General features: G+C 39.2%; 2 protein-coding genes across 4 annotated transcripts in view; one reads left to right on the top strand and one right to left on the bottom strand.

Annotated features, from left to right (window-relative positions):
• Positions 1-40,658: 40,658 nt before the first annotated feature.
• KCTD3 (potassium channel tetramerization domain containing 3) lies at positions 40,659-112,388 on the top strand. Of its 2 annotated transcripts, none has more exons than XM_082613801.1 (18): positions 40,659-41,154; positions 45,455-45,508; positions 45,751-45,796; positions 47,443-47,516; positions 52,644-52,702; positions 52,977-53,057; positions 54,036-54,176; positions 54,635-54,725; positions 67,056-67,246; positions 77,443-77,558; positions 86,428-86,515; positions 86,649-86,765; positions 88,644-88,814; positions 92,724-92,879; positions 105,649-105,745; positions 109,509-109,693; positions 109,779-109,911; positions 110,662-112,388. In XM_082613801.1, exons 1-18 carry the CDS (start codon positions 41,072-41,074, stop codon positions 111,221-111,223), a joined length of 2,445 nt encoding a protein of 814 aa, XP_082469927.1. In that variant the 5' UTR covers positions 40,659-41,071; the 3' UTR covers positions 111,224-112,388. The 2 variants fall into 2 exon arrangements, with proteins under 2 accessions (XP_082469927.1, XP_082469926.1); XM_082613800.1 differs by having other exon boundaries at positions 109,773-109,911.
• Positions 112,389-119,616: 7,228 nt separating this feature from the next.
• The window catches only part of USH2A (usherin), a gene marked incomplete at both ends in the record, with an annotated part of 772,061 nt that continues 747,498 nt past the window's right edge, over positions 119,617-144,179 (bottom strand). For both annotated transcript variants that reach the window (XM_082613798.1, XM_082613799.1), the window contains 5 exons: positions 119,617-119,706; positions 121,332-121,553; positions 139,970-140,214; positions 141,957-142,040; positions 143,417-143,593. In XM_082613798.1, the coding sequence (XP_082469924.1) occupies positions 119,617-119,706; positions 121,332-121,553; positions 139,970-140,214; positions 141,957-142,040; positions 143,417-143,593 (818 nt within the window). The remainder of the gene's footprint in view (positions 119,707-121,331; positions 121,554-139,969; positions 140,215-141,956; positions 142,041-143,416; positions 143,594-144,179) is intronic.

Raw genomic sequence — 144,179 nt, 5'->3', positions numbered from 1 at the left:
GGTGAGCAATTTTCAAAAGCTCAATTTAATTCAACATCTTTTTAACTATATCTTCCAAGATAATAATTACATTGAGCAACTGGTTTGATTGAAGGGGGGAAAAAACATACTGTTTCATTGACCACTATTTTACATACTTGTTTGAATGGTACTGCACAGGATACAATTTATAATAAGTCCAATTATGAGGACAGCAGCACCATGGGTATTTCTTTAATTCTACTAGAAGTAATATAAAAAGCCAAAGGGACTTCTTTCTAGAAGTCGGTGTCACAGAAGACATATGTATGTCTGTGTTTTTCACGGCAGTTGGTGTATTGGTTGATCAGAAAGATTATGGGCTGTTGAGCAGAACAAAGGATTGAATATCCAAATTTGTCCCTTACAGTCTCTGTGACATTAGGCAAGGTGCTTAGCTGATAATGCTTCTTTACGTCTAAAACAAGAATTATGAGCTGTCTTTACAGAATTATTGAGAGACTTAAGTGGTATACATATATAACACACACGCACACACACCATACATACCACATACAGACGTGTAATACAGTGTTAGGAGACAATTTTCCATGGGTCTGTCCATTTTCACACACCTTGTGACAGCTTTTATCCAGACTATCTTTCAAAGAATGTTTGTAGAGGAAACAGCCTTGAAAAATAGAGTATTTCCCTATGGGATCGAGGACACGTGTCTCCTGATGACCATAGTAAAAATCTAGCCTCCCTTCAGGGCAAAGGATTGGTGGGTTGGTCAGTGGCCCCTTAGAATGCTGGGAATTTCCTAAGCTTGGTTCTCTTCAGGGTGGCACAGACGGACAGCACAGCATCCCCAAGTCTGCTCAGTACCACCATCACCACCGCAGGGAATCGGAGGTCAGGGGGAACCCAAGGATAGGTGATGCTCAGGCAGCTCACTGTGCCCTGAGTAATAACATCCTTCGTCTCTCCCCCAGCCGTCTTGTGTATTCGTCCCACGCCTAGGAAACAGTGGTAGGCTACTTGTTTACTGTAAGAAGGGTGACATTTCAACCCCTTCGCAATTCTTGACACCCTCATGAATGCAGGCACTTAACACAGAAGGTCTTAATTCACATTTTAAATTATGTGGTTTTTTTTAATAGTGGCATGTAATTAGTGAAGAGATCAATGGTCTCACTTTATGTGCAAACTTTATATTGTCGGGGAAGCATGTGTTAAATAAATGCTACTGCCATGTATTTGTCTAATAAGCACTGCCTAACCTCTCATCTCCTCATTAGGTCTTTCCTCCTTCACTCAATCAACTATGTGGGTAGAAAAAACTTGGAAAGAAAGTTCAGGCACTTGATTTAACCAGCAATCTGGGTCACTTCATATTGTTGTAAAGCAAGAAAACTGGGGGATGAAAACCCCACCAGCATGCACTCCACTGACTAATTGAGCACAATATGCAGATCTGCCTTCAATGGGCCATTTTGATGAAGGAAATACAGTGTTTGGGGTACCTTTTTCTTTAAAGACAATCAGGACACTAATTATTATTTGGAAACGATATATAAATATAGGTGAATATTTTAAGTGGGCCCTTCTTTCAGGAATTTATGCAATTATGAATGGAAGCCTTCTATTTCCTGATATTATAATAACCAGTATTATCACTACCATTTTAAAATAAATTTAAAGGGAAAACAGTCCACATATAATTCTCCTTCAAGTAATTTTTTTCTTCCTGGTTTTTTTTTCTGTTTAAAAATAGCAAACAGCAGAATCCCCCTCTTCATTCCTCCATCTGTTTCACAGCTCGGAGTAAAGACTCACATCAGAGTGCAGTAATTCCTTCATTCAAGTGTAAGCGATGCCACACTGCCAGTCAGAATGGCCATCATTAAAAAGTCTACAAATAACAAATGCTGGAGAGGGTGTGGAGAAAAGGGAACCCCCCTGCACTGTTGGTGGGAATGTAAGTTGGTGCAGCCACTGTGGAAAACAGTACGGAGGTTCCTCAGAAAACTAAAAATAGAAATACCATATGATCCTGCAATCCCACTCCTGGGCATATATCCACACAAAACTCTAATTCAAAAAGATACATGTACCCCTATGTTCGTAGCAGCCACAACAGCTAAGACATAGGAACAACCAAAATGTCCATCAACAGATGAATGGATAAAGAAGATATGGTAAATATATACAATGGAATACAACTTAGCCATAAAAAAGAATGAAATAATGCCATTTGCAGCAACATGGATGGACCTAGACATCATACTAAGTGAAGTCATAAAAAGAAAGGGAAATACCATATGATATCACTTATATGTGGAATCTAAAATATGACACAAATGAAGCTACCTATGAAACAGAAACAGACTCACAGACATAGAGAATAGATTGGTGGTTGCCAAGGGGGAGGGGGGTGGGGGAGGGATGGACTGGGAGTTTGGGATTAGCAGATGCAAACTGGTATATGTAGAATGGATAAACAACAAGGTCCTATTGTATACACAGGGAACTATAGTCAGTATCCTGTGATAAACCATAATGGAAAAGAATATGAAAAAGATTATATTATTATATATTATATATATGTATAAATGAGTCATTTTGCTGTACAGCAGTAATGAACACCACTGTAAATCAATTAAACTTCAATTTTAAAAAGAAAGTGTAAGTGATGCTGCTCTTTTTTCGGTTAAGGGCTGCCTTTGCCAGGAAACAGAACAGGATTGGGCTGTACCACACCCCAGTAGAAAAGGAACAGTAAGCACACCCTGCTGCCCGCCACTGTCTACATGAAAAATAAAGCTGACTCTTTAATACCTAAATTCTCACTTACTACCCTTTCCCCTATGCATTACAAAAAATGATTAGAAGATCCAAAGATAATTTTGAAGATAATGTGTTATGGTTCAATGGAAAGATAAGATCCAAAATTCACTCTAGCAACTTTCTGAATTTTCCTCTAAATTAAAGTTGAGGGAGCTCACTGGTGAAACTTAAGAAATTAAGAGTAAATCACAAGTTCAGCACCAACGCGAACCATCCTTCATTAGGATGTCTGGACTGTTCACCATGACATCTGTGTGCTGCTCATTACAGAATCTTTACAACAATCATTCAAAGCTGACCTTGCCTTTTTTTTTTTTTTTTTTTTTTGCGGTACGTGGGCCTCTCACTGCTGTGGCCTCTCCCGTTGCGGAGCACAGGCTCCGGACGCGCGGGTTCAGCGGCCATGGCCCACGGGCCCAGCCGCTCCGTGGCATGTGGGATCTTCCCAGACCAGGGCACGAACCCGTGGCCCCTGCCTCGGCAGGCGGACTCCCAACCACTGCGCCACCAGGGAAGCCCCTGACCTTGCCTTTCTAAAGGACCTTTTGCTTGTCTTAACTGGAACAAAGGAGGCCAACTTGGTGACAACTAGCAAACTCTCGACAGGGAGCTGCTTTGAAAAGCAGCAAAATAATAAGTTTGGCTCATCATCAATCTTTCTCTCCACATGATTATTCTCAATAGTCACAGTAAACTCATTTGATTTTGTTTGTTTGTCTTGCGAGTAATTGATTTGGAAATGGATATTTCAGCAGTCAAAATGAGAGGGGGAGGAGGGGGTTTTCCAGGAATGAATTCCTCATTCTTAAATTAATAAGTTAACAGACATTGAGAAAAGGTCTTTTTCTTCCGGCTGTAGTCACTGTCTGCCTGTGATGCTGAGCATAGCTGAAGCATCTTGAGATCATGGGTCAGAGTAAAATCCACAGGTCAAGGAAGTCAAAGCGGAGATGGGGAAAAGTCTGGGTCCTTACCTATTAAATTAACCAAACTGCCTGACCAATGAACTTTTCATAATGTGATATTTATTTTTGTTTAAAGTAGTTTGAGTCTTCCAGCTGAAAATATCATTGACAATATGCTATCCAGGGACCCCCCTGATGTCTGCACACAAATTTCCAGTAATGTTACAGAGAAAACTGAGATGGAAGTTGATTAGAAAATATTAAAGGCTTACTTCAATTCTGAGATTCTCTGCTTAATGTATAATTCTATGTGTATCACTATTTTTAATGAGTGGAGTTAACTATATAAAAGAAAAAACTACCTTGTTGAGTATATACCATATAGGAACTTAATATCTACTCTTAATTCTCACAACAATTTCATAAGGTAGATTTTGTTGATCCCATTTTACAGATTAGGAAAAAAGTTAAAAGAATTCAAGCAACTTGCCCAAGATCACATAGTTAAACAGGTGAAAGAGGCAGGATTTAACCACGGCTGGCCCTTCTCCAACATTTTTGCTTTTTTCCAGTATAACATCCAAAGATATTCTACCTTTGTAGTATCCAAATAGCTAGATGCATAAATGAGAATGAGGTTAACAAAGACTGTATAAATAGAACGTGTGAACCAAGTTTGTTCTTTGCATATTGATTTTGCCTCAGTAGGGTTGGACCTCAACTGAGCTCTTACGAAAATGGAATAATCGGTTATTTTCTAGTGTTATGTGGCATTTTATACACACATTTGAAGATAAAATGTTGTGGGTTTGGAGTAACAGTAACACTGCATGGTGATTCTAAACACAAGTTAAAATAATTCAAATGGGGGGCTTCCCTGGTGGCACAGTGGTTGAGAGTCCGCCTGCCGATGCAGGGGACACGGGTTCATGCCCTGGTCCAGGAAGATCCCACATGCCGCGGAGCGGCTGGGCCCGTGAGCCATGGCCGCTGAGCCTGCGCGTCCGGAGCCTGTGCTCCGCAACGGGAGAGGCCACAACAGTGAGAGGCCCGCGTACCGCAAAAACTAAAAAAATTAAAAAATAATTCAAATGTAGGGAGTTTCATTAATTCTTCTTTATTACTTGGCGGGGGACATCTGATTTAATGCTTTTGATCCTGTGCTGGAACATCAGAGTGGGCCAACAGACAACACTAGGGGCTCTGCCACTTGCCTTCCATCCTGGAGCTGTGGAACTTCAGAAAACGTACTAATCTTCTCCATTAAATCCTGAGGGAAAAAACAGAATCCTGCCTCTGACAGTCATTTCTATGTAATGTTACTGCCACGTCTGGAGAGTGGGAGAGAGCACTGCCCGAGGAGGTGGGTGAGGACAGCCCAGCTCTGCCTCCTGCCAGGCCTCCCCAGTCCTCGGCCTACAGCCCAGCCACAAAACGGGTGAGAAAAGCTCAAAGCACCAAATAAAACTAGGGAGGAGAGTTACAGAATGCGAAAAAAATAATTAGACCAAATAAAATATGGCCTTAGATGCCGACTTTTTTTATTATTATTATAACCAGTCTGCAGGGTAAAATTAAGTCGAAGTCTTAGTAAGTTCAATGAGGATTTCTCTGAAATGTATTTTCCATGTATTATATGATGTGGTAACGTCTCCAAGGAGCTATAAAAAACGAAAAATGCTAATTATTCTGTACTTCAAAATCATAAGTAGAAAAGACTTACGCATTAAAATTACATGTAGAACTTGCGTTCATTTAGAGTTTTAAAAAATGACAACACGTAAGTGTTTTATTAAACACTTTTATTTAAAGTGTTTTATTTAAAATATTTATTTTATTTATATGCTCTAGATATTCTGTAGAGCAAAGTGGTCTCCCTGGATATTTGCTTTGCATTGTGATGCTTGTCGCTGTTTTAGGACATTATACATTTTAACACTTAGTTATACTTTGTCCTCTTTCATTAGCCAGATGTCCAGTTCGTGTATGTCTTATTTTGCCAAAAATTGTGAGTTATTTGATGGTAGTCAATGAGCCATGTAATTTTAAAAAAAGAAAAGCAAAAGCACAACTCAGCACAGCAAAAAACTCAATAACTTCCCAATGCATAAAGGACTCTACTAAATGTTCTCCTACAGTTGTGTTTAAAGTTAACGCTAACCTATATTTTCTAGGATTCCAGGCAATGAGACAACATAGTTAGCTAAAAACAAAAGAGTCGATTACTCCGTTTTTAGTTTTTTTAAGGAACCTCCATACTGTTCTCCACAGCAGCTGTACCAATGTACTTCCCACCAACAGAGTAGGAGGGTTCCCCTCTCTCCACACCCTCTCCAGAATTTATTGTTGGTGGATTTTTTGATGATAGCCAATTTGAGGAAACACAGAGCTACCATATGATCCTGCAATCCCACTCCTGGGCATATATCCAGAGAAAAACATGGTCCGAAAGGATACGTGGACCCCAATGTTCATTGCAGCACTGTTTACAATAGCCAGGACATAGAAGCAACCTAAATATCCATCCACAGATGAATGGATAAAGAAGATGTGGTATACATATACAATGGAATATTACTCAGCCATTAAAAAGAATGAAATAATGTCATTTGCAGCAACATGGAAGGACCTAGAGATTGCCATACTGAGTGAAGTGAGTCAGACAAAGACAAATATTGTCTGATATCGCTTACATGTGGAATCTTAAAAAAATGATACAAATGAATCTATATACAAAACAGAAATGGACTCACAGACATAGAAAACAAACGTGTAGTTACCAAAGAGGAAAGGGGGGCAGGGAGGGATAAATTAGGAGTTTAGGATTAAAATATACACACTACTATATATTAGATAGATAACCAACAAGGACCTACTGTATAGCACAGAGAACTCTGCTCAGTATTCTGTAACAACCTAATTGGGAAAAGAATTTGAAAAATAGATACATGTATATGTATAACTGAATCACTTTGCTGTACACCTGAAACTAACACAACATTGTTAATCATCTATACTCCAATATAAAATTAAAAGTTTAAAAAGAAGAGTCGATTACTGCTGTTTGCTTACATTTTCCCTTGCAGTGACTTAAAAAAAAAAAAAAATGCCTCAGGCTAGTGGACAGAAACAAGCACTATCAATCAACCAGCAGAGGAGTATTAGTTGAGTAGCTTCTATATTTTCCACATTGAATGGATACCCAATATCCCCCTAATTGATTATGATGTTTTCTGTCAACTGGCATCAGTCATTGATTTTTTCATTTCCTTTATTTTTTCTGATAAGGAAATCATGACATTTCAACTTAAAACACTGCTTAAATTTAGTACCAGTATAAAGTAAGATAAAGTGCTGATGTTTACATTTAAGCTTCAGATTTGAGAACTGTCCAAACCGATATGAATAAATTGCCACAGGGGAATTCACCTTTTAGCTGTGTAGCACAGCTAACTGATGTAGAAAATACTCTGGTTGGCTTCATGTTACTTGTGTTGGGTGTCACACGTGCTATGATAGGCTCAAAGTTCAACTGTATTTGAATATTTTTACCTCAAAAATTAAGTTCACAAATTCAGCTCAATAGATAAGAGCCATTAAATGTGTAGTCACTGACATTTAAATTAGGGCATAGTGGCAGAATTTTTTTCTTTTTCATAATTAGGGCAAACTACTAAACTGATCATTTAAAGTAGAGTTTAAAATTCACAAATTGGCATATTTACATGTTAAAAGCTAGTGAGCCAGAGCTTATAGCATCTACCAAAGACAGAAGAGTCTGTGATGTCTTGGAAACACCTAGACCACTGTGCTAACAACCTGATACACAGTCCAAAAGAAAACCGATTAAAGCAGCAGCAGCAGGAGAGGAGGAGGAGGAGGAGGACAAAGCTACTTGTTAATAAGCTGTGCGTAGGTGAATGTGGAAGTGGGCACTCCTTGATGTCAGGTACAGCGCCCCCTGGTGGCCATATCTTCCCTACAGTGGCGGATGGGGGGCAGGCAGGGGGCGTCTGCTGACAATGGCACCAAGCACACGTTTATAGAAATAGTATTTAAAGGTACACTAAGTAGCTTTTAAAGTACCTCTTTTCCCTGAATTACATCACTAAACAAGCTAATAACTTTGATCTGGCCTCAAATTGTAACCCTGAAAATTCTTAGTGGGAGGAAATTTGTCCTTAATGTGAAAACTTTAAGCATGCAGGAAAGAAATTCATGCAGTTAAATATAAAGAAGCTCATAGTGTATAATCTTTTGCTAGTCTTTCTTAAAAAATTATAATGTTTTCTAGTATAAAGTTACTAGATGTAAGACCATATATAGGCTTTTTATCATTATAGTTTCATTTAAAAAAAATCAAAAACAGTTTTACAAGTTTGCCCGTGGGCTCAAGTGCTATCTGAGTATGTTATAATTAGTTTGTGTGTAAAATGCATTTCAAAGTAAGTTCTTACTTAAAGGGATATATATCTCAAATGTGTGGAGCTGCTAAGGCTCTGTTTCTATTTTGAAAGGGTATTAAATACAGTACAAGGGCACCCCCCCTTTAAGAAGCCCCCAAATTAGCTATTTAACCACCCAAAATAAATGATTCATTTGGTCTTTATAAATCTGGGGAAACTATGATGTGAAATCTAATGCCCTGTACTTTTTATGAAAAACTGCCACCCAGTGGACATTTTATGCAAAGGCAGCTTCTTGCTTAATACCTTGATAGACAAGATGCTTAAAACAGCTGTTTTTACACTACCTTTAAGTTATTTGCTAAATGGCAAACCAGTAACCCAATAGCTAGTTAATTACAAAGCGGTAGGGAAAAAAGCTTAAAGGCTTAAAATGTGAACATAATAATTCTGTGATTTTTTTTTTGTATTTTACAATTTGGCAACCAGTTCAGTATTAATTCTGTTATAAGCAAAATGTCTAAGTAAAACTTATGTCCCTATATGTCACTTTCCTTATTTGTAAAAGGAGATATTATCAATAGTATCTACCTCACAGGGCTGTTACAGTATAAGGAAAAAATAAGTCAATATATAAAGCTCTTAGAACTGCAATTAGCACAGAATTGCTCAATTGTCTCTAGTCCCATTGGGTCAATGATTTTCAACTGGGTGAGACAAGGTCCTCATCAGGCCTAATCAGGATTTCCTGAGAAACTCTCAAATTGAAGCCATTTCCTCCCTTCAAGGTCCCCTACAATCCCTAGTGTGTCAAGCTGCCATCTCCCTTCCTTCCTTCTCCCAGACTCACATACTGAATCAACCCACCCCAAAGGTCTTTACCGATTTAAAAAAAAATTTTTTTTAAAGGGTTGATACAGGTGTATCACTGCAAACAACTTGATCAGAAACCTGATCTAATAAAAAGCTAACTGCCCTAACTTAGAGAAGCATTAAAATAAAAGGTGGGACACTTTGTAAACACTGCAAAGAGAGTACATAAGGTTCCTATTGCCACTGTAACAAACTGAGTGGCTACAAACAACATAAATTTGACCTGGAGATCAGAAGTCTAGAATGGGTCTCACAGGGCTAAAACCAAGGTGTCCGCAGGGCTGTGTTTCTTCTTGAAGCCCTAGGAGAGAACTGGTTTCCTTGCCTTTTGCAGCTTCTAAAGGTGGTTTCCATTCCCTGACTCATGGCTCTTCAAAGCTATCAACTGCAGCACTCTGACCTCTGCATCCGACCTCATATCTGATTCTCCTGCCTCCCTCTTTCAATTCTCACATCTGTAAAATCTCTTTTGCCTTGTAAGGTAACAAGGTTACAGGTTCCAGGGATTAGAGGTGGACACCTGTGAGGGACCACTGTTACCCCCTCCCGCTGAGGTAACTATGTCAATATACAACAAGAAGAGTAACAGGTGATCTGGACTCCTGGGAAACAGTGTGAATTCACGATGTACTTAAAGGAAATCATCAATAGTTAAAACCACACATAGAAGTAGCTAGAGGGAAATTAATAGACAAGGTGAAACTCAAAATACCATAATAAAGGGTTTATTTCAAAACATTTTTTAAACCAGGGTGGTAATGTAATACCCACTCTCTAGCTGTGTGACTTGGGAAGTTTAGTTAAAGGCTCTTTGAGCTTTGGTTTTCTCAGCTATAAAAGGAGTTAATTATAGTTACAGGTAGAATGCGTACCTGATTGCCTGATACAGTCACCATAATAAACTGGTAATAATTGAATTCAAAATGATTTAAAATTGACTTTTCCAATGCTATTGATAGAACTTGCTAAACGTCCCAGGGAGCAATGTGAGTCCGTATTAAAATCATCATTTTTTAATCAGGCTCTTACTCTGTGTTTGTATTGGTTTTGGTCCCTTTAATTGCAAGGCAGTGCCACAGGGTAAAATGAGCCCAGAGAAATTCCTAAGACTAGTAATACTATTAGGAGCTAACAAGCAGTGAGCGCTTAAAATTCTGCCAAACACAGTTGTAAATGTTTTTACGGATTATGCATTTTAATCCCCACAATGACCCTATCAGCATATAGCTCGTAATTTGTCATCATCTTGGCAGGCCCCTTCTCTTGCTGAAACTTCTGACTCATTGGCAGGTTACACAAAACTGAATTGTTAATCGAAGGAAAAAAAAATCAGTGAAACGGGATGTAATACAATTTCAGGAAGCGTCTGAAATCACCATCTAAACTGAGCAGCTGAGAGGGTGTGTGTTCCGTAGAGCCACTTGCCTGCATAACCCACTTTCAGGGTAATGTATTTTTTTTAATTGTTTAAAATTTTTACAGGCAGAAGCCCCAAAGGCAGGAAGATCACCTAAGTGTCAGCCTTCAAACCAAGAGTACGTGTGTAGAGCAGGTTTTGTCATCTTCCTCTTACTTTGCCCTACACTTTCTGTCAGAGGCTGCTTCTGTTGAGTAGAACAAGCTTCTTTTGGCTTCCAGATTAGTCATCCTCCCTAAATGCTGCTTCTAGTGAATTGAGTAAAACAGGGACCAGAATTGGATATTCTGTTGTTTGACAAGGAAAGCAGAGTTAGGGGAAAACCCTCCAGCATAAATGCCATCACTAGGGATGAACCCAATGAGGGTCTCATGTATCTTGCAACGTGGACTGGACATTCAGACCCTCACTGCATAGCCATGAACCAATCAATAAAAGAAAAAAATGAAAATATGTACTTTCCCTTTAGGGAGTGCTTCAACCAAAGTGAACTAGTAAAGTATAGATATACGTAGTTTTCTGAAGACCAGTAATTGGGATCATTTTTACCATGGGAATTATAAATAACCTAACAAAGGACACAGAAAATGGCCCTAGGATTACAAACTTTCTTTTTCATTAATATGATAAAAAGGGTTTGAAGCATGGTGGCAAGAACTATTATTTAGTAGGAATTAAAATGAACCCTCAAATTCTAAACAAAAAAATTGATCAAAAAGAACTTTGGGAACCTCCAAGAGTTAAAAAGACCATGAAAAGCAAGTAGAGAACATCTCCTTCTTCCTCAATATTATCTGCTTTATGTCAATTACAAAAGAAAGTTAGCAGGGGGACTTCCCTGGCGATCCAGTGGTTAAGACTCTGTGCTTCCACTGCAGGGGCTACAGGTTTGATCCCTGGTCAGGGAACTAAGATCCTGCATGCCGCAGGGCATGGCCAAAGAAAAGGTAAGTTAGCAGCAAGAGCTGTCCAAATGTGCAAGCAAAATAATTAATAGGGCTTCCCTGGTGGCGCAGTGGTTGAGAGTCCGCCTGCCGATGCAGGGAACACGGGTTCATGCCCCGGTCCGGGAAGATCCCACGTGCCGCAGAGCGGCTGGGCCCGTGAGCCATGGCCGCTGAGCCTGCGCGTCCGGAGCCTGTGCTCCTCAACGGGAGAGGCCACAACAGTGAGAGGCCCGCATACCACAAAAAAATTTTAAAAATAAATAATTAATAGACTACGATGTGACTTGAGTGTCGTTGAACGGCCGATATGAATAAAATTAAGTCTTAAAAGTACAGTAGCTGTGACATCTGAAACTATGACCACAAGGTTGGTTCTTTGAAAGCCTTTTGGAAACATACGCATATTTACTGGATTCAAACTAACATTTTTACCACCTACTGCCACTTGCAATGAGATTCTCTAAGGAATGAGGAAACAGAACAGGTATGATTTGACATGGAAAAGGGTAAAGATGCTCTAAGGAAACAGACAGTGTGACTTGGGGGACTCAGCATTGAGTCCAAGAGTTCTCAGCTGAAATATTTTGTTCACTTGCTCATTTAGCACAGCATTTAAAACATAGGTAAGACTCAGTACATGTTTATGGAAGGGAATAGTAATCGTGATGTTGATGAGAATGATTAACACTTGACTACTCACTATGTGTCAGGCGTTATCTGAAGTGCTTTACACTTTTTAAGTTCTTTTAATATTTTCACCTACCCTGTGAGGTAAATACTGAGGAAGTTCAGGAACTTGCCCGAGGGCGCCCAACAAGAAGGCGTAAGAGCCAGAATTCAAAGGGAGGCAGTTGGGGTCCAGAGCACTAGTTAGGAAGAGAGGGAGGTCAAAGGGAAGGGAGAAGGGAGAGAAGGATCGAAAGAAGACGCATAAAAGGAAAAAAGAGGGACTTCCCTGGTGGCGCAGTGGTTGAGAGTCCGCCTGCCGATGCGGGGGACGCCGGTTTGTGCCCCGGTCTGGGAGGGTCCCGCATACCGTGGGGCGGCTGGGCCCGTGAGCCATGGCTGCTGGGGCTGTGCGTCTGGAGCCTGTGCTCCGCAGCGGGAGGGGCCACAGCAGTGAGAGGCCCGCGTACCGCAAAAAAAAAAAAAAAAAAAAAAAAAAAAAAAAAAAAAGGAAAAAAGGGACTGGGAAAAGAGGGAGAGTGGAAGCTCTGCCAGTTCTGCTTGCCTCTGACCTCCCCCAAAGTTCAGCATCTGAGGCAACGGTTCCCCACTAGAAAACACAGTCACCTGGATAGGCACATGGCGTTCGGAAGATAAAGGAAGCAAAATACATAGAAAACACAGGCAGAGACCCCACAAACCAGAGTTAAAAATGCAATGACTGAGGGGTCCTTAATTGTCCGAGGGCTGGTCTAACTCAACATCGCCCCTCCTGCCCTCCAGGTGGGATAGGAGCTGGGGAGATCCGAGGCACCTACACAATTGCTCAGGGAAAGGAAATGTGACTGACCAACAATCAATGTAACCAGAAACACTTCTCTAGGAGGCGAGGTGTTTAGCCCTCTTGTTTCGTGAGCAAAACGTTTTATGTCTCATCGCAATAGAAGGCCAATGAACTATTAGAATTTTATTTCATTTTCTTCCATTTCTTTTCAAAGACCTTTCGATATGCACTGCAGTCTAAAATCGTCCTGGGGAACGATGTCAAAGGAATGGTGCCATCCTTTGCCCGTCCATACTTTTGCATATTTAATATAATTAGTTTAAATACCCTTTCCTACAGTGTCAAATACTGGGAAACAATTTACGTAGGTAGGGTAGAAGATGGACTTCCAAGCTCTGAAACCATACTGCAGAAGCAACCTGACCCTCCAAATCTCTCTCCCGTCCCCTGGCTTCAATTTGAACTCCCTTTAGCAGAAAAAAAGCCTTTTGTTCTTACATAAGATATAGTATAAATTTTAAGTCCCCCTGAAAGATGCAAACCATTTACTTAAAGTGATACTAAATTACAATCAACTACTACTAGCTTCTTTGTGGGTTCACACATTTTAAGGGTGATAGAACAGAGCAAAAGAGCCCTGGGAGTTATAGGAGGGAAATGAGCAGTGGGCAACTGAGTAGAGATGAAAAGAGAAAATGGCAGTATGTAAATGTCACTTAGGGCCCAATTTTTCCTAAACTAGATTTAAACACTGTTGAATACTGGTTTATATTATTTCAAATCCACTTGTTTTGGGGGTTGATTTTTTTTAATCTAAGAATGAAGTCATTTTGTTCTGAGTGAAATTGTTTACATTGAGGAAGCGGTGTCAGGATGTCACCACCCACACCTGTGGTCAAGCACTGAGCAGATCAGCACTGATGGGCACGTAGGGACAAGAACACGTAGGGGTGCAACTATGGCTGGGGGACATTAAGCTCCAAATGCCAAGAGGTTTGACCAGCAACCCAAAAGTGTTCCATCCGGGTTTGCTGAGCCAGAGACCTTGGGGCATTAGCTCCTGCCTGGGCAAGACGACTCTTTGCCAGGTAGTGGTGAAAGCCACGCAGCAGCCCAAGGAGAGAATCTTGCCTGCCAACCCTGGCATCTTCGTTCCCTAGCAACGTGCCCTAGCAACAAAGGACTTTCACTTTTGTGCTAGCAGCTGGACATCAGCTCGCCAAAGATACATCTCAATTAAATCTGGACTTTAATTCTTTTCCTCTGCCCCTGACCTGGAACTATAATGTGATTATTCTAGTATTGGTTTGGAGTACTTTTTTTTTTTAAGACAACTTTCCATATTTACTTTCAGTCTTTTTTTAAAGCATGGCATTGTTTTTATAATGCACACACACACATATATTCATGTATGTGTGTATGTATATTTGTATGTCAGATAATGAAAATAGGTCAAAAATCAAGTATAAAAACAAATCTGCTGAAATCCTAACACCCAGAAATAACAATCATGAACATTGGGTTAATGACATTCTAAATATACTTCTAAGCATACATGCAGATATAAATACAGATAGAAGGATTAAAAATAGTTTTATAAAAATAGGATCATTCCTCGGGCTTCCCTGGTGGCGCAGTTGTTGAGAGTCCGCCTGCCAATGCAGGGGACATGGGTTCATGCCCCGGTCCGGGAAGATCCCACATGCCGCAGAGCGGCTGGGCCCGTGAGCCATGGCCGCTGGGCCTGCGCGTCCGGAGCCTGTGCTCCGCAACGGGAGAGGCCACAACAGAGAGAGGCCCGCATACAGAGGAAAAAAAAAAAAAAGGATCATTCCAAAGATACTATTTTAACATGAAGGCTTAAAATTTCAATCTTGTATTGAAGGCCCCTCTATGAAGCATGAAAACATTCACCCCTAATGCGTCTCACCCTTTCCACCTGCCCCCGTGCCTCCATATTTGTTACTTGTGTTACATTTACTTATTACTTGAAAACATTCACATTGTCCTAGAACAATAATTTCCCTGTTTGATTAGTATAAGAGTATGTTATTTCTTTATTGGCTTAGTAAGAGATATTATCCCGCATGCTACTGGCTTGTGAAATTAGTAGAATTCCTAATTCTACTAGGAATGACCGAGCCTATGCTATGTCAACCTATGGCATAGACAACCTATGGCAAAGACAATCTCAGTCTCTGAATATAATTTGCCACCCCAGACAAAATAACATTTCCCATTCAGGTTTAAAACATACCTAAAGTATCATATGTGGTTAAGAACTTAAATGAAGATTCAGAACACCTGGATTTGAAACCCTGCTCTGCTATCAACCAGGTGTGAACAAGGGCAAGTGCCTCTCCACGTTTCAATTCCCTCATCTGAAAAGTAGGTTAACAATAGCAGCATTTCATAGGGTTGCTGAGATTGAACTAAACATGTAAAGCTTCTAGAAAAGTGCCTGAGATACAGTAAGTGCTTGATAAGTGTTAGCTACCATTATTGTTGTTGTTACTGCTTAACACAACAATTATTTAGATATTATTATCGTTATCCTGTAGGCATGACTGGTCAATAAAAGGAAGAGCTTCTCATGCACCCCAGTGTTCACTGCAGCACTATTTACAATAGCCAAGACATGAAAGCAACCTAAGTGTCCATCGACAGATGAGTGGATAAAGATATGGTACAATATATACGATGGAATATTACTCAGCCATAAGAATGAAATAATGCCATTTGCAGCAACACGGATGGACCTAGAGATTATCATACTAAATGAGGTAAGTCAGAGAAAGACAAACATCATGGCATATCACATGTACAGTCTAAAATATGATACAGATGGACTTATTTACAAAAGAAATAGATTCACAGACAAAGAAAACAAATTTATGGTTACCAAAAGGGAACGGGGGGCAGGGATTAATTGGGAATTGGGGATTAACAGATGCACACTACTACATATAAAATAAACAAGGACCTAGTGTATAGCACAGGGAACTATATTCAATATCTTGTAATAACCTATAATGGAAAAGAATCTGAAAAAGCATATATATATATACACACACACACATATATGTAATTGAATCACTTTGCTGTAAATGTGAAACACTGTAAAAATAAAATATTAAAAAATTAAAAAGAAGCACTTCTTATAGGTAACATTTCTCTGGGGAGTTCTTTTAGTCTTATTAAATCATGTAGTACTAATAGGTATAGGCACAAAATATAATACTTAGGACTGTTTTTCTTAACATATTTGTTCTACTGGCTGCCGAGGTTATATCAACTATACTTAGAGGCTGTTTACTGATCAAAAAGATGTGAAGCTAATCACAGTTGCTTGGAAGCTAGAAAGTAATGACTGTCACTAGGCATTTTTAAAGTTATTTAATAGAATTTACAAATAGTGACATAGAGTCATTAAAGAATAGAACTTTTATCTTTTTTAGGTAAGGTTATTTATAATGCCTTCTAGAAATTGATGAATTTCAATGATGATTCTCCAATTCAATTTTGTCCTGCTTGCATCATTCATTCTGATATTATTGAATGTTAAAGGAAAATATGAAAACGAATTACTTGTAGAATGACTTCAGAATCATTGGATTTAGAGCTGAAAGAGACCTTGGGAATCATACACACTTCCATCTAGAGAAGCCATGTGTCTTGGGTAAGGTGCTACATCTCCAAGAAGAGGAAATAGTCCTTCCTACATCTGACTCTGTCTTTTTTTAAAATAAATTTATTTATATTTTATTTATTTTTGGCTGTGTTGGGTCTTCACTGCTGCATGTGGGCTTTCTCTAGTTGCGGCGAGTGGTGGGCTACCCTTCCTTGTGGTGCGCGGGCTTCTTGTTGCAGTGGCCTCTCTCGTTGCCGAGCACAGGCTCTAGAGCACAGCCTCAGTAGGTGTGGCACGCGGGCTTCAGTAGTTGTGGCGCACGGGCTTAGTTGCTCCGCGGCATGTGGGATCTTCCCAGACCAGGGCTCGAACCCGTGTCCCCTGTGCTGGCAGGAGGATTCTTAACCACTGCACCACCAGGGAAGTCCCTGACTCTGTCTTTTTATACACCCAACCCTACGTGTCTGAGAGATTTCTTACCATGTATATTCCCGGGAGCCCAGGGGACAAATATCTCCCTCCTGGGTTTTCACCCAGAGTAAACAAAAAGTCACACCACAGTATGTGAAGCCGTGCTCTGTTGCCACTCAGATGTCACCTCTTCACCAAGTTCTCTCCTGACCCCACAATCTAAAATTAGCCACCGATACCACCACCGAAATACCACATGATCTTTCATCCCTTTTACCTGCTTTCATTTCCTTCAAAGCACATTTATGATATAAAATTATTATTGTTATTGGAAATTGGTTGGCTGGTTGTTTAGTTTATGTCCCATCACCCCCACCAGGAATGTAAACCTCAGGAGAGTAGGGGCTGCATTTCTCTTGTTCACATCACATTGCCAGTACCTGGGACAATACCTGGCATATTTCAGATGCTCAGGAACACTAACCCCACCTTGGCCCACATCCTAAGTGGGCATATACAACTTGGACTTCAGTGTTCAGCCCTGAAAGTTGATATGTGGAATCTAGGAGAAAGATAATCTTTCCTTGTCTAGGTCCACGAGTTATAGGAATGATGTGGGCAGGGCTAGTCTGAGGTTAGCTCTTTGCCAACTAAAAGGAAAACATGAGAAAGATTCCAAGGAAAGGTAAGAACCAAGAAACCAAGGGGAAGAAAGGTATGCAGGGGAGACAAAATTTTACCCTGCTTCAGTTTTCAGCTGGAACTTGTTAACAAAAAGACATTAACAAGAGAAGAGCAAGCAGTGTATCAACATGCAGCTGTGCCTGTCACGTGGATGCAAACTAAAGGAAAAGTAACTCAAAGTGCTGCTTAGATTCCAGCTTACATAACATCCTTAACACAGAACAATACTTTATAGAGAAGTGATAGGACAAAGCACAGCAGTTTCAGGCTTCCAAGGGTGGCATACTGAAGGGAGATAAATACATGGGAGCAACTACTAAAGGAAGGTTTGTTTGCAGATTCCTCCGGAAGGTCTCTGGGCTGATAAATGTGCCCCCAGTAAAAGGAGAATTTATTTCCTGCAGAAAAGGGGGAGCTTTTCCTGGGTTTGCTGTTCAAAATAGTTTTATGTCAAAGAGGAATACTTTGGGGTGACATATTCTGGTTTCCTTCACATCTCTGATCCAACCAAACCTGAAACTGTATTAATTCCCAGTTGCTAAAAACAGAATTACCATATGATACAGCAATCCCACTCCTGGGCATATATCCAGAGAAAACTAATTCAAAAAGATACAGGCACCCTTATGTTCATAGCAGTGCTGTTCACAATAGCCAAGACATGGAAACAACCTAAATGTCCATCAACAGATGAATGGATAAAGAAGATGTGGTACATATATACAATGGAATACTACTGAGCCATAAAAAAGAATGAAATAATGCCATTTGCAGCAACAGAGATGGAACTAGAGATTATCATATTAAATGAAGTTAAGTTAGAAAGAGAAAAACAAATACCATATGATACCACTTATATGTGGAATCTAAAATATGACACAAATGAAACTACGAAACAGACTCACAGACACAGAGAACAGACTTGTGGGTGGTTGCCAAGGGGGAGGGGCGGTGGGGAGGGATGGAGTGGGAGTTTGGGGTTAGCAGATGCAAACTATTATATATAGGATGGATAAACAACAAGGTCCTATTGTATAGCACAGGGAACTATATTCAATATCCTGTAATAAACCATAATGGAAAAGAATATAAAAAGAATATATATATATAAAACTGAATCACTTTGTTCTATAGCAGGAATTAACACTGTAAACCAACTATACTCCAATTAAACAAAATCTCCTTTAAAAATCCCAGTTGCACAGCCCTAAGATTTATTTGCTTACTTTATATAAATGCTGTTCCTGTCATTTGCAAATGAAAGAGTCTCAACAGTGGAACTTAAGGTTAAGAACAAGTTCAGACCTCAGCCCTGGTTGGTGTTCTTATTGTGATATTTTGATGGATGTAGTTTTGAGATTTCTCTTGATTGTCTTCAGGTTTTTTTAATTACAAGGGAACAAAATCAAAAGGAGGGGCACCTATTAATCACCACCGACTTACTTATTACTGAGGCAACATGTGGAAAAATCAGTTCATTGCAAATGTTTCCCGCAGGTTTGCAGATTTTAGGCAATTAACAAAAGCTACTATAACTCACACAAAGATAACATTCACTGTGTTGCCAATAACTCATTTTTAAGAATTAGGCTCTGATTGTGTTCAATTTTGTGAGAAATTTAAAACTGCAGAGTAGCACATATGCTATTTCCAGTAATGACCTATTGACATGGAAGCAGACAACATACAGCATCTAAAGACTGTCGGGGCAATTTGGGGTATATGTGTGAGATATGTTTGCAAGTTGGGTACCTGCTATTTAAACATGACGAAATGGATACTGGAAAACACAAACAGCATATCTCGCAGGAAATGAACAAGTTAAAAAAAAACCTCACCACCAAAAAAAAAAAAAAAAAACTCATCACACCTGAATGGGCCCTGGCCCTGTATAGGTATCAGGGTCGGATCCTCTTACCCTTACATGGAGAGCTTCACTAGCCCACCAGAGCAGTTAGACCTCCAACATCAAGGCGCAGGCAACCAGACTGTCCAGCAACCAGGACTCCCACATTTCTCTTATGGGAAATAACCAACCCAATCTGCCCCACGAAACCTGGCAAGGCAGTACAGAATCCCTAAGCTCTGCCTTCGAGGTCAACATGCCCATTTGCATAGGTTCGGGCTCAGAATTAGAGAGACACCTTGTTCCCCCAGATCGTGCTCCTGTGACCTGACCACTGCTGACCTTTGCCCTATTCCAGGTCCCTGGCTGCCCTGAACTGTCTGGAACAGGCAGACGCTGCACACACCGGGCAACCAGGCCCCAACTTCTTGCACAGCCTCAAGAGAGATGGGAGCCAACTCCTTCCAATGGTTGCAAAGCGGCATCCGCAAACGGGCTACAGTCAGCCCTCGCCTTGTTCTAGGTGCCTGGCTTCCCTGACCGCCAGTCATGCGAACTGAGGGCCCTGGGCAGGCCTGTGGAGCTAAGTCCAGGCTCCAAACACCTGCAGAGCCTCCAAGATGGAGGGCACCCACCCTACAAAAATCACTTTGAGGCTGCAGCTGCAAACGGGCGACCTGTTCCAGGTCGCTGGCCACCCCGAACTGCGCTGCACGCGCACATGCAGTACGCACCCCCTTCAGCAGCTTTTAGGCAGCCAGGGCCCTCCAGGCCTGTAGAAAGAGGGCCCGGCCCCCAAATTTACACACCCTCTAGGGTAAGAGAGCCCAGACCGCGAAAATCACTCTGAAGCACAAGTAACAAATTGCCCACCGTCATCCCTACTAGGACTTGCTGCCTGAGCAGGCCCCAGGCTTCTCCAGCAACCAGGAGCATCTAACGGAATATCACGGCCCGCCCGCCGGACCCCGCCCTGCAAAGGCAGTGGAGCAACCCTCCATTTTGCCTTCGGAGGGAACAGTCCCCACAGGTAAATTAGGTCTTGTGATTAGGCATATGCCTTGTTCCTCAAGGGATTGCTTCGGTGACCCGGCATCTCCCTGCCTTTGCAAGTCCCGGGCTCCCCGCAACTGCACCGCATGCTCATGCACAGTACACGCCCCTTCAGCAGTCCTTGGATGATGTAGCCCTGATCTAGGCCTGCGGAGCCAGGTCCCGGCCCACACCTGCACAGCCTGCAGGGTGGAGGGAGCCCTCGCTGAGACGGCAGATGCAAATTAGCAGCCGTAAGTCCCCACCTGGACTTGCTGCCTGAATGGCTCCCAGGTGCATGCCAGCACGCCCGCCCCAGCCCTTTCAGGGCAGTGGAGTAACCTCGCGTTATTGCTTCCGGGGGAACGCTCCCCATTGGGTAGGTTAGGCTTTGCGATTAGGCTTACACCTCTTTTCCAGCAAATGCCCACTACTGACCCAGCTCCTGCCACTTGTTCCATTCCAAGTCCCTGGGTACCCCGAAATGAGCTGCAAACGCATGCGCAGTACGCACCCTTCCTGGAGGCCTTTGGCACCCGGGCCCTTCAGGCCTGTGGAGCGAAGGCCCGACTCTGCCCTGGCAAAGAAGTCGAGTTCCCTTGCGTTTTGCCTTTCGGAGGAATAGGCCCCACTGGGTAGGTTAGCGCTTGTGGCTACACGTGCACCTTGTTCCCGAGAGCCCGCTCCTGGGACCCAGCGTCTCCCTACGTTTGCCCTGTTCCAGGTTCTGGCGCCCTGACCTGCTCTGCACGCTCAGGGGCAGTAGCACCCCTTCGGCAGGCCAAAGGCACCCCGGGCCCTCCAGCTTCTGAGGTTAGGTCGCGGCCCAAACCCCAGCACAGACTCCAGAGTGGAGGGAGTCCACCCAAGGAAAATCACTCTGAAGCAGCAGAGAAAAATTGGCGACCATCTCTCCTCTTGTCCCCCAAGAGCCTGTTCCTGTGACCCCCTTTTCCTTGACTTTTACCTTCTAAAAGGTCCCTAGCTACCCTGCCCTGCACGCGCATCCGCAGGACTTACCTGGTCAGCGGTCCTCGGGCAGCGGGGCCCTCCAGGCCTGTGGAGCTCGGTTCAGGCTCCAAACACCGGCAGAGCCTCCACGGTGATGGCCACCAACACCCCGAAAATCATTCTGAGGCTGCAGCTACAAACTGACAACCGACAGTCCTCATTTAGACCTGCTGCCGGACCAGGGCTGAAGCTTCTCGAGAAATCACGGCTCCAAGCAGTCTCTTATGGGGCAAACCCTGGTGAGCCTGCGCGGCCCCTCCCTCAAACGGAACTCGAGTACCCTGGCGTTTTGCCCGGAGGGGGAATATGCTCCATTGGGTAAGTGAAAATCACTGTGAAGCTCAGATGCAAATTGGCGACCTTCAGTTCCCAATTGAACTCCCCGCCTGATTGGGCTCCGGGCTTCTCCAGCAACTCGTGCTCCCTCCCAGCGGTCGCTTGGATACCTGGCCAGGTGTTTTCCATCAAGGCAGTACAGTGCCCACCTGCTCTGCCTTAAGGATGATCATGCGCACTTGTGTAGATGAGGGTTTGGAATTAGGCAGAAGCCTTGTTTCCCTCAATACTCGGCTCCTGTGCGCCGGCCTCTCCAGTCCCCGGCCCCGTTCCAGGTCCCCGGCTACCCTGGGACGGGCAGCGTGCACCTTTTGAGCCGGCCTTGGCAGCTGTGGCCCTCCGGGTCTGTCGAGCCAGAGCCCGGCCCCAACCTCCTGCATAGCTACCAAGTGGAGGGCACCCACCACGCAAAATCACTCTGACGCGGCAGTGGCAGGCTGGCCACGGTCAGTCCCCGTTTGGACTTGCTGCCTGACGTGGTCCTGGGCTTCCCAGCAACCAGGGCCCCTATGAGTCTCTGATTGGAGAATACCGCAGTCTCCCGACAGGCCTGCCCCGGCAAGGAAGTCCAGTAAACTTGCATTTTGCCTTCAGGAGGAATGGGTTGAGAGGTCTGGGTTTGCGATTACACATGCTCCTTGTGCTTCAAGACCTACTTGTGAATGGACTTGAGGATATGGGGAGGGGGAAGGGTAAGCTGTGACAAAGCGAGAGAGAGGCGTGGACATATATACACTACCAAACATAAGGTAGATAGCTAGTGGGAAGCAGCCGCATAGCACAGGGAGATCAGCTCGGTGCTTTGTGACTGCCTGGAGGGGTGGGATAGGGAGGGTGGGAGGGAGGGAAACGCAAGAGGGAAGGGATGTGGGAACAGATGTATATATATAACTGATTCACTTTGTTATAAAGCAGAAACTAACACACCATTGTGAAGCAATTATACTCCAATAAAGTTGTAAAAAAAAAAAAAAAAAAAGATCCGGGTCCTGTGACCTGACGTCTCCAGTTCCCCCGCGAGGCTGAACCGGGCTGGACGCGCTTGCGCAGTACGCACCACTTCAGCCTGCCTTTTTGGCGACCCGCGCTCCAAGCCTTTGGAACGAACTCCAAGCTCCAAACGCCTGCATAACCTCCAGGATGAGTGAGCCCACCCCCTGGAATATCACTCTGAGATGGCAATGGCAGATTACCCCCAGCCCCCATCTGGACTTGCTTCTGATTGGATCCCGAGCTTCTCTAGTAAATAAGCCTCCCAGGTGTTTCTTATTAGAGAATATTCTAGTCAGCCAAGACCATCAAGTAACCTTGCGTTTTACCTTTAGGGGGAATATTCCCCATTGGTTAGTTTAGACCTACGATTAGGCTTACCTCTTGAACCCCTGACGCCGGCTACCGTGACCGGGCTTCTGCCGACTTCTGCCCAATTGCAGGGCCCTGGCTACCTAGGACTGTGCTGCAGGCGCATGCGCATTACGCATCCTTTCAGCACTTCTTGGGCCTTCGGGACCGCCTCCACCGGCCGTTGTAGCTCTCCAGGCCCCAAACACCCGTAGAGCTTCCACTCTGGAGCGCACCCACCCTGCAGAATCACTCTTGAGGCGGCAGGTGCAAATTGGCGACCGTCAGTCCCCGTTTCGGTTTGCTGCCTGATAGGGTCCCAGGCTTTCCAACAAAGAGGGCTCCGAGTGTCTCTTATTGGAGAAAATATTGACCAGCCCGCTAAGCCCCACCCTGGCAAGGCAGTTTAGTGCCCTTTTGTTTCGTCTTCAGGAGGAATATTTTTTATGTGGTGGCTTAGACCTTGCGGTTAAGTTTGAGATACCGCAGCCAGCCTGAGCCCGACCCACTCTGGCAAGGTAGTCTAGTTCCTGCCAGCACTGGAGCAGCTTAGGACTTTGCATCAGGCGGGTGCCTTGTTCCCCCAATACCCTGCTCAGTTGCCCTGGCCTCTCCTGACTGGTGACCCATCCCAGAACCCTGGCTTCACTAGCATGCAGAGTATGACCCTCTCCCCAGGCCTTGGGCAGCTGGGCCTCACACACACACAGTCCTGTGGGACCATGGCCAGGCCCCGCTGTGCAGATATCCTCCTGGCTGGAGGGGGCCACCCTGGCAATATTATATGAAGCTTTGGCTGCAGGGGTGGTGACAGTCAATCCCATTGGATTTTGCTGCTTAATGAGTCCCAGGCCTCTCCAAGAACCAGGTTTCAAGGTGTCTCTCATCCAGGATGCTTTGGTTCCACCATGCAAAGTTTCAGAGTTCCCAAGTTATGTGTCTTCAGGGTGATGGTTCCCCTCCTCCTGCCCCAGATTTCATAAAACCGCAGGAATTGGGCTTCCCTGGTGGCGCAGTGGTTGAGAGTCCGCCTGCCGATGCAGGGGACACGGGTTCGTGCCCGGTCGGGGAAGATCCCACATGCCGCGGAGCGGCTGGGCCCGTGAGCCATGGCCGCTGAGCCTGCGCGTCCGGAGCCTGTGCTCTGCAACGGGAGAGGCCACAGCAGTGAGAGGCCCGCGTACCGCAAAAAAACAAACAAACAAAAAAAGCCGAGACTCAGAAAGTGAAAGAAACGTGCACGAAGTTACAGAGCTAATAAAACAGCAGCGTCAAAATCAGAACTCACAGTAAGTCCCAGGAAACTTGTTTGGTGAACTTTAGGCCTTTTTCTTTGGTGGGACAATGTGAATTATTTTCCTGTAGTGATGATTCTAATTTTAATGAAGTAGTACTGGCAAAGCAATATATTTCTTTAAAGAAAGGTATTGTTTGAACATATGTGAGAACATAAGAAATTACCCTTACTCTTTTATTCAGTCACTATACATTGCTGACAGAGCTGATGTGAACAAATTCATGGTATGTAGCTTCAAGACAGACACTGATAGGGACTTCCCTGGTGGCACAGTGGTTAAGAAGCCACCTGCCAATGCAGGGGACATGGGTTTGAGCCCTGGTCCAGGAAGATCCCACATGCCACAGAGCAACTAAGCTCATGGGCCACAACTACTGAGCCTGAGCTCTGGAGCCCGTGAGCCACAACTACTGAGCTTTAGTGCCACAACTACTGAAGCACATGTGCCTGGAGCCCGTGCTCAGCAAAAAGAGAAGCCACCGCAATGAGAAGCCCACGCACCTCAACCAAGAGTAGCCCCCCGCTCACTGCAACTAGAGTAAAGCCCACACACAACAGTGAAGACCCAACGCAGCCAAAAATCAATAATAAATAAATAAATAAATTTGTTTTAAAAAGACAGACACTGATACAAGGGCACAGTTTCTGAAGTCTGTACATATATCTTGGAGAATAACAAGTTTATAAAGTCCAATATTCTATTTTGGATGTTCAATTCATTAATTTTTCAAGGTGTTGATTCAATATGGTGACACAATCCTAGTATCAGAGGGGGTTTCTTACAAATATATTTTAGCTGAAGGTGGTAATGACACAATATTGCATTACAGAACTAAGAGATGGTTTCTGTGTGTAGATATGTGTGTGTGGATGCATGTGTGTGTATGTGTAAATGCATGTGTGAATTTGTGTGTGATGTATGCATGAAGATACGTTGCTTATTGTGATTAGCTGCTTATTGTGTTTAAGTCAAAAAATTTCCAGATTTATAATAAACTGTGCTGTTGTGGTACTTATGTACATTCCAAGGAAAATTTAACACATATATTTCTGATTTGCTTAATCTTAATTCATCAAAACATCATTTAGTAAAAGCTGTTCCAATTTCAAACTGCTTTTAAGATCCATTTTGGGTTTTTATTCTCTCAACTAAGAAAGTTTTCTAAGAGCAAAGAAAATTCAAAAAGTTTAGTCTGAAATGTGGTAGCCACAAAGCTTTTAGCAGTTCTAATTTGGAACAAATTCCTTTTCTTCCCTATAAAATATAACACTAAGTCACAACTCTCCAGCATGGCATACACGGCCCTTTGTAATGTGCATCCGAGTTCTCTATTTTTCCTTTTTACCATACCCATCTATTCCCTTAGTTCTTACCCCCAGCGCCACCCAATCCAAGGCAATCACCATGTGCGTAATAATAGAAAATATACACATATTAGTCTCTGCTCCCAGTTCCTGGCATAGAACTCCTGAAACCCTTGTAATTTCCTGAGTAATAGGAATGCCTTTTGTTCTAATGAGGTGACTTTCATGGGCCCTTGAATGGGTCCTGCATGAGGGGTGGTCACCAGGAAGACCAAGCTATGATTAGAAGCTTGAAATTTTCAGCCCTGCCCCCCATTTTCTCAAAAAGGGAGAAGGGTCAGAAATGGAATTGGTTGACCATGCCTCCGTAATGAAGCCTCCATAAAAATCTCAATAGTATGGGGTTCGGACAGCTTGCAGGTAGGTGAACACATTCATGTACCTGGAAGGTGTATGCACGCCAACTTCACAGGGACAGATGCTCCTGTCTTGGGAACCTCCCGGACCTCACCCTGTGTATCTCTTCATCTGGCTGTTTATCTGTGTCCTTTAACACATCCTGTAATAAACTGGTAAATACAAGTACGTGTTTGCCTGAGTTCTGTGAGCCAATCTAGCAAATTAATCAAACCCAAGGAGGGGGTTATGGAAACCTTAGATTTGTAGCTAAGGTGGACAGAAGTTGTGGGTGACCTGGTGCGTGGTCATGCCACCACTCAAGATGGCTGTTCTCTTGCTCTCTGTGCCTCCCCTGCTCGAACTGTTTAGTTCAAGGCCCTGCTTCTCTCACATGACTATCCAATCATCTTAATTATAGGGCTGAATTAGCCCCTGGTGACTGATGAACCCACCTGACATCAATCCCCCCCCCGTAAATGGTCACCTCCTTCTCCCTCAAGTAGTGAAGACAGCTGCTGAATTTACAGATTATCAATTACAGCTCTGACTCTATTCACAATGTGAAGACCACATTACCACCTGGTTATTTTTCAGATGGCATGAGAGAATTGCTACCAATTTATCTAATAAGGGAGATGATGCTGAACAGCAGAGGTTTGCGCTCTATGTGACCATAAATCAAGATGATATGTTGCTAAAACAGCTATCTGGGTATGATGGAAAGCAGATTGTGACCATAGAAAGTGGCCAACTTCTGCCCAGAGGTTGTATGTGTCTGGAAATCAGCTTGGGAAGACAGAAAATCTCTAATTGAATAGTTAACTGAATAATGACTCTAATGGAGCACCATCCCCTTCAATAATGCTGACAATGAGCTTATTACCCCCTCACCCAGGAAAGACTACTGGACATTCTAGTCACTAGTGGATCTTCTGTCTTTAACGGTCAGTTACCAGGTTTGGTAGAAATCAAGGTAAATAAATGAGTTTGTGTGTAAACTATGATGAACACTAAATGTAGCAGGACATATGACTGGATGGTGAGGCCTTCAGTAATATTCTCTAATGAACCAACTATAATTGATAACAAGAGGATTATTGTCCCTTGTGCAAGGGAGGTGCAAGATATTGGAACTGGACAGATAAAGAAACAATATGACACCCCTATGGAAGTAGATAGATAGTATTATATAATTAAACCTGGAACGTGATGTGTGTAAAACCTTTACATATCTGGAATATGGTCTGTCCACAAACCGGATGTGATACAGAATTCACTAAACCATGGCTGTCTCTAGTTACAACCCAGTCAGTGAGGATGTGTGGTATATGAAAAAGATCTTTTCTGTTGAGAAGGAATGGAGGCTCATGGTGTAATTTAAACTATGATATGCTTGATGTGTCATTTATTATTTTAATCTCTGCCACAGCTGTATGGTGGACAAAGAATTTTTATTTCATTGGTAGAATTAAATGAATATCAGACTTATGTAAACAGTGACCACCATGAAAAAAAAGTATCATTCAGATTAAAATCTACCACTTACTAATACTTATAGAAAAATTTGAGAAAAGTTTCTTTACATGTTCTCTGCAAAACGGCTCTTTAGTGGCTTTTAGAAACCACAAAAAAAGAAGCTTTAGCTCTCATGTTATAATAACTTATTATAAAATGATATTAAGCCTGAGCTATTGGTCAACCAGAAAAGAATAATTAGGATGTGCTGAATGGAGACAGGTTTGGAGTAATACTCTTCTCTCTACCTAATTGTTCTCAAAATAATGGTTATAAAATAGGATGAAATTTTTCCTAGACCAACCTTTCAGATTCTTTGGGAATTTTTAATATTCAAATTATATTTAGCATTGATATATTTATTCATTTAAGTAGTCTAATACTTTGGCTGATATGTTAACAAAATCTTTTACTAACTTTTTCTCTTCATCATGTGAGCTCAATCTGAGACTTGAAGAAAGACTATTTCTGATTTAGATAAAGGAGATCACAGTTTCAAACTACAGTGATATTATTTCTTCCTTAAAACATAGAGTTAAGAAGTGCTTTCTCAAAATTTCATGTATAATGGTACAGATTTCTTTGTCCACATATTTTCTACTAAATTAAGTATAAGATGGTGGTACTTTTTTTTAAGTACCAATTAAAAATCTTACTGAAATGAAGTCCCCCAAGTTATTCTATATTCTTTTTATTAAGATGTCCACTACACTTAGATTCTTGGACTTTTAGCAAAGCTATAAAGAAAATGTGGTACCTCTGAAATAACGAAATTCATGAATATATCTTCCAAGAATGTGAGGCAGAACTAATGCTCTCTTAAATGATATAAAGAAAATAGTATCAATTATAGGGGAAATGCTTCTATATTTTGTGGTTTTATAGGGACAAACCAGATCATGGGGCATAATGTTACAGTTTGAACACTTGAAGAATTGTTCTGATTCCTTCCCTTTTTTCCCAAACCTTGTGATAATGGAATGGGATTTGGATTTATAGTTTTCAAACACTTTTATATAATGATTTATTAACCTTTAGTGAAAATTCAATATATATTGACTAATGGTTATAAGAGACCTTTACTCATTAATAAGATTTTTAAAAAGTACTTGACTGAATATATTAATCAATAGCATCATCAGAGAAATTGTTCCAAAATAGACATATTATTATCACCAATGTAGTCTAAGTTTTAGTTCTTGCTACATTTAAAGGAACTATTGGTATTCAGTTTTGTATAAAAAGGAACCACGTATTTATATCTGGTTGTATTTAAGATTTCAAACTTTATGGGGTATCCCAATCTACTGTGTCCTATTTCAATAACCCACATTTCTGTAAATCAGAAATTTAAATTAAATGTGTTGCACAACATCAGGAGTAAATGGGAAGAACAACCCCAACCATGGGAATTTCCTCTGGACAATGTGAAATCATTATATTGCTTCTTTTCTACCTATGGTGACAATGTGGGAAGAAAAGTCCTAAGAATTTGATTGAAGCTAAAGAAAATTTTATTTCAAAACTTTGTCCAATTGTTTGTCTAAGGGTGATGATATAACTATCCCTTGGAAAGTTACAAAAATAGGACTGATCTCTTAAGCATTGGTAGGCACTGGCCATGGCCTAGTTGATAAACTTTTCCTATAAGAGGCTAGATAGCAAGTAATTTAAGCTTCTCAAGCCATATGATCTCTGTCGTGACTACTTATCCCTGCCATTGTAGTGCAAAAGCAGCCAGAAACAAATAGATGTGGCTGTGTCCCAATAAAACTTTATGTGCCTGTAAACTTTATTTACAAAGACAGGTGGCGGGTCAGATTTGGCCTGTGGGCCATAGATTACCAATGACTGGTCTAGAAATAAGAAGATAAAGAAAGGAGAACTGGGGCTTCCCTGGTGGCGCAGTGGTTGAGAGTCCACCTGCCGATGCAGGGGACACGGATTCGTGCCGCGGTCCGGGATGATTCCACATGGCGCGGAGCGGCTGGGCCTGTGAGCCATGGCCGCTGAGCCTGCGCGTCCGGAGCCTGCGCTCCACAACGGGAGAGGCCACAACATGGGAGGCCTACGTACCGCAAAAAAAAAAAAAAAAAAAGGTACCGAACATATTCATTATCCTTGTGCGCTTTTGTAATCCCCTTCTCTTTCCATCTCCCTCCCCCAGAAAACCACTGATCTATCTGCTTTCTAAGACTAAAGACTGGTTTACATTTTCTAGCATTTTATATAAATGGAATCACATAGTACATACTCTTATTCATTTGGCTTTTTATACTGAGTGTAATTATTTTGACACTCATGCAGGTTCTTGTGTATAGCAATAGTTCATTCATTTTTATTGCTGAGAAGTTTTCCTTTATAAGGAGTGGAACTGTTTATCTATTCACCTGATGATGAATAGTTGGATTGTTTCTGGATTTTGGCTATTACAAATAAAGCTGCTCTGAATATTTGTGTGAAAGTTTTTGTAGGGACATATGAAGAGTGAGTTGAATGGTGGTCACCAAAAGATATGTGCAAGTCCTAATCCCTGAAACCTGTGAATGTGATCCTGTTTGGATATAGATTTTTTTGGAGATGTAATTAAGGATTTTGAGATGAGATCATCTTGTATTTAGGATTTATGGGACATAAATCCAATGACTGGTGTTCTTATAAGAGAAAGGAGGAGATTTGACACACAAAGACACAGAAGCAAAGGCCATGTGAAGGCAGAGCCCGAGATTGGAGTAATGCATCTACAAGCCAAGGAATGCCAAGAATTATTGCAGCCACCAGCTGCTAGGAGAGAGGCACGGAACAGATTCTTTCTTACAGCCCTCAGAAGCAATTTTGTTGACACCTTGATCTTGGACTTCTAGTCTCCAAACTGTGAAAATAAATTTCTGTTAAGTCACCACTCTTGTGGTAGTTTGTTATAGCAGCCTTCTATATATAGAAGTTAATATAATATGCTTTCATTACTTTGGGGTAAATACCTAGGAGTGAAATGAATGGATCATATGGTAGGTGTGTGCTTAACTATCCAAGAAATTGCCCAACTGTTTTTTACAAAGTGGTACCATTTTACACTTTCACCAGCATTTTGTGAGAGTTCTAGCTGTTCCACATTTTTGCCAACATGTAGTATGGTCAGTTTTTAAAATTTCAGCCAGTATATTATGGGTATATAGAAAACTAATTGAGGTTTTAATTTTCTTTTTTTACATTACGCGGGCCTCTCACTGCTGTGGCCTCTCCCATTGCGGAGCACAGACTCCGGACGCGCAGGCTCAGCGGCCATGGCTCACGGGCGCAGCCGCTCCGCTGCATGTGGGATCCTCCCAGACCGGGGCACGAGCCCGTGTCCCCTGCCTCGGCAGGCGGACTCTCAACCACTGTGCCACCAGGGAAGCCCTTAATTTTCATTTTTAATGATTAATGCTGCGAAGCATCTTTTCCTTTGCTTATTTTGCCTACTGTATATTTTCTTCATTAAAGTATGTTATTAAATTTTTTGCACATATTTTATTGATTATTTGTTTTCTTATTATTGATTTTTGGGGTTCTTTATATATTGTGATTAAAAGTCCTTTATCAGCTCTATGACTTGCAATGGGTTCTCCCAATCTATAGTTTGTCTTTTCATTGTCTTAAAAGTATATTTCAAATTTCAGAAGTTTTTAATTTTGATGAAGTTTATCAACTTGTACCTTATGGATAGCACTTTTGGTGTTGTATTTAGGAATCTTTGCCTAAATGGAGGTCACAAATTTTTCTCCTATGTTTTCTTGTAAAAGTTTTATATTTTTAGTTATATTTAGGTGTAGTCAATTTTCAGTTATTTTTTTGTATGAACTGTGAATTCTGGATCAAATATCTTTTTTAAAGTATCAAATTGCTTAGTAAAATTTGTTGAAAAACTGATTTTTTTAAACTGAATTACCCTTGCACCATTGTTGAAATCTGTGGTTCTATTTTTGGACTCTATTCTGTTCCGTTGAATCAATTGTCTATCTTTACACCAATACCACATGATCTTGATTTCTATAGTTTTTAAATCAGTCCTAAAGTCAGGTAGTAGAACTTTGTTCTACTTTTTAAAAGTAATTTTAGCTATTCTAGGACTTTGTATATCAATATGAATTTTAGAATCAGCTTGTCAATTTTTACTTAAAAAGTGTGCTGGAATTTTTTTTTTGGAATTTTTTTTTTTTTTTTTTTTTTTTTTTTTTGTGGTACGCGGGCCTCTCACTGTTGTGGCCTCTCCCGTTGCAGAGCACAGGCTCCGGACGCGCAGGCTCAGCGGCCATAGCTCACGGGCCCAGCCGCTCCACGGCATGTGGGATCCTCCCAGACAGGGGCACGAACCCGTGTCCCCTGCATCGGCAGACGGACTCTCAACCACTGTGCCACCAGGGAAGCCCTGGAATTTTGATGCATTGAATCTATTGGTGAATTTCTGGATAATCAATATAGTGAGACAGATTAGTACATCTGTCCATTTTTTTTGGTCCTCTTCAATTTCTTTCAAGAGTGTTTTATGATGGCCAGTGTACAAGTCTTTGACATCTTTTTCCAAATGTATTTCTAAGTATTGTTTCATGCTACTGAAAATAGTAGTGCCTTAAAATTTTTTTCTGTTATTAGTATATAAAAAATTCATTGAATTTTGTATACTGATCTTGTATCCTGCCAACCTGTTATACTCACTTGCACTTTCTAGTAGCTTTAAAAAAAATAGATTCCTTTGGATTTTCTCTGTAGATGATTGTGTCGTTTTTAAGTAAGGATAATTTGTTTCTTTCTCTCCAATCTGGAGTCTTTTGTGTGTTTTTCTTGCATTACTGCACTGACTAAAATCTCTAGTTCACTGTTGAGTACAGTTGGTGCAGAAAGATAATACTCATCTTGTCCTTGGTCTTAGGAGAAAAGCATTCAGTCACTCTTTAACCACTAGTATGATAATAGCTGGGTTTTCACAAATGTCCTTCAAGGGTGTATCCTTCTACTAATAGTTTGCTAAGAGGTTTTTTTTTTTTAATCAGGAATCGATATTGGATTTTTTCCAAATGTTTTTCCTGTCATAAACAGTGTTGGGGTTTTTTTTAATTAATTAATTTATTTATTTTTTGTCTGTGTTGGGTCTTCATTGCTTTGCTTTCTCTAGTTGAGGTGAGCAGGGGCTACTCTTTGTTGCAGTGTGCAGACTTCTCATTGCGGTGGCTTCTCTTGCTGCTGAACACGGGCTCTAGGCACGTGGGCTTCAGTAATTGTGGCTCACGGGCTCTAGAGCACAGGCTCAGTAGCTGTAGTGCACGGGCTTAGTTGCTCCGCAGCATGTGGGATCTTCCCAGACCAGGGATTGAACCCGTGTCCCCTGCATTGGCAGGTGGATTCCTAACGACTGTGCCACCAGGGAAGTCCCATAAACAGTGGTTTTAATTTTTAATTTCTTAACATGGTGAATTACATTGACTGATTTTCAAATGTTAAGCTAAACTTACTCTCCCAGGATAAATCCCACTTCATCATAGAAAATATTATTCTTTTTGCATTTTGTTGGATTCAGTGTGATAATATTTTTTTAAACATTTATGCATCTATGTAAATGAAGAATATTGGTCTGTAGTTTACTTGTAATGTCTTTTTTTTTTGATTCTGGTATCAGGGTAATTCTGGCCTCAGCAAATGAGTTGGAAATTCTCTATCCTTATGACTTGTAGATGAATTATATAGAATTAATATTATTTATTTCTTAAATATTAGAAGAATTCACCAGTGAAGCCAACTGTGCCTGGAGTTTTCTTTGTGGGAAGATCTGAAACTACAAATTCAAACTCTTTTATAGAAATAGAGCTATTCAGCAGTGATCAGTTTCTAATGTATAGTTGTAGAGCTATTCAGTGGTGATCATTTTGTAATGTATAGAAATATCAAATCACTATGTTGTGCATGTGGAACTAACATAGTGTTGTAGGTCAACTATATTTCAAAAACAAACCAATCATGTAGATTATTGACTATATATGAAATCATGTATATTATGTATGAAAATTGTTGAGGGTAAATCCTAAAAGTTCTCATCACAAGGAAAAAATTTTTTCTTTCTTTTATTTTTATATCTATATGAGATGATGGATGTTCACTATATTTATTGTGGTAATCATTTCATGATGTATGTAAGTCAAATTATTATGCTCTATACTTTAAACTTATACTGTGTTGTATTTCAATTATATCTCAATAAAACTGGAAGAAAAAAAGAAATAGAGCAGTTCATGTTACCTCTTTCTTCTTGAAACTTGGTAATCTGTGCCTTTCAAGGAATTTGTCTGTTTCATCTAAGTTGTCAAATTCATTGGCATAAAGTTGTTCATAACATCTTATTTTCCTTTAATATCTGTATAATCAGTAGTGATGCGCCTCTCTCATTCCTGAAACTGGTCATTTATGTCTTCTCTCTTTTATCCTGATTTGTCTGGCTAGAGGGTCACCAGTTTAATTGATCTTTCCAAAGAACTGGGTTTTGGTTATGCTGTTTTTCTGTTTTCTATTTCCACTTTGATTTTTTTAATAGAAGTTATCTTTTTTTAAAAAAAATATTTTTTTATTTATTTCGTGGCACTAGATCTTTTTATCTTTGTCACGGCAGGCAGGCTCCTTAGTGGCAGCTCTCGGGCTCCTTGGTTGCAGCTCACCAGCTCCTTAGTTGTGGCATGCACAGGGCATCTGGTTCCCTGACCAGGGATAGAACCTAGGCCCCCTGCATTGTGAGCACAGAATCTTATCCACCAGGGAAGTCCCTCCACTTTGATTTTTATTATTTCTTTTCTCCTGCTTACTTTGAATTTACTTTGCTCTTCTTTTCCTAGTTTCTTAAGGTTGACCTTGAGGTCACTGATTTTAGACCTTTCTTCTTTTCTAATATACAAGTTGAGTGTTAAATAGTTCTTCCAAGTATTGCTTTAGTAGCATCCCATAAATTTTTATATTCAGTTTCAAAACACTTTCACTTTAAACAATTCCTAATTTCTCCACAATCTCTACATTATTTAGAACTGTGTTATGCAGTTTCCAAATATTTGGGGATAGTCCAAAAATCTTTCTTTTATTTATTTCTTATTGGATTGCATTGTGCCCAGAGACCATAATTTGTATAACTTGAATATTTTAAAATTTATTGAGACTTGTGTTGTGGCCCAGAATAAGTTCTATCTTGGTAAATGTTCTGTGAGCGCCTGAAAAGAATATGCATTTTGCTGTTGTAGAGTGGCATGTTCTAAAAATATCAACAGGTTATGTTGGTTGATGGTGCTGTTCAAATCTTCTATATCTTTACTGACTTTTCATCTACTTGTTCAATTAATTATTGGAAGAAGGATATTGAAATATTTATCTGTAATTGTGGATTTGTCTATTTCTCTTTGCAGTTCTATCAGTTTTTTCTTCCTGTATTTTTAAGTTTAGATATTAGTTGCATAAATGTTTTCAATTGTTATATTCTCTTTTTTTTTTTTTTTTTTTTTTTTTTTGCGGTACGTGGGCCTCTCACTGTTGTGGCCTCTCCCGCCACAGAGAGCCCCAGAATCTTACCCATTGGACCACCAGGGAAGTCCCTATACCATTTACATTTAATAAGATGATTGATATGGCTGGATTTTAACCTATCATCTTGCTAATTGTTTTCTATTTGTCTCATCTATTCTTTGTCCTTGCCTTCTTTTCATGCCTTCTTTTTAATTAATTGAGTATTTTTTTGTTTTTTGTTTTTGTTTTTTTGTTTCCCTTGCTGGCTTATAAGAGTGAGAGCCTCTCTGGTAAGTGATGACTGAGTAGAGTTCTGAAGAAAGTGAAGGAGTGAGCCCATTGTCTGTTTCAAGGAAAAACTTTACAAGCAGAGAGAAAAGCAGGTGCAGGGTCCTGAAGCAAGAGCCTATTTGACATGTTGGAATAATAGCAAGGTAGGCTGTGTACCTGGATTTGAGTAGAGAGGTAGGAAGGAACATGGCGAGAAGACTGCAGAGGGAGATTGAGAGTTGATAGGTGGGGTATGAGATCATCTCAGACCTTACAGACCTTTAATAAATTTTTTGGAGGAAGAGTTTTCTCGGAGTGTTCATTGAACTCTGACTACTCTAGGCAAAAGCCTTTACTGTCATTCCCATCTCCAAATTAAACAAAACCTTCTTTGGATCATTATTGTAATCTGCATAAGGGAACTTCAGGAATAATCTGTTCACACCTATTTTCCCATTTTATATTGTTCTGCAAAAATCTAGCACAGATCATTGCTCATTTTCTATTGTCTTCCTCCAAAATATAACTTTTCCAATGTGTCCTTTGGAATTCATGGTCACTCATCAGGAAAATCCCCTTTTAGCCTCACCCTCTTTTCTGAATGTTCCTAGAACAGACTGAAAGGTGGCTGCCTTGGGGGCGCTGATTCCATTGCTGTTCTCTCAAATATAGGCTAGTTTCTTCCCTGTAATCTTCATACCATGGGGCTGGAGGGTAGATGTTATCCTGGCCCTTCACTACTGCCTCCAAATTACTGTCCTTCATTTCCCTTAAACTAACATCTTTGATGAGTATACCATCAGGCTAGGAATGTGTATTTTTCTAGCTTTGATCGATGAGACCCAGTGAAACTTCAAGTCCTTTACCCCTTTCTTAAGGCATGTTTTTGGATATTGACAAATCTGTTTGAGGAAGTTTTCCCTATCGTTGTTTGTAATCTAAAAGCTGTTGTTTTAAAATGTGATATATAGTGTATATCATTAGGGTCATACCCCAAATAAGGGGTGTGTCTACACTTAGAGTGGGTTAGGAGATAATAATAATAATGGCAACTGCAAACACTGGGCAAATTACCCATTCTCCTTCTGGCTCAGTTTCTTTATCTTGTTAACTAGAAGTTGTCTCCTTTCATCTGTTCAAAGACATAAGTTCAATAATTATCTTCTGCCTCTCTTGAATTACCTGTTTTTTTGCTCTCTATTGAATGGTTTCCATTGGCTGTGGTTATTACTATTATTTTTTTATCATCTTACGAAGCCTTCTCTTGACCTTACTTTCATCTGTTTGCTACAATCCATCTCCTTACTGTTCTTTACAGCAAAATCCCACCAATCATACTGTTTCTCCCATCATTGCACTAGAACTACCCTTATGTACAAGGTCACCAATTTCCTTCATGTTGCTAAAACCAATTGTCAATTCTCAGTCTTTACTTTACTAGACTTCTTATCTCACAGGATCCCATACTCCTTTGGTTTTCCTCCTCTTATTGGTACTCCTTTCTGTCTCCCTGGCTGTATCTCCTTCTCCTCCCAATATCCTAATATTGTATAGTCAAGGGCTCCCTCCTAATTCCTATTCTTGTCTCTTTATATTACACTCACCCCCTTATGATCTCAGGTAGCCTCATGGCTCTAAAAACCATCTATATATTGCTAATTTCCAAATTTTTATTTTATTAAAGATAACAGTAGTTTCAGTTTGGGTCTCCCTCCCAAACTTCTGACTCCTATATATAACTGCCTACTCAACATCTCGCTTCAATATTGAATACAGTGCCGCCTTAAGTGTGGTCCATCCACAAATCATTTGTCATCAGTCTGCAACAAACTAAGTATAAAAATAAGAGAAAGAGTTTAACAACATTTATAGCAATTTGATGCCAGCAGTGGTCTTATCTCATTGCACAGGGTGTAGACCAGTTCAGATGTTGTCAAATTTGCTTGATAAGTTGCATGTGGTGTGAGGTGAGTTCCAATCATGTGCAGTAGGAACTAACATTGATCTCCAATGAATTGGAAATGAAGTAAACTTGTCCTTCACCTAAAACAGTTTGAGAAGTACTGGTTTAGTAGACATCTCAAATTCAACACATCTACAAAAAAAAGTAATGGTATTTAAAGAACATTTAATTTATATTTTTACATGCATAAGTCTTTAAATAATATAAATAAATTTAAAAAACTGTCATGCAGACAACCTTGAATCTACTCTATTTACACATACGTACATACACATATACATACATACATGACTGAAAACCCACTGTAAACACTTTAAACAATGTGAAAGTCCACAGAGTTGAAAGGTTCTACCTCTATTTATCACTGCTGACTTCCCCCTTCTGATTCTAATGACTGTTCTAGAGTTAATGTTTCTTCCCAGTTTAATACATGCACTTTTAGATAGAAATTAGTAGACACAGACAATTTGTTTTGCTTTTTTTTTTTTTTTTTTTAATAAATGAGGTTGCACTCATAATGCATTATTCTGTGACCTGATTTTTTTCCCACTAATATACTTGGAGACCTTTTCTGGTCAGTTCATATAGATTTGCCCCATAACAATCATAATATGCAACACTTCTAAAAATCATCCCCCTATTGTTGAACAGTCTAGTTGGTTCTAAACACTGCTACAATGAATGTGCACTTCTTGATCTGCACATCGTGCATCTCTACGATATGTCTGTAGGATCTATTCCTAGAAGACAAGAGCTGAGTCAAGGGTATATACATTTCAAAAGTTCATACTCTCAGGCTGTCTTCAAAAACTCTATACCCTTTAAATTCCAATCAACTATGCATGAGTGTGACCATTTCAACACTGGATTTTTACCAAACCTCTTAATTTTTGCCAACCTCGTGAGTGAAAATTACATCCTTTTCTGTTGTTTGAGCAAGCATTTCAGTGTTTTCGTTAGTTATCATCCCATCACTTGCCTGTTGATATACTTTCCATATTTTTCCCTTTTTGTCTCCTCAGTTGATTTGTAAAGTGATACACATACAACCAAGTGCTGTGGATTTTTAATCATTTGTCTGATATATATTGTAAATATTTTTTCCCTTTCTGCTGTCTTTGTTAATGTTTCAATGTACTCTTAAGAAGTAAATAATATCCTAACTTTAAGTTTTATGAATAAGAAATCCCTTCAGACTCACATTGGTCTGGATACATCAAGAAGCTCTGACCATTTTGGTTTATAAAATAGAGTCCTCTCCCCTCTCCTGACGAGATGTCTTGCTGATAGTTAATAATTACTATGCATTGAGATGAATGTGGTTTCATTTATTTATTTCAGGAAGGATAAGAAGCCTTGTCACAAATAACTCTATGTTGCCTTTTGAATTCATTAAAGGCAAAAATCTGTTAATAAGTGCTCTTTTACATTCTTCCAATGGAAAATTAAATGCCCAGGGATAATTAAATGGCCTTTTTTACCATCTAATTCTATCCTGCAAATTTGAAAGCAAAATTTCAAATCCTTATAGAAATAGATATTAAGGGTTAGAACAAAGACAGCTAATACTGTTTAAAAAGTGTGAAAAATTATTAGTTCAATTCTCCGTTAATCTGATCTTCTTAGTATCAAGTGAATATGTGAGATATAGTGAGTTATAGTGCACTGATTTCAAACTGCCTGTCTTCAAATTCTTGCTATGCTATATGCCACCTACATAATTTTGAGCAAGTTTTCTGATCATTTTAAGTCCCACGTTTCTATTTTTAAAATAGTGAAACAATAGTTGTGAAGAAAAAAATGACAGAAAATATCTAAACCACCTAGCATATGATAAATCCTTAAATACAGATTAGCTATTATTATTATCATCAACTGGGGTAAATAATATTTATCTTATATCTGTAAGTACTGCTATCCTCTTTTAAGTCAAATTTGGATATCATCTCACTGGCATATTTGCCAGCAGAGGATTAAAAAAATTATTATGACAATGAAAATTTAAAATATACTATCATGTAGGTCTTCATTTTGAACTTTTATGGTAAAATTATAGCAAAACAGGATTCATGCTAAGGCTTTAGTACCACAAACGACTTCTGAAACATAATATACTGTCTTTGTTAGCTCATGGAGCCATCAGGTTAACAAAAGAAATTAGTCGATAAAAGAAAGAAATGGATACATCAACTATACTACAGTAAAAACATTAAATAAAAAAGCATTTAGAAAATCTCCAAAGATAAAATAGAAAGAAATGAAAAATTTTATTCGAGCCAAATTGAAAATTATAACCCAGGAACAGCCTTTCGGAAAGCTTCGAGGTCTGTTCTGCCTATGAGGTCAAAGCACAGCTATACAAGTTTTTGAGACAGAGGGTTGTACATTAAATGATGTATTACTGACAGTTACACAAACCAGATGTACAAGTACAAAGTGAGCGGCCCTAAGATTAAGAAGGAAGATTATCTCCTAAAGAATTGTGACCCTTGATGAGATTAAGAAGGAACGTTACCTCCTAAGGAGGTCCGGGGAATGCAGATGCTCATTCCGCCCCAAAGGGACGAAGGAAGCCAAGAAAAATTTTATGTTTAAATTTTTTCCCTCTTGCCATAAAATATGAATTTTACTTCACCAGGTATTATAGTACTACCATTTAAAAATATATTTTAGTAGCCATTAAGGTTTCCAGTTCCAATATATACTGTTTAAAGCAAAAATAAACTTTAAAAAAATGTATTTGTGTGTGTGTAACATTAGTTGAGTACTTACTATAGCCCAGAAACGTGTGGCTCTACACTGCCTAGGGTTTTTTTTTTTTTCCTTGTTTTTGTCTTTTGTTTTCTCCCCTGCTTAACGAAATCAAACTGCTTGGGAGAGTAGGGATGAGATGGAAAAGGGTAAGGTAACGAGTTTGCTGAGATAAGCGCTATAAAGTTTTAAAATCCCCAAATTTTCACCGCATTTCCACCATAAATAGCAATGTAAACATTTAGGCATAACTTCCTCTAAGAAATTTTCCTTTCATCTCCCAAATCCACGTGGAGAAGGGAGACAATAAGGATGCTTAGAACAGCTTGCCCAGACTTGCCCTCAAGTCTGAGCAAATCTGAGTCCCGGGGCTGGAAAATCTGAAATGTAAAAGAGAAACGTGCTGGGATTGCGGGAGTAGGAGGGAAGAAACAGGATCCCATGGGACCCGGCTTTGGTCCAGGAGCGCATTCCCCCACCCCCCCACCCCTCCGCGCCGGCCGCTGGGTTGGGAAGCTCCTCCTCCCCGTTTCCTTCCTCCGCCTCAAGCTCTGTGGCCGTGGCGGGCGAAGGGCAGAACGCTGCGGTATTTTGTCCCACGCGGCGACCCCTCCTCCCGCCGGCGCTGCGGCCGCAGCGGCTGCGAGGGGGGCAGCGGAGAGCTGACGGCAGGCCACGGCTGGGCGGCCTGGAGGCTACGAGAGGTGGAGGCCCGGCCGCCTTCCCGCGCCACGGGAGCGGAGGGGAAGAGGCGGACGCCCGCCAGCCCCGCCCGGTCGCCGAGAACGTGGGGGAGGCTCCGCGCGCCGCCCGCCCCCCGGCGCCCGCAGCCCTGCTGGCCCTGCAGCCGCCGCCGCCGCCGCCGCCGCCGCTGCCTCCGCCTCCGCCTCGGGCTCCCGCCGCGGGCTCGACGGCCCCGGCCGGGGAGGGAGGGCGGCGGGTGCTGCCGGAGCCGCCGGACATGTCGGGAGGGCACTGCGGCAGCTTCGCCGCGGCGGCGGCCGGCAGCGGCGAGATCGTGCAGCTGAACGTGGGGGGCACCAGGTGAGTCGGGGAGAAGGGGCTCGGGGTGGGGGGATAGCGGGCGGGCGACCTCCGGGGGAGGCCGGGCCCCGGGGGGGGGGCGGGATAGCGGGCGAGCATGGGCGCCGAGTCGGCGGGGAGCGCAGGGCCCTCCGGGCGGGAGCAGGTCCGCGGATCTCGAGGGGCAGGCGGCCTTGGGAATCACCGAGACCAGGGTTCATCTGGCCGCGCTGCCGCCTTCCTAGAATATCAGCAACGTCCCTCCCCATTTCTAGGGGATCAGGCCGAGAGGAACATTCTATAGCCTTCCTTACCTAACCCTGGCGCGTACTTGAGGAATTTATTTTATGGAAGCCGGGCCTTGTGGTTTGACTGTTGCACGTGCACCTGCCTCCCTTTCTCTTTGGTCAACAAGGTAAATCGATTTGCTCGGGCGATAATGCCTCAGTAAGGGCTGTTTGAAATCTCCAAGAATTTCGGTGGAGGGAGTGCCGTAGTTGCGCGGTACGTTGTTATTTATTTTCAGAGTTTCTTGGTGCGTGGCTCTGAAGGATCTGTTCAACTTGTAGGGCAGCGAGTCCAGAAACTGCAGTTTGAAGAGTTGGTTCTGGGAAGCTTTGGGTAGTGGCACCCTGTGGCGCTCTCCTAGTAAACAGACTGAAAGCTCTTCTCTGATCTCTCTCTGGCCTTCCACTCCCTTACTGTGTCTTTTAATAAGCTTGTTGGGGGGGGGGGATCATACTTCTGTGGATTTGCTATGGTTTATGAGTCACTCCTCTCGGAAATGGGAGTTTGCCAGCTGTTTCAAGGAAGGGGTAGTTGAGTTTTAGGCTAGGTGGGAGATAAACGATGAAGCGCCCTGGGAGTTAGTGTATTTTGCTATGCTCAACACCTAGGACTTTTCAACTAGTATTTTTAAAAATGCACAACGGCAGCACTGTGAACCATAGTGATAAAAATGTATAGTGTTTGAATAGTTTTCTGAGTGTGCTGGAGAATTCAACACAGGAAACAGTAATGCTTTCTCTGCTCACTCTTTTTTTCCCTCTTATCCCCCAAGCAAAACTGTTTATTAGTTTACAATGTTATTGCTGCTATATAGATTCCGGTTTTATGGAGGGGAAGATTGGTGTCTCCTAATGCAAGACATGGATATTTTCCTAAAATCACCTGAAAATTTTGCCACCCTGGTAACTTATGGATGCAGAAATGTAATACCCTGCAAGAGCTGGCCTTCAGAAGAGTAGCTCTGTAGTCATTTAAAATCCCTGCCCTAGTTTCTAATTTCCTTGAAGTTGAGTAATTGCCACTGGGAGAACCACCTGTGGCATAGAATTGAACTCAGCTGTGAAGTGGTAGAGTGAAAGTCAAAGGAGAGTTTCTTATGAGCAGAGAAGCACATGGTATAGGTAGGGTCTAATAAAAAAAATGACCAATTTTTATCATTTATTTAACACTTCATGGATGATTCAGAAAGTAGAGAAGATGAGGTTTCATTTAGAATTGTTAATATTATTATTATTTACCAGAAAAACCCTAATGAAGTGAAAGAAAACCAGTGTGGCTCCATTTGTGATTAATTCTGTTTGAATGAGTATGATTTGAGGCCTCAGGAGAGAAGTCTGGGACCAGCCAGTGGGAGACTAGCTCAGCAACCTTAGGCAAATTACTTTTTAGTGCTTAGTTTCCTAAAATGTGTAATGACAATAATAGTACCAACCTTCCAGGATTGATAAAAAAATTTGAAGCAATAAATGGGAAATACAAGGGTTAGTGGCATTATCTATCAATAGTAACTTTGCAGAATAAATAATTTTATTATTATTATTTTTTGGCGGTACGTGGGCCTCTCACTGTTGTGAACTCTCCCGTTGCGGAGCACAGGCTCCGGACGCGCAGGCTCAGCGGCCATGGCTCACGGGCCCAGCCGCTCCGCGTCTTGTGGGATCTTCCTGGACCGGGGCACGAACCCATGTCCCCTACATCGGCAGGCGGACTCTCAACCACTGCGCCACCAGGGAGGCCCAGAATAAATAATTTTAACTAGATTGTTTCCAAGTAAATTTAGTAGGAGGCAAGTAGCATGGAGTATAAATGTGGATATGTTTTGCTGAGGCCAAATGCACGTGATCTTTTTCTTGGCATACTGTAGATATGAGATAAAAACATAGAAAAGGCTTTTCATATATATACATTTCAGAGAATTATGCTTGTCATATGTAATTTTAAATGTTGTAGTTTTCATGAAGTCATATTTGGAACCAGTGAGAGCTTGGGATTTGCCCCCCACCCCCATCTTCCACTTGTTTGGAGAAAAAAAAAATTGGTGGGGATGAGAGTCTAATCCCTTTGCCAGAAATTCCAGATTACTAAACCCACCCCGAACTGCTGATTTTAATTGAAATTGCTAATATGACTTTAAGCAGACCTGGGTAATTTTCTAAGTAACACAAAATTTAAGTTATTTGGCAAACAATTTGCTGAATAAGCAGTGAATGTGAAAGGTCACAAGTTAGAAGTGATCCTTATTTGGAATTAATTTGATTGCCTCTAAAACACAGTGACTCAATTTTGCAGTGGATCCTTAGAAATTTCAGTTTACCATTTACTGGGTTTGCTTCTATTGATTTGACCAAGTCAGTTTCCTCTAACTAGTTGTAATCTACTTCTCATTTTTTTCTTAAGATTCTGGTAAGAAATATGCTTGGGAAAATTTGCCATATTTTCTTGAGTAAACTGGCTCCTTTCTTAGCCTGATTAATGGGCACAGGAGCTACTTTAAAACAGTCATGTAATGCTAGAAAATGAATGTGGAGGGAAAGTAAAGGTCTGTTGGGCTCTCTTCTGTGTGAAGATACGGGGTGATGGGACAGCGAGTCACAAATACATAGTGCAGTGTGATGTGTCTTAAAATGAAAATATTCAGACATCAGGTGCTGGACTGCATGAGCCCTATATCGAATTCTTTGTCATGCCAGTTTACATCAGTTACTGATTGTTTTGCCTCGGTCTGTTACACGAGGCTTTGATAAAGTCCCCCTCAAATTGGTGGTAATAAGCAGACTTGATCAAATGGCAGTTAACCTCTAAACAGTGTTTACTGAGTGATTTTTGAATGAGTGAATGCAACAGTTGTGAATAGCCCAAGACTATAAAGGAAATGTTAAATGCATTATGTGCAGTGGGATTAATATGAGCTCAGAAAGATAATATAGGATAGTGTATTTGGAAAAGCCATTAAAGAGAAGGTAGAACCTGGATGGTATCAAGAAAGATGGACGGGGCTTCTCTGGTGGTGCAGTGGTTAAGAATCCGCCTGGCAGTGCAGGGGCCACGAGTTTGAGCCCTGGTCCGGGAAGATCCCACATGCCGCGAAGCAGCTAAGCCCGTGAGCCGCAACTACTGAGCGTGCGCTCTGGAGCCTGCGAGCCACAACTAATGAGCACGTGCGCCTAGAGCCCGTGCTCCGCAACAAGAGAAGCCACCGCAATGAGAAGCCCGTGCACCACAACGAAGAGTAGCCCCTGCTCGCTGCAACTAGAGAGAGGCCACACACAGCAACGAAGACCCAACGCAGCCAAAAATAAAATCAAAACATAAATTTATTAAAAAAAAAAAAAGATGGGGCTTCCTGGTGGTGCAGTGGTTGAGAGTCTGCCTGCCGATGCAGGGGACACGGGTTCGTGCCCCAGTCTGGGAAGATCCCACATGCCGGGGAGCGGCTGGGCCCGTGAGCCATGGCCGCTGAGCCTGCGCGTCTGGAGCCTGTGCTCTGCAACGGGAGAGGCCACAACAGTGAGAGGCCCGCGTACCGCAAACAAACAAACAAAAAAAGATGGCTGGAACTTGGATAATTGAACATGAGGTTGATGCAGCTGGGATGGAGATTCTGAAGTGGTATAAGCATGGATTGTTTGGGGATATTAAGAAGTACTGTCTTTCTTATTAGAGGGGAAAACAGTTTGTGTTGGAGAGATGAAACGTGACCTGAAGATAGTATGTTATGTTGAGAATTTTAGACTTGGTGTGGTGCGCTAATTATTGATTCTTCAGTAGATTGGCATGCTAGAAAGTAGTGTTTTAGGAAGCTTTATATGTAAGCAAATTAATTATTTGATTTTATTGACAGCTCTTGGAATAATCTTAACTCTGAATTGAAAGTAGCAAAATTTAAAGATATTAAAAGTAATGAATATAATTGATACAGCTAGAGCTATGCCGCAGCTTGTAAATCATTAGCCAGCATATTAAAGCAAGTTAACTAACATGGAAATTTCAAATCATGTCCTCTCTTATAATATCAGATACTTTTTAATTGCAGGTTTAGTACCTCAAGACAAACACTTATGTGGATTCCAGATTCTTTTTTTTCCAGGTATTTCATATAATTCTTTAGTACCTTTTCTTAAATACAGTTGATTATTTATTAAAACAATAAAAATAAATATTTTTATGTATTGAATAAAAAAACTTAACTCTTAAAATATAACTTTTAAATTGTTATTTTACCTTGGAGATAGGATGATTCATTTGTGTTGGTCTTTGATGTTTGAAAGACTTAGAGCATTTTATTCATACTCAGATTTTAAAAACTAACTCTGTCTTAATGACTTGTAGTTTGCTGAGTGGAAGAATTTCAACACTTCGAGATGAAACTGGTGCTGTGAGTATAACAATGTTGATGTATGCTCTAAATTAGATTAAAAAATGCTTATAATGTTTGATCCTTATACTCTAAGAAGACAGGGAAACTACTCTATGAAAGTACTACTAAACTACTAAATGAAAGTATATGTACTTAAAGATTTTTATTTCTTGTCATGAATAGTGTTTCTGTAATTATAGAAGAGAACTTGAAACTGGGAATACTGCATATAGCAATTTAAATAATCATGATTAGAGAGATTGTAGGATCTGAGCTTACATTGTCAAGAGAGGAAATATTTCTTTTAATCAATAATTGAAACTTGAACAGTAAATAGATGAATGTAAATACTAAAATATTTCAATATTATAATGGTAAGATGTTGCAAATTAGTAGAGTTCTACAATTTTTTATTGTGGAGAATAACCTTATGACCTTGTGCAGCAATGGTGTAGTGAGGGAAGTAAAGAACTATTAAATTTCAGTTAAACAAATTGGTTTATAAATTTAAAAAGCAGTTGTAATATGAACAATAACATGTAAAATAAATGTCTAGGGCTCACAAAAGCAAGTAAGACTTTCATTTGGGAGGCAACAAAGAGACCAGAGGTGTTTATTTGTTGTGATGAGATTTGCAGATGGAATAAAGCAGCACAAGCAGATATGTCCGTGTGAGATTATAAAAAGGACATCAGTCATTAGATCTCTACAATTCTCTGGTGTTTTCTTCAACTTCTGATTGATTCTAATAGAAACAAAAGCAAGAATTTATGAAGCCAGAAGAACCTCATTCATTGTATATAGTAACTGATTATAATATAAGAAGGTTTATTATTTGCTACCATTCTGCTGTGTAATTGACTTACACAAGCTTTAAAAGGTGTTCAGTTTTATGGTTAGAGCTTTTGTAGTTGGTTCAGAATAGTGTTGGCATACGTTCCTGTAAAAAGTTATCGATTATGTATTTCATATCTTTTAAGCATTTTATTTTCCCCACGTGTATTCTGTGGTGCTGTTTGTTATTTTAAAACATTTTGTTGTTGTTGTTGTCACCCTCCCCTTCACCCTGCACCCAGCCCTTGAGGAAATTGAGATAGTGGTATGTAAAAGTGCTACTGTTTTCCAGTTTGGACAGCAGTGTGCGGTTTTACTTTTCTTGATTGCCTCGTGTGTATTATAAAAGTACATTGTTGTTTTAATTATTCACTTATGAATCACAGACTATGTAAATCACAATCACTGTCACCAATAATTAGTGATCAGATGATGTAAGAAAGTATTATTCATGCACAATGTTTTCAGAGTATTTATTGAATTCTAGAATATTTCAGATAAAAATTTTCCCTTTGGTGTCCCTTTCACCAAAGATATCAATTAAATAGAAATGAGAAAGTGGACTTATTTGATACCATTTTTCCTGCACCTTAAAGTATAATCTAACAACAGCTTTTCGGGTGGAGAAAAGACACCACTACTACCACATAAATGCACACGGTTAAAACTACATTTCAATTTTGGAAACATTAAAATTTAATAAGAGTGGAATCAAGGAGGTATAGTATTTAAATAATTCAGTATTTGTTCCCTAAGTTAGTGTTACAGATATTAAAGTTAGAAGTTTAATTTATAATTTGAAAGTAAAATTTGTAATTCTTTATTTACAGATATTTATTGATAGAGATCCAGCAGCGTTTGCACCCATTTTAAATTTTCTTCGGACAAAAGAACTAGACTTAAGGTAAGAAATGTATCTTTTTAAAGTAAGTTTTTATTCAAAGGTATGGTTTTGGGTATATTTTATGAAGAAAAGTTTTTTTCTCCACCCCAAGGTTATTTTTGTTTAAAAGTTTCATCAGAATTAAACTGTCATAGATACAGGCCACCATCATCCCTTCCTCTGGATTACTCTAATAGCCTTCTTACCAATTTCCCTGTCTTCATTCTTATATCCCTTCCATTCATTTTTCACACTGTAGCCAAAATTAACTTCTGAAAATATAAATCTAATCTGGTTATTCCTCTGCTTAAAACTCTTACGTGTTACTGGATTAATGGCTAAGGATTTTGGATTTCCTGTTGTTTCTTAAGGCTCTCTCTAATCTAGCTCCTGCTTGATTTCTGTTGCTTCAGCACTTTCAACCCTTTCTGCTCTCAGCTTGATTCTGATCACTTCAATGATCCCTGCTGTGTCTGCCTCATACAGGTGTTCAGAGTTTCCTGTACTGCTGCTACCCCAGTAGTCTATCTTCCATTAGACTTTAAATTCTAAAAGGACAGGTTGTTTACTGTATACCTGTAGGATCGAGCATTGTGCTTGACGCATAGCGATACATTTTTTTTTGGTGGGTAAATGAATGACCATTTAAACTATTTCTTTAACTTTGCCATAGTCTACAATCTACAATGGAAGCTACAATCTAATTTGTATTTTATTGTTCTTTTATTTCATATATTCCTAATGAACTTTCACTTAAGGACCTATTAATACTTTTTTAGATAACAGCTTTTAGAATTCTAATTGTTTCTTTAAGCTGCTTCTTTATAATATTATATAATTTTTGGCTTATATTCACTAGAATATGCGCTCCTTGAAAGCAAAGATTTTTTTGTTTGGTTTGTTCCCTGCTGTGTTCCCAGTGTTGTTAAAATGGCATGTATAGTAGCTGCTCGATAGATATTTATTGAATGAATAAAAGAGTTTGTTGGGGCTTTTTGTTTGTCTGTTTCTTGGCCTGGGGTGGAAGTGGGAAGTATATTACTAACTACTTAACTTCTGGGTAAAATTATTTTTAGCATTTGATTAAAGCCTAAATTTACTTCTAGTCAGTGTCCTTGTGACTAATCCACGACTAAATCACCCACGAATGGCAGAACTATAATAGTTTAAATATTTGTATTCACTGCTTTTCTTTCAACTTGCTTCTTTATTTCATTTAGGGAAGCCTAGCAAACTTAAGTTCTCTGAGTAGTACCTTCTAAAAGAAGGTGGGAAGGAATTGAAAAAAGAATACTATGTTCTACTTCTGTTTTTTGCATAAAATTCTTGTATTGCACTTATCACACTGTATTATCATATTTGTCTGTCTTCCCCAGACAAATAATTAGCCAGTGCTACTCTAATGTTAACACAAGTAGTTTTGAAATAGAATAAGAAAGTTTTAACTGTTCTTATTAAACTAGTTACAACCAATTTCACAAATAAAAGTAATTTAATATTGCAATTACATGTATTCATTAGTCCTACAGAATTTTTTTTGTCTGTTGTTTTTTAAGACTTCTTTTTTTAATAGCAGTTTTAGGTTTACAACAAAATTGAGAGGGAGGTACAGAGATTTCCCATGTGCCCCCTGCCTTCATTATCAGCCTCCTCCACTGTCAACATCATTCACCAGAATGATACTTTTGTTTTTTGTTTTTTGTTTTTTTTACAACTGATGTGAACCTACATTGACATCATAATCACCCAAAGTCCATAGCTTACCTTTGGTTCACTTGGTGTTGTACATTTTATGAGTTAGCACAAATGTATAATGACACGTGTTCATCTTTATAATACTGTACAAAGTATTATTTCCATAATTTGGCCTTTTCCAGAATGTCATAGTTGGAATCACACAGTATGTAGCCTTTTCTGATGGACTTCTTTCACTTAATATTATGCAGTTAACTTTCCTCCATGTCTATTCATGTTATTTCTTTTTAATGCTGATAATATTTCATTATCTGAATATACCAGTTTATTTTTCCACTCACCTACTAAAGAGGACATTTTGGTTGCTTCCAAGTTTTGGCTGTTAGGAATAAAGCTGCTATAAACCATCCATGTGCAGGTTTTCGTGTGGTTGTAAGTTTTCAACTCCTTTGGGTAAATACCAAGGAGTGCCGTTGCTGGATCGTATGGTAAGAGTTTTATAGGAACCTCAGACTGTCTTTCAGAGTGGCTGTAGCATTTTACTTTTCCACCAGCAATGTATGACACAGTTCTTGCTTCACATCCTTGCCAGCATTTGGTGTTAGGATTCTGGATTTTGGCCATGTTAACTAATGTGTAGTAGTAACTCATTGTTTTAACTTGCATATGCTTCATGACATATGATGTGGAGCATCTTTTCATAGCTTATTTGCTACCTCTGTATCTTCCTTGGTTAAGGTCTTTGGCCCATTTTTTAATTGAATTTGTTTCCTTATTGTTGAGTTTTAAGAGTTCTTTGTATATTTTGGATGGCAGTCCCTTATCAAATTTGTTTTTTGCAAATACTTTCTCTCATTCTGTGGCTTGTCTTATTTCCTTGACATTGTCTTTCGTAGAGCAGAAGTTTTTAATTTTAATGAAATCTAGCTTATCCTTACTCCTCTCATGGATTATGTCTTTTGGTTGTATCTAAAAAGGTATCACCATACCCACTGTCATTGAGGTTTTCTCCTAAATGTTATCTTCTTTGAGTTTTTTAGTTTTGCATTTTACCTTTAGGTCTGTGAATAATTTTGAGTTAATTTTTGTGAAGGGTGTAAGGTCTGTGTCTAGACTAATTTCTCTCTTGTTTTTTTTTTGCATGCAGATGTCCAGTTGTTTCAGCACTATTTGTTACTCTATTGTTTTGCTTTTGCTCCTTTGTCATAGATCAGTTGACTATGTGTATGGGGTCTATTTCTGGGCTTTCTGTTCTATTCCATTGATCTGTTGTTGATTCTTTTCACCAGTACTACGCTATCTTGATTTTTCTAGCTTTATAATAAAGCTTGAAGTTGGGTAGTGGTAGTGCTCTAACTTTGTTCTTCTCCTTCAATATTGTGTTGGCTATTCTGGATCTTTTGCCTTTCCATGTAAACTTTATAATCAATTTGTTGATATCCATAAAATAACTAGCTAGACTTTTGATTAGGATTACATTGAATCGGATCAAATTGGGAAGAACTAATGTCTTAACAATACTACGTCTTCCTATCCATGAACTAGGAATATCTGTCCATTTTTTCAGTTCTTTGATTTAAGTCATCAGAGTTTTGTAGTTTTCTTCATATAGATTTTGTATATATTTTGTTAGATTTATACCTAAGTATTTCTTTTGGGGGGGTGTTAATGTAAATGGTATTGTGTTTTTAATTTCAAGTTTCTCTTGTTCACTGTTGGTATATTGAAAAGCAATCGACTTTTGTACATTAACCTTGTATTCTGCAACCTTGCTATAATTGCTTATTAGTTCCAGGAGATTTTTGTCCATTCCTTTGGATTTTCTATATAGACAATCATGTCATCTGTGATCATCAGTTTTATATATTTCTTCCCAGTCTGTATGCCTTTTCTTTTCTTTTCTTGACTTGTGTAAATAAGGATTTCCAGTATGAAGTTGAAAAGAAGTGGTGAGAGGGAATATCCTTGTCTTGTAACCAGATGTTAGTGGGAAGTTTCAAATTTCTTACCATTAAATATAATGTTAGCTATAGGATTTTTTTTAAGTAGTCTTATCAAGTTGAGAAAGTTCCCCTCTATTCCTGTTTTAGTGAGAGCTTTTATTATGAATGGGTGTTGGATTTTGTCACATGCTTTTTTTGCACCTATTGATATGATCATGTGAGTCTGTTAATGTGATAGATTACATTAATTGATTTTAGAATATTGAACCAGCCTTGCATACCTGAGATAAAACCCACTTGGTTGTAGTGTATATTTCTTTTTAGACATTGTTGGATTCGGTTTGCTAATATTTTGTTGAGAATTTTTGCATCTGTGTTCATGAGAGATATTGCTCTGTAGTTTTCTTGTAATGTCTTTGTCTGGTTTTGGTATTAAGGTAGTGAGGGCCTTATAAAATGAGTTAGGAAGTGTTCTCTCTGCTTCTTTCTCTGAAAGAGAGTGTAGAGGATTGGTATAATTTCTTCCTTCAGTGTTTGGTGGCATTCACCAGTGAATCCTGGGCACGGTACTTTCTGTTTTGGAAGGTTATTATTGATTCAGTTTCTTTAATACATGTAGACCGATTGAGATAGTCTTTCTTGTGTGAGTTCTGGCAGATTGTGTCTTTCAAGGAGTTGTCCATTTCACCTTGGTTATCAAGTTTGTAGGCATAGAGTTGTTCATAGTATTCCTTTATTCTTTTAGTTTTCATGGAATTTGTAGTGATGTCCCCTCTCTTTTCTGCCCAGGCAATATTTTTAAAGCAAGGACAGATTATAACTGAAACCTAAAATGAATCATTTAAAACTCTTAAGCTTCTATTCGTTTTTACTTCTTATTTTCATATTACTTTATTGTAACATCTTTATCTGGGTAACAGCCCTTCTTAAGGCTGATCTTTGTTTTCCTCTGCCTTCTGTTTTGCTTTTGTTTTTGGTTTCTGTTGAGAAGAGTCATTTATCTGAATTTGTTTGTTCAGTAAATATGGATTGCATAACTATTACACACAAGCACTGTGGTAGGCACTGCATGAGGCATACAAACATGGATCAGAGGAGAACATGCTTGCAGGGAGCTTATAGGATAATTGGGGAGGTTAAAATATGTATAGAAATTATGCTTAAAAGCAATTAATACCATAGGAATGATTTCCACTCTTGTTTGCCTTATTAGATACTTACTGATAATTACTTGTATTAACCCTATAAAGCCCTAATCTCTCATTTAGTCATCCAATTCATCTGTATATAAATGGTTTTTTTAGTAAGAAAACGTTCTTGGTGGTGTGCAGTTTTTTTTATCTATACTTCTTCAGATAATTAAGGATCTTAGGAAAAAAAGTAAGTTTTAAAGCCCTATGACTTTGTTCATTAAGAACATTAAGAACCTAGTACTTTTTCTTTCTGCTTCAGATGATAATCCGAGTTGCCAGTGTTAGAGGATTCACATCATTCATTGGTTTCTTTGTAGGGGAGTGAGTATTAATGTTCTCAGGCATGAAGCAGAATTTTATGGAATCACTCCATTAGGTATGTATCCTAGTATTTTTTATTTATGATTTGACCCCTTGAGCACTAAACTTGCCCAAATGAAATGTGTTTTATATCAGGTTCTAATTTTTGATGGACTAGTAGTCAGTGCTTGGTTTTTGTGGATTTTCATAGTAAAAAGGTGTTGTCAGCTGATTTAACTTAAACATTTTCCTTTTCTTTCCTTATCCTCTTTAACTAGAGAAAATAAAAGTGGAGTACTATTTTTGTGTTTGCATGTACTCTTGACAAGTTTGCTTTGAAATATTTTCAGTAAGAAGGCTTCTCTTATGTGAAGAACTGGAGCGTTCATCTTGTGGCAGTGTCCTTTTTCATGGTTACTTGCCTCCACCAGGTACTTCTGCTTTATCTATTTAGTTCTTTTTTTAAGTCTTTTTATCATTAAGTAAGTACAGATGTGTGAGTAGGAAAATCTGATTCTTGATTATTGAGTTTCCTTTGTAAATCTGCTAGAAAAAGTGAGACCTTTAATATTAACAGAAGTTAAGTCGTACTGTGTATTAGGGTAGGGATTTGCCAAACTTTTTCTGTAAAGGGCCAGATGGGTTTGTGAGCTAAAAGATCTCTGTGGCAACTCTTCAGCTCTGCCATAAATGCTACAGAAATGCATGGGTGAGACTGTCTAATAACAGCTTTATTTACGTAAACAGCCATCAGGCTGGACTTGGCCATGGCCAGATTTGCTGACTCCTGTGTTTGAGAACTGGTTGTCGTTCTCCTTTGTGGGACCCCAGGAGCTTTTTAGAGATTTAGCAGTGTACAGGGCAGAGGAGTGTGAGGTGCATGTCATCTCTGCCCCTCTTCAGTGAGTTAGAAGAGTTCGGTCTTTACCTGTGTTGTAGCAGGCTTTTGAACAAGATTTCATTTTGAAAAAGGCTCTCCTGCCAAATAAGAGATGTTTGAAAGTACAAGGCAATTCAGCTCTAGAGCGGTTTATATTAGTAAATAGTACCTAACGCATAGTAACTGTTCCATAAATGTGAAGAGTAGTGACAGAATGAATGAGTTAGTGATTGATTGATTTGGTAACCTAGAGCTAGGTAAATACAGAGTATAATATGATAAATCTTAGTCTTACTTTTTATATATATAACATGATAAGTATCAGAAATCTGTTGAATGAATTTTATTTTTAAAAAATCTCATCTTGTTTTCTATGGTAGTTAATTATTTGCAGTAAATTGGTATATTGGAAGAGAAATTTTGGCTATAATGAAATTCACATTTGTTTGTTTCTTAGCCATAATGTGAAATTTTAAATTTTTGGTAAGTGAACTTAGAAATAAACTTATCTTTTTCTTTCCTTTTATAGGTATTCCTAGTCGTAAAATAAACAACACTACTAGATCCTCTGCTGATTCTAGAAATGGACTAAATTTTACAGAAGGTGAAGCTCGAGGAAATGGTACACAGCCTGTTCTCTCTGGAACTGGAGAAGAGACTGTTAGGCTAGGTAAGCAAAGAGTAGATAAATTAAAAAAGTATGTATGTTTTTAGTTCTAGATGATACTGAGTAATTATTTTTAAAGATGTGATTTTTGCTTTATCTCTTTTTTATCTAGATCTACCATTTATATCTTGAAGAATCTCACCTAACATAATTTTTATTTAGAAAGTTCATGACCTTCTGTTAGCTCTAAATCTTTAGAACAGAGGTTGGCAGACTTTTTCTGGAAAGGGCCAGACAGTGAACATGTTGGGCTTCATGAGCCGAAGGGTCTCTGTTGGAACTGCTCAACTTTCATTGTGGCACGAAAGCAGTGATGACGATGTATGCACAGATGTGAATGGCTGTGTTCCAACCAAGCTTTCTTTATCAAAAGAGGCAGAGAACTGGAATTGGCCTGTTAGTCATAGTTCTGCCAGCCCCTTCTTTAGAACATAAAAGATTTCTTTTGCTAATATCAACAGGATTTCCTGTGGATCCACGAAAGGTACTAATAGTAGCTGGCCATCACAACTGGATTGTAGCTGCGTATGCCCATTTTGCTGTGTGTTACAGGTATTGTATAATTAATAATGGTTTGCTTTTTATTTTGGGGGGTATTTTTTAATATTGTGATTTTATTTTTACAGATTTAAGAGCTATTTATTTTAGTCATCAAATTTTTTTCCTTCATATTTTGCCCACTTCTGTATCTCCTGATTAGATTTAGTTTGCTTTTATTCTCACAACTAATTTGGTAAATATTATTGATAGCCTCAGTATGTCTTAAATATTGCGCATACAGTGTGAATTGTGATATAACTGGGACTATCTTGAAGTTACATCTTCTTGCTTACTTTATCCAGCTTCTCAATCATTTAACTATTGTATTAAATGATGAGGCAGGATTGTTAATGTGAGCCCTGTGATTTTTGTCTATAATGATTGAGTCTTTTGTACTCTACAGTAGGGGAGAATAGGACCCTACATTGGTCATGACTGCCATATGGTTGGGAGCGAGGTAGTGAAGCAGGACAGTTGTAGGCAGAAGTGATGTAGTTTAACATCTATAATGTGTGAGCTTTACACAGAGGTAGTTTGGTTTTACTAATTCTTGCATTCTCAGAAACTAACAGGGAGCAAGGAAAAGTGTACACCAGTGATTTCTCTTTTTTAATTGGAAAAATGGTAGGATTATTAGTTCAAAATCACTATATGCAATGGGAAATGTTGATGACAGGGAATGGCGTAGAAGAACAAAAATGGTTGGGATATACTAACTTAGACTATGATCCTATTGAATTTAATTGCCAAAATATCAAAAAACATATAAATATTTTGTCACTATTGAATTTAGTTAAGAAAAAGTAGCCACAATAGATTAAAAATATTTAAAATGTCTTCTAAAGTTTACAGATACATTTAAAGGATCTCAGATGTATTGAATAAAAGAAAAACCCTCAGTTTATGAGAGATTTGTCGTATATGTTAAAGGAAAAAAAAAGACCTCTTATATCAGTAATCTGCACTTTATATTTTCATTGCAGTAGAGATTTGGTGCACACTTTTCATTTTGAGAGCATTCTATTGATATGTATTTTTAATATTATTTATTGAGTAGTATGAAAAATATTTTTTGGATGATTTCTTTCAGGGATGATTTTATATGAAGCAAGACTGATTTTAAAAAGGGAATTTTTTTTTTTTTAAGAGTGTTGTTTTGAACTTACCAGCTTATGGATCTAAATTGAGAAATGGTTTTAGATTTTGCTCTGTTTGTTTAAATATTATGTACATTTTTGGATAGGGGATTCCAAAGGAGTTGTATAACGATTATACCAAGTTATCCAGGTGTAACAGCATAATTTATGTTACTGCACAGCAGTGCTAAGGATTGTGACTTGCCAGACAGGGACACATGGTATTGCACAAAATTTCACTCATTGAGTAACTAACGTAAAGAAGATGATGCTGTTACATTTTCCATTCTTTGTTTTTGCTTTTGACCATGACTTTTCTTTGCTTTCACTGAGTGTTGATGATTTCAGAACAATATGCCCATGCAGAGTGACAAAGGGAAAGAATTAAGGACATATTAGATTTTCTCATGTACAGTTAAATCATTCAACACAATGCCAATAAAAAGATTTCAGAAGGAAGGAAAATATTCAAATTATTTTAAGAGTGTAATCATTTTAATAAATTGTTTTTCCACAGCTTTTTATATCAATAAATTTAAAACCTTAAAAAAGGAAAGAATAGCACAGTGAAATATTTTTCACCTATATTCATTAATTTTCTACCTTGTTAGGTTTTACTTCTATATTTCTTTTTTCTTGCTCAGTTTACAACCTGTTACTTGTATTAATGAAGAGTATTTGTGTAGATTGCTTCCCTTTTGGAGCTTATATTACACTTTAGATCTTTAATCCATGTGGAATTTACTTTTTGTATATGGTGTTAGATTTAGGAATCTGTTTTATTTTCTTCCAAGTGGGTGGCTAATTATGTTCTGATTATTACATAAATCATCCTTTCTCATTGAATATGAAAGCCCCCTTTATCTTGCTTTATATTTATTTTTATATACTTGAATCTAATTTTAGACTTTTTTTTTCCATTGATGGACATTTAGGTTGTTTCCCTGTCTTGGTTATTGTAAACAATGCTGCTATGAACACGGTGGTGTAGATATCTTTTCAAACTAGTGTTTTCATTTCCTTTGAATATATTCCCAGAATTGGAATTGCTGGATCATAGGGTAGAGCTATACTTAATATTTTTGAGGAAACTCTATACTGTTTTCCATAGTGACTGTACCAGTTTACAATCCCACCAACAGTGCACAAGGGTTCCCTTTTCTCCACATCCACAGCAGCATTTGTTATCTTGTGTCTTTTTGATGATGGCCATTCTGACAGGTGTGAAGGGATATCTTACTGTGGTTTTAATTTGCATCTCCCTGATGACAAGTGATGCTGAGCATCTTTTTATGTACCTGTTGGCTGTTTGTATATCTTTGGAAAAATGTCTATTCAAGTCCTTTGCCCCATTTTTTAATTGGATTATTTGGTTTTTTGCTATTGAGTTGTATGAGTTCTTTATATATTTTGGATATTGACCCCCTTATCAGATATATGGTTTGCAAATATTTTTCCTATTCCATAGGTTATTTTTTCACTTTGTTGATAGTTTCTTTTTCTGTGCAGATGCTTTTTTCGTTTGATGTAGTCCTACTTGTTTATTTTTGATTTTGTTGCTTGTGCTTTAGGTGTCGTTTTCAAAAAAAAAAATTATTACCAAGACACATATCAAGGAGCATTTTTCCTGTGTTTTCTTCTAGGAGTTTCATGGTTTTAGGTCTTACATTTAAGTCTTTAATCCATTTTGAGTTTATTTTTGTGAGTGGTGTAAGGTACAGGTCAAATTTCATTCTTTTACAGGTGAATATCCAATTTTCCTCGCACCATTAATTGAAGAGAAAATGCCTTTTCTCCATACACTATTCTTGGCTCCCTTGTCAAATACTAGATGACTATATATGCTTGGGTTTATTTCTGGGCTCTTGATTCTGTTTCATAGGCCTATTTGCTGATCATCTTAATTATTCCCTTCATTATCTGCTGAGAATTCAGAATAGGAGACTGAATATTTTTGTGTGTTGGGTTAGATGGAAGAGAAGCAAGATAAAGCATTTTTATGTGTTAAAGAGAAAGACTTGCATATATGTTTAACTTCACAGTTTAACCTTTGAGAGGTAAAATCAACTGCCTTTCTAATCAACTTGGCAGTGAGGTGTTGGAAAGAAAACAGTGAAAGTTATATCGAGAAAGGTCCAGTAGAAAATAAACAATGAGGGATTTTATGCTGACATACAGTGTGTTTTTTCCAAAAAAAAAAAAAGAAGAACAACATAGGCAAACAAAATTGCTCTAACAAATGTAGCTCATCCATCTTGACCACAAAGAAAGAATCATTGTGTCCTTATATTTCTGCCTTCTTATGGTACCCTCTCCAAACCACAGTTGTGTTTTTAGTTGGAGGGTCTCCTAACTAACCTCCAAATCCCTCTATCTGGCTGGGGTCCATCTCTTGAAGGAAAATAGGCAAAGGGAAACCCTAAGTCACAGAATCTGGTGTGACAAATCATTTCAGCCCTGAGCAGAAATTATGGATTTGGGAGTGGGAAAAGGAGTGGGGAGATGTGGGAAGGAGGGAGAGCTCTTCAAAATAAGATAACTCAGCTCTAGAGTTATGAGGTATCCCCTCACACTGGTCAGAATGCCCATCATCAAAAAATCTACAAACAGTAAACGCTGGAGAGGGTGTGGAGAAAAGTGAACCCTCTTGCACTGTTGGTGGGAATGTAAATTGATACAGCCACTATGGAGAACAGTATGGAGGTTTCCCAAAAAATTAAAAATAGAACTATCATATGACTCAGCAATCCCACTACTCGGCATATACCCTGAGAAAACCATAATTCAGAAGGACACATCTACCCCAATGTTCATTGCAGCACTATTTACAACAGCCAGGACATGGAAACAACCTAAATGTCCAACGATAGATGAATGGATAAAGAAGATGCAGTACATATATACAATGGAATATTACTCAGCCGTAAAAAGGAACGAAATTAGGTCATTTGTAGAGATGTGGATCGACCTAGAGTCTGTCACACAGAGTGAAGTAAGCCAGAAAGAGAACAACAAATATTGTATATTAATGCATATATGTGGAATCTAGAAAAATGGTACAGATGAACCTATTTGTAGGGCAGGAATAGAGACGTAGAAGTAGAGAACGGACATGTGTACACGGGGAAGGGGAGGGTGGGATGAATTGGGAGATTTGGTTTTACATAAATACACTACCATGTGTAAAATAGATAGCTAGTGGGAACCTGCTGTATATAGCACAGGGTGCTCAGCTTGGTGCTCTGTGATGACCTAGATGGGTGGGATGGGGGGGGCATGGGAGGGAGGTCCAAACGGGAGGGTATATAGGTATACATATAGCTGATTCACTTCATTGTACAGCAGAAACTAACACAACATTGTAAAGCAATTTTACTCCAATTAAAAAACAAATAATAACTCAGCTCTAGAGGTTCCTGATGAGAAAAGGTTGGGAAACGACCTAGTTCCATAAAAATTGCTTCTGAATATTGAGAAATGAATTGGACTTTTAAGTTATGATTTATTGGGGTATTATTTTATGCCAGGCATTACACCAAAGGCTCTTGTACACATGTTCTCATTTAATTATTGCAACAACCTGTGGCATGGATCTCATCGTCCCCATTTTACTAGTGAGGAAATCAGTTTGGAGAAAAAAGTACCCCAGGTCATCCTGGGGAAAGAAGTGACAGGATTCTCAACTAAACCTTGAGTCTAAAGCCACTGCTCTTCACCACTGTGCCCACCATGCCTTTCTTTTAAATTACAGCCTTCCAAAACATTGCTATTCCATTTGCATTTTAATTGCTCAAAAACATCTTACAATCAATATTACCTTGTTGCTCCATGTGATTGTATTGAGATCTGGGTGTCAGGAGCTGTTAATACCTCTCTCCATCCCAATGCTTCCCATGTCCCTGGCACACAGAAGATACCTAAGAATGCATCAGAATAAATGCTGTGTTCCTGGTCTCTGGTGTTAGTAACGTCAAACAATTTTGACAACATTATTAGTAATTCTTTGACTCAGTGGGACAGGCAGTGAGTGGGCTCAGTCTGAGAGCTACCCCTCCTCACCTTATGGTTTCTATTCCTAAGGGAGTGGAATGGGGTGGAAACATCTAACAAACAAATCAACTGAACAGCAAAGTTTCAGCTGCAGAGACTTAGGAGAAGAAAATAACATAGGTGACTTGTATTAGTTTCTTAACTGCTGTTCTAACAAATTACCACACATTTAGTTTCTTAAAACAACACAGTTATCATCACTCAGTTCTGGAGTTCAGAAGAGTTCAAACTAGATCTTGCTGGGCTAAAATCAAGGTATTGGCAGGGCTGGGTTCCTTTTGGAGGCTCCAGCAGAGAATCTGTTTCTTTGCCCTTTCCGGCTTCTAGAGGCCGTCTGTGTTCCTTGGATCACAGTTCCTTTTTCTGTCTTTAAAACCAGCGGCATAGCATCTTCAGATCTCTTCCCTAACTCCCACTGTCCTACCTCTGCTTATAAGGACGTTTATGATTACATTGGTTGCACCTGGATCATCCTTCCATCTCAATTTAATCACAACTGCGAAACCCCTTTGCCGTATAAGGTAACATATTCACCGGTTTCAACAGTTTGGATGAAGACATCTTTGGGGAGCCATTATTCTGCTTACTACATTTGGTGAGGAGTGCCATAGTTCAGATGGATAGGACAGACATCAACTTGGAGGTGAATATTACTCTTCTAGTTTGGATTTTAATTAGCTTGTACAAGACACCTACTGAGACAGGTCTTTTTTTTTTTTTGGAGTATAGTTGATTTACAATGTTCTGTTAGTTTCAGGTGTATAGCAGAGTTGATTCAGTCATACACATACATATATCTATTCTTTTTCAGATTCTTTTCCCATTTAGGTCATCACAGAATACTGAGTAGAGTTCCCTATGCTTTACAGTAGGTCCTTGTTGATTATCTATTTTATATATAGTATTGAGTATATGTTAATCCTAAACTACTAATTTATCCCTCCCCTGCTGCATTTCCACTTTGGTAACCATGTTTGTTTTCAGTCTGTGAGTCTCTTTCTGTTTTGTAAATAAGTTCATTTGTATTATTACTATTTTTTTTTTAGATTCCACATGTAAGTGATATCGTATGATACTTTCTCTGTCTGACTTCCCTTAGTATGATAATTTGTAGGTATATCCATATTGCTACAAATGGCATTATTTCATTCTTTTTAATGGCTGAGTAATATTCCCTTGTATATACGTACCACATCTTTACCCATTCCTCTGTCCGTGGACACTTAGGTTGCTTCCATGTCTTGGCTATTGTAAATGGTGCTGCAGTGAATGCTGTGGTGCATGTATCTTTTTGAATTATGATTTTCTCCAGATATATGCCCAAGAGTGGGATTGCTGAATCATATGGTAGTTCTATTTTCAGGGTTTTAAGGAACCTCCATACTGTTCTCCATAGTGGCTGTACCAGTTTACATTCCCACCAGGGCTGTAGGAGGGTTCCCTTTTCTCCACGCCCTCTCCAGCATTTATTGTTTGTAGACGTTTTGATGATGGCCATTCTAACTGGTGTGAGGGGATAACTCACTGTAGTTTTGATTTGCATTTCTCTGATAATTAGTGATGTTGAGCATCTTTTCATGTGCTTTTTGGCCATCTGTATGTCTTTGGAGAAATGTCTGTTTAGATCTTCTCCCGATTTTATGATTGGTTTTTTTTTATATATATATAGAGCTGCATGCTTTGTTTGTAAATTGTGGAGATTAATCCCTTGTCAGTCACTTTGTTTGCAAATATTTTCTCACATTCTGTGGGTTGTCTTTTCATTTTGATTATCATTTCCTTTGCTGTTCAAAAGCTTTTAAGTTTAATTAGGTCCCATTTGTTTATTTTTGTTTTTGTTTCCATTACTCTAGGAGATGGATCCAAAAAGATACTGCTACGATTTATATCAGAGTGTAGTGCCTTTGTTTTCTTCTAAGACTTTTATAGTATCTGCCCTTACATTTAGGTCTTTAATCCATTTTGAGTTTGTTTTTGTGTATGGTGTTAGAGAATGTTCTAATTTCATTCTTTTACAAGTAACTATCCAGTTTTCCCAGCACCACTTATTGAAGAGACTGTCTTTTCTCCATTGTGTATTCTTGCCTCCTTTGTCATAGGTTAGGTGACCATAGGTGTATGGGTTTATCTCTGGACTTTCTATCTGTTCCATTGATCTGTATTTCTGTTTTTGTGCCAGTACCGTAAGGTTTTGATTACTGCAGCTTTGTAGTATAGTCTGAAGTCAGGAAGTCTGATTCCTCCAGCTCCATTTTTCTTTCTCAGGGTTGCTTTGGCTTTTCAGGGTCTTTCGTGTTTCCATACAAATTGTAAAATTTTTGTTCTAATTCTATGAAAAATGCCAGTGGAATTTTGATAGGGATTGCATTGAATCTGTAGATTGCTTTGGGTAGTATAGTCATTTTCACAATATTGATTCTTCCAATCCAAGAACATGGTATATCTCTCCATCTGTTTGTATTGTCTTTGATTTCTTTCATCCGTGTTTCATAGTTTTCTGAGTACTGGTCTTTTGCCTCTTTAGGTAGGTTTATTACTTTTGTTGCAATGACAAATGGGATTGTTTCTTTTTGTTGCAATGGTAAATGGGATTGTTTCCTTAATTTCTCTTTCTGATCTTTCATTGTTAGTATGTAGGAATGCAAGAGGTTTCTGTGCATTAATTTTGTATCCTGCTAATTTACTGAATTCATTGATGGGCTCTAGTAGTTTTCTGGTAGCATCTTTAGGATTTTGATTTTCTATGTATAGTATCGTGTCATCTGCAAACAGTGATAGTTTTACTTCTTTTCCAATTTGGATTCCTTTTATTTCTTTTTCTTTTCTGATTGCCGCGGCTAGGACTTCCAAAACTGTTGAATAAAAGTGGTGAAAGTGGACAAGTGGACAACCTTGTCTTGTTCCTGATCTTAGAGGGAATGCTTTCAGCTTCTCACTGTTGGAGAATGATGTTAGCTGTGGGTTTGTCATATAGAGCCTTTATCATGTTGAGGTATGTTCTCTCTATGCCCACTTTCTGGAGAGTTTTTATCATAAATGGGTGTTGAATTTTGTCAAAAGCTTTTTCTGCATTTGTTGAGGTGATCATATGGTTTTTAGTCTTCAGTTTGTTAATGTGGTGTATTACACTGATTGATTTGCAGATATTGAAGAATCCTTGCATCTCTGTGATAAATCCCACTTACTTATGGTGTATGATCCTTTTAATGTATTGTTGGATTTGGTTTGCTAGTATTGTGTTGAGGATTTTTGTGTCTATGTTCATCAGTGATACTGGCCTGTAATGTTCTTTATTTGTTGTATCTTTGTCTGGTTTTGGTATCAAGGTGATGGTTGCCTCATAGAACGAGTTTGGGAGTGTTCCTTCCTCTGCAATTTTTTGGAATAGTTTCAGAAGGCTAGGTGTTAACTCTTCTCTAAATTTTTTTTTTTTTTTTTTTTTTTTGCTGTACGCGGGCCTCTCACTGTTGTGGCCTCTCCCGTTGCGGAGCACAGGCTCCAGACGCACAGGCTCAGCGGCCATGGCTCACAGGCCCAGCCGCTCCGCGGCATATGGGATCCTCCCAGACCGGGGCACGAACCTGTATCCCCTGCATCGGCAGGTGGACTCTCAACCACTGCGCCACCAGGGAGGCCCTCTTCTCTAAATTTTGATAGAATTCACCTGTGAAGCCATCTGGTTCTGGATTTTCGTTGGAAGTTTTTTAATCACAGTTCCAATTTCAGTATTTGTGATTGGTCTGTCCTTATTTTTTGCTTCTTCCTGGCTCAGTCTTGGAAGGTTGTACCTTTCTAAGAATTTGTCCATTTCTTCTAGGTTGTCCATTTTATTGGCATGTAGTTGCTTATAGTAGTCTCGTGTGATCCTCTGTATTTCTGTGATGTAAGTTGTAACTTCTTTTTCATTTCTAATTTTATTGATTTGAGCCCTTTTTTTTTCTTGATGAGTCTGGCTAAAGGTTTATCAGTTTTGTTTATCTTTTCAGAGAACTAGCTTTTAGTTTCATTGATCTTTGCTGTTGTTTTCTTTGTCTCTATTTCATTTATTTGTGCTCTGATCTTTATGATTCTTTCCTTCTACTAACTTTGGGTTTTGTTTGTTCTTCTTTCTCATATTACTTTAGGTGTAAGGTTAAGTTGTTTATTTGAGATTTTTCTTGTTTCCTGAGGTAAGATGTATTGCTATAAACTTCCCTCTTAACTGCTTTTGCTGTATCCCGTAGGTTTTGGATTGTCATGGTTTCATTGTCATTTGTCTCTAGGTATTTTTTTGATTTCCTCCTTGATTTCTTCAGTGATCCATTGGTTGTTTAGTAGCATATTGTTTAGCCTCCACATCCACATGTTTGCGGGGTTTTTTACAGTTTTGTTCTCATAATTGATTTCTAACCTTATAGCATGGTCAGAAAAAGATGCTTGATATGATTTCAGTTTTCTTAAATTTACTGAGGCTTGCTTTGTCACCCAGCATGTGATCTGTCCTGGAGAATGTTCCATGTGTACTTGAGAAGAATATGTATTCTGCTGCTTTTGGATGGCGTGTTCCATAAATATCAATTAAGTCCATGTGTTCTAATGTGTCATTTAAGGCCTGTGTTTCCTTATTGATTTTCTGTCTGGATGATCTGTCCGTTGATGTAAGTGGGGTGTTAAAGTCCCCACTATTATTGTGTTACTGTCGATTTCTCCTTTCATGGGCGTTAACATCTGCCTTATATATTGAGGAACTCCTATGTTGGGTGCATATGTATTTACAATTGTTATATCTTCTTGGATTGATCCCTTGATCATTTTGTAGTGTTCTTCTTTGACACTTGTAACAGTCTTCATTTTAAACTCTACTTTGTGTGATACGAATATTACTACTACAGCTTTCTTTTGATGTGCATTTGCATGGAATACCTTTTTCTGTTCCCTCAGTTTCAGTCTGAATGTGTTCCTAGATCTGAGGTGGGTCTCTTGTTGACAGGATGTATATGGGTTTTGTTTTGTATCCATTCAGCCAGTCTGTGTCTTTTGTTTGGAGCATTTAATCCATTTACATCTAAGGTAATTATTGGTATGTATGTTCTTATTGCCATTTTAGACACTTAGGTTCTTTGACATATATATCTGTTGTCATACAGTTTGCAGTTCAGTATGCTTATAGTAAGTTTCAAAATCTTGTAAGGCATGTCCCCTCCACTCTGTTTCTTTGAGATCTTAATGTGGAAGATAACCATATTCTTTGCATAGCTTTTCCGATTTCAGAGCATTGGTTCACTAGGCAGCAGTAAGGAGATGGAATGCTATAATATCAGAGCTTGTTCTGTCTTGTTTTACTTATGTGAAATTTCGTATTACATGTATGGAAAATTATAGAGCAAATATTGCTTTTTCTTTGTACTTAATTTTAACTTAAAAATAGAAGTAAATTCACATATCTTATTGAGTTAAATTATGTAATTGTTATAATCCCTCTCAAATATGCTGTCCTGATTGTTTTACTCTTTTTTGGCATCTCTTTATTTTATAATCCCCTAATTTTTCTAGAGAAAAATTATTTAGAAGTACACTCTTTGTAAAAGATTAGATCGTATTTTTATAAAGATTAGATCGTATTTAGTTTTATTATTTATATTCCTCAATTAATGATCACAAGATTACATCATTCACCTCCTTAAATAGATACAGCATCTCTTTCTTGAACAGTGTATGAGCCTAGTATATGTCTGCATCCACATAGCAGCATATTATCATTATGCTTGAAGTGCTGGCAATTCTTGCTTTGTGTCCAGTCTGACAGTTCCTGAGAGCCATCTCTATTTCATTTCTCAATGTTTGTCAGTATTTAGAGTTTATTAGATAATTATTTCCATTTGTGTATTTCAACACATTAATCCCATCTGGTGGCTGAAGTGGGTAATTACAGACCATCCATTGCCTAGGAAAAAATAATACATATTTCTGTGTATTGCTTTTAAGTTTAAGGAAATCATTAGTTGTTGAAATTAATAAGAAGGTTGAATTGCATATTTTTGTGAATTATAGTTGTATTACTTTATTGTAATTTTTAAACAAATGAAGCTAAAGTGATTTTATTTAGGTTGTTAGGTGATCATCATTTATGAATAGTAAAGTTTGATTTTTGTGGTGAATATGTCATTGTAGTATATAAAGGAGGACTTATTTTCTTCACATTTATTTGTTCTCTTTAGGTAAGGCAAAGAGAATCTTTACAGTTTTGTTTGTATCACTTGTTTGGTATAACTTTAAAAAATAGATACTCCATAGTTAAAGTTCAGGTCATTTATTGTCATGATTGCTTAACTGTAGGTTTTAAGTGTATGAAAACTTACTGTATAATCACAGAGAATACATGTCCGAAAGACTTAAATTCAGTTAGAACAGAAAAAATTATTAAAAATTTACAGGTGTGTTTATCAGAAGTTAAATATTAAAGCATTTTTATTCAGTCAACTGCAAATGTGAATCATGATAATAAGTCTTTACATATGGGGAATGAATAGTCTCATGAGACTTTTTTCATTTAGAATAAAACCTTTAAAATCCAGTCCTCAGAGAATGGTTTCCAAAGCCCCACATTTTATTCACTTGATTGTGCCAAGATGTTGGAGTATATATCGTATACCAGATCACTCCATTATCTTAGTTTCCATGAATAGACTATCATCTGAAGTTTCAAAAAAAAATGATTGGTTGAGTGTCAGTTAATAAGAGTAACTGAATAACTGATCAGTAACTGAAAGGAATAATAATTAGTCTGAACCTCTGATTTTTGTTGACTATTTCTATCCATAGATAATCACAGTTCCAAATTTTTGTGTAGAAAAGTGAAAGGTACTACCTTTTTTTTTTTTTTTTTTTAAGTTACTGAAGTTTTTACAATTTGAAGAACTTGGCTAAATTATTCTTTGGAGAAGTATAGAACTCTAGGCTCCTTTTAAGTGGTTTGTATGTTCTATGTATGTAAATATAAGGTACCTCAGGAGTAATCTGGCTTTGTAGAGGATATAGATCAACAGAATTTTATATTTAATGAATATAAAGGTAGATAAATAGCTGTGATTCAGTTTATTTTGGAACATTCATTTGTGGGTTTTTTTTTGCATAAGTGCTGCTGAGTCTCACTTATGTGTCTGTTCTTACTTAACAGAATCAAAGAATCTTCAGGATGGCAACAAGTGTTTACAAGCCCATATTTGGATTGGACTATTGAACGAGTAGCTCTAAATGCAAAAGTGGTTGGAGGTCCACATGGAGACAAAGACAAAATGGTCGCCGTTGCCTCAGAGAGTAGCATCATCTTATGGAGTGTCCAAGATGGAGGAAGTGGAAGTGAAATCGGTAGGAAAAATCTTGTGTACGCTGTTACATATAATATTCTGAAGTTTAAGAGGGATTGCCCGTAAATATCAAAACTAGTTATTGGACTAGTTATTAGTTAGCTAGAGCTGCTGCATCTTATTTTCGGGGTCCAGTAATATACAGGGCTGCTCATTGTGAGAGGAATGATCTGGTAAGGAGGGAAAAGAACTGAAACCGGACTGCTCTACAAGAATGTGCTTTTCCTGAATCCTGTTTAGTGGTGGCTGCTTTCTCTCCACCTCTTTCATACCACTGGGCCTGAGGATTGGGTGAATAACTTTGTTGTTCCTCCTCATTTGTTGCTTCTAGGCCAGAAAGTCTCAAGCTTTTAAATCTCTTCTAAATTTCACGTGACATTCTAGTTCAGGACCATTAAGGGTTTTTGTTTGTATAGGTTTTATCTAATAATATTCACCATAATAGCAGTTAAAACTGAAATTTTAATAACTGCTTATTAATTTAAAAAATAACAAATAAGCCCATTGCATGGTAACATGAATAACATTTTTAATGAAGAATAACTATATTTCCAAAAATTTTTGTGGGAAGAGTAGCAATGGTTTACAAGTTTGTAAACCTCTTTAATGTTTTATTGAATTCTGATACCTATTTCTGCTTTCAGTCTGCTACGTTTTGTTACTCTGGTTGAACTACATGAAGAGAATTTGGCTTCACACAGATACACAGTTGAAAAAAACATTTTTATATAGTCTTTTCAGATAATTGTGGATAGTGTTTGCTTCTATCCCAAAATTTTGAAATGATATTGGTGAACTCTGTTCATACAGATCATACTCTGTTAAATTAAAATCCATCAATCTGTTTTGTACTTTGAATGGATCTTTTGTCCTTACATAATTTTATAACATGATGCATTGGTCATTTGGAAAGTGTTGGTTTATTCTGAGTCATGTAGATCTTCCAAGTGTTGATACCTTTCATTGTACAATATAGTAAAAAAAAAAATCACATTTATTACTATAACCACTGATCACATCTCTGAACTCTGTTGTGTTAGGAAGTTGTCATGCTCACTGTGGCAGATAAACGTTTTCCAGAATTCTGATATTCACTTGAAACACTGAGTTTGTATCATTAAAGTAACAGATCCACTTTTCTCGCTTTTAGGAAAGTCTACCAAATAACCAAATCTGAATTACCATAGTTTGTTAGTCGTGCTTTCACATGAAAATGGTACGCTGTGAGGAGAGCAGCTGGTTTCCTTTCAGCTCCAGCAATTGGGGAGATGCTTCTCCTCGACACAGTCATGGTACTTAGTCACACAGAGTATTCAGAAGACATACACTCAAAATGACCCTCAGTCAATACATATTCTTACACAGATTGCTTCATCCAGGAAATTCTTAAGTTAAACTGGCCTCTTTTCTTTCATTGAAAGTGTGCGGCAGAGAAGAATTTAATCACTACCAGTACAGTTTACTGCCACTGCTTTGGTTCATGCTAAGGTGCTTTTGCTCTTTTTACCCAACGTTGCTTTGCGCCATTAGTGCAAAGATCAACAGTAACGTTCTAGGATAAAGTGTGATATTCATACGTTTTCAAGACTTTGAATATTTCAACACCATGTGTGTTTGTGGCCAGATACTCAGGTAAAAGATCTCTGATGACTGTCTGGTACTGAAACTGGATGAACAGAAACAAAACACCCGGTCCAGCCACATCTGTGTACTCATGTTTGTCTTACAAAAATGCAGTTTTGCAGACAACCTACTGTCTGCACCAGTCTTTAATTCGAGGACTTACTGTGTCATTGAAAAGTGCCAGTGTTGTGGTTTCTTTTACTGACATTTCCTCTAGCAGGCATTCACCATCGCCATCTGTCCTAGCTTTCTTAGTCTCCCAGTGATTGTGTGCCCTCCTCTAGCCAGTGCAATGCCATATCTTACACTGTAGGATGATTAGTGGCTTTTTCATTTCTAGTTTGAAAATCTGTAACAATTTGTGGCTTTTAAAACACTTTTTCCATCTTCATTTAAAATATTTCTTTAAACTCTGAGTATTTGGTCTCAAGGAACCCACAGCTGGCTTTATAATACTGTTCAAAATTGTTCTGTTGCATAGGCACAATAAGGCAAGTTATTAATATCTGTAAAGCTGAGGGAAAGATTACTTTTGTTATTTAAAATTTTTATATACAGTTTCGCTCAGTTTGTTTAGAGTCCTCCCTTCCTTGAATCAAAGAACTCTACTATGTCATATGTATCTTTCCCAGCACTGTTAGATTTAGATGGTGCAGCTATGGATTGAAAGGCAATTTAAGTATAAGAAAAATACATTAAAAATAATTTATTTTAGAATAAAATATTTTAAGCAGTTTTAGGTAAAATTTAAAAATTAAGAAAGGTTTTCAGAACATTTTAAAAACTAATATTGCAAAACAACAAAGTGTACTTCTTGTGTTTCTTTGTAGGCACAAGGAAAACTTGTATTTTAAAATAATTATAGCACATGTAACTGAAGACAACTAATAAAAGCATAGTGGAAGTATTTAGGCCAAACTAAGTTAGTCTTGGGAAACTTAGTTGTACCCTAGCCTACCATCATAAACCATTCTAGAGAATATAAGAACACATATGCAGATGCCATTCTCTAAATGGTGACCTCATCACATGTCATGTAGCCTCTGGAAAACTCCTCTGTACATTCTTGAGATAATGAGAGTTTGTTTAAAAAAAAGGCAAGTAGTGCTTTAATATCACCATGAAAATAGTCTTGACTTCAGACTTCCAGAGGGTTCTCAGAGACCAAGGATTCCTAGACCATACTTAAAGAGAATCATTGTTCTAGACCATTTTCCTTCCCTTCTCTCCCAGCTACTCCCCCAATCCCCACGCCTGCCCACATTTCGAATCTCATGCCATCCGAATTTACGCTTGATGGAGTCCTCAGCTTCCCTCTAGATTACTATCCTTCATGCCTTTGAAATTACTAACTCTGATTTTCCAACTCAAAAATTCTTTAGCTCCACTGGGAACTTCCCTCATTACTTCCCTTTTTATAGACTTGGATTCCATCATTATAATCACTCTAGCATAGAGCCTCAGTTTTCTTGTATCTTTCCCTTTGCCTTACCTACCTGGAGAAACCACATCCCTGGCCAAATCGACCTTTCCCCCTGAATATTAAAGGCGGTGAGGAAAAAGAAATGCATATGCACACAAAACAATAGTCTCAGTCCGTGACCTCTACTCTCAGGTGGGCCTTTGAAGGCTACCCAGAAATCCCACTACATTACCCTTGTCAGCTCTGCCACTCTCCTAGATGACTGTTTCATACCTTCTTCTTTTTCCTTAAACTTCCAACATCTTCTGCCATTCTCATTGAGAGAATAGAGAAAACCAGGAGAGACTTCTCCTAAATTCCTTCAATCACATCTGCCCATCTACGTGTATCTGTGCTCATATAATCTATTATCACATTTATTACTGTGGTTAAATTGTCTCTGATCTTATCTAAGGCCAACTCCTTATATCCAGCTGTGTACTATGTTCTATTTCCTTCTACCTACTGGAGACATTGCCCTAGAAGTTATTCCACTCTGTTGGATCATTTCCATCATCATACAGCTGTGCTTTAATTCCGCCTTAAAATCAGCAGCAAAAACTACCCTATGGTCTTTTCCAGTTTTTACTTCATTTTTCTGTTCCTCTTAAAGCAAGAGAGAGTAGTTATCTGATCTTGTTTCTATATCCTCCTCTTCTCTTTAGAAGTTGCTCTAATTGTGCCCCCAACCACTCTATAAAACTATTCCTCTTAGTGGGACCTATGATCTGTACTCTGCTATATCCTAGGATCAATTTATAGTCTTCATCTGGTTAGAACTGTCATTTGATAATATTTGATACAGTTGATTACTCTTTTCCTATTGAAGACTTTCTTTCTTTGGCTTCTAGGACACCTTATTGTCTTGACTTTTATTATAGCTCTTTGTTTCTTCTCAGTTCCTTTTGATAGTTCTTCCTTATTTGCCTAATTTCAAAATCTTGGCATGCCCCAGGGCTCAGTCCTTGGACTTCATTCCTCTATATCTGTGTCTGGTCCTCAAGATCATTCCCAGGTTCAGTGATTTGCTAGGAGGACTTAGAGGACTCAGCACATAGAGGTACTTAGAGCTATGGTTTATTACAGTGAAAGCATGCAAAGCAAAATTGACAAGAGAAAAGACACATGAGGTGAAGTTCAGTGGAAACCAGGTACAAGCTTTCAAGAGTTCCCTTCCAGTGGTATCTCACAGGGCATGCTTAATCCTCCAGCAGTGAATTGTGACAAAGTTGTGAGACGTCTACCGGGGAAGAAGCTCACTAGAGACTTGTTACCCAAGGTTATTTCTAGAGGCTAGTCACTTAAGTACCCTCTGCCTAGCCTGTATCAAGATTCCAGATTCCCAAAAGGAAGCAGATGTTGAGCATAAACGCCATTGTTTACACAGCAGTTTAGGCTTTTTGTCAGCATAGATTAGATTTCTTTTGTCTAGAATTTCATGAGTGGAGTTATGTAGTTAGTATGTGTTCTTTTGTCTCTGGCTTCTTTCATTCTACATAATGCTTTTGAGTTCATCCATGGTGTTGAGTGTATCAGTGGTTCATCCCTTTTTATTGTTGAGTGGTATTCCATTGAATTAATATTCCAGAATTTATTTATCCTTTCGTCTGTTGGTAGACATTTGGTTTATTTCCAGTTTGCAGATATTAGGAATAAAGCTGCTATGAAGGTAGCAGTCTTTCTTTGGACATTTTTTTTTAACATCCTTATTGGAGTATAATTGCTTTACAATGGTGTGTTAGTTTCTGCTTTATAACAAAGTGAATCAGCTATACATACATATATCCCCATATCTCCTCCCTGTTGTGTCTCCCTCCCTCCCACCCTCCCTATCCCACCCCTCTAGGTGGTCACAAAGCACCGAGCTGATCTCCCTGTGCTATGCGGCTGCTTCCCACTAGCTATCTGTTTTACACTTGGTAGTGTATATATGTCCATGCCACTCTCTCACTTCGTCCCAGCTTACCCTTCCCCCTCCCCAGGTCCTCAAGTCCATTCTCTACGTCTGCGTCTTTGGACATTTCTTAAGTGTCTAGGAGTGGAATTTCTGGGACCTGTGAAAAGTGTATGGTTTATGTTATGAGAAAATGCACCACTGTCTTCCAAGTGGTTATTACCGTTTTACATTTCTGCCAGCAACGTGTGAGAGTTCTGGTTGCTCCGCACCCTTACCAACACTTTTTTTTGTCAGTCTTAATTTGAGCCATTCTAGTGGGTGTGCAGTGATTTTAATGTTGGTTTTAATTGCATTTCCCTAACTACTAATGATATTGAGCATCTTTTCATGTCCTTATTGACCATTTGTACTGTGTTTTTGAGACGTGTCTTAAAATCATTGCCCTCTTTTTATGAGATTGTCATCCTATTATTGATTTGTAATAGGTCTGTACATAGATTAGTGGCTTGCAACGAGGGATGATGTCCTCCAGGAGACCTGTGGAAATGTCTGGAGAATTTTTGGTTGACCCCATTGAGGGAGGACTCTTCTCTCTTTCTCTCCAACTCCCCCCACCTCACTCCCTCTCCCTAACATCCCTCCCTCATTCCCTCTTCTCTCTTCCTCTTTTTGAAATTCAGTTACATTTTAGGCCACTTCATATTGGCCTAGAAGGCACTGAAGCGCTATTTTTTTTTTCCAATTTCTTTTCTCCCCCTTCGTCAGTTTAGATCAATATCTTTACTGTCTTTTGCCCTTTTGCTGCGGTATTCATTTAATCTGCAGTTAAGCCTATCTAGTAAGTTTTTTATTTGAGATGCTGGACTTTTCAGCTCTAAGATTGCCTTTTTTGATTCTGCTTTAGTTTGTTTCTCAGCTGAGATTTCTTGTCTATTCACTCATTATGTCTTATTTTTTGCTAAATGCAACATATTCATTATAGCTGTTTTATTAGTTTTTGTCTGCTAATTCCACTATCTGCACCATCTCATTTATTTTGAGTTACATTTTCCTGCTTCACATGTCTAGGAAGTTGTGATTATATGTTGGGCTTGTGCATGATACATTATGTAGGGAGTATGAATTATTATTATTATTATGTAGGGAGTAACAGTGCTGTCTTCTTTTAAAAGATGTGAGTTTTGCTCTGGCAGGCAATTAAATTACCAGAGGATCTTTATCCTGCTAGGCTTGCTTTTTTTGCTTTGTTAAGGATAGGTAGCCTTTTTCACCTTTATATTGTATTTTAGGGCATGGCTCCTACTCAGGGTGTGGTGTTATCTTTTTGGAGTCTTAACAGGAATGCCTGAAGAGTGAGTCTTACTGAGCTGGAACTATTGAATCCACCCACAAATGACCTCTGCTGTTTCCACTTAGCTCCCAGGCCTACAGCAGCCTCTCTCTCTCTCTCTCTCTCTCTCTTTTTTTTTTTTTTTTTTTTTTTTTTTTTGCAGTGCTCGGGCCTCTCACTGCTGCGGCCTCTCCCATTGCGGAGCACAGGCTCCGGACGCGCAGGCTCAGCGGCCATGGCTCACGGGCCTAGCCGCTCCCCGGCATGTGGGATCTTCCCAGACCGGGGCACGAACCCATGTCCCCTGCATCGGCAGGCGGACTCTCAACCACTGCGCCACCAGCGAAGCCCCAGCCTCTCTCTTTTATTCCTCGGGAATTCTCACCCAGCCCAGGTGCAGCCTGGTCTCAGCCAAGGCATAGGAAAACCCCTATACAAATTCTGAGCCATCTCTACTCCCACACTGGTGCATTTCCCTTCTTTTCTTTCTTGTTCATAAATTCTAGCTGCCTCAACAGCTCTAGAGTCTGACCTCAGCTTTCTCAGTTGAGAGAAACCCTCACTTGATTTTCCCTTGGGTTTCACCTTGCTGTGGTCAGGAGCGCTTATACAGAAAGCCAGTGGCCATGGGGCTTGTCTTGTGTGTTTACTGTGCTTCAGGTCTTCTGCTCCCTGTTGTCCGGTGCCTAAAAACAGTTGCCCCATGTATTTTGGCAGGTTTTTTTATGGTGAGGAATAGTCTGATGCCATTTACTCCATCATGACTGGCAGTGAAAGTCCCCCCTAAAACTTTAGGAAAAAAAAATACTTTAAAAAATTTGAAATTATAATATACTGGTAAGTATACAGAAAAGAAATCAGTTGTGGTTTTTTTGTTTGTTTGTTTTTTCAAATTGCCGCTTGTAACATACCAATTAGTGAAGGAGATTTTATGCCTTGCTTTTTTTTTTCCCCCAAAAAAGGGTGTGGTCAGTAGCTACCTTATGAGACGGTAGATGGTAATTTGTTCATGTAAAAGAGATTATTTGTTGCTACAAATATCCTTTAGAACCTGAGGGCACCATCCGAAGAAAATTGTTAGGGCTGGTGTATCCATGATAGAGCTTCCCCAGAGGCTGAGCGCCTTCATTATAACTTACATAAGACATTGCTGCTGGATTAGTGCCATAAGCAGGGCCCCTTAAGACAGGAGCTCGTCATTACTTATACTGGTGTCCTCCTTGGGGATAGGGGTCAGCATTGTTGAGTCTAAGCAGGGGTGACACTTGAAATTTCTTGAGATCATTCAGAGTGTCTTCCTTGATTTCCCAGAATCTCATTCTTCTCTCGAGTAATCAGTGTTTGTTGGTTTTCCTGTTTTTATTTCTACTTTTCACATAGCCCATAGTACTGAATATAGTTATCTTAACATATTCTGAAAAATTGTCTAGCATCAAGATTAAAGTACTAATACATGAGAGTCCCTGAAGTTGTGTGTGAAATGATTACTCTCTGCTTTGAAGTGGCCAGTTAATTTCTCAGCAGTTCTGATCAGAGAGCTTATTAGCTTTTGTATGTGTGTTGTGTTTTATTTTGCTCTGGTTTTTTTTGGTTGACAGGTTGGGCTGAGATGATCCATTCATGTGTATAAATAATGTATTTATGAGTACATAAAAGTTAAAATGTACATATGGAAGACATCCTTAGCAATACTTTCCAGATTTGTTTGTTTTTCACTTTTGTCCAGTGTATATCATTTTTCTTTGTGCTAGATGCCTGGCTTTTTCAAGATGGGTTAAGAATTTTCAAGGTGTTGTTTATTGCCACTGGTCTTGTCTTGTATATAGTACACTTCTGAACATAAAGAAATATCCCTCATTTGTGTAAGATTCAAAAGAAATCAGTTATCTTTTCTGGCTTATGCTTTTCAACATATTACAGTCGCATTTAACTAGTTTGTTTCTCCCCGTGAGTTCTTCAAAGCCTTGTGAATCCTTGTTTTTCTCAGCTAGATGCTGAGAAAATTGTTCCTGTTGCCACACATTAGGTACTTTTTTAAAAATAAAAAAACTGATACTTGAAACAGCTAAAGATCCACATAAAACAATATTTTATAGTGAGGCTTATTTTCTAGCATAATTAGATAAAAAGGTATTTCTCATAAGGTGCTTTTCAAGTAATAGAATACTATTTAAATGTCAAAATTGGGGCTTCCCTGGTGGCACAGTGGTTAAGAATCTGCCTGCCAATGCAGGGGACACAGGTTCGAGCCCTGGTCTGGGAAGATCCCACATGCCGCGGAGCAACTAAGCCCGTGAGCCACAACTACTGAGCCTGCGCATCTGGAGCCTGTGCTCCACAACGGGAGAGGCTGTGACAGTGAGAGGCCCGCGCACCGCGATGAAGAGTGGCCTCCGCTCGCTGCAACTGGAGAAAGCCCTCGCACAGAAATGAAGACCCAACACAGCCAAAAATAAATAAATAAATAAATAAATAAAAAGAAAACTCTTTAAAAAAAAATGTCAAAATTGGATTATAACATTTTTAAGGTGAAAGTGAGCCTTGAGACATTTAGCTTGGACTCAGTTTTATAGATCAGATAAGTAAGAACCTGAAGGTGGTGAAGTAGGAACCTGAAGGTGGCAAAGAAAGGTACTGTCAGAGCCAGGATTCCGGCCCAGAATCTCCTCCCTGCTGGTGTAGGACTCAGCTAAAGAGAGACAACTATGTAGGGTCATACATGCTATATACCAAGGTGAGCCGAGACATTCTTGGCTCTTTTGCTATTAATGTGGGCTATCCTTACAAGGTCCCTCACCTGCAACCCCTCTTCCCTTTTTTCTCAGGTTCCCTGGGCTTACCCATTCCTGATCCCCCAATTTGATGAATTCCTTTTCACCTTTTTAAAAAACCCAACTCAAATGGTTTCTTTTCTAAGAAATATTCTCAAACTCCTTTTCCTGCCCTCTTTTACTCCTCTGGTTATTACTGTACTCTGTGCATCCTTCTGTTATTATTGCATTAAAATTGGTTGTTTGTATTTTTTTCTTTTAAATCTTAGGTTCCTAGTAATATCCAGTCTTCTTATGTTTATGTGTTAGTTTCAGGCATACAGCAGAGTGATTCGGAGATATATATATATATATATATATATATATATATATACTTGTTTTTGATTCTTTTCCATTATAGGTTGTTACAAGATATTGAATATAATTCCCCATGCTATACAGTAAATCCCTGTTGTTTATCTTCTCATATTTTTTAATCCCATGGCCTAGTATAGTTAGAGTGAATTAACTTTGGAGTGAATTAACTTGAGATCTGCAGTGTTGGGAAACAGGAGGTTTAAAATAAGCTCTGATAAAGGCCCGAATGTTTGTTTTGAATACAGTGTGTCTTCTTGCTGTTTTGTTTCGTTCTTTTCTCTTTTTTGCCTATTCCCAGATTTCTAGATACATTCTGGATAGTTGAAGTTGCCAAGTCTGTGTCTTCAGATTAGTGATTCTCAGATATTGGGTCCATGAGCAGGCTGCAGCTAAATCTCCTATGGATTTTATAGACATGCAGTGGGTTTTCTGATTTAGTGAGTCTGACATGAATCCAGGAATCCCAGGATTCTTTCTGTTTTATTTTGTTCACTTTAAATCTACACAGTTGTTTTGATGATCAGCTGGGTTTGGGAGCCACAGCTTCAGATAACAAGCTGTTCAATCAGAGTGAGATTACTTGGGGTAGACTTTTATCTGCCACTTAAGAGCTTTCAAGTTTCTTATTTCTGGTTCCCAAAGTGTCTGGAACATAACTTCTAGAAATGAGATGCTTTTAAAAGATACTTTTAATCTGGGTTTTGATTAATTCGAAAGATGGTGACTGATTAACCTCTGTTTTTTATTATCATTTAAGGCGTGTTCAGCCTTGGTGTTCCTGTAGACGCTCTCTTCTTCATCGGTAACCAGTTGGTGGCCACGAGTCATACAGGGAAAGTGGGAGTGTGGAATGCTGTCACCCAGCACTGGCAGGTTGGTTTTAACTAATGCATATTGCAGAAATGAAATTATTTCTGAAACTCACACTGATTATGCATCTGCTTTATTGTGGAATTCATATTGTTTCTGTTTTGATTATACAGTAAGTGCCCTACATACGAACAAGTTCAGTCCCAAGAGCGTGTTTGTAAGTCCAATTTGTTTGTAAGTCCAGTAAAGTTAGCCTAGGTACCCAGCTAACACAATCTGCTATATAATACTGTACTGTAATAGGTTTATAATACTTTTCACACAAATAATACATAAAAACAAACAAAAAATAAGGAAAACATTTTTAATCTTACAGGACAGTACCTTGAAAAGTACAGTAGTACAATACAGCAGCTGGCGTACGGGGGCTGCCATCGAGTGAACAGGCAGGAAGAGTTACTGACTGGAGGAGGGAGAGGAGGTGGGAGGTGGTAGAGCTGAAGGATCGTCAACAATAGGAGACAGAGGGCAAGCTGCAGTTTCACTCACTCCTGACTTTGATGGCACAGGTTCTGGTTCCTTGCTGGATTCAATTCTGTCTACACCCTTGAAAAAGCGATCCAGTGATGTCAGGGTAGTAGCTCTTTTTGTCTCATAGATGACACGGTAGCACTGGATGCATTCTGAACGGCTGCTGCAACTTTGGTGTACCGTTCTACTTTCGGGTCCTGTGCCTCAGAAACTAACAGTGCCTCCTCAAATAAAGAAAATCCCCTTGCCATTTCCTGTGTCGTGAATCTCTTCTTAGCAGTACTAGCTACGTCACCGCTGCCTTTACGCTTGCTTCCAGATATCCTGGGCTTGAAATAAAGATACTGTACTACTGTACTCTGTACAGTACTGTACAGTAAAGTACACAAAAGCACGACCACTTGTAGAGGATGCATGCACGTGACAGTGCATGCCAGACATGTGAACTAACTTACGTGATTGGACATGCAAACGCGCGTTTGCTTCCTTGAAAGTTTGCAAGTTGAAGGTTCATATGTAGGGGACTTACTGTATAGAATATTGAATATATTTACTGCTAAGTTTGCTTCTGGATACAAGTTTGACTACATTTTCAAGAATTTTAAGTCACTTTGGAAAATGAGTTTTTAAACTGGTTTGACATTTCTTTATTTCCTTGAAATGTTTTAAGTTTCATGCCTTGGGAATAGTAGTCCAGGCAAACTTCATCTCCTGAGTGGGAGTACAGTTCTGTGTGAAAGTACATAGCCTGTTCAAGGAAAAGATAGCAAGCTAAATGGTTTCAAGTACTTGAGAGGAACAAGAAGGAGATAAGACTAAAAAAAAGGTTATTGCCTGATTCTGAAGGAGAGGGGAAAAATTAAGGGACTTTAAGCAGAGAGTGACTTGACCAGATCCATGTTTTAGAAAGATAACAGTGCTAGCTAATATAAGAAGTGGACTGGAGATCAGGGAAATAATCCAGCAAAAGAGGCAGAGATTCAGCTAATATGAGTAGATGGCAAAGATGAGACTATCTGAAAAACATTTCATAAGCCTTCCTAAAACGATAAGGATTGCTATCTGATTAGATGGAGAAAAGTTAAAGGAGAGAGAGATGGATTTCTAGTCCTGACAGTTGAATGGCTGGTAATATTTTACATTGATAGGGAACGGAGGAGGAGAATCATACATGCTGGTAGACAATGTGAGGAATAATTAGAATGACTAAATATGTTTACTTTGAGATTCCTGTGGGTATCCATATACAGGAGCTCAGTGTATAGTTGGAAGCACCCCTTTGGAATTTAGGGAAGAAGAAAAGCGCTAGAAAAAAAGTACTTGGAAACCATAATACTTGGTAATTGAAAAATGGGAATTGGTAAGATTTTCCATTGAGAGGATATCTGCAGCAAAAGAAAAGCCAAAGTTAAAATCCTGAGGAACATTAGCTCTTAAGAGAACAAGATAGGAAACCAAGAGCCAAAGTGACACATATGATGCGACTGAGAAATGACATTGGTTTTGTCAGTAGGGTATCATTTGCAGATGTATTAATAAGTTAATTAGGTTTTGATTGGGGGGGCAGATTGCAGGAACTAAGGAGTTAAAAGATCAGAGATTAGAGTTAGCAAATTCAGAGTGCCTTTCAAGAAGTTTGGTGGTGAAGGAGAGCAGAGAAACAAAGTGATAGTTTAAGGATCAAAGCTAGATGGAGGAAAAGATATTCAGTGCTTTTACTTTTTCTCTAGGACAGGAGAAGTTTGAGCATGCTTGTTAGTCAGAGAGGGGAGTTGACAGAGAAAGCATTTGAAGGTTGAAAGAATGGAGATGGTTGCTAGTGCCATAGAAGCAAATGGGGTCTAGAACACAGCTGGAGGGGTCGCCCCAACAGTAGAGAGACTTCTTTCTCAGCGATGGAAGAGTGAGGAAGGTGTACTGTGGAGGAGAAAGGCATTGGAAGTGTGTTTCAAGGATTGCAGAGATTGTAAATCTTCATAGTGGACCTGGCTGGTACAGTTGTGTGAGTTTCTTCCTTAATCCTCAGTCCTGGGAACAGAAGCAAGAGAAAAGAAAACAGGGTTGGCCTGATTCAGGATTGGAGATGTAATAAAATGGGTATGACACACAAAGGGATGAGAAAACATAAAGTGGCAAAGTGATTGAAACTGTAAGATCAAGAAGTGAAGGAGTGCCAGGTAAGCAGAGGAGGATGCAGGGATTCAAGGGACTAGAGGGAAGTGAAAGCAGGTTGATGACTCACAAGGAGCGGGAACTGTTGTGGTCAAAGACTGCAGTTCAGGTTTTGGAGTTGGAGCAGTTCTCATTGATGTAGCCATTTAAATCGTGTTCAACTGACTTAAAGATGAAAGTAGTTGAAATAGTGGTCAGAGAACTGTAAGGGTCATCAGGGTGAACATTTAGGTGCCAGAACAGTAATGGAGAATGGGACAGAAAGCTAACTGATCCAGGTGCCCAGCTCCTCAGCAGAAGTGGTGTGTTGATCTGGAAGCTGCAGTTTGGGCAGAGATAGGGTAATTGAATGTCGTGATCGGGCTGAGCTTGTAGAGGGACATTCTTAAGGCCTTATGGCGGCGCCTGAGATGCTGGGGAAATGGTGAGAGAAAGAATGACTTCCCATAAAAGAGATTACAGTCAGAGAAAGTTAAATTTCATTCTAGATGGAGACATGGAAGTCATGTTTGTAGAAAAAAGATATTAGCCAAGAGTGGACCTTCCATATAGGCACAGAAAAGGCATTACACAGGTTGTTACCATAAAAGTGATGGGCCAAGGACTGTGGGGAAGGACTGATCTAGGTTGATCTAAAGTTGAGGTGGAGGGAAGTCGATCAGAGAGATTCTTCAGCTGGTGATACTTCTGTAAAGAGGAATGTGTATTTTAATGATTTATGGAAGATCTGCTCTCAGGTAAGTTACTTGGCTAATTACGTCAAGTGAGCTTTTAGTGCCTCTGAGAAGCTGTGCCACCTGTGCCATAAAACTCGGAAGGTGCATTTAGGTTTCTAAAGGAACCTGTTTCTTTGTTACCTTCTTTGTTTTTTACTCGTGTCATAACTGCATATAAAAGTTTTCATATTTTGAGATCCCAAAAACTACAGTAGCATCCTCAGAGTGGGTACTTCACCTTAAGCATTTAGTCCTGTATGTATAACCTGTTGCTTCTTATTTGGTATATGCATGAGTTGAAAACCATAGCTGACAAAGTAGGTTTGTTATTACATTTCAGGAAGACCTGGGGTAAGTCGAGCATTCATGCAGCAAACAAGCCTTATAACTTTTAGCCCAGATAGATGATGTATTTTTTTTGGTAGTGCAGTGCAGAGCTAGGATGTAATGAAATCTCAGTGTCCGATCTGCAAACCTCAACGGACAGTTCTGACCTGAGGCTGGCTACGTGGCACTGGATGAGCGGGTTCTGATCTGGCCTTTAGCAAACAGTTCTGCCCATGAGTGACACAGAAGGTACACAGGACAGCTAGTGTAGTTTGTGACTTTTGCTCTACAGTCGAGATTGATTTGAGGGTATTTGAGTCAGACAAACGAGCCTGAGAGCGAGAGAGCAAGCGTTTTTGAGCCTAAAAGCCGTTGTGATATTTTGGTGTAGCAGTTTCTTATTAGGACAGCTTCAATAAAATGTTAATGAAAATTTTATAAGAGTATTGTATCTGATTTGGGTAAGAAAAAAGAAAATAATTTTTTAGAAAGAAAGTTTCAGTGTTTTCTTCTTTTTTTTGTTTGCTTCCTCTTCATTAGACTTCAGAAGATTAGTAATAAGGACTTAGTGTTTCAAATACATGGCCTAGGCTGAGTTACGTGGCAGAATAGTAACTTTAGGCGTTATTTCCCAAGTTCAAGTTTAAATTTAGATGTATATTGGAAACATAGATTATACATGTTTCATTCTCATATCAAAGAGAGACAGTGTTGGAAGTTAGTCCTGGAAAGTCATTGTGTATTGTGATTCCTAAGGGATCAGAGAGCTCTGTCTGTGTTCCTTCTGAAAGATGAGAGATCTTCAGACAGAGTCACCATCTGAGTCACAGCCTGGCCTCTGAATGAACAGTGGAGGACGAGCTTGAGGAGGAAATACTGGCTGTGGGAACAAGGAGTCAGAGGGAATTTCTGGGCTCTTATGGGCTGTGCTGGACAAGAACTAGGGAGGCTTATTTGATGTAGCTTCTCTTCTTTTGTGCGCTGATGCACTTGTAGCACTGATGTCCCAAGTAGGGTTTGGCGGGTCTACTTTTTTGTTTTATGGTTTGTAATAGGCTTATGGACCCCTGCAAGTTAGGAACAAGAAGAAGGTGGGCGTTGGAACCTTAGGCCCAGAATTCATTGCAGAGGACTGACATTTGGGTGTCTTATTATGTCCTGAACACTATCCCAAGTACGTTGTATGTCTCACTTGGGATTCACAGTAACGTAGCTGAATCAGATCAATTATTGGTAAGAAGACTTGACAGTTTGGTGTCTATTATGTACTGACCACTACCCTGAGTATGTTATATTTGCTTACTTGGGATTTACAGTAACATAGCTAAATCAGCTGACATATAGAAATATTGGGTAAGAATATTAAAACAGCATATATTGTATCTATATCAAGTATGGAATTACATTTATTTGTTTGTTTATACATATTTGCATGTCACGTATCAGAGTAAAGGCTCTGGGGCCTGGGGTTCTACCAGGAATAGGAGGCATGGCTTCATAGGACAGTGTAAACCAGCCTCCTGCAAAAAGCTGAAGCTTTAAAGATCTGCTTCAGTCCCTGAGAAGAAGAATGGGAAAATTTTGCTCAACAATTTTGGAACAAGAAAGCTTGACCTGTGTTTAGTGTCTTAGATTGGGGAGAGGTGGTGCAGGGGAAAACCATCAATGAGAAACTGAGACCAAAATAATCAAATTAGGAGTACACATGTGTGAATTGAAAACACAAAGGTAAGTATGGGAACTCCAGTTTGAGAAATTAATGTAAAAAGCTGGTCTAGGGCCATTTGCATTTCCAGATGTGGACATGAAACTGAACTTTCACAAGATATGGTGCACAGGACTCTGCAGAAGAAATATTTTCTGCTAAAAGTGAGCCCATAACCTCCCCAGATTTGTAAACTACACATGAAACATGAAAGCAAATGAGGGAAAGTCATCAAATGTTAGCAGACTCATCAAATGTTAGCAGTTAGAGTACAAATGTACCCCAAAGCTGAGAATAATTGAACAATTAGACAACTAATGTAGAATAAATTTCTGAAGTTATTTAATGAGATAGAAGAAGGACTAGACTATAATGAAGGGATAGGACCAGTCAGAAAAGAAGCAAAGCGAAAGAGTAGAAATTTAAAGGTCATTGAAAATAAAAAACAAAACTCTTACTTAATGTGTTAAATAGAAGAACAGCTAAAAAGACAAGGAATTGACAGACGCATTTGAAAATAATCATTCACACTGAAGCAGAAAGGTGAGAGAGAAAATAGGAAAAGAAAAAAATGAGAAAATCACTTTCAGAAAGGAACAGTGGAGATGGGGCAATTTAGAAAAGATAATTGCTAACCATTTTGGAGAATTGAAGAAAGACATGACTCTACTGATTGAAGAAATACATCAAGGCTAAATAAAATGAGATTCACACTTAAACACATGGTGATGTGTTGGGTTGGCAAAAAAGTTCGTTAGGGTTTTTCCATAGGATCTTACGGGAAAACCTGAACGAACCTTTTGGCCAACCAATAATAGAAGATAAAAGTATCATAAAGGTGTCCACAGAGTAATGAGAGGTACACTGTAGTTAGACTTAAAACAGACTCCTCATCACCAGCAGTAGAATCCAGAAGACAATAGGCTATTCTCAAGTTAGTTGGGGAAATAACTTTCAACTTAGGATTTCACATCCAGCAAAACTATCATTCAGACATGAATGAGAGATGTTTTCAGATAATACAGACAAAGTTTGTCACTTATAACCTTCAGTGGAAGGACCTCTATAGAAATGCCCTTTGATAAGGTTATTTATACTTAGAAGAGGAAGTAGTGGAATACAATAAACATGACTAGCCAGAGAATTTGTAGATGTGTTGGTGAATCTAAATAAGTCTTTAAAAAGTAATGGGTGGGGCTTCCCTGGTGGCACAGTGGTTGAGAGTCTGCCTGCCGATGCAGGGGACATGGGTTCGTACCCCGGTCCGGGAAGATCCCACATGCCATGGAGCGGCTGAGCCCGTGAGCCATGGCCTCTGAGCCTGCGCGTCCAGAGCCTGTGCTCCGCAGCGCGAGAGGCCACAACAGTGAGAGGCCCGTGTACCGCAAAAAAAAAAAAAAAAAGTAATGGGTGAGGGTTAAAACATACTGATGTTGAAAAAAAAGATCATCATCCAGGTAGAGATTGTAGTTAAAGGATTCTAGGGGCCTTCTATTGCTTGGGAAGATAGAGTGATTTTCAAAATGTAAATCATTTAAATTTTTACATAGGAGTTAATGATAATCACTGCATGCAACATTAGGAGAGAAAACCCACTTCCACCTTAGGTTTGTGACCACCATGACTGAACCAAATATACTAATCAGTATGGTGTCTCAGTTTCCTGACATGAAGCTGTTGGGGTAAAGAAGAGGAGGCCATGAAAGGCTGGCTCCTTGCTTATGCTGGGAGAGAAGAACTTAGTACCAACTCCTCTGTAACCTAACTTTACTTATCCTCTGCTTTCCCTGTTCTCCTTGTTCTGAGGGGTAGACTTGAGAAGAAAAGCAGGACATGCTCAGGGGTTTCAGGAAAAGAGGTAGGAAGGCTTTAATCCTGGAGCCCATCCTCCCAGAGAACTGAAAGGTCAGATATCTGTCTTGGACATGCCTGGGAAAGCTCCAGGCTGCTGCTGCTCTTTCACTGAAAAATGGGTCCAGAGGGAGAGGAATCTCATGACCTTACCTATCCCCGGCCTCTGACTGTGAAGATTCTGGGTAGAATTGAAGCTCTTCCTGGAGTGCTGGGGCTAAAACGATGCACTTGGTGTAAGAAAATTGGTCAGTGAAGCAGCCTTCCCTCCATTTTTCAGACATCTTTACTCTTATCACTGAGAAGTTGTCGGTGTTTACCTGCTACAAAACGTGTTGGCTCTGATGAGACAGAAACCTGACCTGGGGTTGGGGGTGGTCATTGAGTCTTTGCAGAGATATTTCTAGTGTAACTTGTAACCATGCATGACACCAGAAGGCACACACAGAAATTGGGGTCATGGACATGAACAGCTTCTAGGAATCATTATTTCCAAGTTTTAGCTGTTTTTAAATTTGTGTTTTTAGTTAGACTCTTGCTATGTTTGCTGTTCTGTCAGAAGTGTGCTTTTTCCCTTTCTCTACCTAACTCCTAGTTAGTTTTTTAGTTTTCAAGCTTTACTTTCTTTTTGAACTTTTCCTTGATCTTTGTGCTTCTCCCTGGACTGGGGTTGAGATGGGAATCCTTTCTCCCTCTTCTATGATTGTATTGCACACCCTGTTTTAGTGCCTATCACGTTATAATTGTCTTTTTTTTTCTTTTTTGCCCACAAGTTTCTGAGCTTCTACAGAGCAAAAGTGATATTTCACATCCCTTATCCATTCCAGTACTTGTTCACCTGGATAATATCTGGTACATAAAAAGTGTTTCATTTAAATGTTGTGTGTAAACTTTCAGATGCATGTCTGGCCTGGCTGTACACAGGGATGATTCAATTTGATCTCATCGCCAGCACAATAACACTTTTTGTTTGTTTTTTGTTTTGTTTTATAGTAAAAATCATGCCCTTTGCTTTTCTCTTAGCACACACATAGGCATTCATTAATTTGTAACTAGACTGATTTGCTTGGAAAACTGATTTTTTTTATTCTAGTACTTGAAAAAATAAAAGCATTTGAGAACTTGTTTGGCCATTTCCTAGGAAATAGAGGTGAAGTATTTAGTGGGGAATATGAAAGTAGAGAAGACTACCTTTTCAAAGAAATGGTAATGAATTACCAAGGGAGCGAGGGCTATCTGGAAGTCGGTTGATCTGTTTTCTAGTTCTGATTCTGGGCAGGTCATTTCATCTCTTCTATGAGAGAGAGAAGGGAGAAAGGGGCCTGGTCAGACTTGGTTTTCCCGTCCTAAAGTGTGCTGTGACCTCACAGTCATGTGCAGAAAAAGGAGATGAGTAAATTCTGAAAGGAAAGCGCTGCTGTTGGAAATAAAAAATTTTTTAAAAAGCTTTAAAAGGTCAGAGTTCCCTTGGAGGTGTGTGTGTGTGTGTAAAGAAGGTATTTTCTAAGCCCTACTTAAATCGGATATTAGTATCCTTTTTATTAAAAGACTCAAAAATTTTGAGGAAATTGAGCAGAAAATATAGATTGTAATTAATAACTGAAATCTAACAATATTCTCACTACATCAGGTTCAAGACGTTGTTCCTATAACTAGTTATGACACTGCTGGTTCGTTCCTTCTACTGGGATGTAACAATGGATCAATATATTATATAGGTAAGTGGTCAGACACTTAGTATGGTCCTATTTATTATGATTTTTAAAATGAGAACAAGAAACTATTACCTTTTTTAGTTTCAAATAGATTCACGATTTATTTTAATGCTATTTGATTTTTTTTATTTTTTAGATATGCAGAAGTTCCCTTTGCGAATGAAGGATAATGATCTTCTCGTAACTGAACTTTATCATGATCCTTCAAATGATGCTATTACTGCTCTGAGTGTTTACCTCACACCCAAAACAAGTTAGTGCATAGCAGAATTATTGTAAATTGTTGAAGTTCTCTTGAGAATGTATGTTTATTCGTTGGTTTATTGTAACACTAATCTGGCCCTTTGTTTTGGTGAACTGCAGTGCTGAGGATTTCCTCTCTTTTAGTCTAAAGTGTATGTTTGGGTTTAGACTGAAGTCAGACATGACCAGTAAACATAATCTGAGGTGGGAAGTTAGAACTTTTCCTCTTCTGAATTGTATTGTTAAGCCCTACTATTATAATAATAACTAACATTATTTTTAAAACTTATCTGCACATTTACCTTCCTATGGCAGCTGATTTCGTTTTGAAATTAAGAGCTTTATTTATTTTTTCACAACAATAACAACAACGAAAGCTTTTAGACTTTAAATCTCTATTGAAAAATCAGCTTATTTCTCTGGGAAATTTTAAATTTGAGTTTTGGAAAACCTCAGTATCCATTGCAATGAAATTAACAAACTAGCTCTGTAAATTATTAAGAATTTTTATATTCTAGAGTGAAAGATAAACATAAATGGGAAATTCAAAATTTATCTGTAATGAAAGGAATTCTAGGAAATATTTACATGTGGCTAGTAATATTAATAGTTTGAATATGTTACTTGTATAATAATTTCATTGAATGCATTGTAATGAATCATTATCTTCGGTATGAAAGAAAGAAAGATTCTGGTGTGCACAGATGATTTTGATTGAAATTGTAGGATTTAAACTATGTTGCTCCAGAACAGAGGTCAGCAAACCATGTTCTTTTTATTAATAGCCTTATGTATTGTCTTTGGCTGCTTTCCTGCAACTGTGACAGAGTTGAGTGGCTATCACAGAGACAGTGTGGCATGCAAAGTTTAAACTATTTGCTTTTTATAGAAAGTTTGCTGACCCTGCTCTAGAATGAGATATGTTCCCCTCCTCCCCCGCCCAGTCTAATTAAAAAGGGAGAATAAAACTTCTTTTGTGGTGGCAGTGTCTTCTTTTAAGACACCAGAATGGAGTTGCCTTTTAAGTTTTGAGAAGTGTTTTCCATAGCATGCCCTTTTCCTTAGATTCCAGTATTTTCAGGTGAATCAGAAAGAACAGCTCTCAAAGCCAGGAGGTTCTCTGTGACGCTTTTAAGGAATGTAGGTCACTGAACTCCATTCTGTCTTAAATATATGATGGAATCTGGGCACTTGTTTGAAAAAAAAAAGCCACAGATGAACCTGACGTCATGAGCTAGTTGTATATAATTAGAAGAGAACAACATAGGGAAGTGTGATGTAAGCAATGTAATGGGTATATTTTCCCGTAGCTAACAGTTTTGAAACTGTTGAATAGTACATGGATTACTCGATTATTCAAAGAGAAGATTCAATATTGTGGCAGAAGTAAAACCAATGGTCATTCGAGGCTAGAAGTAATATGGAGTATTGCTTTAGGAATACTGTGTTGTGTCAGTGGTGTTCTTAGCATGTCAGATTTATTCTTTAAACATTTAATGAGTACCTACTATGTCTCAGGCACTCTGTAAGGTGATATAGATTAAAAAATGATTATGATCCAGTCTCTTATCAATAAAGAGTAGAGGTAGATAGACATGGAAATAGAGAATTGGGGTGTTACAGTTGCTCTGATAGAACCCAATACAAAGTACAAGGGAGAGAGTGAACAATTCTCTATTGGAGTGAGTGTTAGGAAAAGATTTGTAAAGGAAATAATGAATTTAAGATGGTCAGAGAAGTCTTAAGATTTCTTTGCTGAGCTGGATTTGGGGCTGATACAAGTGCTGAATCCAGCTCTGCCTCTTCTGTCACAGGGAACACTTTGCAAGGGCAGCTTTCTTTTTATTGTCTTCTATTATATCACCTTTCAATTTTTGATTTTGGTTAGGTGTCAGTGGTAACTGGATTGAGATTGCCTATGGTACGAGCTCTGGAGCAGTACGAGTAATTGTGCAGCACCCAGAGACGGTTGGGTCAGGCCCTCAGCTTTTTCAGACCTTCACAGTTCACCGAAGTCCCGTCACAAAAATCATGCTCTCAGAGAAGCATCTTGTATCAGGTAAAGTGATTTTATTAGTACTCGTAAGGAGGTCTACCTCATGTAATGTAAATCCTTGCCTTGGGTGTTATTTTTTAGACTCCTACAAATTAAAAGAATACAAAAGCAGTGTTTTATGTAAGAAAAACATACCAGAAAAAGTGGTAGAAAAGTTTAATAACTGAAGAAATACTATGATTGTCTTCTAAGGTTTCTTTGATATTGTCTGGTTATAGTATACATAAATTTAGAAGGCATCATATCTTTTATTTACTCTCTATTTTAATATTTTGTTTTTATGGCATATTTTACTTCAGAATATTTATCATAATCCTGTTGAAGAATTTTTTATTAGAGAGATTTTTCAAGTATGAATATAATATAAATTGGGTTGTGTTGTCTTAAGGTTTAATGCTAAAGTTAGTAGAATGTTAATAGTCTAACATCAACTACTAATGTTAAAAATTAGTAAAATGTGTAAAGAGATGTGAAGAAAATAACATATGTCGGTTTGTTGTTCTTCATAGTCATAGATGTTTCTAACATTTAGATACTAATTTGATACTTAAAAAATTAGTTACAGATTTTCAAGCAAAATTAGCCTGACACAAAATGATCACAAAGTAAAATTCCATCATGAGATTGATTGTCTATGATAGATAATTTCTGAAAGAGTTTATGAAAGTTGAATTGAGTCAGGTGTATCAGTAGTTTGCTTTTTTAAAACAATCTTGCATTAAATCTTTTGTAGATCAGTTCCTGCCTAACTTAAATTTTTATAAACATCATTTTTATATATCAGCTTTGTTTATATGAAGACTACCTAATATAAAAGGTGATGCATCTTTCACTAATTAAACACCAAATGGAGCTGAAATACCTTGTCCATATATGAATGGATGGAGAGATGGATGAATATGCTTTTATTGAATGTCTCATTATTTTGGATGTAATTATGCCTTTCTGAAACAGTCTCTTTTTTAATCTTTCATAGAGCAGTACTCATCTAATATCTGCCTCGCTGCAGAGTTTTTCTCACTCTGTATGGCTGGTTCTTCCTCTTTTGCCCAGTTACTAAGTATTGGATTGCCTCAAATCTCTTTCTAGATTTTCCATTCTTTGTCTGTACTTTCCCTGGTGATTTGAATATTACTGTCTACATGCCAGTGACTCCCAGACTTTCCCTTTACCTGTGATCATCCACAGAGTTCCAAACTTGTATATCCAGTGCTTGTCCTTAGTATTTGGTTGTATGTTTAATAGGCATCTCTCAATTAACCTAGATCAAATAGTACTTTTGATTTCTGTCTCAAAAGCCATCTTAGTACACAATATCGCTACTCATTTACCCAAGCTGAAAATCTAGGAATCACACTTGATTCTTCCCTTTTTCTCACTGCCCCCACCTTCCCCGGCCCTCCTCATACGTGTAATACATCTGTAAGTCCCGTTTCTCTGCTTCAACATACATCACAAGTCTGATTACTTCACTTTGTGTCCATTGCCGCCAGCCCCTTAGCTCACATCAGCATTTCTCCCCTAAGTTACTCCATTCTTTCCCTGTTTCTGTCTTGGCTCTCTATGGTACATGTTCCACACAGCAGCCAGAAATATCTTTAGAAATGCAAAGCAGGACTTCCCTGGTGGCGCAATGGTTAAGAATCCACCTGCCAATGCAGGGGACACGGGTTCGAGCCCTGGTCCAGAAAAATCCCACATGCCGCGGAGCAACTAAGCCCGTGTGTGCCACAGCTACTGAGCCTGTGCTCTAGAGCCCGCGAGCCACAACTACTGAAGCCTGTGCACCTAGAGCCCATGCTCTGCAACAAGAGAAGCCACCGCAGTGAGAAGCCCGCGCACTGCAACAAAGAGTAGCCCCTGCTCACCGCAACTAGAGAAAGCCCGCGTGCAGCAACGAAGACCCAACACAGCCAAAAATAAATAAATAAATTTTATTTTAAAAAAAGAAAAAGAAAGAAATGCAAAGCAGATCTGATTTCCGATGGCTTCTTACTGTATATAGAATAAACAGATTAATATGGCTCTTCCTGTTCTGGATCCTGCTCACCTTGCAGATCACTTCTCCATGCCTCCCATGTCACTTTTCTTATTGCTCATGATACCTAACTCATTGGCGTTTCTATTTCTTAAAATTGCCTTAGAACCTTTGCACTTGTTCTTTTCATTTGACATCTTCTTTCTTAGATGTTTGTTTCGCTGTCTCTCCTTGACATTCAGGTCTCATTTCAAATATCTCCTCAGTGAGGCCTCCTTGGCCACCCTGTCTAAACTAGCCAGCCCTCTCTCTACAGACTTTCTGCTATCAGTATCTTGATTTGTTTTCTTCACAGACTTATCACTCTGTTTCTTATTTATCATCTCTTTCCCTTTTCTAGAATATAGTAAGCTTCTACAGCAGCAGAAACTTTTGTTCTCCACCCTATTGTCAGCACTTAGCTTAGTCCTTACGAATAAATGTATAAAATGAGGTAATTTGGTCCTGTGAGAAAATAGACTATTTCTTTGCAAGATTGTTCTGATGTTTAAATGACAATGCCATACTCAGTAGCAGTTGATATTATTTTGATGGTAATGATGTTATTGTTGTATGTGATGTCAAAGAACTACATAGTTAAATTTGCATTTTAACACAAGTATTTCATGTAGGTTTGAAATGTTAGATAATGATTAATACTAACAAAATTGCATAATTGCATTTTTTTCTGAATTTTATTTTTTATACAGCAGGTTCTTATCTGCTTTATACATATTAGTGTATATATGTCAATCCCAATCCATAATGGCATTTTTGAGTCAGCTAGAAGTATGTTATTTTTCTGAATCCTAGTAAGCTTAATAATGATATTAGGAAATTATTTCCCATGAAGCTGATTCAGTAGCCTAGAAGTAAATGTCTTCTTTTTCACCAGAAAACTGGCATCCTGAGAACTGAGAATTTTGTTGTATAAGTAATATATGTACACTTTTTATTCTTATTGCTGTTGGTCAAAATTAAATTTCTAAAGTTTTGTTTAAAATATGCAACTGTGTCATTTTATCCAGTAGGAAATGTTGTGTGCACATAAGAAATTTTGGGTACTTTCCTAGTAGATACTGATGAGTTCATAATAAATGGCAAATTAATACATTTTTTATTAAGGCATGCCACAAAAGTACAGTTCTTACATTAACGATACCATTTTTTTTTGGTTTATGTTTTTTAGTAGAGTATCTATTCAGACAGAAAAAACAGCAGAAATAGATTACTTGTTAGGAGATATCTCAATATATACCCACTTAATATTACCGTGAAAAAATAAAGCTAATTGGAATGTTTCTTAAATGCAGACCCTCATATAAAAATAATTCTCAGCTTTAGTATTGAAATCTTAATTTTTCTTGATGCAATTGTGAATGAGCAATAAATAACTGGTTCCTATAAGCTTTTTGACAAATGTTATTTGTGCCAATAAATTCTCAGTAGCTCCTGATCTTGGTTGTTTAATATTGGAGTAACATAAGCAGAAACAATTTATATGGTTGGAAAAAATAAACTAGGCAACTTGTTTACAGTGGAGTTTAACCACAGAACAGAAAAATATTCAGCATCTTCTCTCTTACATACACTTTTTTTTTTAACCTTCTCTAAATTCATACCCTACAGGCTACTTTTATAAGGATCCATAGATTTTACTTATATACCTTCTATTTGCAGTAAGGTAAACCATATTCAATTATCTCATTTTTGTTGGCTAGGTACAAATTAAGTGTAATTTTAAGATAAGTAAGCTGTTTGCCACTCACAATGTGCTACTATCTGTTTACTGTAAATTATAGTGAAAAAAGTTAAAATACGTTTATAAAAGTGATTTTGTTGGTGCTCTCATAATCTATATTTAACACCTGTTGTGTGCTCTCTTTCTCTCCTAGTCTGTGCAGATAATAATCATGTCCGGACATGGACGGTAACACGATTCAGAGGAATGATCTCTACTCAGCCAGGTTCTACTCCTCTAGCATCGTTCAAGATACTGTCCCTGGAGGAGACAGAAAGCCATGGAAGCTATTCCTCCGGAAACGACATAGGTGGGCTAGATCTTTCGGGGGGACATTTTCAAGTACTGTGTAGGCAATGCTGAAGAAGTATATTATCTGTAGTAGAAACCTAAAAAGGAGTTTTAAATATAAATTTTTCATTTTCACTTTGAAACTCATTTAAAACAGAAGTTTAATGTTTTTCTGATTAAGTTCTATAAAGTCACAAAATATACAATTTCTTTGACTTTATGAAGGTACAAAAGTGATACACATTTAATAGAAACAGTACTTTGAATTTTGAATTTTGAACTTTTCCCGGGCTAGGGATATGTGGTACCATATTCTCTCGTGGTATCGGGCAGCAGCAGGCCAAAGTTCCCAGTCAGCCGCATGACCACAAGGGTAAACAAGTGATGTGCTTAGAATCAGTCCATACCCACATAGCCATTCTCTTTTTCACTTTCAGTATTCAATAAATTACATGAGATATTCAATACTTTACTACAAAATGGACTCCGTATTAGATGATTTTGCCCAACTGTAGGCTAATGTGAGTGTTCTGAGCACACTTAAGGTAGGCTAGGGTAAGCTATGATGTTTGGTAGCTTAGGTGTACTAAATGCATTTTTTTTTTTTTTTTTTGCGGTACGCGGGCCTCTCACTGCTGTGGCCTCTCCCGTTGCGGAGCACAGGCTCCGGACGCACAGGCTCAGCGTCCATGGCTCACGGGCCCAGCCGCTCCGCGGCATGTGGGATCTTCCTGGACCGGGGCACGAACCCGTGTCCCCTGCATCGGCAGGCGGACTCTCAACCACTGCGCCACCAGGGAAGCCCCAGAAATAGTTATCTTTAAAAAATGTAAGCTTCTGAAGAGAATTGTAGTACCACAGTCTTAGCAGTTTTAGAAAGAGAACTGCTCAGTGTTGTCACTTTTATCAATTGCTGTGTGATCCCAGTTCCCAGTGTGATGATAGGCACTGAAAGTTTTATTTCGACAACAATTTTTTTTCCAGCTTTATTGAGATATAATTGACATATAACATAGTGTAAGTTAAAGGTGTAGCATCAACAGATATTGAGTACTTTTGCTCCAGGCATTAGAAATCTAAAAAATTGCAGTGAACATCAACTCACACTATAGTGAGCGGTGGGAATAAAAAGCAAGTGATTGTATTTTGCACACTGCTCAAGTGCATAGGACGGAAAGCCCCCAGGAGAGGGTGCTAGTCTGTGTGCTAGGTGTTGTAACACACACTCATATTTAATCTTTTTGACAATTCTGTGAGGTAGATCTTACCCCCACTTAACTTTGACAGAAGCCAGTGTTCAGGCAGAGCACTTCACAGAGGTCTGAATGTTTGAACTGAGAGAGGCGGCGGGGGGTGATGCTAGGAGTTTGAACTGAGATGTGAAGGTGTAAGTTCCAGGACGGGGACATTCCTGGAAGGGAAAACAGCATGTTAAAAGGATAGAGGCCAGTAGAACCTGGCAGGTTTGGCAGATGTCAAGAACGTCATTAATTGTTGGTATGTAGCTGAGAATAGTAGGACATGAGACTAGGTAGATAGGCAGGCGTCAGATCAGGGAGCACATGTGTAATGTGAATAAAAGATATTTAGAAGCAGCCCTGTAAATTACTTAAGACAGTCATATGTAAAATGTTTAAAAGGGCCAGGGAGATGTTTTTTCTTTTCTGTTCATAGTTTTGTTTAAAAAAAAAATCCTAAGAAGTAGACATGTAGACTAGTGGAACAGAATAGAAAGTCCAGTGTTGGTGCAGGTGGCAGGGGTGGAGTGTAGATGGTAAAGGGGGTTGGAGTAACAGATACTGGAAACAGCTGTGCCAGAAAGAAATGGAGCTAGTTAGAAGGTGAGCACATTCAAAGGTCATAGGTTTGAGTCCTCTTCCTTTCTTCCCCATTGAAGATAACAGAGATGTAAGGATATTTTTTTGTGTTCTCTGAAGGAAAAGTGCTAATTTGGGCAAAAGTGTTGGAGAAACTATAAGAGGGGAGGTATGGATAATTACTTAAGGTATGAAGTTATGTGAGAATCTCACATCAGTAATAAAGTTTGAGGGAGAGGGAAGATATAGTCCCGTAATCCTCTTTCCTGGTTATTTCACCCGTCATCAATATTTTGACTTTGTTTATGGGTTATTGAGTGAGGACTGTCTTTTCATTTCAATAGAATTAGACTTCAGAGAGTTGTGCAGGAATTGGGCAACTGCATAGCTTAGTGAAAAGCCAGACAGCTTGGGTTTGGATTCCAGTTCCATCAAGTAGAACCTAAGAGATCTTTGGTTAACTAACCGGTTGGTGCCTTACTTTTCTCGTTTGTAAAATGGAGATGATAATAGTGCATCCTTTATGTGGTTGTTATGATGATTCAAATGAGTGATTTGTAAAGCATGTAGTGTACATAGTAAGCATAAGTATTTGCTAACTAATAAGAGTGTTATTCTGTTTGTTAATTAGGTATGATTCACGTAAGATAACTTGGGATATACTATCTTTAAAAAATGTGTTGTACATCACATACTTTTTGTGAATGATGAGTTGATACTTAGCTAATGAGTATCGGGAAAGAATTATTAAAATTTTATGTGTAAGTTTTGCATAAAAACACTTTATATTGTTCACATTCTTTCTAAAACACATGAGCCATTTTCCTACCTTGCCAAGTACAATAAAGTAAAAATAATTGAATTTACCATTTAGATTGAAATCCTTGAAGGGTACAACAGGCTCTGATAAATGAAATTCTACTTAATGAAGTTGTACTTTATTTTTTAAGATTTTGCATGTTAAGTTTTCCAAAAAAGTAACATCAATACATAAAGTAACTTCATGTATACATCCCTTTCTTGAAGTGATAAGAAACTGAGCACACTCTGAAAGATAGTAAATGTAGAGCTTATATTTTAACAGGTCTCCTTCTAGTACTCTTAATGTATAATCTCAAGCAAATTATTGCCTTCAGTTTTTACAGGCTTAGTGCATAAAATATAATTTTGAAATGTTATATAAATTCGTTTGAATTTTTGAATTATTTTTTTATACAGCAGGTTCTTTTTTAACATCTTTATTGGAGTATAATTGCTTTACAGTGGTGTGTTAGTTTTTGCTTTATAACAAAGTGAATCAGCTATACATATACATATATCTCCATATCTCTTCCCTCTTGGGTCTCCCTCCCTCCCACCTTCCCTATCCCACCCCTCTAGGTGGTCAAAATGCACCAAACTGACCTCCCTGTGCTATGCGGCTGCTTCCCACTAGCTATAGGTGTTACATTTGGTAGTGTATATATGTCCATGCCACTCTCTCACTTTGTCCCAGCTTACCCTTCTCCCTCCCCATGTCCTTAAGTCCATTCTGTAGTAGGTCTGCATCTTTATTCCTGTCCTGCCCCTAGGTTCTTCATAACCATTTTTGTTTGTTTGTTTTTTTAGATTCCATATATATGTGTTAGCATACGGTATTTGTTTTTCTCTTTCTGACTTACTTCACTCTGTATGACAGACTCTAAGTCCATCCACCTCACTACAAATAACTCAATTTCGTTTCTTTTTATGGCTGAGTAATATTCCATTGTGTATATGTGCCACGTCTTCTTTATCCATTCATCTGTCGATGGACACTTAGGTTGCTTCCATGTCCTGGCTATTGTAAATAGTGCTGCAGTGAACATTGTGGTACATGACTCTTTTTGAATTATGGTTTTCTCAGGGTATATGCCCAGTAGTGGGATTGCTGGGTCATATGGTAGTTCTATTTGCAGTTTTTTAAGGAACCTCCATGCTGTTCTCCATACTGGCTGTATCAATTTACATTCCCACCAACAGTGCAAGAGGGTTCCCTTTTCTCCAAACCCTCTCCAGCATTTATTTGTAGATTTTTTCATGATGGCCATTCTGACTGGTGTGAGGTGATAACTCATTGTAGTTTTTTTTTTTTTTTTTTTTTGCGGTACGCGGGCCCCTCACTGTTGTGGCCCCTCCCGCTGTGGAGCACAGGCTCCAGGCGCGCAGGCTCAGTGACCATGGCTACGGGCCCAGCTGCCCCGCGGCATGTGGGATCTTCCCGGACCGGGACACGAACCTGTGTCCCCTGCATCGGCAGGTGGACTCTCAACCACTGCACCACCAGGGAAGCCCTCATTGTAGTTTTGATTTGCATTTCTCTAATGATTAATGACGTTGACCGTTCTTTCATGTGTTTGTTGACAATCTGTATATCTTCTTTGGAGAAATGTCTATTTAGGTCTTCTGCCCATTTTTGGATTGGGTTGTTTGTTTTTTTGATATTGAGCTGCATGAGCTGCTTGTAAATTTTGGAGATTAATCATTTGTCAGTTGCTTCATTTGCAAATATTTTCTCCCATTCTGAGGGTTATCTTTTTTTTTTTTTTTTTTTTTTTTGCTACGCGGGCCTCTCACTGTTGTGGTCTCTCCCGTTGCGGAGCACAGGCTCCGGACGCGCAGGCTCAGCAGCCATGGCTCACGGGCCTAGCCACTCCGCGGCATGTGGGATCTTCCCAGACCGGGGCACGAACCTGTGTCCCCTGCATCGGCAGGTGGACTCTCAACCACCGGGCCACCAGGGAAGCCCAGAGGGTTGTCTCTTTGTCTTGTTTATGGTTTCCTTTGCTGTGCAAAAGCTTTTAAGTTTCATTAGGTCCCATTTCTTTGTTTTTGTTTTTATTTCCATTTCTCGAGGAGGTGGGTCAAAAAGGATCTTGCTGTGATTTATGTCATGGAGTGTTCTTCCTATGTTTTCCTCTAAGAGTTTGATAGTGTCTGGCCTTACATTTAGGTCTTTAATCCATTTTGAGTCTATCTTTGTGTATGGTGTTAGGAAGTGTTCTAATTTCATACTTTTACATGTACCTGTCCACTTTTCCCAGCACCACTTAATGAAGAGGCTGTCTTTTCTCCATTGTATAGTCTTGCCTCCTTTATCAAAGATAAGGTAACCATATGTGCATGGGTTTATCTCTGGGCTTTCTATCCTGTTCCATTGATGGATATTTCTTTTTTTGTGCCAGTACCATATTGTCTTCATTACTGTAGCTTTGTAGTATAGTCTGAAGTTGGGGAGCCTGATTCCTCCAGCTCTGTTTTTCTTTCTCAAGATTATTGCTTTGGCTGTTTGGGGTCTTCTGTGTTTCCATACAAATAGTGAAGTTTTTTGTTCTACTTCTGTGAAAAATGCCAGTGGTAGTTTGATAGGGATTGCATTGAATCCCTAGATTGCTGTGGGTAGTATAGTCATTTTCACAATGTTGATTCTTCCAATCCAAGAACATGGTATATCTCTCCACCTGTTTATATCATCTTTAATTTCTTTCATTGGTGTCTTATAGTTTTCTGCATACAGGTCTTTTGTCTCCTTAGGTAGGTTTATTCCTAGATATTTTATTCTTTTTGTTGCAGTGGTAAATAGTAGTATTTCCTTAATTTTCTTTCAGATTTTTCATCATTAGTGCATAGGAATTCAAGAGATTTCTGTGCATTAATTTTGTATCCTGCTACTTTACCAAATTCACTGATTAGCTCTATTAGTTTTCTGCTAGCATCTTTAGGATTCTCTGTGTATAGTGTCATGTCATCTGCACACAGTGACAGCTTTACTTCTTCTTTTCCAATTGGGAATCTTTTTATTTCTTTTTCTTCTCTGATTCCTGTGGCTAAAACTTCCAAAACTATGTTGAATAATAGTGGTGAGAGTGGGCAACCTTGTCTTGTTCCTGATCGTAGTGGAAATGGTTTCCGTTTTTCACCATTGAGGACGATGTTGGCTGTGGGTTTGTCATATACGGCTTTTATTATATTGAGGTAAGTTCCCTCTATGCCTACTTTCTGCAGGGTTTTTATCATAAATGGGTGTTGAATTTTGTCGAAAGCTTTTTCTGCATCTATTGAGATATCGTGGGGTTTTTTTGCGGTACGCGGGCCTCTCACTGTTGTGGCCTCTCCCATTGCGGAGCACAGGCTCTGAACGCGCAGGCTGAGCGGCCGTGGCTCATGGGCCTAGCCACTCTGCGGCATGTGGGATCTTCCCGGACCGTAGCACGAACCCGTGTCCCCTGCATCAGCAGGCGGACTCTCAACCACTGCGTCACCAGGGAAGCCCTATTGTGTGGTTTTTATTCTTCAGTTTGTTAATATGGTGTATCACATTAATTGGTTTGTGTATATTGAAGAATCCTTGCATTCCTGGAATAAACCCCACTTGATCATGGTGTATGATCCTTTTAATGTGCTGTTGGATTGTTTGCTAGTATTTTGTTCAGGATTTTTGCATCTATGTTCATCAGTGATATTGGCCTGTAGTTTTCTTTCTTTGTGACATCCTTGCCTGGTTTTGGTATCAAGGTGATGGTGGCCTCGTAGAATGAGTTTGGGAGTGTTCCTCCCTCTGCTATATTTTGGAAGAGTTTGAGAAGGATAGGTGTTATCTCTTCTCTAAATGTTTGATAGAATTCGCCTGTGAAGCCATCTGGTCCTGGGCTTTTGTTTGTTGGAAGATTTTTTATCACAGTTTCAATTTCAGTGCCTGTGATTGGTCTGTTCATATTTTCTATTTCTTCCTGATTCAGTCTTGGCAGGTTGTGCATTTCTGAGAATTTGTCCATTTCTTCCAGGTTGTCCATTTTATTGGCATAGAGTTGCTTGTAGGAATCTCTCATGATCTTTTGTATTTCTGCAGTGTCAGTTGTTACTTCTCCTTTTTCATTTCTAATTCTACTGATTTGAGTCTTCTCCCTTTTTTGCTTCATGAGTCTGGCTGATGGTTTATCAATTTTGTTCATCTTGTCAAAGAACCAGATTTTAGTTTTATTGATCTTTGCTATTGTTTCCTTCATTTCTTTTTCACTTATTTCTTTTTTTTTTTTTTTTTTTTTTCCTTTTTGCGGGCCTCTCACTGTTGTGGCCTCTCCCGTTGCGGAGCACAGGCTCCGGATGCGCAGGCCCAGCGGCCATGGCTCACGGGCCCAGCCGCTCCGCGGCATATGGGATCCTCCCAGACCGGGGCACGAACCCGCATCCCCTGCATCGGCAGGCGGACTCTCAACCACTGCGCCACCAGGGAGGCCCTTTTTTCACTTATTTCTGATCTGATCTTTATGATTTCTTTCCTTCTGCCAACTTAGGGTTTTTTTGTTCTTTTTATAATTGTTTTAGGTGTAATGTTAGGTTGTTTATTTGAGATGTTTCTTGTTTCTTAAGGTAGGATTGTATTGCTATAAACTTCCCTCTTAGTACTGCTTTTGCTGCATCCAATAGGTTTTGGGTCACCATGTTTTCATTGTCATTTGTTTCTTGGTAGTTTTTGATTTCCTCTTTGATTTCTTCAGCGATCTCTTGGTTATTAAGTAGTGTGTTGTTTAGTCTCCATGTGTTTGTATTTCTTACAGACTGTTTCCTGTAGTTGATATCTAGTTTCATAGCGTTGTGGTCCAAAAAGATACTTGATACGATTTCAGTTTTCTTCAATTTACCAAGGCTTGATTTGTGACCCAAGATATGATCTGTCCTGGGGAATGTTCCATGACCACTTGAGAAGAAAGTGTATTCTGTTGTTTTTGGATGGAATGTTCTAAAATATCAATTAAGTCTATCTTGTTTAATGTATCATTTAAAGCTTGTGTTTCCTTATTTATTTTCATTTTGATGATCTGTCCGTTGGTGAAAGTGGGGTGCTAAAGTCCCCTACTATGATTGTGTTACTGTTGATTTCCCCTTTTATGGCTGTTAACATTTGCCTTATGTATTGAGGTGCTCCTATGTTGGGTGCATAAATATTTACCATTGTTATATCTTCTTCTTTTTTGTTTGTTTGTTTTTTTTTTTTTTTCTTTTTTTTTTTTTGCGGTATGCGGGCCTCTCACTGTTGTGGCCTCTCCCGTTGCGGAGCACAGGCTCCGGATGCGCAGGCCCAGCGGCCATGGCTCACGGGCCCAGCCGCTCCGCGGCATATGGGATCCTCCCAGACCGGGGCACGAACCCGTATCCCCTGCATCGGCAGGCGGACTCTCAACCACTGCGCCACCAGGGAGGCCCAATATATCTTCTTCTTGAGTTGATCCCTTTATCATTATGTAGTATCCTTCTTTGTCTCTTGTAATAGTCTTTGTTTTAAAGTTTATTTTGTCTGATACGAGAATTGCTACTCCAGCTTTCTTTTGATTTCCATTTGCATGGAATGTCTTTTTCCAAACCCTCACTTTCAGTTTGTATGCGTCCCTAGGTCTGAAGTGGGTCTCTTGTAGACAGCATATATACGGGTGTTGTTTTTGTATCCATTCAGCCAGTCTAAGTCTTTTGGTTGGAGCATTTAATCCATTTACATTTAAGGTAATTATCGATATGTATGTTCCTATTACCATTTTCTTAATTGTTTTGGATTTGTTATTGTAGATCTTTTCCTTCTCTTCTGTTTCCTGCCTAGTGAAAGCTGGTTTGGTGGTGCTGAATTCTCTTAGCTTTTGCTTGTCTGTAAAGGTTTTAATTTCTCCATCGAATCTGAATGAGATCCTTGCTGGGTAGAGTGATCTTCATTGGAGGTTTTTCCCTTTCATCACTTTAAATAATGTCCTGCCACTCCCTTCTGGCTTGCAGAGTTTCTGCTGGAAGATCAGCTGTTAACCTTATGGGGATTCCCTTGTGTGTTATTTGTTTTCCCCTTGGTGCTTTCAATATTTTTTCTTTGTATTTAATTTTTGATAATTTGATCAATATGCGTCCTGGCATATTTCTCCTTGGATTTATCCTGTATGGGACTCTCTGTGCTTCCGGGAGTTGATTAACTATTTTCTTTCCCATATTAGGGAATTTTCAACTATAGTCTCTTCAAATATTTTCTCAGTCCCTTTCTTTTTCTCTTATTCTTCTAGGACCTCTGTAATTCAAATGTTGGTGCATTTAATGTTGTCTCAGAGGTCTCTGAGACTGTCCTCAATTCTTTTCATTCTTTTTTCTTTATTATGCCCTGCAGTAGTTATTTCCACTATTTTATCTTCCAGGTGACTTATCTGTTGTTCTGCCTCAGTTATTCTGCTATTGATTCCTTCTAGAGAATTTTTAATTTCATTTATTGTGTTCTTCATCATTGTTTGTTTGCTCTTTAGTTCTTCTGTTTACAAGATTTTGGATCACTTTACTATCATTATTCTGAATTCTTTTTCAGGTAGACTGCCTGTTTCCTCTCATTTATTTGGTCTGGTGGGTTTTTACCTTGCTCCTTCATCTGCTGTGTGTTTTTCTGTCTTCTCATTTTGCTTATCTTAATGTGTTTGGGGTCTCCTTTTCGCAGGCTGCAGGTTCGTAGTTCCTGTTGTTTTTGGTGTCTGACCCCAGTGGCAAAGGTTGGTTCAGTGGGTTGTGTAGGCTTCCTGGTGGAGGGGACTAGTGCCTGTGTTCTGGTGGATGAGGCTGGATCTTGTCTTTCTGGTGGGCAGGTCCGCATACGGTGGTGTGTTTTGTGGTGTCTGTGACCTTATTTTAATTTTAGGCAGCCTTTTTGCTAGTGGGTGGGGTTGTGTTCCTGTCTTGCTAGTTGTTTGGCATAGGGTGTCATGCACTGTAGCTTGCTGGTCGTTGAGTGGAGCTGGGTCTGTCTTGGCGTTGAGATGGAGATCTATGGGAGATGTTTGCTGTTAGATAGTACACAGAGCCGGGAGGTCTCTGGTGGACCAGTGTCTGGAACTCGGCTCTCCCATCTCAGAGGCACAGGCCTGACACCTGACCAGAGCACCAAGACCCTGTCATCTACATGGCTCAGAATAAAAGGGAGAAAAAAAAGAAAGTAAATAAATAAATAAACAAAATAAAATAAAGTTATTTTTAAAAATGATTAAAAATTTAAAAAATTAAAAAGTAATTTAAAAAAAACAGAAGAGCAGCTAAACCAAAACAGAAATCCACCAGTGATAAGAAGTGCTAAAAACTATACTAAAATAAATAAATAAATAAAAGGACAGACATAACCCTACTACAAATGGTAAAAAAGCAAAGCTATACAGACAGAATCACACACAGAAGCCTACACATAGACACTCACAAAAAGAGAAAAAGGGAAAAAATATATATCATTGCTCCCAAAGTCCACCCCCTCATTTTGTGATGATTCGTTGTCTATTCAGGTATTCCACAGATGCAGGGTACATCACGTTGATTGTGGAGATTTAATCCGCTGCTCCTGAGGCTGCTGGGAGAGATTTCCCTTTCTCTTCTTTGTTCGTACAGCTCCTGGGGTTCGGCTTTGGAATTGGACCCGCCTCTGCATGTAGGTCGCCTGAGGGCATCTGTTCTTCGCTCAGACAGGACGGGGTTAAAGGAGCAGCTGATTCGGGGGCTCTGGGTCACTCTGGCCATGGGGAGGGAGCGGTATGGAGTGCAGGGCGAGCCTGCGGTGGCAGAGGCCAGCGTGACGTTGCACCAGCCTGAGGTGCGCCATGTGTTCTCCAGGGGAAGTTGTCCCTGCAGCATGGGAGCCTGGCAGTGGCGCGCTGCGCAGGCTCCCGTTAGGGGAGGTGTGGATAGTGACCTGTGCTTGCACACAGGCTTCTTGGTGGCTGCAGTAGCAGCCTTAGCATTTCATGCCAGTCTCTGGTGTCCGCGCTGATAGCCACGGCTCACAGCCGTCTCTGGAGCTCCTTTAAGCAGGGCTCTTAATCCCCTCTCCTCGCGCACCAGGAAACAGAGGCAAGAAAAAGCCTCTTGTCTCTTCGGCAGCTCCAGACTTTTTCCCGGACTCCCTCCCGGCCAGCTGTGGCGCACTAACCCCTTCAGGCTGTGTTCATGCCGCCAGTCCTCTCCCTGCGCTCCAACCGAAGCCCAAGCCTCAGCTCCCAGCCCCGCCCGCCCCGGTGGGTGAGCAGACAAGCCTCTCGGGCTGGTGAGTGCTGGTTGGCACTGATCCTCTGTGCAGGAATCTCTCCGCTTTGCCCTCCGCACCCCTGTTGCTGTGCTCTCTCCTCTGTGGCTCCGAAGCTCCCCCACTCTGCCACCTGCAGTCTCCACCAGTGAAGGGGCTTCCTAGTGTGTGGAAACCTTTCCTCCTTCACGGCTCCCTCCCACTGGTGCAGGTCCAGTCTCTATTCTTTTGTCTCTGTTTTTTCTTTTTTCTTTTGCCATACCCAGGTATGTGGGGAGTTTCTTGCCTTTTGGGAGGTCTGAGGTCTCCTCCCAGCGTTCAGTAGGTGTTCTGTAGGAGTTGTTCCATATGTAGATGTATTTCTGATGTATTTGTGGGGAGGAGGGTGATCTCCACGTCTTACTCCTCCACCATCTTGAATGACGCCCCAGCAGGTTCTTATTAGTTATCCATTTTATACTTATTAGTGTATATATGTCAATCCCAGTTTCCCAATTCATCACACCAGCACCCCCTCGCCTCTTTCCCCCCTTGGTGTCCATATGTTTATCTGGTTCTCAATTTTTGCCCTGCAAACTGGTTCATCTGTACCATTTTTCTAGGTTCCACATAAATGCATTAATACATGATATTTGTTTTTCTCTTCTGACTTACTTCACTCTGTATGACAGTGTCTGGATCCATCCACATCTCTACAAATGACCCAATTTCCTTCCTTTTAATGGCTGAGTAATATACCATTGTATATATGTACCGCATCTTTATCCATTCGTCTGTCGATGGGCATTTAGGTTGCTTCCATGACCTGGCTATTGTAAATAGTGCTGCAATGAACAATGGGGTGCATGTGTCTTTTTGAATTATGTTTTTCTCTGGGTATATGCCCAGTAGTGGGATTGCTGGGTCATAAGGTAATTCTATTCTATTAGTTTTTTAAGGAGCCTCCATACTGTTCTCCATAGTGGCTGTATCAGTTTACATTCCCACCAACAGTGCAAGAGGGTTCCCTTTTCTCCACACCCTTTCCAGCATTTGTTTGTAGATTTTCTGAAGAGGTCCATTCTAACTGGTTTGAGGTGATACCTCATTGTAGGTTTTTTTTTTTTGCGGTACGCGGGCCCCTCACTGTTGTGGCCTCTCCCGTTGCGGAGCACAGGCTCTGGACGCGCAGGCCCAGTGGCCATGGCTCACGGGCCCAGTCGCTCCGCAGCATGTGGGATCCTCCCAGACCGGGGCATGAACCCATCTCTCCTGCAAGCGGACTCTCAACCACTGCGCCACCAGGGAAGCCCTCATTGTAGTTTTGATTTGCATTTCTCTAATAATTAGTGATGTTGAGCAGCTTTTCATGTGCTTTTTGGCTATCTGTATCTCTTCTTTGGAGAAACGTCTGTTTAGGTGTTCAGCCAACTTTTGGATTGGGTTTTTTTTTTTTTTTAATATTGAGCTGCATGAGCTGTTTATATATTTTGGAGATTAATCCTTTGTCTGTTGATTTGTTTGCAAATGTTTTCTCCCATTCTGAGGATTGTCTTTTTGTCTTGTTTGTAGTTTCCTTTGCTGTGCAAAAGCTTTTGTTTCATTAGATCCCACTTGTTTTTTTGTTTTTTTTTCCTTTACTCTAGGAGGTGGATCAAAAAAGATCTTGCTGTGATTTATGTCAAAGAGTGTTCTTCCCGTGTTTTCCTCTACGAGTTTTATAGTGTCTGGCCTTACATTTAGGTCTCTAATCCATTTTGAGTTATTATTTTTTTTAATTTCTGATGCAATATGAACTACTTGGAGTGTTGCATTTTGTGTCTGATTTTGACATGGAATGCAATGCCACATTGACAGACATGAAGAATTCTTTTTTTTCAAAATTAATGTTCCTTTTTTTAAATGAAACCTGTTGAATTTTAATTAACTTTTGCCATTTTGTTTTCTGACCCAAGGGCCTTTTGGAGAGAGAGATGATCAACAGGTGTTTATCCAGAAAGTTGTTCCCATCACTAACAAACTGTTTGTAAGACTCTCATCTACTGGAAAGAGGTAACACTTTACTGTAAAGATATTATATTCAGAAGTCACATTTGTGTTGCAAAACATGTGAAGTCATTTGACACTGATAAATAGTGGTATCAGAAACAGATCTTTGAGAGAGACGTCTATTCTTTATCTTGTGGTCGTTTTAACTTAAAATTAAGACAGTATACTTATTGCTTATTCTCTAGAATCTACTTATGATTTTCACTAATGCTGTGGACATTTAGGAAGGACTAGCGATATGATAGTAGAACAGATACACAGTGAATTGGATGGTAGACAAGTGAAATTCTAATTCTGGCACTTCCTCTTACTAGCTATGTAAATTCAACCTAACTTACTTTGTTTGTGAGCCTCAGTTTCTTTTAAACTTTAACTACCTTGTCAAGATTTCACTGAGTGAAAAACATGCAAAATACCTTGCATAGTCCCTATAATTGATGCTCAGTAGGAGTTAGTTTCTTCCTCTTTTTCATTTGACTAAAATTGTACTTCACTTAAAATTATTATTTACAGCCTCAAACATATTGCACTGTAACATTTCTCCTCTTTAAAAACAAATTTTTTGCATGTCAAGAAAGTGAAAAAAGTAAAATTCCTATTAGTAGTTACTAAGTAGGTTACAAATTTTTATATTAATGTTACTAATGCTAGTGATATTTTAAAGAATTTCTCTATTATCTTTTCTTCAGCATGTGATCGCTGATGTCTTAATATTTTAATGATAAAAGTCTTTGAATGATAAATTTTCTTTCCATCAAAGTTCATTGCATGTAGTCATCAGTGATTGTTAAATGAATTGATTCCAGAAAATGGTTTTTGTGTTCTAAACTTTTTATTTTTTAAGAAAATATTATTAGGAACCTACAGTGTAGTTAGAGGCCAGATTTTTATCTGGAGAAATGCATCACTGCACTTTAGTGTTGGTGTACATGTTAGGTGAAGAAGCTGCCAAATGGTTTAAAGCTGCTGTTATAACAGTGTTCTCTAACAATGTAGTCTTTCATATTCTTCTTCAGTGCTCATGTCCTCTCCAGTGTTGTTCTTTCAGTAAGTATTGTTCTGTCACTTCAAACAATAGCAGAGTGTTGTAATCAACTATAATTTCTGCATGATAAAACAAGTTTTATATAGTTTTTAAGTTTATGATTCCAGAGGAAAAGCTATAGTTGTAAAGATAATAAGCCAAGGAGCCAGGTTGGAAATGTTTTTTTCTCTCATTTAAAATCCAGGCCCTTAGGCTTTATTCCCCCTCCCCTCCATAAAAAAAACTAATTGTACAAATTACTTTGTAATATTAAATAGGAAGTCAGCCCCTTATGAAGCTAATGTGAAGCAAAGCTTTTCGTTTAAAGACAGTTCAGGTTCTTAATAGTGAGAAGTGAAATGAAAGGGCTTTATAAGTAGGCAGGAAAAAAAACTTGTAAAAACTTTTAAAGGAAGAAGTAATTCTAAGGAATCTATCCCATAGGAAAAATTAAAAGAGCCAAATCATATTCATATGTTTGTTTTCATGCACTTAGGCTTGTTTTAATTGTTTAATTTTATTGAAGTTTGGTTGATTTACAATGTTGTATTTATTTCTGCTGTACAGCAATGTGATTTGGTTTTTTATATATATATATATATATATATATATACACACACACACACACACATACACACACACACATATTCTTTTTCATATTCTTTTCCACTATGGTTTGTCACAGGGATACTGAATATAGTTCCCTGTGCTATACAGTGGGACCTTATTTATCCATCCTGTATATAATCATTTGCATCTGCTAATCCCAAACTCCCAATCCATCCCTCCTCTCCCTTGGCAACCACAAGTCTGTTCTCTATGTCTGTGAGTCTACTTCTAGTTCATAAATAAGTTCATTTGTGTCATATTTTAGATTCCACATAAAAGTGATACATGATATTTGTCTTTGACTTCACTTAGTATGATAATCTCTATGTCCATCCACGTTGGTACAAGTGGCATTATTTCATTCTTTTTTTATGGCTGAGTAGTATTCCATTGTAGACAGGTTATCTTCTTTATCCATTCAACTGTCGATGGACATTTAGGTTGTTTCCATGTCTTGGCTATTGTGAATAGTGATGCTGTGAAATAGAGGTGCTTGTATCTTTTCGAATTAGAGCTTTGTCTGGATATACGCCCAGGAGTAGGATTGCTGGATCATATGGCAACTCTGTTTTTAGTTTAAGGAATCTCCATACTGTTCTCCATAGTGGCTGTACCAATTTACATTCCTGCCTTCAGTGTAGGAGGGTTCCCTTTTTGGTCTTCTGCCCATTTTTTGATTGGGTTGTTTTTTTGTATTAAGTTGTATGAGCTGTTTGTATATTTTGGAAATTAAACCCTTGTTGGGTGCATCATTTGCAAATGTTTTCTCCCAGTCTGTAGGTTGTGTTTTCATTTTGTTCATGGTTTCCTTTGCTGTACTAAAGCTTGTAAGTTTGATTAGGTCCCATTTATTTATTTTTGCTTTTATTTCTATTGCCTTGGGAGACTGACCTCAGAAAACATTGGTATGAATTATGCTAGAGAATGCTTAGCCTGTGTTCTCTTCTAGGAATGTGATGGTATCATGTCTTAAGTCTTTAAGCCATTTTGAGTTTATTTTTGTGTATGATGTGAGGGCGTGTTTTACTGTCATTGATTTGTATGGGGCTGTCCAACTGTTTTCTTAATTATTATTTACAGTGGGACATCCTTATCCAGGACTTCCCCCCTGCAGGTGGATACCACAATCCCCTGATACTTAAGTCCCTTATATGAACTGGTGTAGTACAGTCAGCCCTCTGTGTCTATGGGTTCCACATTATGGAGGGCTGACTGTAGTTTTAAACAGAAACAGGAATCTAGATTTTAAAAAATATTTTGTCAATTCACAGATATTATTGAAAAATAATTAACTACATTAACAAAAATAGAAAAGTGATCATCTTGATAAACAAAAAACATTTGACAGTTCAGCAACCATTTATGATTTTTAAAAAAGAATCCTAGCACTTAATAAAGGGCAAATTCATTAATCTGATAAATAATATCTGCAAAAGTAATTGTAGCAAACCTCATACTGAATGGTGAAATACTAGCTTTTGCCTTGAGATTGGGAATGAGACTGGGATGGGCTCTGTCACTCGCTATATGTGGGCATTGCAGGAATGAACTCACCCCTTACCTTCCACCATCCTTTTCCCCGCCTGCTAGGAAGCTCAGCTAAGCTTCATATTCTGCTCCTGTGTTTCTCACATTAATATGAGTTGTTTTTCCTCTTCCTCCTTTATTTTCAGACCTTGCATTTGCCTGGCACTAATTGTTAATAATCTTTTTTTTTTTTTTTTAAATAAGCTTCCTCAACTTTGTTTTGAAGTAGGCTGGGATAAATGTTTCAATCAAGTACAATTCTATTAACCCTTCTATGGCTTTGGGACACCATTTACTGACATTGCTTGGTCTCCTCATTTGTCAAATGTGGATAATTGCTCTTTGTCAGGTTCTTTTATCTTTTATGAAAAAAAATCAATGAAGATAGCTATAAAAATACTTTGAAAAAGTTGAATATTAATATATTGGAGAATACAAGGCTCGAATTTTATTCCTGTTGACTTTCTTTGACTCCTTTAAATCTGTTTTATATGTGTGGAAGAGTCAACTGTAACTTTGCAAAGTGACAATTAATTAATTTAAAAATCTGAATTATAAAATGTAATTTGTTCCTCATGGTTTACAACTGTACAATATCTTTTGCAGAATCTGTGAGATCCAAGCTGTTGACTGTACTACAATATCCTCATTTACAGTGAGAGAATGTGAGGGCTCCAGTAGGATGGGCTCAAGGCCAAGGCGCTACTTGTTCACAGGCCACACAAACGGCAGCATTCAGATGTGGGATCTGACCACTGCCATGGATATGGTTAACAAAAGTGAGGATAAGGGTAGGTTCCATATGGAAAGGTGTTTGGCACAGGGTAGGCTTTTGACATAAGTGATTATAGTGATGTATGTTTTCCTAAGATGTAGGTGGTCCGACTGAAGAGGAGCTACTCAAATTACTGGATCAATGTGATCTGAGCACATCTCGCTGTGCTACTCCTAATATCAGTCCAGCAACTTCTGTGGTTCAGCATAGCCGTCTTCGTGAATCAAATTCTAGGTAGGTTAAAGAGCTGAATTGATTGCTTTGGGAAAATTGGCTGAGCTATTGTAATCACATAGTTCTTTAAAGCCAAATTTTTCAAAGTACATTTTAAATTCATACTTTATGTTGCTATTCAATTTTAATTTTTTTTACTAAATTTCTCAACTATATGCATGTTTCTTTTCATAAAAAAACATTTTTTACCCTTTTACTTATTTTGTGAATTGCTGCCAGTTTGGATTATTATGTGATCAAGAATTCAATCAAAGGAAATTAGAAAAATCACATGTCCCCTTAGATGGTATGTGGAACTGGTGTTCCTATTGCCTAGGGACATATTAATAAAAATAATAACATTATCTTGTCTAATCTTACTTTGTCATTGTATTAAAAGTACATAATGCCTTAGTATATTGTTTTAGTTAACCATATTTTTTAAAAAATTCCAAAATCTGAATTAAGGGCCAAATACTGAAACTGTGTTGGTTCCACATTGGTTTTAAAGGTGTTTTCCCCAGCTTTTTTCAGCTATTCAAAAATCTAGCTTCATTGCAAATATATATGTATGGTGTATTATTTGCATTGTTAATTTTCTACACACACATACAGTATATAGCGTGCTTAAAATACATTTATATATATATAAATAAGGATATAGTATTCATTATAAAACTTATATGTTTTAACTGGTAGTTTAATTAATGAGATGTGCCCCTGAAAAATCCCAGAAAGAAATGTGAGCTGTAATTATTAACTGTATTTCAGTCTTCAGCTCCAGCACCATGAAACCATCCATGAAGCAGCTACTTATGGTTCCATGAGGCCTTACAGAGAAAGTCCCTTGTTAGCAAGAGCAAGGAGGACTGAGAGCTTTCACAGTTACAGGGACTTCCAGACTGTGAACTTGAACAGAAATGTAGAAAGAGCTGTCCCTGAAGATGGTAACTTGGGTCCAGTACAAGCTGAAGTGAAGCGGGCAACAGGGGAATGTAATGTGTATGAGAGAAAGTCTCCTGGAACCGAAGTTAAAAGTTTGAGAGAATCTGATAGTGGAGTGGAGGTGCATAAAATAGCTGAAGGTTTTCTAGAATCCAAGAAAAGGTCATCAGAAGATGAAAATGAAAATAAAGTGGAGTTACGGAAGAAAGGAGGATTTGAAGGAGGAGGATTCCTTGGAAGAAAGAAAGTCCCCCACCTGGCATCATCACCAAGTACCTCTGATGGAGGAACTGACTCACCTGGTACTGCATCCCCATCTCCTACGAAGACTACTCCATCTCCTCGGCACAAAAAAAGTGATTCTTCAGGTCAAGAGTACAGCTTGTGAAAACTCAGCAAAATGAGTAGTTTCATTAATTTAGATGAGAGTTAAACTTTACTGGATTTCAGCATATTAGCTTTTACACCAAAACTTTACAAATTAAGATTGGACTTCATTCAGTATCTTTTTGACAGAATTACCTGGGGTAAGGAGATAAAATAAGCATATCATCTCTTCAGATCTTTTGGAAATTTTTTTTTAGTTTTACAGGCACATTTAATAGATCATTTGTAAAGCAGGAGTCTATTTCAGTGTTTACTCTGTGGATTTTGGAAGCATAGTACCATGTCTTAATAAGATGGTGCCCATATAGATGAGCATCCCCTTAGAGTGTGGGAACCAACAGACTGCATTCCTAATGTTGATTATGCCTGAGATTTGTCTTGCAATGTTATATTAAGCGAATTACATAATTCTCTTTGGAGCTTAGTCTCCCAACCCTTATTGTGATTGCAAAGTGGTTTACCAGTTATTTAATGAGGTGCTATGTTTGTGAAAAAGTATGTAATTCAAAAACACTATTGAATACCAGATTACTCTGTGTAGTAGAAAGTCCTTTAGGATAATTTTATTTTAATTGTGGTCATTTTCTGAGTCTCATTGTTGGAGTTCTTAAATCTTAGCAAGCATCACCAATATTAAATTGGTCAAAAGTCAGTTTAAACTTTCTTAAAGTTGGAGCAATTGTCTGTGTTTGAACAGATGAAATAAAAATAATAAAGACAGCTTTGAGTGCCCACAAAGGAAAACTGTACCAGTTGCTAGTCTGCCTTGTTTTAGGAGCCACCGTATTTTTTTCCTGTGTTAATAATCAAGATAATTAATTAGAATGTGGCCATTTTGTTAAGCTTGAGACTGCAGTTCTGAATTTTTTGGTTAAAGGTTTTGGCTGCTGTAGAAATATTTTAAATATATTTTGAATTATAAGAACAAAAAAATTTTTGTATTTCTTTCCATTTAATTGGAATGATTTCCAAGTTTCTGCAAATAAGGTAATTGTAAATTTAAAGCATTAAGCATTTATTGGTGAATAATGTATATATTCCCATTCTGAGAAGTATAAGTGGATCAAGTCAAAATAAATTCTTTAAAGTTTACTATATTGCCAGTGGTTTCACAGCCATTCTCTTGTATTTGTCAATTAAGTCAAATAAAAGTGATTAAGACTGTGTTTTCAAGTTATTTAAGGAACAGTTATCCTGCTTAAAGTGCACCTACCATGAGTTTGTTCATGTCTTTGCTTTTTCCCATAATAAAAAAGCAGAAGGGGAGAGGGAGCAATTTATATGTATGAAAACTAACTTGTATTACCAATGAGGGGAAATATTGTTAGGCAAAGCATAATTTCATTATTACTAAGGATTGTAATTCTCTCTTACACCCTTCTTTCTCATTATCATACTCATGTAAAAGTTGGGTGGGCAAGTAAGAAAACTTTACAAATGAGTGTCTTTACCCAATCTTTTCCAAGAGTAAAAGGCTACTGGAAGTTTTTTTAAAGAATTATATAATAAAATCTTATAAAAAGGCAATTCACTATATCATTATTCTGTACTATATTTGCATTATACTACAAATCTTTTCTCTTTCACGTAACAAGAGCTTGAACATTGATGTTATAGCAGGAACTTGAGTCTACTCTGGCACTTAACTTGTAACCTTGAGCAGATTATAATGAAAAAACTGAGGCATAGCAGGGATAATTACCTTATTAGAGTTTTTGAGACCGAAAGGGGAAAAACCTCCACAGCCACCTGCATGCCACAACCTCCTCTCTTCCTCACCTCTGCTGTGTGAACTTCTTTCACTTCTTAGGAGAACAGGAACATCTTTAACACTGTCCATTGTTGTAAGGAAGAATAGGAAGATTTTAGAAAAAAGGCCATATGAGGACTCAGAAGATGGCCACCTACAAGAGCACTCTCACCAGAAACCAACCCTGACAGCACCTTGATTTCAGACTTACAGCCTCCAGAACCGTGAACAGAGATTTTCAGACAAGATGGTGGAGTTGGAGGACCTTGAGCTCACCCTCCCCTCCTGGGCACACCAAAATCACAACTAACTAACTGCTGAAAAACCATCAGTAAAAAAGACTAGAATCTCCCCCCAACGCCCCCCCCCCAAAATTCTACATCCAAAGACATAAAGAAGAAATCATGAGACAGTAGAAGGGGTGCACTCACAATATAATCAAATCCCATACCACCCAGGTGGACAACCCACAAACTGGAGAATAATTATATCACAGAACTCCTGCAGGAGTGAGAGCTCTGAGCCCCACACCAGGCTCCCCAGCCTAGGGGTCAGTCATTGGGAGGAGGAGCCTCTAGAGCATTTCCCTTTGAAGGCCTGTGGGGCTTGATTGCAGGAGCTCCACAGGACTGGGGGCAATAGGCACTCCAGTCTTGGAGGGTGCACACAAGGTCCCACACCAGGTCCCAGGGCAAAAGCCGTGACTCCGTAGGAACCTGGGCCAGACCTACCTGCTAGTCTTGGAGCAACTCCTGGGGAGGCAGGGGCAGCTGTGGCTCTCGGGAGTCATAAAAGCTGGTGGCAGATGTGGGGACCTGTGTGAACTCTAGATGGAGTCAGACATTTTGAGTCCTTGGCACCAAGACCCTGCCCCACCCAACAGCCTGTAAGCTCCAGTGCTGGGATGCCTCAGGCCAAACAACCAACAGGGTGGGAAACAGCCCCACCTATCAGCAGACGGGTTGCCTAAAGACTTCTGGACTCACAGCCACCTCTAGACACACCGCTTGACAGGGCTCAGCCCACCAGAGGGCCAAGACCCAGCTCCACCCACCAGTGGGGAGGCACCAGCCCTTCCCACCAGGAAGCCTGCACAAACCTCTCTACCATTCTCACCCACTAGGGAGCAGACACCAGAAGCAAGGAAACTACAGTCTTGCAGCCTGTAGAACTGAGTCCACAGCACAGATGAGAACCTACCCTGGGACCAACTAGCCCCTGGCCCTTGGGTGACAAGAGGGGAGTGTACTGCTGGGACACATAGTACATCCCCTACAAGGGCCACTTCTCCAAGATAGAGAAACGTAACTAAGCTACTACATACATAAAAATACAAATAGAAATTTAAACAAAATGAGACAGCAAAGGAGTATGTACCAAAGGAACAAGATAAAACCCCTGAAGAACAACTGAGTGAAGTGGAGATAGCCAATCTGCCTGAGAAAGAGTTCAGAGTAATGACTGTAAAGATGATCCAAGAACTCAGGAAAAGAATGGAAGCACAGACCGAGAAGACACAAGAAATGTTTAACAAAGAGCTAGAAAAATCTAAAGAATAAACAGATGGACTAGAAGGAATCAATAGCAGAATAAATGAGAAAGAAGAACGGATAAGTGAGCTGGAAGGCAGAATGGTGGAAATCACTGCCATGGAACAGAATAAATAACAGAATGAAAAGAGGACAGTCTAAGAGACCTCTGGGACAACATTAAATGCACCAATATTTGCATTATAGGGGTCCCAGAAGGCGAAGAGGGAAAGGGCCTGAGAAAATATTTGAAGAGATAATAGCTGAAAATTTCCCTAACACAGGAAAGGAAACAGTCACCCAGAGGGTGCCATAAAGGATAAACCCAAGGAGGAACATGCCGAGACATAGTAATCAAACTGATAAAACTGAAAGACAAAAAAATATATATATTAAAAGCAACAAAGGGAAAAGCAGCAAATAACATACAAGGGAATCCCCATAAGACTATCAACTGATATTTTGGTGGAAACTGCAGGCCAGAAGGTACAATATATTTAAAGTGATGAAAGGGGAAAACATACAACCAAGAATACTCTACCCAGCAATGCTCTTCTTTATATTTGACAGAGAAATAAAAAGCTTTACAGACAAGCAAAAGCTAAAAGAATTCAGCACCACCAAACCAGCTTTACAACAAATGCTAAAGGAACTTCTGTAAGTGGAAGCGAAAAGGCCACAACTAGAAACAAGAAAATTATAAAGTGGGAAAGCTCACCGGTAAAGGCAAAAACAGAGTAAAGGTAGGAAATCACTCACACACAGATGTAACATCAAAACCAAAAATCGTGAGAGAAGGAGAGTGCAAGTGCAGGATATTGGAAATGCATTTGAAATTAAGAGATCAGCAGCTTAAAACAATCATGTATACATATATAGACTGCTATATCAAAACCTCATGGTAACCACCAAAGAAAACTCTATAATATACACATGAAAAAGAAATCCAAACGCAACACTAAAGATAGTCATTAAATCACAAGAAGACAAAAGAGGAAAGGAAGAAAAAAGATCTACAAAAACAAGTCCAAAACAATTAACAAAATGGCAATAAGAATATACATATAGAAAATAACCTTAAATATAAATGGAGTAGATGCTCCAACCAAAAGACATAGACTGGCTGAATGGACACAAACACAAGACCTGTATATATGCTGTCTACAAGAGACCCACTTCAGATCTAGAGACACATAGACTGAAAGTGAGGGGTTGGAAAAAGGTATTCCATGCAGATGGAAGTCAAAAGAAAGCAGGAGTAGCAATAATCATATCAGAAAACTAGACTTTAAAATAAAGACTGTTACAAGAGACAACAAAGGACACTACATAATGATCAAGGGGTGATTCCAAGAAGATACAACAACTGTAAATATATGTGCACCCAACACAGGAGCCCTTCAATATATGGGGCAAATGTTAACAAAAATAAAAGGAGAAATCGACAGTAACACAATAATACAGGGTGAACTGAACACCCCACTTACCTAAATGGACAAATCATCCAGACAGAAAAGCAATAAGAAACACAGGCCTTAAATGATGCATTAGACCAGATGGACTTAATTGATATTTATGGAGCATTCCATCCAAAAACAGCAGAGTACACATTCTTCTCAAGTGCACATGGAACATTCTCCAGGATAGATCACATGGTGGGCCACAAAGCAAGCCTCGGTAAATTTTAAAAAATTGAAATCGTAAGTATCTTTTCTGACCACAACACTATGAGATTAGAAATCAACTACAAGAAAAAACTTCAAAAAACAAATACATTGAGAAAAAAAAAAGAAATACGTATATACTTCGTGTGATTGATGAAAAACAACAGAATTATAATTATCATGATGAAAAGTTTTTCCAGGAATTCTGAAATTACTTCAAAACAACACTCAAGTATTTTCATGTCACTAGGATAAGTATTGTTATCCTCATTCAAAATGAGATCACCAAGACTTACTGAGGATAAATAATTTCACCATAAGACTCCTTAGCTACTGAGCCACCTTCTGAACCCACATCTGTTTCAGTAGCCTATGGTCTTTTCCTGGCTTTCCCATCCAAGCTTCTATATCAGAGTCACCTGAGGTTACCTGCTAAATTTGAATCTCTGGTCGTTGGGACTCATGTTTTGAAAAAAAGTCTTAACAGTTGATTCTAATGTTCACCTAATTCATCGATGGTTGAGAGATTATTCAGAACCTCCTTTTTTCTTAAGTGGGCTCACCTTTATCATTTATGTGTAAACTGTAAATACAACTCAGAGTTGTATTTTTTCATAAATATATTAAATCAAACGGCTCACATTTAAATATTTATTAAGCAAACCATCTTTAGATTAATTTACATGATATTTGTGCATTGGAAATAAACTATTCATGTGTGACATAATTAATTCCTTCTCACTGAATTATTCCACCTGGCCTATGTTTTATTTACAGGTTGTTCAGATTGAATTATATTGATGCCAACATGGTTTTTAGATCAGCATAAGGTACTATAACATTCATATTTAGGTTTTCCATTTAGTAGAAATGGCAATAGATCATCTATAAGTACAATTCTTGGTAGAGCTTATAAAAGCATAGGTGTGTACTCCTACCAAACAGTTAATATCAGGCATAACAAAGCAGTTCTTAAAATTTAAGCTGAGTATGTGACCTCTTCAAGTGAGGGGACACGAGTCAGATTTAGAGAGAGCCACCTGTTGTAGTCTCTGTAAAGGAGAAGTGGGCGAGTACTGGAGTCCCTGTGCACAGCATGTATTCTTCCAGGTTCTTTACAAAACTGGGTCTCAACATTAGGAATATCTGGAAGCTTTTAAAGATACTGATGCCTCAGCACCACCTGAGACCAATTGAATCAGAATCTCCAGGGGTGAGTCCAACTGTTGAACAGGGGCTTGGCACACATTACCATTTAAAAGTAGCAAGACAACATCTTGGGCTTCTCTGAAGTAAATACAAGTAGAGTTCAGAGTGTTACAAGGGTGGTGTTGTGGGTGGAAGCTGTGCAGGCTTCTGTCTACTCTGAGCCACGGGATCAAAATGTAAATGATTCAGCTAAATGAATTCATGCAATAACCGGATGTCTAAATAGATGATTAAGTAGAGAAAAACTTAAAACCCCCTGCAATTTTCTTTTTATGTTCCTTTGAAGCTTTAGAATGTGATAATAGTGTCTAGTTAATTTTTCAACAGTGAGATGTGCTCATTCTCCTGAATCCACCCATGACTAGCCAGTCATATTTGCAGAGGAGTAGACCAAGGATAAGGATGCAAGCACAGGACTGGGAAGGAACACTTTTCTGTATATACCTTAAGTAGCTCACATGCATCAGAAACTCAGCCTTGGTTGGTCAAGGCTCATCTATGCCAGCTTTAAATAGCTAAGACTGAATCAGCAAGTGGGAATTAAAACCTGTAAACTAAATTAGCCAATCCTGTTTCCATTTCAGAAAGTATAAAACTTTTGGCGAGGAGACAATATACTTTGAACATCCACTGCCAAATGTGCACAATTATTTCAGATTTGTTTGCTTGTAGCATTTCTAACAAGGGGGCAGAACTTCTGCTTAATACTGGTCTGTGCTTTTGACACTTACGGTTGGCAAGGCTTGTCCAGGAGTTGGTCATGCTGAGGAGCTGCTCTTCTGAAGATTTGGATAAAGTCTCAGTACCCCCAAAGTTCATGATCTTTGACTGTTGACATTTAGGGTAATTCATCATTTTCAGGCAGAGTAAGTAAGGTTATTCCTTGTTTTACAAGTTTCTGCCATCTCAGCTTTGGGGATATCCACCTATTTCTGAATGTAATTCACAAAATATGTCCAACAGTTCTGTTTTAGACATACATATTCAAAATAACTTCCTGGAGTCATTAAGACCTTTAGGAATGAAGAAGGGCTTTTCTTCCATTGTTTTCCACAAAGGACAAACTTAAATACATTTCATTTTATGTTGACTTGGGGAAAAAAATGCTTCTTGATGTAGGACTTACCAATAGCTTTATAATCCAAATAGAGTAAATAGCAAAAACTTTTGACCCATGGAAATTGGTACTGTTAAATATCATCTGCTCTTACTGATTCTAGTAGTTCTCTGAAATGAAGGGATATAGTACAGATATATGATACATATTCATATATGTAATCCTGTATTTACATATAAATGTTAATTTTATAATTTCAAGGCTGGAAGGAACACAAAATTTTTCCTTTTTTAATTTCACGTAGGCTAGTTAAAAAATGCAAATAAAACAGTAGTTTCCATGTGAAATGTGCCAAGTTGAAGATATCAATATTCCTGGGTATTCAGTGAATTGAGAGAATTTTATGTAAAGTACTGATTGCAGTTTCAAAACTATGTAAAATATCTATCAAAACCCTTCATTTTTCTCCTTGAAATCTATAAATTAGCTGTTTATTCCTTAGTTTTTTAGAAGATTCATAAATGTAAGAACGGACATTGATTTACAAGTTTATGTGGTTTGGTAAATATTTATCCCTAAACATTGTAATCAAATAGAACCTACAGCCAAATGTGTAGCCTCAATGCAGAGTTTGTTTTTCTCTTAAGTGTTTCAGCTTGATCTGAAATTGGGACTTGATTTTGCAGCTATTATTAGAACTGTTCCTCACAGGATCATGTCAACTTTCATGAAAATAGGGGAATGAAAGCAGAAGCCGTGCTGTGCTGCTCAAAGAAGCAGCAATGACATCCCCTCAGAAGAATCCTTAGTTTTTAAATTAGTAACTTCATTTACCGGTAGCAACTGTGGGCCAACTCGAAATTGCCACTGATTATTCATTTAAACAATGGCGTCACTGCCAAATGAGCCAAGTAAAAGTTATATGCTTATTTAGCTTCCACAAAATAAGGAGAGCAAAATAAGTATTTTCATACGGACATAAAATCTCAGAAACCCCACATTTCAGACAGCCAGACAAATAATAGTTCTTAGACCTCTATTAGGGAGGAACAATTTCAAAAAACACTCCTCATTTCTTTAAAGGATTATAGGATAACAAGCAATGGCTTTTTAGCATTTATGATGTGTGATAACCCAGTGGGGATGGGGTGTGGAGCCCTCATCCAGCTTACAGGTTTCCATCCTTTACAGGTGGGTGTCGGTGAATGTGGTATGTTCCTTAGTCACAGAGCTGAAACCCTTGATGGCATTCATCAGGTCCTCTTCATCCACATACTGAAAAAGAAACCAATCATCACTGGTTAGGATGTTTGCTGGCAATAGTCTTATGCAAAATGTATTAATATATCATTTGAGCGTTACATTTTACCACATCTTAACCTTTCAAGCCTCAGTTTCCTCATCTGTAAAGTGGGGACGTTTTATATGAATTCGTTCAAGATTAAACAGAAGAGCCAGAATGCAAGCTGTTATGCTCCATTGTGTCTCACTCTCTTACTGTATTTTATATTTATTGAATAGGGCTAGTAATATTGATTATAATGTTATAATGAACAGATAATTTGCCGTGTATGGGCATCTTGAAAAGCTTTCACTGAATCACTTTGCATACTGCCTATTACCAGTATGGTCAAAAGTAAGCAAAATGGCAATACAGTATAATAGTGAAGAATGGGGGCAGTGTAATCAGACAATGTTTCTAAGATCCCAATTCCACAAAAAAATTACTAGCTGTGTGTTCTTGGGTAAGGGCACACATTCATCTAAGCCCTCAATGTATTATGCTGAACTATGTGGAACTGCCATTTTGCATGTCAAATATGATCAATTAACAATTATTTATGTTTCAACCTAATATAATTATTCCTGATATTTAGAAACTTTAGATCCAAAATGGAATCATGGAATTCAATAGTTGTAACAACTTCAAACAGCCCCATGATTTTTAAATGCTTATTACTTATCATCATTCTAAGCAAACCAGAAGGACTGTAAACTTTATTTTTTGTTGTGATTGGAACCTGGAGCCAGGAAACTTGCTTTATTCCTTGCCATTAGTTAAGGTTTCATGGAAGTCATCAACTTTTCAGTGAAAGAAAAGTGAGAAGTGGGGAGAGAGACATGAGTGAGAGTCCAAATGCAGAAGCAGATAGTTGAAAGAAATGGAGGTGATGACTTCTGGCTCAGAGGAGTAAGCAGAGGCGCTAAGTTCTTAGTTGGCCGTCTGTTTATTGTCCAACTATTCCAAAGGAATGGTACTCCCTCAGACATGGAGGTAGTTGACACAATGAAGTGTGATGGTTGCTAAAAACTCTACGACTTTATTCATTTCAGCCACTAGGGGCTCAAAATAAATATTACATAACAATGACGTTACCTCTTTTGTACCCCCTGGACTGAAATTATGAAAAACAAAGTTCATAAATAGTAATGCCCTTATTTATCATAATTTTCTGAGTTTCTTGGAAAGGAACTATTGATCCTATTGAGAGACTGTTTTTCTCCTCTAACTGTAAACCAGAAGGAAAACACACTTCCTTTTCTTTTTTTTTTTCTTTAGTAAAACAGGTGCTTGTACTTTATGCCTCTTTTAGGCCAGTTCCAATGTTTTCAGTCATGTTCTGCCCAAGATAATGAAGTAGAGCCTGTTTGTGTATTCACTTACGCATGAATTTATTTTTTGAGCATCTATTTTGTGCCAGAAGAACAAGACAAAGTTTCTACCCTGCTCATCAAGCAGATAAACAAGTTGTTGCAAAATAATTGGGTAAATGGTCAGAGGGATGCACTGAGTGCTGTGCGGCCATCCTTCAATGAGGTACAGGAAGCTCCATGCCACCTCTTTATCAATATACTTCTGGAATGTTTAGCAAAGGCTCTGGATGAGGAAATTGACTCACCAGTCCGCTATCATGGCCCACGATGGTTTCCCACAGCGAGTCGTCAATCAAGACCTTCTTGTCTTGAATGTCTATGAGCTGACTGACACTGCGGTGGAGAGAGCCTTGGGAGTAGGTCTGGCTGACTTGGCTCTGACTTGGGATGCGCAGTACAGACAGGCTCCGGTTGCTCCTAATACTCACAGGTGTCCCAGACCGGGGGATTTTGGTATCAGCTAAGCCCTGAAAAAAAAAGTTACTGTTGGTGACTAAGGTCTAAAGAAAATAGTCTTGAAGTAGGATAGAAAATCATGTGTCACATGTCATCAATGAAGGGAATGCTGTCCCCATCTCCTCCTATGGAACTTAGCTCCTGTGGAATCCTGTGGCCCCTGGATTCTTGGTGAAGGTGAGACAATAAGCTGATGGTCACGTTAGATGGCCAGCATTCTTAGTGTCCCAAGAGTTCACATACTGGTGCTTTGGCTATTGTTCCCCGTGGACTAGGGCTGCTGCATCGCAAAGCAGTAGGGTGAGGGGTCGGGTTAGCAAGGTAGTCTCTTCATGGGTGTCAGCACAGAGCCTCCTTCTTGAGAACAGCCCTTCCCCAGAGCAAAATGAGCAATGTTCTCTCATGGTCAGTCACTAAGTGAGCACAATTGTATTTCACTTTAAAATTCCTGGATTTATGTAGGGAACCTGACTCCTCCCTCCCTCTTTTCTCATTCCGTGCTGTTCCCCTTGTTATAGGATTCCAGACTCCAAAATGAAGAGGACACGCAAAGACATCAGAAAGACAAAGGCACTCTATGATTAGGATCTAGAATGTGCCATTAGGAAGTGTAGCTGCTCTAAACATCTGAGGATTCTGATTTAGCTGATTTAACCAATCAGTGAAGTGTTCTGCTTTTCACCGTGCCATCGACACACCATGCAAAGATCGTGCATTCATGCAGCACACAGAGGTACCTCGAAGTGCATGGTGTAACTTTTTAGGGTAACATTGCTTGACACATCAGATACATCAGCCACGGAGTCAAACTGAAAACAAAAGTGGGGTATCAGCGTTTGGAATATTTTAAAACAAATTCTTTGGAGGGAGGAATCAAGATGGCAGAATAGAAGGATGTGGGGCTCACCTCCTCCCACAAATACTCAAAAATACATCTACATGTAGAATAATTCTCACGTAATACCTTACTGAATTAGGGCAATAGATATCAGACACCCAGAAGTACAAGAAAGAACTCCACATAACTGCGTAGGGCAAAGGAAAAAAAAAAAGAAATTGGGATGGACCTGTGACCCTAGGAGGGAGCTGTGAAAGAGGAAATGTTCCTACATCCTAGGAAGCACCTTCACTGGTGGGGAGATCAGCTGGGACAGAAAGGGAGCTTCAGAGGCTCGGAAGAGAGTGCAACAACTGGTTGGCAGCAGGCAGAACAGAAAGAGATGGGCACAGAGGATCGGTGCTACCTTGTTGCAATCCCCAGCCCAAGATGCATGCCTACTAGTATGTGCAGGGCTGGGTGATGAAACTCAGGCTTCAGAGGACAGACCCAGGGAGAGGACTGGGGTTGGCAGCATGGAGACAGCCTGAAGGGGCTGGAGTGTGGTATGGGCCACAACTGGGGTGTACGCAGAAGAAGCCTGGGTCTGCCATAGAGGCAAAGTGCCATTGCTAAAGGGCGTGTGAAGGGAGGGGTGAAGCCTGCCATAACAGCCTCTTTCTCCCTGCTGCCTCTACGAGCTCTGGGAGGACAGTGGGTGCTCCCATGGCTCAGACAAGTCCGGCCTCAGCAGCTGTGGGTTTTGCGGTCACATATGCTTGGAGGCGGGGCTGGGGTCTGGGATGTTTCCATAGCTCCCATGGCAGGTCCAGGTGTGTGACTACTGCGGCCCTGGTACCCAACTTCAGTGGATTGGCATCTAAGGATCTGTGCTGGTGGCTTTGTGAAAACGGTGGCTTTGTGAAAACAGTGCCTGAGGGACAACAGGGACAACTGCCTGAATTCCCACAGTGGAGGTGGTGCCAAGGGCAGTGCCAACCACAGTGTACTTTGTGAGCCTGCACAGGTGACACCACAGAGCACACTCCCTGGTAGACAGCTCCGGCAAAGGAAGACTCAGTGGCCCCTCTCCCAGCGGAACACTCCACTCCTGTCTACCTCACACTGCAGCTCAGAAACCGTTCTGAGGGCTTCTACTCCAACAACTCAGGAGCAGACTCTGCTGCTGACAGGGCAGTGACAACCACAGAGCAAAGAGGAGGCCTGCTAAATATCTAAAGGCAGCAAGAGAAAAACAAAGAGTTAATTACAAGCAAACCTCCATAAGGCTATCAGCTGCTTTCTCTACAGAAATGTTGCAGACCAGAAGGGAGTGGCAAGATATATTCAAAGTCCTGAAAGGGAAAAACACGTAACCTAGAATACTCTAGCCTGCCAGCTTATCATTTGGAATAGAAGTAGAGATAGAGAATTTCTCAAACAAGCAAAAACTAAAAAAATACAGCAATACTAAGCCTATCCTAAAGGAAATATCAAAACGTCTTCTCTAAATAGAAAAGAAACAAGAATCTATAGGAAACAGAAAATCTCAGTTTGAAACTAAATCACTTACATAAGCCAGTACACATATTAAAAGAAAACATTTCTGTGAAAGCAATGATAACCAAAAGTATGAACATGAAGATTAAAAGAAGGCATCAAAATCATAAAATGTGGGAGAGGAGAGTATGAAAATGTAGATTTTTTTTTCCAGAATGTGTTTGAGACTATATGACTACCAGTCTAAAACCAGTAGATACAGGAAGGGGCTAATATACTTGAAAAACAAGGTAACCAGAAATAAAAAACATACAATAAATTCACAAAAACCAAAAAGAACACAAGAATAATACAAAAGAAAATCATCAAACCACAGAAGGAAAAACAGAAGAAAAAGAAAAAGAAAAAGAAAGAAGAAATACAATATCAATGGGAAAACAAGGTTTAAAATGGCAATAAAATATCAATAATTATCTTAAATGTCAATGGACAAAATGCTCCAATCAAAAGACACAGAGTAGCAGATTGGATAAAAAACAAGAGTCTACAATATGCTGCCTACAAGAGACCCACTTTCAGGCAAAGGACACACACAGGTGGAAACTGAGGGAATGCAAAAAGGTATTTCACGCAAACAGAAATGACAAGAAAGTGGGGGTCGCAATACTCATATCAGACAAAATAGACATTAAAACAAAGTCTAAAAAGAAAGATAAAGAAGGACACTATATAATGGTAAAGGGATCAATATAAGAGGACATTACACTTGTCAACATATATGCACCCAGTATAGGAGGACCCAAATACATAAAACAAATACTAACAGACATAAAGAGAGAAACTGATGGGGATACAATAATAGTAGGAGACTTTAACACCTCACTCACATCAATAGAAAGATTTTTTAGACAGAAAATCAATAAGGCAAGAGTTCTGAAATGATACAATAAAACAGTTAGACTTAATTGATATTTTCAGGACATTACATCTTAAAAAAGCAGAATACACATTCTTTTCAAGTGCACATGCAACATTGCCTAGGACGGACCACATACAAGGGCACAAAACACTCAACAAATTTAAGAGTATAGAAATTATTTCAAGCATCTTTTCTGACCACAATGGCATGAAACTAGAAATCAACCACAGAAAAAGAAATGAGGAAAAAAGAAAAACAATTACATGAAGACTAAACAACATGCTATTAAAAAGCCAATGGGCCAACAATGAAAACAAAGAAAAAAATTTTAAATACCTTGAGGCAAATGACAATGAAAACACAACCATGCAAAATCTATGGCATGCAGCAGAAGAAGTTCTTAGAGAGAAGTTCATAGTGACACAGGCCTTCTTCATAAAACAAGAAAAGTTGAAAAAAACCTAACCTACCACCTAAAAGAATTAGAAAAAAAAGAATAAACAAAACCTAAAGTCAGCAGAAATAAGGAAATAATAAAGATCAGCGAGGAAATAAAATAGAGATTTTTTTTAAAAATAGAAAAAAATCAATAAAATCAAGAGCTGGTTCTTAGAAAGGGTAAACATAATTGACGAACCTCTGGCTAGGCTCACCAAGAAGAAAAGAGAGAAGACTCAAATAAAATAAGAAAGGAAAGAGGAGAAAGAACAGATACAAAAAAACATAAGAGAATACTATGAACAATTATATGCCAACAAATTTGGCAACCTAGTAGAAATGGACAAGTTTCTAGAAACATACAGTCCACCAAAAATGAATGAAGGGCCTCCCTGGTGGCGCAGTGGTTGAGACTCCGCCTGCCGATGCAGGGGATACGGGTTCGTGCCCCGGTCTGGGAGGATCCCATATGCCACGGAGCGGCTGGGCCTGTGAGCCATGGCCGCTGAGCCTGTGCGTCTGGAGCCTGTGCTCCGCAACGGGAGAGGCCACAACAGTGAGAGGCCCACGTACAGCAAAAAAAAAAAAAAAAAAAAAAATGAATGAAGAAGAAATAGATAACTTGAAAAGACCAGTCACTAGAAATGAAACAGAATTTGTAATAAAAATACTCCCTATAAACAAAAGTCAGGACCAGATGGCTTCACAGGCAAATTCTACCAAACATACAAAGAACTTACACCAATCCTTCTCAAACTCTTCCAAAAGATTGAAGAGGAGGGAACACTCCCAATGACATTCCATGAAGTTACCATCACCCTGATACCAAAACGAGATAAAGGCACCACCAAAAAAGAAAATTACAGGCCAATATCTTTGATGAATATAGATGCAAAAATTCTCAACAAAATATTAGCAAACCAAATCGAACAATACATAAAAAAGATCATACACCACAACCAACTTGGATTCATCCCAGGGTCACAATGATGGTTTGACATATGCAAATCAATCAATGTAATGCACCAAATCAAAAAAAAAGACAAACACCACATGATCATCTCAGTAGATGCAGAAAAAGCATTTGATAAAATTCAACATCGATTCACGATAAAAACCCTCACAAAAGTGGATAGAGAGGGAACACATCTCAACATAATAAAAGCTATTTATGACAAACCCATGGCCAATATAATACTCAATGGTGAAAAGCTGAAAGCGTTCCTGCTAAAATCTGGAACAAGATAAGGATGCCCATAGTCAACACTTCTATTCAACATAGTATTGGAAGTCCTAGCCACAACAATTAGACAGGGAAAAGAAATAAAATGTGTTCAGATTGGTAGGGAAGAGGTAAAATTGTCATTATATGCAGATGACATGATACTTCATAGAGAAAACCCTAAAGACTCCACACAAAAACTACCAGAACTGATAAATTCAGTAAAGTAGCAGGATACAAGATTAACATACAGAAATCGGTTGCATTTCTTTATACAAACAATGAAATATCAGAAAGGGAATGTAGACAAACAATACCCTTTAAAGTTGCATCAAAAAATAAAATAAAATAAAATACTTAGGAATAAAACTCACCAAGAAGGTGAAATACTTATATGCTGAGAACTACAAAACATCAATAAAGGAAACTGAAGATGATAAAAAGAAATGGAAAGATATCTCATGCTCTTGGCTTGGAAGAATTAATATTGTTAAATGGCCATACTAACCAAAGCAATCTATAGATTTAATTCGACCCTTATCAAATTATCCATGACATTTTTCACAGAACTAGAACAAACAACACTAAAATGTATATGGAACCTAAAAAGACCCAGAATTGCCAAAGCAATTCTCAGGAAAAAGAACAAAGCAGGAGGCATAACCCTCCAAGACTTCAGACAATATTGCAAAGCTACAGTTATCAAAAGAGTGTGGTACTGGCAGAAAAAAGACACATGGATCAATGGAATAGAAGAGCTCCAAAATAAACTCACACACCTATGGACAATTAATTATCAACAAAGGAGGAAAGAACATACAATAGGGAAAAGAAAGTCTCTTCAGTAAGTGGTGTTGGGAGAGTTAGACAGCCACATGCAAATCAATGAAGTTAGAACATACCTTCACACCATGCGCAAAAATAAACTCAAAATGGCTTAAAGACAAATATAAGACATGACATCATAAAACTCTTAGAAAAGAACATAGGCAAAACAGTCTCTGATATAAATCATACCATTTTCGTAGGTCAGTCTCCCAAGGCAATAAAAATAAAAACAAAAATAAACAAGTGGGACGTAATCAAACTTATCAGCTTTTGACAGCAAATGAAACCATAAACCAAACGAAGAGAACCTACAGACTGCAAGAAAATATTTGCAAATGATGTGACCAAAAAAGGGCTTAATTTTTGAAATATACAAACAGCTCATACAACTCAATAACAATAAAACAAACAAACAATTAAAAATGGGCAAAATACCTAAATATACATTTCTGCAAAGAAGATATACAGATGGTCAATAGGCACATGAAAAGGTGCTCATCATCGCTAATTATTAGAGAAATGCAAATCAAAACTACAATGAGGTACCACCTCACACTGATCAGAATGGGCATCATTAAAATATCTACAAATAACAAAAGCTGGAGGGGGTTCTGGAGAAAAGGGAACCCTCCTACACTATTGGTGGGAATGTCAGTTGGTGCAGCCAATACAGAAAACAGTATGGAGGTTCCTCAAAAAACTAAAAATAGAGTTGCTATATGATCCAGCAGTCTCACTCCTGGACATATATCCAGACAAAATTATAATTAAAAAAGATACATGCACCCCTATGTTCATAGCAGCACTATTCACAATACCCAAGACATGGAAACAACCTAAACATCCACTGACAGATTGACAGATTTATGGATAAGGGAGATGTGGTGTATTTATACAATAGAATATTACTGAGCCATAGAAAAGAATGAAATAGATGCCTGGGTGGAGGACAAGATGGCAGAGTAGAAGGACCTGAGTTTACTTCTTCTCAAGAAAACACCAAAATCACAACTAACTGCTGAACAACCATCGACAAAAAAGACCAGAACCTAACAAAAGAGATATTCTACGTACAAAGAAGAAGACACAATGAGATGGTAGGAGGGGGTGCATTCACAATACAATCAAATCTCATACCTGCCAGGTGGGTGACACACAAACTGGAAAATAATTATATCACAGAGGGTCTCCTACAGGAGTGAGAGTTCTGAGCCTATGTCATGCTGCCCAGTCTGGGGGTTTGGCCTCAGGAGGAGCAGCCCCAGAGCACTTGATTTTGAAGGCCAGTGGGACTTGATCACAGGAACTCCGTAGGACTGGAGGAACCATAAACTCCACTCTTGGAGGGCACACACAAGGTCTTGTGCACCCTGGGACCCAGGGAAAAAGCAGTGACTTCACAGAAGCCTGGGTCAGACCTACCTGCTGGTCTGGGAGGGTCTCCTGGAGAGGTAGGGGGGCAACTGTGTCTCACTGCAGGGACAAGGACACTGGTGTCAAGGTACTGGGGAGCACTTATTGGTATGAGCTGTCTGCAGGCCTCCATTTTGATGCCAAGAACTGGCCACACCCAACAGCCTGCATGCTCCAGTGCTGGGTCGCCTCAGGCCAAACAACCAACAGGGCAGGAACACAGCCTCACCCATCAGCAGACAGGCTGTTTAAAGTCTTCCTCAGTCCACAGCCACCTCTAAACACACCTGTTGTTATGGCCCTGCCCAACAGAGGGACAAGACCCAGCTCCAACCACCAACAGGCAGGCACCAGTCTCTCCCACCAGGAAGCCTGCACAAGCCTCTTAGACCAGCCTCACTCACCAGGGGACAGACACCAGAAGCAAGAGAAACTACAATCCTGCAGCTTGTGGGACCGCAAAAACAGAAAGTTAGACAAAATAGGATGGCAGAGGAATATGTTCCAGACGAAGGAACAAAATAAAACCCCAGAAGAACAACTAAGTGAAGTGAAGCTAGTCAATCTATCCGAAAATAGACTTCAGAGTAATGACAGTAAAGATGATCCAAGATCTCAGAAAAAAATGGAGAAACAGACTGAGAAGTTACAAGAAATGTTTAACAAAGAACTAGAAGATCTAAAGAACAAACAAAGTTGAACATACAATAACTGAAATGAAAAATACACTAGAAAGAATCAGTAGCAGAATGAATGAGGCAGAAGATTGGATATGTGAGCTCAAAGGCAGAAGAGTGGAAATCACTGCTGTAGAACAGAATAAAGAAAAACGAATGAAAAGAAATGAGGACAGTTTAAGGGACTTCCCTGGTGGTGCAGTGGTTAAGCATCTGCCTGCCACTGCAGGGGACACAGGTTAAAGCCCTGGTCCTGGAAGATCCCACATGCTGCAGACCAACTAAGCCCTTGTGTCACAACTACCAAGCCTGCACTCTACAGCCTGCAAGCCACAACTACTGAGCCCACGTGCCACAACTCCTGAAGCCCGCACACCTAGAGACCATGCTCTGCAACAAAAGAAGCCACCAAAACGAGACGCCCATGCACTGCAACGACGCATAGTCCCTGCTCACCGCAACTAGAGAAAGCCCACTCGCAGCAACGAAGACCCAACATAGCAGTTGCAGGGCATCTTAAGACGCGGAGATCACCTTCCTCCCCTCAGATACACCAGAAATACAGCTACACGTGGAACGACTCCTACAGAACACCTACTGAACGCTGGCAGAAGACCTCAGACCTCCCAAAAAGCAAGAAACTCCCCACATACCTGGGTAGGACAAAAGAAAAAAGAATAAACAGAGACAAAAGAATAGGGACGGGACCTGCACCAGTGGGAGGGAGCTGTGAAGGAGGAAAGGTCTCCACACACTAGGAGCCCCTTCGCGGGCAGAGACTGCGGGTGGCGGAGGGGGGAGCTTTGGACCCACGGAGGAGAGCGCAGCAACAGGGATGCGGAGGGCAAAGCGGAGAGACTCCTGCACAGAGGATCAATGCGACCAGCACTTACCAGCCTGAGAGGCTTGTCTGCTCACCCGCTGGGGCGGGAGGGGTCTGAGAGCTGAGACTCGCACTTAGGAGGTCGGACCCCAGGGAGAGGACTGGGGTTGGATGCATGAACACAGCCTGAAGGGGGCTAGTGCGCCACAGCTAGCCGGGAGGGAGTCCGGGAAAAAGTCTGGAGCTGCCGAAGAGGCAAGAGACTTTTTCTTGCCTCTTTGTTTCCTGGTGCGCAAGGAGAGGGCATTAACAGCACCGCCTAAATGAGCTCCAGAGACGGGTGTGAGCCATGGCTATCAACGCGGACCCCAGAGACGGGCATGAGATGCTAAGCCTGCTGCTGCCGCCACCAAGAAGCCTGTGTGCAAGCTCAGGTCACTATCCACACCTCCCCTCCCGGGAGCCTGTGCAGCCCGCCACTGCCAGGGTCCCGGGATCCAGGGACAACTTCCTGGGAGAACGCATGGCACGCCTCAGGCTGGTGCAATGTCACACCGGCCTCTGCCGCCACAGGCTCGCCCCACATCTGTACCCCTCCCTCCCCCCAGCCTGAGTGAGCCAGAGCCTCTGAACCAACTGATCCTTTAACCCCGTCCTGTCTGAGTGAAGAACTGATGCCCTCAGGCGACCTACATGCACAGGTGCGGCCGTATCCAAAGTTGAACCCCCGGAGCTGTGCAAACAAAGAAGAGAAAGGGAAATTGCTCCCAGCAGCCTCAGGAGCAGCGGATTAAATCTCCACAATCAACTTGATGTACCTGCATCTGTGGAATACCTGAATAGACAACAAATCAACCCAAATTCAGGAGGTGGTCTTTGGGAGCAACGATATATATATTTTTTTCCCTTTTTCTCTTTTTGTGAGTGTATATGTGTATGCTTCTGTGTGTGATTTTGTCTGTATAGCTTTGTTTTTACCATTTGTCCTAGGGTTCTGTCTGTCCATTTATTTATTTTTTTATTACTTAAAAATATTTTTTCTTAATAATTATTTATTTTGTATTTTAATAACTTTATTTTATCCTCTTTGTTTCTTTCTATTTTTTCTGCCTTTTATTCTGAGCCGTGTGGATGACAGGCTCTTGGTGCTCCAGCCAGGCGTCAGGGCTGTGGCTCTGAGGTGGGAGAGCCAAGTTCAGGACACTGGTCCACAAGAAAACTCCCAGCTCCACGTAATATCAAATGGCGAATATCTCCCAGAGATCTGCATCTCAACGCCAAGACCCAGCTCCACTCAACGACCAGCAAGCTACAGTGCTGGACACCCTATGCCAAAAAACTACCAAGACAGGAATACAACCCCGTCCATTAGCACAGAGGCTGCCTAAAATCATAATAAGGCCACAGAAGCCCAAAACACACCACCAGACGTGGACCTGCTGACCAGAAAGACAAGATCCAGCCTCAACCACCGGAACACAGGCACTAGTACCCTCCACCAGGAAGCCTACACAACCCACTGAACAAACCTTAGCCACTGGGGACAGACACCAAAAACAACAGAAACAAGGAACCCGCAGCCTGCGAAAAGGAGACCTCAAACACAGTAAGTTAAGCAAAATGAGAAGAAAGAGAAACACACAGCAGATAAAGGAGCAAGGCCAAAACCCACCAGACCTAAGAAATGAAGAGGAAATAGGCAGTTTACCTGAAAAAGAATTCAGAATAATGATAGTAAAGATGATCGAAAATCTTGGAAATAGAACAGAGAAAATACAAGAAACGTTTAACAAGGACCTAGAAGAAGTAAAGAGCAAACAAACAGAGATTAACAACACAATAAATGAAATTTAAAATTTTCTAGAAGGGATCAATAGCAGAATAACTGAGGCAGAAGAACGGATAAGTGACCTGGAAGATAAAATAGTGGAAATAACTACTGCAGAGCAGAATAAAGAAAAAGAATGAAAAGAATTGAGAACAGTCTCAGAGACCTCTGGGACAACATTAAATGCACCAACATTCGAATTATAGGGGTCCCAGAAGAAGAAGAGAAAAAGAAAGGGACTGAGAAAATATTTGAAAAGATTATAGTTGAAAACTTCCCTAATATGGAAAAGGAAATAGTTAATCAAGTCCAGGAAGCACAGAGAGTCCCATACAGGATAAATCCAAGGAGAAACACGCCAAGACACATATTAATCAAACGATCAAAAATTAAATACAAAGAAAAAATATTAAAAGCAGCGAGGGAAAAACAACAAATAACACACAAGGGAATCCCCATAATGTTAACAGCTGATCATTCAGCAGAAACTCTGCAAACCAGAAGGGAGTGGCAGGACATATTTAAAGTGATGAAAGAGAAGGACCTACAACCAAGATTACTCTACCCAGCAAGGATCTCATTCGGATTTGATGGAGAAATTAAAACCTTTACAGACAAGCAAAAGCTAAGAGAATTCAGCACCACCAAACCATCTTTACAATAAATGCTAAAGGAACTCCTCTACGCAGGAAACAGAAGAGAAGGAAAAGACCTACAATAATAAAAGCAAAAGAATTAAGAAAATGGTAATAGGAACATACATATCGATAATTAACTTAAATGTAAGTGGATTAAATGCTCCAACCAAAAGACTTATACTGGCTGAATGGATACAAAAACAAGACCCAAATATATGCTATCTACAAGAGACCCACTTCAGACCTAGGGACACATACAGACTGAAAGTGAGGGGATGGAAAAAGATATTCCATGCAAATGGAAACCAAAAGAAAGCTGGAGTAGCAATTCTCATATCAGACAAGATAGACTTTAAAACAAAGACTATTACAAGAGACAAAGAAGGACACAACATGACGATCAAGGGATCGATCCAAGATGAAGATATAACAATTGTAAATATTTATGCACCCAACATAGGAGCACCTCAATACATAAGGAAAATACTAACAGCCATAAAAGGGGAAACTGACAGTAACACAATCACAGTGGGGGACTTTAACACCCTACTTTCACCAATGGACAGATCATCCAAAATGAAAATAAATAAGGAAACACAAGCTTTAAATGATACATTAAACAATGTGGACTTAATTGATATTTATAGGACGTTCTGTCTAAAAACAACAGAATACACATCTTCTCAAGTGCTTATGGAACATTCCCCAGGACAGATCATATCTTGGGTCACAAATCAAGCCTTGGTAAATTTAAGAAAATTGAAATCATATCAAGTATCTCTTCCAACCACAACACTCTGAGACTAGATATCAAATACAAGAAAAAAATCTGTAAGAAATAAAAACACATGGAGGCTAAACAACACACTAATTAATAACCAAGAGATCACTGAAGAAATCAAAGAGGAAATCAAAAGATACCTAGAAACAATGACAATGAAAACACAATGACCCAAAACCTATGAGATGTAGCAAAAGCAGTTCTAAGAGGGAAGTTTATAGCTATACAAGCCTACCTTAAGAAACAAGAAACATCTCAAATAAATAACCTAACCTTACACCTAAAGCAATTAGAGAAAGAAGAACAAAAAAACCCCCCAAAGTTAGAGGAAGGAAAGAAGTCATAAAGATCAGATCAGAAATAAATGAAAAAGAAATGAAGGAAACGATAGCAACGATCAATAAAACTAAAAGCTGGTTCTTTGAGAAGATAAACAAAATTGATAAACCATTAGCCAGACTCATCAAGAAAAAAAGGGAGAAGGCTCAAATCAATAGAATTAGAAATGAAACGGAGAAGCAATAACTGACACTGCAGAAATACAAAGGATCATGAGAGATTACTACAAGCAACTCTATGCCAATAAAATGGACAACCTGGAAGAAATGGACAAATTCTTAGAAAGGCACAACGGGTCCGAGACTGAACCAGGAAGAAATAGAAAATATGATGAGACCAATCACAAGCACTGAGATTGAAATTGATTAAAAATCTTCCAACAAACAGTAGCCCAGGACCAGATGGCTTCACAGGTGAATTCTATCTAACATTTAGAGAGGAGCTAACACCCATACTTCTCAAGCTCCTCCAAAATATAGCAGAGGGAGGAACACTCCCAAACTCATTATATGAGGCCACCATCATTCTGATACCAAAACCAGACAAAGATGTCACAAAGAAAGAAAACTACAGGCCAATATCACTGATGAACACAGACACAAAAATTCTCAACAAAATACTAGCAAACAGAATCCAACAGCACATTAAAAGGATCATACACCATGATCAAGTGGGGTTTATTCCAGGGATGCAAGGATTCTTCAATATATGCAAATCAATCAACGTGATACACCATGTTAACAAATTGAAGGAGAAAAACCATATGATCATCTCAATAGATGCAGAGAAATCTTTCCACAAAATTCAATACCCATTTATGATAAAAACCCTGCAGAAAGTAGGCATAGAGGGAACTTTCCTCAACATAATAAAGGCCATATATGATAAACCCACAGCCAACATTGTCCTCAATGTTGAAAAACTGAAACCATTTCCACTAAGATCAGGAAGAAGACAAGGTTGCCCACTCTCATCACTATTATTCAACATCGTTTTGGAAGTTTTAGCCACAGCAATCAGAGAAGTAAAAGAAATAAAAGGAATCCAAATTGGAAAAGAAGAAGTAAAGCTGTCACTCTTTGCAGATGACATGATACTATACATAGAGAATCCTAAAGATGCTACCAGAAAACTACTAGAGATAATCAATGAATTAGGTAAAGTAGCAGGATACAAAATTAATGCACAGAAATCTCTTGCATTTCTATACACTAATGATGAAACATCTGTAAGTGAAATTAAGAAAACACTCCCATTTATCATTGCAAGAAAAAGAATAAAATATCTAGGAATAAACCTACCTAAGGAGACAAAAGACCTGTATGCAGAAAATTATAAGACACTGATGAAAGAAATTAAAGATGATACAAATAGATGGAGAGATATACCATGTTCGTGGACTGGAAGAATCAACACTGTAAAAATGACGCTACTACCCAAAGCAATCTACAGATTCAATGCAATCCCTATCAAACTACCACTGTCATTTTTCACAGAACTAGAACAAAAAATTTCACAATTTCTATGGAAACACATAAGACCCTGAATAGCCAAAGCAATCTTGAGAAAGCAAAATGGAGCTGGAGGTATCAGGCTCCCTTACTTCAGACTATACTACAAAGCTACAGTAATCAAGACAGTATGGTAAAAAAGAAGTATGTATCAGTGGAACAGGATAGAAAGCCCAGAGATAAACCCACGCACGTATGGTCATCGTATCTTTGATAAAGGAGGCAAGAATATACAGTGGAGAAAAGACAACTTCTTCAATAAGTGGTGCTGGGAAAAGTGGACAGCTACATGTAAAACAATGACATTAGAACACTCCCTACCATCATACACAAAAATAAACTCAAAATGGATTAAAGACCAAAATGTAAGGCTAGACACTATCAAACTCTTAGAGGAAAATATAGGCAGAACACTCTATGACATAAATCACAGCAAGATCCTTTTGGACCCACCTGCTAGAGAAATGGAAATAAAAACAAAAATAAACAAATGGGATCTAATGAAACTTAAAAGCTTTTGCACAGCAAAGAAAACCATAAACAAGACGAAAAGACAACCCTCAGAATGGGAGAAAATATTTGCAAATGAAGCAACTGACAAAGGATTAATCTCCAAAACATACAAGCAACTCATGAAGCTCAATAACAACAACAACAACAAAAAAACAACCCAACCCAAAAATGGCCCGAAGACCTAAACAGACATTTCTCCAAAGAAGATATACAGATTGCCAACAAACACATGAAAGGATGCTCAACATCATTAATCATTAGAGAAATGCCAATCAAAACTACAATGAGGTATCACCTCGCACCAGTCAGAATGGCCATCATCAAAAAATCTACAAACAACTAATGCTGGAGAGGGTGTGGAGAAAAGGGAACACTCTTGCACTGCTGGTGGGAATGTGAATTGTTACAGCCACTATGGAGAACAGTATGGAGGTTCCTTAAAAAAGTAAAAATAGAACTACCAGATGACCCAGCAATCCCACTACTGGGCATATACCCTGAGAAAACCATAATTCAAAAAGAGTCATGTACCACAATGTTCATTTCAGCACTATTTACAATAGCCAGGACATGGAAGCAACCCAAGTGTCCATCAACCGATGAATGGATAAAGAAGATGTGGCATGTATATACAATGGAATATTACTCAGCCATAAAAAGAAATGAAATTGAGTTATTTGTAGTGAGGTGAATGGGCCTAGAGTCTGTCATACAGAGTGAAGTAAGTCAGAAAAACAAATACTGTATGCTAACACATATATATGGAATCTAGAAAAAAATATGGTTCTGATGAACCTAGGTACAGGACAGGAATAAAAACACAGACATAGAGAATGGACTTGAGGACATGGGGAGGGAGAAGGGTAAGCTGGGACGAAGTGAAAGAGTAGCACTGACATATATACACTACCAAATGTAAAATAGATAGCTAGTGGGAAGCAGCTGCATAACATGGGGAGATCAGCTCAGTGCTTTGTGACCACATAGAGGGGTGTGATAGGGTGGGTGGGAAGGAGACTCGAAAGGGAGGGGATATGGGGATATATGTATACATATAGCTGATTCACTTTGTTATATAGCAGAAACTAACACAACATTGTAAAGTAATTATACTCTAATAAAGATGTTAAAAAAATAAAAGGAAAAGTCACTAATTGGGACCTAATCCAACTTATAAGCTTTTGCATAGCAAAGGAAACCATAAATAAAATGAAAAGACAACCTATGGACTGGGAGAAATTATTTGCAAATGATGCAAATGATAAAGGCTTAATTTACAAAATATACAAACAGGTCATACAGCTTAATAATAAAAAAAAAACAGACAACCTAACTGAAAAGTGGGCTGAAGACCGCAGTAGACATTTCTCCAAAGAAGACATACACATGTCCAACAGGCACATGAAAAGATGCTCAACATCGCTAATTATTTGAGAAATGCAAATCAAAACTACAGTGAGGTACCACCTCACACTGGACAGACTAGTCATCATTAAAATGTCTAAAAATAACAAGTTCTGGAGGGCGAGTATAGAAAAGGGAACCCTCCTACACTGTTGGTGGGAATGTAAATCAGTGCAGCCACTATAAAAAACAGTATGGATGGTCCTCAAAAACTAAAAATAGAGTTGCCATATGATCCAGCAATCCCACTCCTGGGCATATATCAGGACAAAATTCTAATTCTAAAAGATACATGCACCCCAATATTCATAAAATCACTACAATACCCAAAACATGGAAACAACCTACATGTCCATTGACAGATGCATGGATAAAGAAGAGTGCTATATTTATATAAGAGAATATTACTCAGCCATAAACAAGAATGAAATAATGCCATTTGCAGCAACATGGATGGACCTAGAGATTAACCTCCTAAGCAAAGTAAGTCAGAAAGAGAAAGACAAATATCATATGGTATCACTTATGATGGAATCTAAAATATGACACAAATGAACTTATCTATGAAACAGAAACAGACTCAAGGACACAGAGAACAGACTTGTGGTTGCCAAGGGGCAGGGCAATGGGGGAGGTAAGGATTGGAAGTTTGGGATTAGCAGATTCAAATATTGTATATAGCATGGATAAACAACAAGTGCCTACTGTACAGCAGGAGAACTATATTCAATATCTTTTGATAAACCACAATCGAAAAAATATGAAAAAGAATATATATATATGTATAACTGAATCACTTTGCTCTATAGCAGAAATTAACACAACATTGTAAATCAACTATACTCCAATAAAATTTAAAAAAAAAACCAAATTCTTTGTTTCTCCAAGGACAGTATAATCATACCCACACATTAATACTATCTGGAGATGCATTTTCATAATATAAGAGTTCGGCAATTTAAACCACTCGGTGAGTAGAAACTAATTGCTAAGTGTTGAGGTGATACTGCATTATTTGTTTAGTATTGCAGAGAATGAAAGGATCTGCAAGCCAGTAATTACAATTGTCCCTTGGTATCCAAGGGGATTTGGCTCCAGGACTCCCTCCCCTGGGTACCAAAATCCGAGGATGCTCCATTCTCATGGTCAGCCCCCTATGTCTGTGGGTGTGGAATCTGTAGATATATAGGGCTGACTGTACAAGTAGAAACTGCACTTAAACTTAGCTGGACTCAATTTATGCTTTGTGATCTTGAAAATGTTAACAAATTTAAAATTCGTTACTGTTCATTAAATTTGTTAACAAATTAAGAAACCCAAGGATTTGGTCATTGGAACCTCCAATCTGTAGCCAGTAGGTCAGAAGCACAGTTGACAATCTGGACTTGTGACTGGCGTCTGAGGTTGGCGGGGAAGGGGACACAGAGGGGACAAGAGTCTTGTAGGACTGAGCCCTTCCCCTGTGGAATCTGATGCTATCTCTGGGTAGACAGTGTCAGAATTTAGTTGAACTGCAGGACACCCAGCTGGTGTCAGAGAATTGCCTGTTGGTGTGGAAAGCCTCCCCACACATTGGAATTGGTGATCAGAATTTCAGCTGCACAGGGTGGCCACTAGCTCATATAGAACCTTTGTGCAAACTGGGGAAAAGGGGTCCCCTTGGGCAGATGCATTTTGGCACACAGTTTGGGGAGCAGACTGGTACCTGGGGGATTTATAAATTACAGCCTTTCCTTGCCCAGGTAGACACAGCCCCACGCCAGACTGCACCATGGGATTCAGTCATCTTTTACCTCTTCAATGAGTGCTTGGTGCAGCGATGCCTTGTGTCACCCTCCGTGTGACCTTCACCCCCCAGATCTTTGCCTGACCTCTATCTTGGCAGTAGGTGGTCTGTGGTCTGGAGCCACAAGGAGTCATCCATCTGCACTGGCGCAGGGTGTCAGGGTCAAGAACAGACCCAGCACTGCTGGCACTTAAGTCTTTCCCTATCTCCCCTTTTATTTCTAATTCCTCAAGTTACACAGTAATATAACCGATAAATTCTCCAGGTGATTTCAATATACAACTCTCCTCCACAATCCCCTGACTTACAACTACAAAGCAGAAATACTCACCCCTGGTGCACATTAGAATCACTTTCAGAGTTAAAAAAAGAATACCAATCCCCAGGCCCCATCCAAGGCCAATGAAATCAGAATATCTGGGATAAGGCCCAGGTATCAGTATTTTAAAAACTTTCCCAGATGTCCTGGCCCATTAGGGCTGCTATAACAGAATACCATGGACTGGGTGACCTAGAGGCAACAGAAATTTATTTCTTAAATTCTGGAGGCTGGGAAGTCCAAGATCAAGGTGCCAGCAGATTGAGTGTCTGGTGTGGGCCCACTTCCTGGTCCTCACATAGTGGAAAGGACAAGGGAGCTCTCTGGGGTCTCTTTATAAGGGCACTAATCCCATTCATGAGGGCTCCACCCTCATGACCTAACTACCTCCCAAAGGCCCTCCCCCCATATACCATCACACTTGGGATTAGGGTTTCAACACATGAATTTTGGGGGGACACAAATATTCAGTCTGTAGCACCAGGTGATTCTAACGTGCAGCCAAAGTTGAGAATGCTCTTCTAGGGTTAGTCTCCCTTGGTCTCCATATTTAGCCAAACATAAGTGTCATCTAGTCCCTTGCTACTATGGTTCTGAAAATATTTCCTTCTAAATACAAACAAATATTTTAGTCCAGTGATAGAGAAATGAGGCCGCCTTTAGATACATACCGTATGGGTTTCCCCCGGTGGGTATACATTCAATGGAGACATCCGCTTTGGAAGAGGCACTAAAGGAGGCCTCTCTCTTATATATGGTTCTTTGTGGATTTTTCTCTGTAGTATCAGGGACAGAAAAATGGCCAACAAGATCAAGCCCAGCATTGCCATTAACACTATGAACCATAACTCGCTGTAGAACTCTGTGCTTTTGTTCCCTGATCCTTTCTTTTCTTCAGGAGTTGTCAGCACCAGGCCTGCAAAACCCAGGGACAGAAAAGGGAAACGTTATTTCAGAAGGCAATTTTGTGATTTCTTGCTCTGTTGTTTAATAAATTAGAAAAGCATGTATAGTGCTTTGTTGCACTTGTGTTCAGGCTGGGGAAATGGTGCAGTGGGTCGGTGGGTGTAAGGAGAAGTTTACAGCCCTTGGGAGACCTTGCTGACACCTCTCAGGTTGGAAATTGCAGCTGCCTTGGCACGCTCCCAGGAAATACAGTTGGAGGGGGGATGAGGGGATTTTTAAGAGGGTTACCAAAGTAACCTTGGGAAAAGCCTACTTCACAGCTGTGTGCCTGGGGAGCAGTCCTTTCTGGGCTCATGTGAGGGTTGGATCCCAGACTAATATTGCTACAGAAACCCCATTATATACACAGTCAATGCTGTGTGGATCCAGGGTCCCCTCACTTCATGCAACAGCCCTGTTCCTGTGTGTGTGAAGTTTCTTTCAAACTGGATTTTGAGACGTCAGATATCATTTTCCATTGGGATGTTAATAGTTTGTGCTAACATGTGGTCTTTATAGTACTTCTTGTACTCTGGCCTCTCTGTTAAGTAACAAAAGCTCTGCAAGTCATCACTCAAATGCCCTGGGAGAGCTTCCTAGGGATGGAAATCCTTTAGCAAAGGGACCACTTACCTTTGATTTCTATTCAGGTGTTAAGAGTTCAGTTGATGTGATTCTCTGCACATGAGGCTGATAGACGTAGCTCACATTTAATAAGCATTTACCCTGTGCCAGTCCCTGTGCTAAGTAAGGGCTTTCCGGGGATGAAGGATCGAAGGATGGGGAGTAGCAGGATTGTCAAGTCTGTGGATGTGGGAAAGCTGAAGTGAGCGGGGCAGACTCGGAAAGGCTTATGGGATCACTGCAGAACAGTGTTAAGCTGTGGAATCACCGTCGGCCTGGCAATCTGAGTGGGAGAAAGTCTCAGAGATCATCTCCATCCCAGCCCTTTGCTAGCAACAGCTCAGAAGCCTCTGGATCCACGCAGCCGCCATGCAGGCTGGCATGCAGCAGAGGGCCAGGGAGCTGCTCTTCTAAAGCCAATGCTCATGGCCAAGAGGAAGGACAGACACAGCTGTAAATGCCAACTCTTTTGACAGCCTTCCCCCTTTTCAGCCCCTCAAGGACTGGATGGGCCTCCTTGGCCTTCACACCCACACTGTCAGGGGAAGTTGATTAAAAGGGGAAGCATTTAGCACTGGGGTGAGGATGTTTAAGGGAGGGAGAGAAGGTGACTAAAATTAAAATTTGAACTCCATGAGAGGGGGGCTACACTTTGCTAACCCTAACTCTGAATCTGGAACATTATCGTTATTATCCACACAAATTGGCATTAGAGTATTTTCTCTTTCCTCTGACTTCCTCTATAAATTCACTTTTTTTGGTGCACAAATTCATATAGCTCTTTATTGACAGAATTTGTGGTTAGGAGAGAACTTTAGTCATATCTTTCTGCATCTACAATTCAATGACTTGGCATTTTAAGAGTTTACCCTAACTCCTTGCCTAATGTAAGTTTCAAGAGGACTTAAAAAAATTCTTACAACACTTAACACAATTTCTTCCATATGGTGTATGCTAAGATGTGTAGATACATATGTATAAACAAACATGTATGTATAAACAAACACAAATATGTATAAACAAACATGCATGCTCCTTTAGGAAAATGAGTAGATACTACACTAAATATGATTTGAGTTAAATGTTTACCAAATCCAGTGCTGGTATCATATTGAATCAAAGGTGTCTTAACACTTCCTTCATCTGTAGTGCAGATGACCTGGAAAAAGAAAGCTGGACAAAGGTAAATGAGTCAGTTATTCAACATCTACAAATAGTGGGCACAGTTTCAGAAAAGCAATGTATTATAGCATGAAGTAGTCTGAAAACAGGATTCCACATCAAGTTATGAGGTTTTACCTACTATGCAGACTTATTTCTAACTTAAAAACTATCAAGAAAAACAGCTATCATTAGTGTAATAACATATATAACATATGTTATTACATATATGTTACCTATATAATAACATATATATATGTAACAGAACTAAAGAAGTTTAGAGATTATATAGCAAAGGAAAAGAATTATCTGAAGAATAAAGGTTAACTCACAGAATGTATCTTGTTCTGCATATAATCTGAAACTGTTCCTTTAAACTTACAGGTGTTCCTTTCACTAGGCAACCCAGAGTTTCCTACTAAGCAGGAAGGCTCAACAGGGATCTGAGAAATCAAATGGTCTAAATACCTCTTACAGTAGCCAGGAGCCTGAGGGAATTGAGTCTTGTAAGGTCACACAGATGATTAGAGGCCTGGCCAGGGGTAGAACCCGTATTTCCCAACTTTCAGGCCATCTCCTCATCACAACAAACTGCCCAGGTGACCAAGAACTGTGACCATGTAGCTGAACTGTTGTAAAAATGTTACTGATAAGTTTCAAATGCTGTAAATGCAATGCTGGAGCTCATTGTTTACCTGCCCCTTTTAGCCAAAATAAATAGTACATATTTTCAAGGAAACTAAAAAAATCAACCACTGATGAATTCATTGTATAAAACCAGATTGCCCAAAAGGGCCTCACATCTATTGGTCCTGTGGCCATGTTGATCATTAGAAAATACTTAGTACCTTGAAAAGCTTTTTCTCATTTCAATTTAAAAACAAGAAAACCAAAGAAGGACATGTAATTAAATAGGGAGAAAGTATTCAGTTTTAGAGGGAAGAGCGTTGTTATTTCAAGAACAGATACCGACGTTGGTTCAGGAAAGCTCTTACTCAAGGTCTAAGATTTGGGGATGGTCATGGCCTGATTATGCTCTCTTTGGAGGCTGTGGATGCATTGAGAAAGTCTCTGAAGTCCCTAAAATTGTATTATTTCAGGATACTCTTTGCCTGTGGGTTTTATTTCTCTAGTGCACATAACCTGCCCTCTGGTCTTGTTCCTGGGGAACCTCAGCAGAGGCAGTGTTCAGAGGACCACATCAGAAGGGTCATCAGGAAAACCTGACTGACACCGAGCAGTCGCTTTCCCACGAGAAGTGACCACTTAACCCAGGACATGTTAATGATGACCATCTGAGGTCACCATTCAGATCGACAGATTGAGCATCTCGGAAAGGTGGGAAACTCAGCTTCTTGTGCCCTGAGAAATGGGAATGGGAAACTCACTTCTGTCTGCGGTCTTTGGGATGTAGAGGGTGGTGTCGAGGCCACTGTACACACGCTGCCCTCGATCGGTCAAGACGAACTCCTTCAGCCGCCCATTCAGCAGGAAGGAGCCACTCCAGTCCACACATACCACGGATAGATTGCTGTCCACCGAGAAAGGGGCACGGTACTGGGGCACTGTTGGGAGAAGGACGTAAGTTCTAAAAATAGTTGGACAAAGGTTCTAATTCTAAAAATAGCTGAGAGAAGGTTGCAAGTTCTAGAAATAGGTGGAAGAAGTTTCTAAGTTCTAAAAATAAGTGGGAGAAGGTTCTAAGTTCTAAAAATATGTTGGAGAAGGTTGTAAGTTCTAAAAATAGTGTGGTGTGTGTGTGCTTTTTATTTTAAAATATGAGCACACATTTTTTTTGTCCTTGCTGGAACCCTTCCTATTTCCCTTACTGCTTAAAGGAAAAACCTGGCTTTGGGGGTGAAAAGAAAACTATGGGAACACATGTGAAATGCTTTCTCAGCAATGTTGCACCTGCTTTCCAAAAAAAAAATCAATGGAGAGTGGTGTTTTATGAAATACACCTATTAACATACAATGGTTCTGCTCATCAGCATAGCCCCGCAGCTCATATTTTGTTGCATTTTCCTTCTTTTAACAGGTAAAGTATCCTTAACACTATTAACTACAGTGGATAGCTATTTTTCATATCAAATCAGTATTTATTGCTACAAAGCCCCAAGGACTAGATGAAGTTAATATTTTATTTTCTCC

Source organism: Mesoplodon mirus (genome assembly GCF_964341445.2).
Source record: "Mesoplodon mirus genome assembly, chromosome: 3".
In the NCBI taxonomy this organism is placed as follows: Eukaryota; Metazoa; Chordata; class Mammalia; order Artiodactyla; family Ziphiidae; genus Mesoplodon; species Mesoplodon mirus.
The sequence above is the reverse complement of the archived record's forward strand: the minus strand, read 5'-3'. Positions and strand labels throughout refer to the sequence as shown.

What these genes read in the sequence shown, in the direction of transcription:
- KCTD3 (XM_082613800.1), top strand. Translation starts at nt 41,072, where the DNA reads ATGTCGGGAGGGCACTGCGGCAGCTTCGCCGCGGCGGCGGCCGGCAGC. An exon ending in TTATGGAATCACTCCATTAG is followed by an intron (nt 52,703 to 52,976) that starts GTATGTATCCTA and finishes AAATATTTTCAG; the next exon opens with TAAGAAGGCTTCTCTTATGT. An exon ending in AGGAAGTGGAAGTGAAATCG is followed by an intron (nt 67,247 to 77,442) that starts GTAGGAAAAATC and finishes TTATCATTTAAG; the next exon opens with GCGTGTTCAGCCTTGGTGTT.